The following is a 139,237-nucleotide window of genomic DNA, read 5'->3' as shown; positions in this document are numbered from 1 at the left end:
ATTTGTACCCAGAATATTCTGCAATAAAAGATCTTAAGGAAGTTCATTTCCAGTCTCTGATTCGGACTCCAACATTCTCATCATCCGAAATTCAACGAACACGCGAAGGACTGGCGGAAAGAGAATACCATCCTTCAACACCAACAATGGAACACAGAATGAGCACACACATCAGGAAGGCTCTAACTACGTTTGTAACCGTGGGTATCCTAACTCAGCCTTTGCTAAATACTCAAGGAGAATAGGGGCCACAACACCCGATGCTGAGGATAAAAACATTAGAGGGAATGTGGTGGTCCTACACGTGGCTGGTTTGTAAGAGAAACTCAGAAGGATTTTCTCCAAACATAGCACACTAATAAACCCAGCAACAGCCTCAGACAAAAGCTGGTTCACCGTAGTGAGGAGTGCGGTGACCTCTACATTGGAGAGCTAAGCATCCCCTACACAAACGCATGACACAATATAGGAGGGCAGCCTCTTCCGATCCAAACTCAGCAATTGATTTCCATCTCAAAAAGAAGAGTCATTCCTTTGAGGACAATAATGTCCAGATTCTGGACAGAGAAGACAGCAGATTTGAAAAAGGTGTGAGAGAAGCCATCGAAGTCAATCTAGAAAGGCTTTTTTTTTTTTTTTTTTTTAAACAGAGTATGTCTATGTGTTGTCTGCTTAAAATGTGCTGACATCTATCCCCCAACAATCAGCTCATTCCATTGGAAAAGTGGCCACTAACAACACATTTTGAAATCAGGCAGGTTGTTATGCAAAACGGTCATTCACCAGCTACACCTGGCAACAACAACAACTACCAATGTGACCACCAACAGGGGAGAAACCCACCAGAGATGTAAATCGTAGGACTTCACACCTAAAGATATAGAATTGAAAAAGCTTTTGGATTAAAGGTGAAACCTGTTCAACAATCAAGAAGAGTCTAGTTGCCTCGATTACACTTTTGGAGATCATCATAACCTGGATGACTGAGAATCTACACAGACTTTTAAGTTAATAACATCATAGCAAAAATAATAAATACACATGATGAATAATTCTTTTTGGTTTAAAACAATTGTTGCTGTCAGACAAATACTTTATATGTCACACCATGTGATGCTGTGTCACTGTAACATTCCAGTTTGCTGGGTTCTGTATAACAGGCACAAGCTGATAAACACTGGATCAGCTGTTACAGCACTTTACAGCAATTTTGCGGAATCTCTCTGCAAAACTTTAGGTTAATGACAGCTTGCAAAAAATAAGTCACATAATGGACAGAAATGTGATGTTTAACACCAGACACTCACTTCTTGCGCCATGTTGTGTTGAAAGCAATTGTGTCTGATGCTGCTGTTTTGCAGGATCTCTGTGTAAAAGAGCCTATGATGTTTTAAGTCAAGACCAAGTTAAAAGCAATTGATGCTGAGACTCCCAAATGTCATCTTAAGACTTCTCTGGAGAACTCCAAGACTACTAGCAAGCTTTCTTGCATTCCTCAAAACATTTGTTCGAGTTTTAAAGAAGGATCTAAATCTTCATGGTAAAAATGGCAACAAAATGCAGTTGAAAAAACAAGTGCAACTGGAGATCCTACGGGGCAAAAATAGTACACGAAACTGTTTTGGTTACACAAGCGACTCCCTGAGGTGTTCTTGAAAGTTGCCGAGGGCTCGATCTGGCTCGGGGGCAGAATGTAGTACCACCTCATTCGTGATTTCCACAGGTACTGCTATGACACTCGACCCAGGAGCAACAGGACCAGGTCGGGTTTCTGGCGATGCCTTCTCCTCGGGGAGGTCAGCGAGGCTGCCATATAGAGCTCCCATTTTGCACACAATCAGTCCCTCCCTCTCCACCGGGTCCTGGGAAGCTCCCCTCTTGGAGCGGTACAGGAAGGCTGCATGGCGGAGGCCGCGCCGCAGCAGGTGGCTACGGTAGGCCCGCTGGATGACGGTGGTGGCCCAATTCTCCTCCTTGTGGCGTACGGTGGTGGTTATGGGCGCGAAGGAGTCCGAGGTGGGGTTGCTCTGGAGGAATTTGGTCTTGATACTCTCCCGCATGGCCGCCATTTCCAGCGTGTCTCCCAGGACCATCTCCGTGACGGCCATCAAGACGTCCAGGCAGTGGATGCGGTCGCCGATGACCAGCGGTAGGTCCATATGGATCAGGCGAAGGCGGTTGGGCTTGGCAACCCTCAGTGGCTCCTGCAGCGTGTCACAAAAGTCTGAGAGGCGGGTGTACTCAATGAACATGGTTCCATCCGTGTCAAACTTCTCCCATGTCTCGTTGAACATCTCAAAGTCCTCCTCGCACAGCGCATCGCTGCTCTCCTCCTGCGCCACGTTAAAGTTCTCCAGGATGATGGCGATGTACATGTTGACTACCACCAGGAAGGAGATGATGATGTAGCTGCTGAAGAACATCATGCCCATGCCCGGACTGCCGCAGTTCCCCCTCACGTCTGTGCCGGGGTTCTCGAAGTCGGGATCGCAGTCGGGGGGCTCCCTGTTGAGCATCGGAAGCAGGAGCCCATCCCAGCCGGCCGACGTGGTGATCTGGAAGAGGCAAATGATGCTCCCGCCAAACGTCTCGAAGTTGAAGATGTCATCGATGCCCGCCTCTTTCTTGACATAGGCGAAGTTGGACATGGCGAAGATGGAGAAGATGAACATTATGAGGAAGAGCAACAGGCCGATGTTGAAGAGGGCGGGGAGCGACATCATCAGGGCGAAGAGGAGTGTCCGGATGCCTTTAGCTCCTTTAATGAGACGCAGGATGCGACCAATCCTGGCCAGACGGATCACGCGGAAGAGGGTCGGTGACACAAAGTACTTCTCGATCAGGTCCGACAGCATTGTGCCTGCAAGTGAAGGACTTTCATTAGCAACGTGGCAAGTGGCTGCTATCTTAGTGGAATTTGCTAAAAAAAACGTTGAATGAGCTCTTTGATGGGAAAACAATTGATTACTAAAGTACATGACCTATACTCCTGCCCACACGACACCTCTGATGAAAAAATGTTCCATTCGTGCTACTCAAGTCGAGGTTTTAGGGCAAGAAACACTGTTTGAAATGACATTGTAATTTTGATGCGTCGACAAGAGAACCCCTTGAAATTTCGGACCGTATGATCTATTGGTAGATATTTTTAACTGAAACCTGTCAGCGAATGATAGAAGTGGTTCCCAGAGAAGCAGATGAAACAGATGATTATTTCTCATCATATCTCCTCAAGTTATATATACTGTTTAACTGTAATTTAAAGTGATTTTTTGACCAGATTTTCTATAGCTGATAGAACACAAAAATGTTCCCCAAAATGATTTTTTTTCCCCTACACCCATTCATCCATCCATTTTCTATCACTTATCCGAGGTCGGGTCACGGGTGCAGTAGCTTTAGCAGGGACGCCCAGACTTCCCTCTCCCCAGCCACTTCAGCGTCCCCGGGGGTCTCCTCCCGGTGGGATGTGCCCAGAACACCTCATTGGGGAGGCGTCCGGGAGACATCCGAATCAGATGCCCCAGCCACCTCATCTGGCTCCTCTCGATGTGGAGGAGCAGCGGCTCTATTCTGAGATCACCCCGGATGACCGAGCTTCTCACCCATCTCTAAGGGAGAGCCCGGACACCCTGCGGAGGAAACTCATTTTGGCTGTTTGTATTCTGTCCATAAAAGTTATGAACAGAATCGGTGATTGGTGGATTGGGAGACTGGGGTGGTGGTCCCCCTTTTAAAGAAGGGGGACCGGAGGCTGTGTTCCAACTACAGGGGGATCACACTCCTCAGCCTCCCTGGTAAGGTCTATTGAGGGTTGCTGGAGAGAAGGGTCCGTCGGGAAGTCGAAAATCAGATCCAGGAGGAGCAGTGTGGTTTTTGTCCTGGCCGTGGAACAGTGGACCAGCTCTACACCCTCGGCAGGGTCCTCGAGGGTGCATAGGAGTTCGCCCAACTAGTCTACATGTGTTTTGTGGACTTGGAGAAGGCGTTCGACCGTGTCCCTCGGGGAGTCCTGTGGGGGGTGCTTTGGGAGTATGGGGTACCGAACCCCCTGATACGGGCTGTTTGGTCCCTGTACGGCCGCATATCCGGCAGTAAGTCTGACTCGTTCCCGGTGAGGGTGGGACTCCGCCAAGGCTGCACTTTGTCACCGATCCCCCCCACACCAAAAACTCAATTTCTCTGAAACCTATCATCTGATTTTTAAAATACTTGGTGCATTGTATTCAGTTTGAAGTGGCCATTCCAACTAGACTTTGCATTTTGACAGATTGTCATTTTTTGTGACACTGCTACTTTCATGAATGACAGAGTCCTATGCATATTTTCTCCGGGGCAAAATTCTTACCGTATCGTCTCAGATAATACAATATACCTTGATAAGGATATTTTGTCGGGGGTGAAGCATTGCGTTACAATAATTTGTACCAGCCCCAATCGATACCATAAATTAGAGATAACTATACGACACAATGCAATATTAATTTTTAGAGGTGAGAGATAATGATATGATATACAGTAATTTCCTCACTATATTGCTGGTCACCTACCACGGCCCTGCCAAATAGCTGATTTTTTGTGGAACATACGTATCTACTTGTCTGTTTTGGAAATATCACGGAAATATGCAGTTTACGGCGATTGTTTTTTTAATGAGTTTTTACAGTATACTTACTGTAATGCACTCATAAGTGGGAATAGAGCCACAGCCTGCGATACACATTTCAGCTGTTTATTGAATGCCGAGAGAACAGTAAAACACAAACACAATCAGCACCTACACGCAGGCTCTGCTGTCAGCCAAGAGTCGTCAAACTGCATGTCGCGAAAGAGTAACACCGCACCTTCTTCCAGTAATTAATTCTTACAACAGATGTTTGCGGACCCTTGTATGTTGACTTTGTTGTGGTCACTCACCAGCGATGGAGACGATGACGACGATAAAGTCGAATATGTTCCAACCGTTGGTGAAGAAGTACTGGCGCAAAGCAAAGAGCTTCAGTACGCACTCGCTGGTGAAGACCGCAATGAAGGCCAGGTTGACTTTGAAGAGGAACTCCTCCTTCTCAGGGCTCTGGTTGTCCGTCTCCACCATCATGGTCACCATGTTGAGGCAGATGAGCACCATGATGAATATGTCAAAGAACTGCTGACTAATGAGGTCAAACACCAGGCCCTGGAGGAAGTTCTGCAATGGGCAAGGTGAAACACAAATCCAAAAGGGTCAATTTAGCTTGTTGACACCAGATGATGTCATCATGCCACACGTGCAGAGCTGAGGTCTTCAACTCGTCGACATACAACACTGTCACTGAATCATTATTTAAAGGAGACATATCAGTATATCTTTACACAAATTAAAACAGTTCCCAAATGTCTTCATAAAATGTTTCAAAGTATCCCAAGGAACAAGAATTAGAGTACATTTGCCACCCTCTAAATACAGCCCTGTCTTAATCAAACAGTTTTTGCTTGCTTATGCTTGTGACTGATATCATTAAATGTTATGTAGTGCATTTACCGTAATTTATCGCGTATAATGCGCATTTCCCCACCAAAACATGTCAAAAAACAATGGTGCGCATTATACATAAGTATAGGGGAAAATGAAAAAAACATTCCCATTTTATAAATATATGCCACCGTCAAGATGTTATGAAAAAGCGGTACACGTTAATTTCAATATGCCACCGCCACCTAGGGGTTATGAGAAAGGTGTACACTTCCATTCTAATATGCCAGCGTCACCTAGAGGCTATGAAAAATGTGTAGCCTACATTTTCATTCAATATGACAGGGGTACGTATGACTGCATATAGGTACAATATTTATAGTTGTGCTCATAAGTTTACATACCCTTGGCAGAATTTGTCAAATATATATATATTTTTTTTTAATACAACTGATGACAACAATCATTAATTTCTTTCTGGTTGTGTTTTGTTTGATGAAAATGCTTTTCTGAAATGCTTGACAGTTTAATTTGAATCCCATTAAAATAAAACTAAATGTGTTTTGCCAGGCCTTTCATGTTTTCTTTAAAGAATTGCACCCATCTTACAAATTCTGCCTGGGTAATCAAACATGAGCACAACTGTGTGTTTTCTCATTTACTAAATACAAGTAGGGCTGTGAATTTCAAAATATGAGCAAGTAAATAAAAATAATTACGTGTTCAAATGAAGTGCTTAACTTCAGAATAATTCTTTGAAAAAACTAAGAAAATACAGATAATACTTCATGTTTTGATCATATGGATAGAAGCAAAATCATGCATTGTAAAAATGCATTATACATAGGTAGAAGGCTTTTACAGAATTTTGAAGTCAACTTTAGGGGTGCATATTATACATGCGTGCGCATTATACAAGAGAAATTATGGTATGCGTCAGTAATCAAAAGTGAACGCTAAACTGTGTATCCAACAACACTGCAGCTATGCTTACTTAATGTCACAATTGTACTCCAGAGATATGTGTGTATGTAATCTATTAAAGTCACTTTTTCCATGTCATCATTAAAGTCTAAAATCAGATCAATAATAAAAAGAGAACATACGGTGGGACGTGGAATTGGCTTCTGCGGTTTCTTGGAACCAAGTTTCTTCATGGCTTCATAGTACTTCTTCTGCTCTTCCGTCATGAAGATGTCCTTATCTCCCAAGTGCAGCAGAAAATGCCATTATTATTATTATTACTACTAGTACTACTACTATCTGTCACATTTCAAGACGCAAATATGTTTAATGGTCATGCGTGAACTCTCATCTTTTTCTTTTGCTGGTTGAAGTTGTCAATGATGACGCCGATGAAGAGGTTGAGCGTGAAGAAGGAGCCGAAGATGATGAAGATGACAAAGTAGATGTACATGTACAGGTTGATCTCGTACGATGGCTGCTCCTCCACCTGAGAAACATCAACAAATAGCACGAGTGGGATGAATTTGGACATACAGTGAACCCCGCATTTATAGCAGGGAATACGTTACAGACCCACCCGCCAGAAGTGAAAATAAGCAATATAGAGACCCCATAAAAAAACTTCTGCTTTAAACACATACAAACAAACAACCTATTAAAAGGTGGTGGCTGGTCGGGACGACCTGCGTTTTTAGTGTTCTCCTGGAAAAAAAAAATCACTTAAAAAATATGCTAAAAAGCAGGGGATGTATTTTAAAAAGGAGTGGCAGTGAGAAGAAAAATGAGAGAATGTGCCACTGTGTAAAAATCATAATAGAATGGCTAACATGAAAGTAGTAATTGGTATTTTTAAGGGTTGCGAAGTGGCGATATACATGCAAGCGTCCTTGCACTTCTTCTGTACTTTCACAAATCAAATGTCTGTCAGCAATGTATTTTTAAGGGTAATGTTGTAAGGTGACTTTGAAATTATATTTAAGTGTTTTGGAATTATACTGTAGTTTATGGTATATTCATGGTTTAAACTATTACTAAAGGCTCTTATAAATCCATCCATCCATCCATTTTCTGAGCCGCTTCATCTCACTAGGGTCACGGGCGTGCTGGAGCCTATCCCAGCTGTCATCGGGCAGGAGGCAGGGGACACCCTGAACTGGTTGACAGCCAATCGCAGGACGCATACAAACAAACAACCATCCGCACTCACATTCACACCTACGGGCAATTTTAGAGTCTGCAATTAATGCATGTTTGGATGTGGGAGGAAACCGGAGTGCCCGGAGAAAACCCACGCAGGCATGGGGAGAACATGCAAACTCCACACAGGCGGGGCCGGGGATTGAACCCGGGTCCTCAGAACTGTGAGGCTGACGCTCTAACCAGTCGCCCACCGTGCCGCCGCACTTATAAATGTTTTTTTTTTTTTTTTTTTGGGGGGGGGGGGAGGGGGGTGACCATTACTGACAATGTTTTACTATTCGTGTGGGTGCTTGGTCCCTAACAACTGTGAATAGCGAGGGCTCACTGTACTTACCTCTCTTGAGTCAACAGCAGCATACATAATGTCCATCCAGCCTTTAAAGGTTGCCTGCAAATTTAGCAGAAATGTTTTTTTTCTTTTAAAACACAGAACATTCCAGAAGGGGACTCAACTGGAAAGATGAGCTCCACGTACCACTTGGAGCAGCGACAAGTAGCCCTTCCCCACATTGTCGTAGTTGACCTTGACATTAACCCAGCGGGCCTCCCCCGTGGCCTCCTGCAGGGCCAGGCACTCGCTGCGGTTGTTGATTTCGGCAGCGGGAAAGCGCTCCGCCGAGGTGGTGTTGATGCAGCGGTAGAATTTGCCGGCGAACATGGTGACGCCCATGATGCTGAAGATGAGCCAGAAGATGAGACACACTAGGAGCACGTTGAAAATGGACGGGATGGCACCGACCAGCGCGTTCACCACCACCTGGTGAGGTCAAAAATGAAGTCTGGGCGTGAGAATCTGTCATCAAGGCTATGCACGACGATTGACATCTTATCACTTACCGGGCTGTGCTCCCACGCGGGGTAAAACATGCAAGCTAGGAGAAACATCACACGCATCAAAACAGCCATTAAGCTCAGTAAAGACAACACAGTTGAAGTGTACTGAATCATACTGACAAATAACATTTTGGATAGCCGCTTAGCTTCCTGTTGTGATTTGTGAGACCATAAGAGTAATATACATATCATTGTAAGTTAATTAAAACAATGGTAAAAATGTCCTTCATAAACCTATTGATTATAAATGACAAGCACACTTGGTGCTCCATCTTGGCGAACTACTTCTCCTCACATTCTATTTCTCACACTCTTTTCCTTCTCGCATACGTCTCCTTACATTCTTTGTCTCCACCTTCCAATTTTGTTCTCACCTTCTTACATTTGTCTCCTCATAATCTCCCTTTTCCTCTCACTTTCTCCTTTTCATACTCTACTCTCATTCTCACACCCCACATTTCTCTCACATTCTCCTGACATTCTTCTTCCATCCAACAAATTTGTATACCACTTAGTGTCATCATCTATTCTTTTCCTCACATTCTTCTTCACTTTCTCAAATTCTTCTCTTTTATTCATTCTTACGTTCTTCTCCTCACATCTTGTGCTTCTCACATTCTCTCTTTCTCCTTTAATTTTACTGATATTTGTATTCTCCTCACAGTTTCTTTTTCATTCTCACATTCTTAATCTATATCTCGTCATTCATTCTTCTTGTCCTTTCAGCAACACTTTCAGGAAAAAAAAAAGTTGCAAAAAAGCAAAACACACATGCAGAGTTAATCCTCGGATCCTGGCTAAATTGAGGCTTGTGGAGGCGCACTGGTGGTTGGCCTGATAAGACGTTACATATGGTGACCATCTGAACTTCACATTTTCACACAAATTTGGGTAAAACTCCTACAACCAAACATGCCAATCTCGAGCATGGCTGCATATGTGCACCACTTACCCTCATGCCTTCAAATCTGGAGAGGGCACGTAAAGGCCTCAGCGCCCTCAGAGTTCGGAGGGATTTGATGGGCCCCAGGTCGGAGTAACCCAACCAGTTGGCCACCAAACTAATCAGAGAAATCTGCAGAGAAAGCAGACTGTTTGTACCCCGCGACAAACTCATTGGAACATCGGAGAACTTACATCAACAATGAAAAAGTCCAGCCAGCACCAGGCATTGGTGAAGTAGGTCTTGAAGCCGTACGCTGTCCATTTCAGAACCATCTCCATCACAAAGATGAAGGTGAAAACTTTATCAGCATACTCCAGGATAATTTTGATGATTCGCCGCCGCTCGATGTAAATGTCTTCAAAAGCCTGCCGAAGGACAAGACGACATGGATATGTCCCGCAAAGTCCCGTTCGGACGGGTTCTGATCACTCACCAGAGCGCCGCTGCTCAGCAGGATCATGAAAATGATGAAGGTTTCAAACCAGTCATGCTCCACGATGGCGAAGCAGGTCCTGCGCAGATTCCACCATCGCTTGCCTCCGATCGTGCCCACATCTTCGGTGAGACAAGGCCAGCGCCGCACGCAGTCTGATCGACAAAGAGCATGGGTTAGATACCAGAAATCGCCATGTTGCTTCTATATACATTGAACCCCTGTGTATCACAGGGGATATGTTCCAGACGCATCCGCCATTGGTGAAAATCTGGGATATAGAGACGATATAATTTTTTTAAAGTTTCTACCCATCCCACATTTTAAACACATTTAAATGCACTAAAACTTTTAAACACATAGCAAACATAACTGAACACAATTGAATGTACAGTATGGATAGGTTCTATCCATACTTGCAGCCAATCAGAACCCAAAAGGATGAAAATCCTGCAGGACTGCTTAAAAGCCAATTATTTTCAGCTTTTTTACTTCATTTTAATCAATATTTATATTTTCCACTCATTTGTTTTATTTATATTAACGTAAAAAGCTGTAAAAACCCATTAAAATAAGATGCTATAAACTCATGATGTCCACGATACAGTGAGGATTTCCACGACAGAGTAGATATGCTCCACACAAAAATCTGCAATAGAGTGTGGGTGGACTGTACATGCTATATATTCATACTGTCAGTGAAGCAAGCTTCTGGCTCCACTGGCTCCGGCTCTTCCTCCTCCTCTTCCACTGGTTCAGGATCTGGCGGCTGATAGTCCGCCGTGCTGCACAGCGACACGTCGCCATCATCGCTTGCCACACCCATTAGCTGCTTGGGCACAGCAGAGACATGCTGCTTAAAAGTGCACAAGAGACGACATCTTTTATTTTTCAAGAGAGGCACTCACTTTGACTTCTCTTAAAAGACCTATCTCGTCTTCTAGGCTTTCCTGAGAAAAAAATAAAAAATAAATAAAATCAAAACTTAAGTAAAAAATTAAGTCTAGAATATGAGCTTTTGACCGCAGAAAACTTTCTGAGGAACCTTGTGTGTCTACCCAAAATTTAGTTCCTTTGATTTATTTTTCCAGGCCGAAAGAAGACCCACTTTAGGGAAGGTAGTACGTTCAAGAGGCCTGGAAACCTATTTTCTTTCCTCTGGGGTGGAGTCTACACAACACAACATTTATGATTGGAAGACTACTTGCTACATTCCATTTGAAAATTCTATAGCTTTTATTGACGCCAGAGGAAAATTGGTGTTATTTACTGTATGCTAAATGGTGGATGAAAAAATAATATAATCTGAGTTGTTGCTTTAATGACGTTGTCTTTGGAGGAAGCACGGTAAAGTAGCGGTGAGCACGTCTGCCTCACAATTAGTGATTATGTCAATCTTACACCATCATGAAGGCTATTTCCACAAGTGGAGACATTGGAGTCGTAGTCGTGGTCGTCATCGTCTGGGTCTTCAAAGTCTGACTCTCCCTGAGCGATGGGGACACTAAGAGCAAGCTCTCCATCCAAAATGGCCCCCGAAGCACGTCCCGGTGACAAACAGTTTGCGATCCCGTCTGCCTTTCTGACATCTCCACCAGGGTCCAAGTCGTTCATCTCAAACGCCTCCGCGTTGGCGTCCTCGGTCGCCTTGGGTTTATTGTCGACTATCCTCTGAGGCATTTCGGCGACGGCCGTCTTGAGCCAGTCAATGCCTCGCGTGATTCTCCCGACGGCGATTTGGAGGTTGTTCAGCTCGCCGTCGTCCTCCACCGTCGATAGGTTATCACCGCTGAATGAGCTGAGCAGCAGCGCCAGGAAGAGGTTCAGCACCTAGGCAGAAGGTTTACAAGTACGTGAAGTAGCAACGTAACAAGATTTCCCCAAAATGACAATCTATCAAAATGCAATATCTGGTTGTAACGGCCACTTCAACCCGAGTAGAACGCAGCAAGAATTTTGAAAACCGGATGATGGGTTCTGGAGAAATTGAGCTTTTTGTGTAGGAATAAAATTGCCCTCTTGGGGTACGCTTTTGTGTGATATCACCTCTAGAAAATCTGGTTAAAAAAAATGCCTTCAAATTAGAGTACAACAGCATCACTTAATTTTTTCTCAACATAGCTTCACAAAAAAAATAAAAAAAAATAATAATAATAATGCTGAAGTTGATTTTGAAGATATGTCATACGAAGGGAAGTCACCCTCAATAGAACAGAAAGCATATTGCTTATCTAAGGCCCAGATAACAACTTGGTGCAACTCCAAGTTTGTTTTTACAAATCACACTAAAATAGATTACACACAGCCAATCAAATGGCTGGTTCAGAGCCGATTTGAGAGAAGAGCAAGTGGGCAAACAAGCCATGAGAAGAGAAAGTACGGGTAATCACACAATGTGTTAAAACAAGAAAAGATTGAAGAAAAAAAGGTGTTAACAATTTGAAAGTGGGGAAACTGAAAATGATTCCGCTCATGTTCTCCATTTCTTTGCTGGAATTAAAGTAACTAGAAAAAAAAAAGTCAGCTGTCAGAAAAGTTGCTAAAAATTATAATAATTGTAAAGCATGCAGTACATTTTGACTTGACTTCTATAACTTTTAATTGCGGACCCCTACTCGAGTCTGTCCATTCGGCTAGCTCATGTGGCTAGTTGCTTCACCGTTATGTTATCCTTCACGGTAACATGTATGAAATCTTGGATTAAGCAATATGATCGGTGCACGACCCTAAAGGCTCATCAATTACAGTCCAATACACCGTCTCGGATGACTCCCCTTCGCATACGCTCAGCAGCTGTTTGCATTTGTTGGCGTGGTGGCAGCAAGCCGACCTGAGCTGGATCTTGACACATACTCAAGGTCAAAATCAGTGGTTGCCATCTCAAGTAGTTGGATTTAAATAGAAGTCTTCCATGTGAAGTTTTTTACATTTTTAATTTTTTCTGTCCGCATGAGTAGCGAGCTCACGCTAGCTACAGGCCCACTGAGATGGTGACTTGAGGGGGCGTGATCATCTGGAGAATTTTGGCACTGAGCGGTCGGCGCTTTTCAACTCTCCTGCTGATGAGCCATTTCCTTTTTTTATTTCTATGAATAACCTACCAGGAAGTGGGCATGAAAGAGCACACTGAAATAATCCGGATGAGTGCACGGCCGTCATCCTTTAAGGGAAGCCAGAAGAGAACGTCACTTATTCCAACATCAGAATGTCCTGGCCTGACGGCAGCGACACTTGGTGCTTTGTGCTGAGCAAGCATTTATTGGAATTTGTCTCTTTACAAAATCTTGTTTCCAACAGGAGCTTTGACTTCCATGGTCTGTTGCTTTTTCACTGTCTTTAGGATTTTTCTTTTTCTTGATGCGAGTGCAAAGGGGTACCAGTGTTGGAAAAAAGGAAAATGTAATGAACATGTGACGTAAGAAAGGATGCAATGGAAGAAATAAATGAAACCTCTATTATATATTGATATTTTGATATTTTTTACTAGGCAGATGTATACAGATAGTTTGTTTAATCAGGTTTTTAGAAGCTTCTGTAGTTTAAAGCGCATCCCCACTGATGTGCACTGCTTACACTAACAACATGGCTGTGAACAAAGAAAAGCTAGTGTACAAAAGAAAGAGTCAATGTTGCAAGCCTTGCTACTTTTCCAACTACTCTTGCAACTTTTTTTACAAAGAGCACCTCAGGACTGTATTCTTGCAAAGTAACAGACAACATGAGCAGAATCATGGAGTCAATCGCGCTCAACATTTGCAAAATCATAAAGCCCATTTATAGATTCAAAGGGCAGTGTTTGATTGAGGGACTGTATGTGTTTCCAAGTAGGGAGGATCAAGAGGTCACCTTGCCTCACCTGTACAACAAGACCATGAGAGAGCTGGAGGGCGTGCTGTGTTCGACAACAGAACTACGGACCAGCCGAGGCTCATTTTAGTACTGTTAATTTATTCAGGATTGTTTCCACAAAACAGCCATTTTTCCAAGAGGAAGCACAATCTATTTTCTCTGTGGAAGTTGATGCAAGCTAATGCTCGGTCAACACTTGTTTGGTATTAAGATGGAAATACTGTAAAGCAATCCTGGAAGGGAAAAAAACAAAACAAAAGGAAAAACAAGGAAGTCTTTCTGAAGTAACAGTTTGACTCACCACGAGATTCCCAATGACCATGACCATCATGAAGACGATGAGACACATCCCAGCGCCGGACACCTCCATGCAGTCCCACATGGTCTCGATCCATTCGCCGCACAGGATGCGGAAGACGATGAGGAAAGCGTGGAAAAAGTCGTTCATGTGCCAGCGCGGCAGCTCGCACTCATCGGAGATCTTGCACACGCATTCCTTGTAGTTCTTGCCGAAGAGCTGCATGCCCACCACGGCGAAGATGAAGACGATGATGGCCAGCACCAGCGTCAGGTTGCCCAGGGCGCCCACCGAGTTCCCTATGATCTTGATCAGCATGTTGAGCGTGGGCCAGGACTTAGCCAGCTTGAAGATGCGAAGCTATCTCCACAGCACAAGCGGGAAGACAAACATTAACAGTAGAATGAAATGAGGAAGCGCTGTCATAGAACGCAAGTGAGTGTCGCTCACCAGACGGAAGGAGCGTAGGACCGAGAGCCCTTGGACGTTCGCCAGGCCCAACTCAGCCAGGCTGAGAGTGACGATGATGCTGTCGAAAATGTTCCAGCCCACTTGGAAGTAGTAGTAGGGGTCCATGGCGATGAGCTTTAAGAACATCTCCGCCGTGAAGATCCCAGTGAAAACCTAACAAGAGGTACAGAATTCAGAAAATGCAGCGCAGGTCATTTAAATTGGGCTTTGGCCCACTTGACAGGTAAAGTCTGGTATGTTTGGCTCATTTGAGTTCGAGTGCTCTGATGCGTACTTAGGTTCGGTACACATGGAAGAGGTGTACGATGACCCGGCATGATTGGTCAATGTGTCACAATAGTGGTGCCTTGAAATACAAGTGACCTGACTTAAGAGTTTTTCGAGACACTTATTTGCTTTGAGTTGAGAGCAAAAATTTGAGATATGAGTGTTTATAGTGGCAGTGAACTTCACAAGAAGCAGCGGTTTGGCATACCGTAGTGAACAAATCTTCCAAAAAGTGTCTTCAAGTTGCTTAATAGTGCTCCCAGTTAAAGCTAAATTTAAAACAAAGAGCATTTATACGTTATGTGTTTAAAACAACCACAAAACGTTGCATTTAAGTCCGCTTCCTTGAGGCTAACACATAATGGGAACGCCACAGACGGGCAAAAAATAACATATAACAGCGGTGTTATTATGCTTTAAGGAACAGATATTTGAACACAATCAGTGCAGCAACAAAAGTAGACAGACAATAAAATTATACTCACTGGCATATATTCTTTATCCTCTATTGAAAATGACTAATAGTGCTGCAGATTACTGTGTCACTTTCAGTAGTTGAGCGAAACAATTTGTTTGTCTGGATGACTGTATTAAACTGCCGGCCGCTGGCCAAGTCACAAACACCAGAAGGAGTCACAATGCATTAATCATGATGCACAAACTCTTTTTTACGTTCTTAATACTATACCTTTTTATAAAGTACGATATTATGGAGGGCTATTTCCCTTTACAAAAACCCACTATAAAATAGTTGTTTTTTTAGTGGGAGAGGGGGGCTGGAACGGATAAATGGCATTTACATTAATTTCAATGGGGAAAGACGATTTGCGATTTGAGTGACAAATGTGGTGACGGAACAAATGAAACTCATATCTCAAGGCAACACTGTACTGTAATGTGATCCGTCCTTGCCTGTTAGTCACGATATAACTGGCCACCTTGGTCAGATTGAGCAATGCACTGTACAGTATGTGTCCGATAATCAATGCAATCGCTCCTCTTGCAATTTATTCATTGAAACTATATAAATAAACAGAACAACTAGAAAATCCACAGAGTCAAAAAAAAAAAAAGAACAAAAAAAAGCCCACAGTACGTATGAGCATATGCACGCGAGCAATGTACGTGTCATATAAATGAGCTTCCTCCACTTGCCACCTGATAACCGGCACCTTGCACAATAGAAATAAACAGCAGCACAGTTGGAGTGACCAAGTACATAGCGCGAGTGGGTCCCAAAATATCAAATTCTCACCAGGTTGCCCACGGAGAGCATGTTGTCAAACTCTTTGGTCATGGGGTAGTGCTCCATGGCCATGAAGAGCGTGTTGAGCACGATACAAATGGTGATAGCCAGGTCGAAGAAGGGGTCCATCACAATGACGTATAACCACTTTTTGAGGGCCACCCATGGCTCACAGCAGTTCCACTTGAGGAAAATGTCAGCAAACTTGTACCAGCCCGGCGGACATGGCCTGTGAGCGTGCTCCAACCCTGGACACAGTCACACAGATGACATCTTTGACAAATGATTTCAAATCCACAAGGTTCTTGTGTCAATGTAGAATAAAAACTCTTTATAAATATGTTTGAGTGTGGTCTAGTGATAAGAGTGCTAATACTAACAACACGAGTACACAGGACCAGATAGACTGATGCTGCAAAAGCTGCTACTCAGGAAAAGACAGGCCAATGCTCCAAAAGTCAATATTTAGGAATATCTAGGTTAATGCAGAAAAAGCTAACATAAATGCGGAGTCAACAAAACAAAAGCTAATACTGCACAGTGCACACAGGTATAGCCAAACTAAAGCTACAGAAGTTAATAATCAGGACCAGTTGGACTAATGCTATAAAATCCATTAAGCCACTCTGAAATAGCCAGGCTAATGAATTCAAAAGGTAGTACGTACAGTACGTAGGAACAGTCAGGCTAACATTAAAGACCCAGTAAAGTGAATTCAGATTTATTTCTTTGTTTGAAGCTAGTTACTGGAAACACGTGCCACATAGGCACGTCGGTTAGGTGGGGTCCCACAGTGCCCTGACGTATCAAGTCTTTATATCTACTACGTATATGAAGAGTGCCTCTCGTCGTGGCATGGAAAAGCCTCGCAACAACTCAGTGAGTTATATTCCAGCTGCCGTAGGCTTTAAGCGGATATATTTTTGCGGCTCAAACATATCGTCATGAGTAGACATATGCTAGACATTCAAACGTATAGGACTGACAGGTGAAAGTTGTACAGGGTGTGTTTTCAGCGGTCACGCCCACAGCTTTTGAGAACTGGGAGGACTTTTCCATTTTTCACGATTTCATTTTATGTACTTGGTGATATATATAGTGGTCTAAACTATTACTATAGACAATCATAACTTTATCCCTTTTCACAAATGAATGATATGACTTTTAGGGGCAGTCAATTATAAACGGAAATTCGCTAATTTACGGCCTGGATCGGTCCCGATCAACCGCGAATAGCAGGGGTCCACTGTAGTCAGTAGAAGTCAGGCTAACAATACATACTGTAAGATAACCCACAGGGATAGCCAGGCTAGTGTTACAAAACTACATCTAGTTTCTATAATTGCTGTGGGCTGTCTTCATTTTGGTGAGACAGGCTAATGCTACAAAAGCCATTAGCTACTGTACACAGGAAGGGCTAGGCTAATGTTTCAAAAGTTAATACTCAGGAATAGTAAGATTAATGGTACAAAAACTAATCTAGTTTCTATAATTGGTGTTGACTGTGTTCACCAAAGTGACAACAGTGAGAAAGCCTCCAGGCGTGCGGTGACTTAATTCTCCAAAAATGAATGAGCACATGCTGGCAAAGGCTGAATGTTGACAGAGATCCTTAGTAAAGCGCGCTAATGAAACCATTAGCCTGACTGAGTGCAATATTAATATGACTGCGCTGCCATCTCAGTTCCGCTACAAACTTGACGCCACGTTTATTTCCTCGCACCCGCAAGGGGCTTAACACCTGGTGGATGTGAGCATAACCAAGCAAAAGTCAGGGTACCTTCCATGGCGCTAGTAGACCTCTGCCTCTGGCCCTGCTCATCCGAATGAAGCTCGTCTGGATGAAGCATTCCTGGAGATCTCTCCCGGAGTTCTTTGTCTGCAGCAGACTATGAACAGACCGTCCATGATGGAGCCTAGCCTCACAGTTTAATTGGATGCATGGATTTGGGGTGGGGGGCGGGGGGGGATACCAGAGACTGACCTCATCCAAGGTGGGCGATCGCACCACAAGGCTTGGGACCATCTTGCCGTTACAGTCTTTGACGGCTTTGTTGCGCTCCAGGCTCAGCTCAGAAGCCAAGTGGCGACTTGGCGACTTGCCGCTGTTCAGAGATTCTTCACTTTCAGGACAGTGAGCCTGCCGGACATAAGAAACTTAAAAAATGTGAGTATGAAGTAGATGAACAACACTGCCTAACACCCTTGGGATGAACAGGCTCCAAAAGCTAAGGATACTCAGGGATGGCCAGGGAGAACAAACGGTTCAAAAGCTAATAGTCAGGAATAGCAACGCTGATGTTACACTAGCTAATAGTTCGGACTAACCAGGTGAATGCTGCAAAAATCTATTTAGTATACATAAATAATAATGTTAATAAAGCAAATACTGAGGTGAATGCTACAAAAGCTAACACGCAAGAAGAGTCAGGCCAATGCTACAAATCAACATAGTACACATAAACAGTCAGGTGAATGCCACAAAAGCTAAGACTTAGGAGTAGCCAGGCTAATGGTACAAAAACTAATACACAAGAACAGCTAGAATAATTCTTCAAATCAACACAGTCCACATAAACAGTAAGGTTAATACTACCAAAGTTAAAACTTAGGAATAGCCAGGCTAATGCTACAAAAGCTACTACTCAAAAATAGCCAGGCTGATGCTTCAGAAGCTAATACTCAAGAACAGGCAGGCTAATGTTATAAGTATCAAAAATAGTACAAAATAGTCAGTTTAATGCTACAAAACTACTAGAGTGAACCCCCGTTCATCACGGGCATACATTTCTGACCTATTGGTGAAAATATGGGGTAAGGAGATCATATTCGAATTTTCTTTTAACCCTTCCCACACGCTTTAAATACATTTAAACCTTTATCGTTTAAAAACACTTTAATACTGTAAACTTATTTTAACACAAAAAAAATTGCAAGCATAAAATGTATACAAAATACTGTCCATATTGTAGTGTCTATGTGTTAGATAATGTGCCTTTCAGAGGCGGGGCCTGCTGGGGTGGCGTGTGACGTCTGATGGAAAAATGTAAATAAGTTATCATGTGTTGTGCTTTTCTGCTTACTTCTAGTTAGAGAAATGTTTTATCACTGCGTGCAAAGTTTTTTCCCATAGGATGAGTCATGTGCTTGCAGGTGCAAGGACACATTTGAGAGGAGTCTTTCTGTGGCTTGATAAGAAGTATATAATTCTTCTACTGTCTCAACCACAACAAAGAGTGTTATGTGCTGATCAACAAGCATGTATGCCCCCACCTTTTTATTGTTGAAACTCATATGTAACAAGGGAACTGCCCTAAAGAAATAAAAAGAGAGGGTACGGACAGAGTGGGCTTAGAAAAAGGTTTGGAGACTGTAACTAAGTACACTCTTGGCCGTTTTCTCCTTGCAAGTATGAAAACTGAACTACCTCTGTGTCTGTCTTGATTTTTTACAAGTGTTTTAGGTGTCTTGAACCTGACAACGTCAGTGATTCTGCATGAGTGTCTGGGAGTGATCTGTGGCCTGCAGCAGTTCCTGTGCAATTGTGCCAGTCATGTTTGTCTTACTGTTCTTCCAGCTTCCAATAAACTGCTGAAAAGTGCATTAGCAGCTGTGGCTGCCCTTTGCCACATGTGAGGGCATTACAGTAAGAACACTGTTGAAAACCTGTTAAATATATTCTAGAAGTTATCATTTATTTGCTTAGCTTGCATTAGTATTATGGACGATTTTAGATGTCTCACCTTCAAAAAGATGACTCAGCATCATCCGATGGAAGGGCGCCTGGACCAAGGACGTGATCGGATGTGGTCGGGGACGTGACAGGTGTTGGTCCAATGTTTTGTGTTGTGTCTTATTGTTTCGAACATTATGTCTGGGAAAAACCCTCCTATTTTCAAATAAATGCAGGCGCGACGGGGGAGATTGTTAGAGCGTGTTGAGAGGCTGTGATCTGAACAATCTCCCATACGCCCTCCTCATGAGAAAAAGAAACCAGCGTCTTCATTCCTTTTGTGTCTATTTTTTATAATGTTGGGTAAGATAAATCCAACAAAACCATAAGAAACCATTACTATAAACTGCAGATTTCCGCGACAGACGGATACTGTATATAAAGTCAGGTGAATACTACAAAAGCTACTATAAATGAGGAGTCAAGCAAAGTTAAGCTAAGCGAAGTTGAGCTAAGCGTGCACCTGCTCCTGGCTCTTGAGCTGCTCAAGGACGCGCTGGAACTCTTCCTCCTTCTCCTTGGCCTCGCGCAGCGTAGCCTGGTTCTGCTCATCGTACGCCATGGCCACCACCGCCAGGATGAGGTTGATGAGGTAGAAGGAGCCCAGAAAGATCACCACCACGAAGAAGAGCATGTACGTTTTGCCCGCCGCCCGCAGGATCTATGTTTGGAACAAACGAGAAGCTACGAGAAATAAGGAGGCGTTCCTCACGTCCGGGAATAAGAAGAAACGCTTGCAGAATTCCAACCATCTGGAAAAGGTTCTCCCAGTAGTCCTGGGTCATGAGTCTAAAAAGCGCCAGGAAGGCCCAGCCGAATGAGTCAAAGCTGGTGTAGCCGTAATCTGGGTTCCCGCCGGCCTTCATGCAAGTGAAGCCTTCAGGGCAGACTCTAGAGTGAAGACATGGAGGTGAAATGAGTGGAGACCTTGTTTCAATGCGAGAAATGAGACGAAATGAATGTGACATCGTACCCAGCATCAGAACTGTTCCCACATACAAGTGGATCTTTGCTGCCTTCTAGGAAGTAGTAGTTCTCTGCACACAAACAACACACAACACTTGAAAATATATTTTGACAGGCAGAGAAATAGATTAATTTCTTGTCTTAATTTTACATTATTAAAAAAAAAAAACTTTTGACAGGCAGAGAAAATAGTTGATTAGCTTTTTTCCCCCCAGAATTTGTATGCTGAATTTTTCTTTTTTTTTTTAATTTTCACAGGGAGGGAACTAAAATACCTTTTTGGGGGCATATTAAATGATGACTTTTTTGTTCTAAAAAGTATTTTTGACAGTCAGAGAAATAAGTCAAACATTTTGTGGCTTTATTAAATTCGGGAGAATTTTTACATTATGTAATATTGTAATAATCATCATCATCATAATCGTCATATTAATAATAATGGGTTTTAGGCACAGGTGCAAAAATAATTTGCATCTAATTTTACTGTATTTTTTTTTATTTGTAATTGTGTTTTTATACTCTTATCAGAAAGAGAAAAACTCAAATATCTAATTTTGTGGATTTATTGCTTTTGGGGGATCTTTATATCACATAGTATTATATAAAAAAAATTATTCTAATATAAACAGGTGCAAAACAAAATTTTGGTATTTAATTGACTTGTTTTTTTTATTTGTAATGTGTATTTTTAACTTGTTGACAAGCAGAGAATTGAGTCAAATAGTTAATTTGTGGCCTCACTTCTTTCAGGGTATTTGTGCATTTGATTTGACCTTATTTTATTTATTTGTCCTTTCTATTAAAATGTATTATTTTAACAGGCAGATAAATATAGGGAATACACTGTATGTAAGAAAATAATGTTTATTTTTTATCATTTGAGTATTTCATTTTACAGTGAAATTTCTAATTTAGAGGCATTATTTATTTTGTAGAATTTTAAATTTTCATTTGATTTATTTTATTTGTACTCCTCAAACATGCGGTTATCATGTTCGCTCTGCAAACGTTGCTGGTGTAATTATGTGTTTTGATGGATGTTTGTTTATGCTGGCGTAACCACTCGAGATGCACTTGTGATTTAACCTACCTGAGTTCTCGATGTACTCTGTGAAAATGAAGGTGCTGTTGGAATAATCGCTCCCGTTGACGCCGACGGTGTGGTTGAAAGGCGTCGCCAGGTCGGTGACGTTGAACCAATCGCCAGTGTCGTTGCCATGGATGGGCCAGCGCACGCACTTGTGCCGCAAGTTGCCCATGAACAACTGCAGACCGACCAGGGCGAACACAGCCAGAGCGAAGACCGTCAGGACCATTACGTCCACCATTTTCTTCACCGACTGGATCAGCGCACCCACGATGGTTTTCAGACCTGGCAGGATAAAGACGCATTAGTTAAAAGCAACTCTAGAGCCATTGGCATAATGGAAAACGTAAAAAGCTGGCTGCTACTACGGTTCCAAAGGGGTGGAACATTTCCCACAAATTTCCATGGGAATTTGAACTGGAGGATTTGGTAAATTAAAAATCATACCGCATATAGTGAGACATTGGGTGTCGGTTAGTCAGAAGACCTCGTGTATTGAGTTCCATGCACCTACTCTGCTTGTTTTTTTCCCCCTTTTCCAAGGAATAAACTTGAAAGACAACTCTTGCTGTTTCTCAACTATAAATTACAGTAATATAGAAAAAGAAGGGCGTACCAGGAATCACAGTAATGGTTTTAAGGGCTCGGAGCACACGGAAGGTCCTGAGGGCGGACACGTTACCAAGGTCGATGAACTCAGTGATGTATCTGCGGAGGGACATCAAAAGAAGGAATCAGCAGGTTGCCTGTTCGAGTTCAATGGATGTTTGTATTCAAAAATAAGAAATAGTTCTAAAGACTAAGTTAAAGACTGAGGTAAGAGTGGGCCCACCATTACTGAACGGTGAAGATGGGTTGAAAATGTCAATGCTACAAATTGAGTCAGCTTTTCTTTTTTTTTTTTTTTAAAAGAAAGAAAAACATTGACAGGTAGAGAGACCTGAGTGAAAAATCTAATTCTGGGGGGGGGGAATATTGATATTTTATTTAATTTTATTTTTATTTGAAATATATATTTTGGCAGACAGAGAAATAAAAGAAATCCCAGAAACATGCATGTAAGCAAAGGAGGTGGGTGGCAAATCAATTCAAATCGGAAATCAGATTTTTGTAAAAAAAATTTAAAAAATCTGAAATGTTATTTTAAGGTCATATCACCCCACCCTATGTCACTGGTAGCAACATGGAAGCCATGCGGGCAAGGATCAATTTGGAATTGATGCTTGTTTTGCTTACGCCATGCTGATCACCATGAAATCCAGCCAGTTCCACGGGTCTCGAAGGAATGTAAACGAGCCAATACAGAAGCCTCTGGACAACACTTTGACGGTGGCCTCAAAAGTGTAAATCCCAGTAAAAGCGTACCTGTGGACAGAGAAAAACACTTAGCATCAAATGTGACATTCAAACGTACTACGGCGTACTCACTCGACATTTTTACTCCATGCCGGCGGGTTGCTCATGGTCATGAACACGCAATTGGACAGAATGGTGATCATGATGAACATGCTAAATAATTTAAGGCATCGTTAAGGAAACAAGTGAGATATTGGGGAGCGTGCTGAAATGAGCTGCGTCGTTAAGGATATGAATGTATGAGGATTTTGATGGCTCCTCTTCTTAAGCCACTGAAGGGGCTCAGGAGGTAGCACGCCGGCTCCGCGTTGAACCTGTAAATGGTGTTGCCTTTGCTCAGCACGATGAATGTCTGAAAAATACAAACGTCACAGTTGTTAAGACACAGTATCAATACACCCGCAATTGACATCAATATCATGTCACGGGCACTTCATGAATATGTTTCATGTTTTTCTTACACAGAAAATCTGTGGTCACTCATATGTAACATTAACTTGGTTTACATGCTTCAGATTTGCTTTATTATACTCGATAACAAAATGACAAGAGTATTTTTATTTTCTACGTTACTGTAGTAGGTACCCATAATGCTGTTTGTTGACTACACTGCCAGGACCATGAGTGAGAGGAGTAGTACAAATGGTAAAGCCAGGAAATCTCCCATTATCACGACGTCTGCATGGGCTGTTCACATCACTCAAGCAGGTCATGTCTAATATGCTTGTACTTTTGATGTCTGTATGGATGTTGACTTATCAACTCTGGCTAAAGCGTTGATTGGTTGTTATAATTGTAATTTTACACTTCATGGGTGGTCAGGCACTACAAAGAACTGAATACTTGTATACAACCATTTGAAAATGTCCATAAGACAGTTATTACCCTTTTAATTAAGCCATTCTATAATGTTTGACACACTGCAACAGTTTAACTGACCTTCTGAGCCTTGTAGAAGGGGTCCAGGTCCTCCAACGGCGTGTTGACCAACTCTGTCGGAGGGTCTCCGTAAATCCATGGCAGATTCTTGCCCGCTTCCAAGTCGGCATTGGGGGCCGCCGCCTCCTCCTCCTCGTCATGTCCGTCTACTCGGGCTGCCTTGTTTCGCCTTTCCGCTTGGAGCCTCTCGATCTCTGCCAGCGATTCCCGGGTGAAGAGGTGGAATGCGTCTGCGCCTGGGGTTGGGAGCAGGGGCGCCATCTTGGCATTGCGAAGGGCTACCGGCGCACCGGGGTCATCCTAAGAGGAGCTACAAGGAGGGAAATCAGTTGAACATGGCAGGTGCAGTTTGGGTGGGACAATATGTCCAAATCACAATGCATCTTCTCATCTGGTATGATACCGTATCGATACAAAAGCATTAAATTTGTTATTATGGCTGTCTGATGTCCAGGCATACACACTTTAAGGTGGCTGTTTTCAGAAAAACTTACATGTAACTATGGTGACGTATCATGATACCATTGGTATTGCTGATACTTTTGTTTACAATACAGTATATGGATTATTGCACAGTTGCTCTATTGGTATCGTCAAAGAAAGCTCGTTTACACCCATCAAAGGGCTTTGCTTCATGTCAGGAGAACTAAACAGTAATCCGTAATTAGGCCGAGGCATGCGAATAGCAAAAAACTGCAAATAATTGCCGCCCCAATTATGCAACAAGATGGCACCAAAGCACTACTTTTCTTTTAGATAGGACTTTGGCCTGTCTAATAGAAGCTTTTCCCCCTCACTTCAACGTAGTTCCTTTGCACCATGATGCCACACAATGGCCAAAGTTTTGTATGAGGCAGGGCTTGGGCGATACTGTGGCATCTTAGGGTGTTTCTGAAAACATGAAATGTTTTTCAGTGAATAAAGGGAGGAGAGGTTACAACCCCCCAAAAAACTCTTTGACTTAGGTAAATTTGCAAGTAGTAGTGGGAACACTGTGCTATACTACAATTATTAATGGCATCGCTCAAGTTGTCCGTTTCTTGGTATGAATTAAAGTTGCTGTCTTGAAAAATAGCGACCGGAGGGGTCAGAAAAGTTGCTATATGTCGTGAAAAAGTTACTAATTTAGCAACACTGACTGTGCCTTTGTAAACTAGCTCAATTTTGTTCACAGCCATGCTGTCACAAGCCAAGAGGAAGCCTCTAAAAAAAAAAAATACTGTACTGAGAAACTGACTCGAATAATCGAGAAAATCCATTAACCACCGAGGCCTAGGACACACATGAATGGCTAGTGCCGCCCCGCGCGCACACACACACACACATAGAGGTAGAGTGATAACACAGCGGAGGATACATTCCCACATGTGAGGAGGGTTCGGTGGGTGCCCAGCTGCTAGCGGCTGTCAAGACGAAGCGTCATGTTTCAGGAGCCAAATGACTGCGCTCATTCCTTCCCGGGGTGAGCTGCGGCCGCCCGCCTTCACATCCCCTCCCGATAAACAGCTCGAATCGCCAACTCGTCCTACCGGGTCGACTACCGTGCACTTTACACGCCGCAGGTGGGGGCCCGAACACGACTGAGGTTCCGCCTTCGCACCCTCAAGTGCACTTTGCGAGCCCACAGCCATGTGGCTACAAAACACCTGATCGTTCTCCAGCCACAGTGACCTCCATTGCCTTGACGTACTTTTCTCACCCAAAGCCCGAGCGTCAACCCACGAATTGCTGGACATAAAAGGCTCTCTCAGTGCGACTTTAATATGTCCCTCGTACCCTTGTCATGCCATATACACAGACGACAAGAGGAGTGTCATTGTTATGCCTGTATGAATTGTTGCCTCTAAAGCTTTTTGCTTTAAACAGGGAAGCGATCCTTCAAGAAATTATTTCTTCAATGCAGGAATTCCACAACAGGTTGAAGAACCGTTCTGGCACAGTTGGTCGAAAAATACATTAAAATATTTAATGTGCATTCAGCGTCCGACACGCTGAGAGCGGTGAGAAAATGTATAGTGCTGCTTTGACTTACGAGTTTAGTTCGTTCCATGACCATGCTTGTAACTCAAAACTTGTATCGTAAAAATCTTTTCCCATTGAAATGGTGTGTGCTTTGACCATCAGAACACACTTTACATTTCACCAAATCCAGTACAGGCTCATTGTGTCAAGCTAGCCGGCTACAATTTCTAACATGCAAAAAAAGCACGTTTGGGTTGTTAATTTCATTGGTTTTGTATTCTGTGGCAGAGGCGTACGAAGCCCGGAATTTTTCCGTGGGGTGGTTGGGGGGGGTTGCTGATCGAACTTTCCCGCCATGAATAACACTATACTGGGGACACTAGCGAGGTGGACAGCTTTCAGGTTGGGGTGGCCGCGGCCCCAGGCTACCATGTAGCTCCGCCCCAGCATTTTGGTCATCATAAAGCATATGATTTTTCTTCTGCAGTTTCTGGCTGAATTATTATTTTGTGGATTTTTTTTCTTGTTTTATTTCCCTTTATTTTTATATATATGCCCTTTTTAAAGCCATTTTGCCAGCAAAATTTAATTTTTATTTTATTTATACACACACACGCACACGGCATCGTTCTCCTTCGTTGCATCATAATTTGCTCTGAAATGAACACTGTACAGCCGGCACGGTGGACGACTGGTTAGCACATCTGCCTCACAGTTCTGGGGACTGGGGTTCAAATCCCGGCCCCACCTGAGTGGAGTTTGCATATTCTCCCCGTGCCAGGGTGGGTTTTCTCCGGGCACACCGGTTTCCTGCCAAATCCCCAAAACATGCATGGTAGGTTAATTGTCGACTCTAAATTGCCCGTAGGTGTGAATGTGAGTGCGAATGGTGGTTTGTTTATATGTGCCCTGTGATTGGGTGGCGACCGGTTCAGGTTGTACCTCGCCTCCCACCCAAAGATAGCTAGAATAGGCTCCGGCAGCACGCGACCCTAGTGAGGATAAGCGGTAAAGAAATGGATGGGTGGATGAACACTGTACATGTAATTTTAATAATAGGGTGACATATTTCAACATATTCATTTTTTTTTTTTTGGCTCCTTGACTTCTACAAAAGTGGACATAGATCCCAAGGTGTGACCAACTGAAAAGCTACGCTAGACGTATTGCCGGCACTCGTCGGGCCCGTCAGTCATCCAAGGATGAGCGCAGTAACGTTAGATTTCTGGAGTCTTCCTGTGACAGTACATATAACACATCGCCTGTAAGCAAAGGCTGCGCCACCTTTGACATTCCGGCAGAGGATACAGATGCGGTAACGTGGACACCTCTGAGTTACACCCCAGAATGTCGACACTCCCCTCGCAAGAGCCACTGTTTGTGTTCCAACAATGTGTTTTATATTTCATACAGAGTCGCGATTCGGTGTTGAAGCAGTGTTTCAGACCTTTTGAATTGGGCTTAATGTGGTGTGATGTTTACAGCACTGTAGTGAAAAAAGGTTGATACTTATTGCACCTCAATATGTTTTATTAGTACAGGTATTGAATACAATAGGTTTTATATTTAATACGGATTAGAGAGTCCTTCCCGGTACAGTGCTGTTTTTTGGGGCATATTTCCCTCACATTTGACTGTCTGACTTCCTGTTCCTGCCATGTCTCCCTGTCCTGTCTTTTCTTTGCTGTTCAGTTTTTGAGAAGGTGACATTTATTGTTTTTTTCCCATTGGGCTTAACATTTTTTGCACCTTGAAGAGAACATGTCAGCGTGCAAAGTTACGTTCCCGGGCATGCGCCTAAGCGGTCACGGACAGACGGACAGCGCGGCCCGAGGCTTCGACTCAACGCTTCCTTTGACATTTGCCGTGCTCCCTTTCCCGCTGCGTTCTCACGGGGTCAAATCATGCCTCCGTGCTTCGCCGGCGTCAACGCCCTGTCAGTCGCCAATTAACCTTGTATTTCTAACCCTATAGGGAGCCACGGAGCTTTTAAACCCCTTACCGCCTGACTAATTCCTAGCTTTGCACCAGCATCACGATCGGCCACTTGGGCCCTTTGGGTCTGATATCTCTCTAAATATCTGCATGCATCATCCTGCTGCTGCTAAGATGGCAGCTGCTCGCACGACCGTGCCACCGCATACCCCGGCGAGCTGTAAAGACCCGGGCTAAGCCGGCCCATGCGCTCCTGAGGTCCCGCAAACATACGTGTGAGCCTTGTGATTTATAGACTTTGATGGAAGCACATGCAATAAAACCACAAGTTGGGGAGTACTTCAACAGGATGCTAATTGGTAGGGTTGTAATAGTACATGTACAGTATTTGTAACAGTTTTCCACAGGGAACAGATTTGGCCCTCTAGCCACATGTCTACTCTGTAAACAAACTCATTGCAGTTTAGCCTCACTGAGCTAGCGACATGCTTTTGGCGGTACATCAGACTTGCTAAATGGTATGCAATGGAATTACGCCAACGTGAATATCAATGGGGAAAAACACTAGCGAGATGCAGTTGTTTTTACCATTGTTGTTGCACTTTCCCAAAAAGAAGACAAACCAATGACATTGCACTTTCCTCAAAGAGAATATTGACATTTCAAATGGGATCACACCAACATGAATATCAGTGCAGCATGAAAAAGAAAATAGAAACCACTAACTAGAAAACATTGATGTTTTTATTGCATAATAATTCACACTGCTGCAGCCGTTGCAGAAGACCAACTATTTATGTTGCGCTTTCCTAAATAGAAAGCAAACTACTGTTTAGCATATTCCTAAGAAGGTGAACTCCTGAAGTTGCAGCCACCTAAAAAGACAAGAAGAGCAACTATTGATGTTGTTGTACTTACCTAAACAGACAAACTATTTACCTTGAAGAAAACAACCTATTTAGTATTTATGTTGCACTTGCTTAAAAATAAGAATGCTGATGTGGCACTTTCCTAAAAAGAATACCAACTATTGATGCTGCAATTTCCTAAAAATAAGAAACTCTTGATGTTGCACTTCCTTTAAAAAAGACAAAACTATTGACGTTGCACTTTCTTAATAAGACAAACTTGTTTCACCTTTCTCAAAACAAAACAAAATATTGATGTTGTATTTGCCTAAACAGAAGTCATACTGTTGAATAATAAAGGGAAAAAAATATTTGTAAGTTTTTATACATTATCAAATATTTGTACTTTATTAGAGAGATTGCATTGTGATTCTGTGCTTTTTCGACAGTCTTTCATTTATAGGAGAATGTAATCCTAACAGTTATTTTAATAAACCATTTTAAATGTCATCAAATATGTTCCTGTTTACACAAAAGAAAAGCACTTTTATGTCTTGCATTACTGTACCCAAAGTGAACTGAACTGTGACCTTAATGAAGGTACGTAACGAACCGGCATTCTTGGTGTTGCGTCACGCCCCTACAAATTTGTGTATTTTCCGAACAATGGTAACGAAGAAGTTGTGCATTTGTTCATATGCAGCTTTTCCAACCGACTTGCACCATCTCTGACCCAATTGGCCTTTGCTCTAATGGCTTGGTAATCTGAGTAGATTACAAGTGGGAAGAAGAATATTCCATCTAGGCGCGAGGCAAGGGGGGCACGATATTAAATGTGTAACACCAATCTCCCCAAGAAAAAAACAAAGCAAATTTGATCGACCACCTACAAGTTAACTTTAACCTCACGTCACCTTTTCAGTTCCCTGGGAAACCATGCGGCCGTGGCCAAGTGCACACTCACATGGTCGCGCTTAGTGAAAGAAACCCAAAACCCACACCCTTGCCGTCCAAGAGTCCTTGAACATGTGACAGCAGACGCAGCAAACACACTTGGGAGGAGTAATCTTTGGGGGAGAGAAAAAAACAACAACTCTGACAATAAGAAGAAAGCAGGGGTGTTTGCAGAATATGAGGCGTTGCAATGACGATGATCACCATCATCAACTTCTAGTGGGAGCATCCACTGAAACCTTGACAATTCGTCATTAGTCATTTTTTTTTATGTAGAGCCTAACTTACATTTATTTGCTGAAGAAGAAAATACCCTATCTTGGTATTTCTGTGCTCTTCCTGTAACGCTCTTAAGCGGAGGTGTTGTCTTAGGTGGTTTGGCCACCAGATGATAGTCGGCCGTCTGGACAGCAAAAAGTAGCGTGATGGAAGATTTCAGTAGCGGTCCGACAGGCAGGTGAGGCTCCTTGTGAGGTTGACACTGGAGAAAGCAGGGTTGTAATGTCCTCAAGATGATGCAGAGAAAGGTTGCTATTGGTCTCTAAAATTGACCAGGTTGCAGTGTTAGAGAAAAATCTGCGACCCATCAGAAAGTGTAACCCAGGGGGCGATATTGTCCATGGCGTGCGTTTGAGTGTTTGAGGACAAAACAGAAGACTACTTACGTCAAGTGTAAACTAGGCTCAGAATTTGTGAATTTTGTGATTGACAGATCCAGAAAGCAAGACATCAATGTCCTGATGTAATGTATTAATGCAGAAAATGCAGGCTTAATAACTCATACAATATTCACCCCCAGCACAAACCATGACCTTTCCACTAACTGGAAATCGCACACAACCCACGTTTACCCTGTTAACATCAGTAGCCAACTCTTCTTCTCTATTGGTGGCGAATGCTCAATCGCACTTAAATGCACGCCATGGGCGACGGTTCACCGTACAGCGAGGGCAAGGTCCACAATGGACATCAGTATGAGGGGCTCAACACACGCACATGCAAAAACCACTACAGAAAATCCCCAAGTCTCCCCATTCCAAAAATGACCCCGAGCTCAATTACAGGTCTATGCTTATTATTAGAACAAATGTGCGCTAGAGCTTTAATTCAAGTCCAATAACTGCAACTGAGGACCCAAACAACTCAAACTTTCACAGTTTGACAGTATGAAAAGAGTCAGATTAAAGGAGCAAAATCAACTCAAACTATTTTTTTTTTTTTTTTTTTAAAGTGTCCGTCTCCAACCCCAAAGTGGAGATAGACACCTCCACACAAAAATCTCACCAAAAGGATTTCAAACTTCAGCTCTAAACTTGACTATTTTGCGTTAACGTAAGCGAGAAAGACAGAAAAGAACAAACAGGAAAGGTAAGAGGTGAAAATACCTGTCACGGTGGCGGAAACGAGTCCACAGAATGAGGTCAAAAGGACGAGAAGGAAAGTTAAATCCTGTCGTCGTCGTCCCGAACACTGAGAAGGGCGCGCTTGTGGTTCTTGACAGCCCCGGCCGGCGGCAGTCGTCGCCGACTTTGTCTGTGTGGGCAGCTTCGCCGGGAGTTGGCGACCTATTACCGTAATGCCTAGTATGAACAAAATTAGGGGCGGCTGGCTTGACTGCTACTTTACGAGTGGAAGCTGGCTTGACCGCAGTGTGAAACTGGAGGAGTTGATCCTCCACAGCAGGTTAGCATCATTCACATCTTCCTCTCGACGTCCATTTCGCACCCAATTTCACGCTTTTCCTTTCACCCCAGCCCCAGTGTTGGCAATTTTGCGATTTTCGGGCCCTTCGAATGACTATTCCTCAAAAAAGCCTCGTCGTATTTGGTTTATCAATCACTCCCCGGTCACTAAATCAATCAATTATTAAGACTTTTAGGACAGTCCATAGTCGACGTTCTTGCCGAATCCGGAAGTCAGGAGTAGGGAAAATAAAAAAAATAAAAATTAAAAAAATAAATAAATAACATTTAAAGTATCTTATATTTTATGACGTGACAGCGGATTAAAGTAGCTATAATAATAATAAGAATAAGAATAATCACTAATTAAATTTTTTTGTACTAAATTGTAACGTTACTTTCTTTGAGTGAACGCCTGAATCAAAACAAAATATGACGCAGTCAATTTTTTAGGCACAACCTGTAGTGAGAAGAAAAATAAATTAATCCCATTACATTTTGTACACATAAAAATATACTGAAAAATAGAAGAACATAAAAAAAATCATTAATAAAGTCAGAAGAACATTTAAAAGGCACATTAACAAATCACAACATTAAATACGTATGTAAAAACAATTATGAAAAGTATGTTAAAGATAATTAGAACATGATATAGTATTCCTATTTTATTTATTAGACTGATTGCCAAACTCCATCTATGCTGTAGTGTATTAGTAGTAATATAAAAAACAATGTTAGTAACAATAATAATATTTTTATTAATGCTAATGAGACGGATGGGTCGGAACTCTTTCCCTGCTAGCTCGCGGGCTGTTAAGGAAGTGACACTGTTACCATAGAAACACAAGCAAATACATACGGTAGTCCCGTCGCGCTTGGCAACAGGTTTGTTTCTGTCATTTTCTTTCCTTCCATTTGAACACTTTAATGAATATACAACTCTCGGACACAATAACAGTGTAACGATTGTTCAAATGCATTTAATAAACTTGTGTGAAAACGTTTTCGTTTGTTGTGTCGCTACGATCGAATACACGGAGGGACGCACACAATTCAGTGTTAGCGAAGTTAAACTAGCCGACGAGTAAAGTTTCTGTTGTTATGTCCGACGAACAATTCACCCATAATGACGCCGAATACTGTACTTTTATTCTTGCATTTGTATTACCGTGTATTTTTGCTCGTTTTTAAAATCATGAAGCCCATCTCGCATATATGACGCGCCAGTAACGAATAAACATTACCTGTGATGACGTCCCAATAAAGCTAAACGCAAGTCGTAGAAGTAGCAGTAAATGCTATGTTTCATTTTCATAAATGACTTACAAGTGCGCTTACACAACCCGCACAGACTCCAAACATGGACTCCGAGTACGTCAAAACGCATCTGGGTTCATGCCTGGCAGAGGGCTTAGCTGAAGTGGTCGAGCAGCGTCCAATGGACCCCATCCAGTTTCTAGCCCATTGGCTGTACAAATACAACGCCAACGTCGAATATGAGGCAAAGGTAATAAAATTAAGTAAGAAGGCTAGTTTGTTTGTCTTGCCAGTAGTTCGAGCAACGTGCCTTGCACTGTGAAGCGATAGGGTATGTTTTAAATGACCATTTTTATGTTAACCTCCACAATGCTAATGTGTGAAATTCGGATTCTTACAGAAACAGGCCCGGTTGGCACTTGTGGAGAAGGAACGGGCCAAAGCCAGAGAGAAAGATGCTGGGAAGGAGCCCGCAGGAAAAGTACTTTTGACTTTGTTTTGCTTAGTGCTTTGCCGTTTCGTGTAGTCGCGTTCCCGAGGTCAGTCAGCAGTTAGAAAACAGCAAATTCAGCCAACAGATGGGAGGGATGTGAAGTGAAGAGCCAAGGTAGAGGCACAGACTCAGAAAGGCAGGATGTTGTGGGTCTGAAGGATATTTGACACTCGGCACCTTAACAGCTCTCTGAAATGGAGTCTGCAGGAACAGACGATCGTGTGGGAGCCACGCCCGAACCTACTGAGCAACCTGAGAGGGACCCTCCTCGGCCGGAAACCCAACATGCTAACAAACAGCACCAAAGTGGACCTCTGGAGAATGAGCAGGAGGTGAAAAAAACAATAACAAAATATGTCTGGTGGTGGTGTCTCCATGATGGGTTGCTTTGTGTGGTGGTGGTGCTGCTGCATGTGCATGCAATGTGTGCAGTCTGCTGGCCTAGGATCACAGGGCAAGCTTGGGTTAGCTACATGCATGGGGTAAGAAAGCTAGCGCTTTATAGCTGGTGGTTGTTTGGGGGAACCAGCTTAGACATGCATTCATATGTCTACCAGGTTGAGACGATCGATAATGTAACCGCTCCAGAGTCCTCAGTTGTCTCTCCGCGGTCTGACACTATCCAGCAGGACCAGCCCCAAGTGAAGAAACCAAGGGAGGAAAAGGCGGTGAGACATTATTTGTTGATGATGTTTCTAGAAAAGGAGAGCAGCAAAACAGGGCCTCGTTTGTCCGCGCTGCGCTAACATGATCACACGGTCGCGTTCTCTCTCCTGAATGACCTGCAGGATCTTGGCCTGGCTGAAACCGGTGAGCTGTCCCAGGCTGAAGGCCTCGCTTCTAGCCAGGTGGACAGACACCAGGAGCTACTGAGCCCACTTCTCCCCGAAAGCCAACACACAGAGAAGGTGATGGGATTGGCGTCTCTTTAAGAACGTTCTTATTCAGTTGAGTGGATGGTCCAGCTGGAACCAGAGACAGAACTAGAAGCATGGTGAAGGTTTAGCGAGACAACGCAAAGCCAGCTGAAGCCATATAAGAGGAGTCAGGCCAAGTGATTGTTTGGCTGATGTCTAACTCACACATTTTTCCTGACACCCTTTCCACCAGAAGGATGAGCACGCCCAGTCTTCTCAGGCTGAGTCTGCAAATGTTGAGTCCTCTCAAGCTGAGGCCTCCCAGATTGAAACCACACTGTCTGGGACCTCCCATGCAGAGTCTTCACAGATGGAGTCCAAGGAAGAGGAGTCTGCACAGGTGAAGTCCTCGCAAGTAGAAGCTGAGCAGGTGGGGACCTCGCCGGTCAATACCTCCCAGGCTGAGTCTGTGCTGGTAGAGTCCATGCAGACTGAGACCTACCAGGCTGAGTCCTCTCAAGCTGAGGGCTACCATGTCCCAGCCACGCCAGCTGAGTTCTCTAAGGCTGAGGCCTCCCATGTGGAATCTACACAAGTTGAGCGCTCCCAGTCAGAGTATGCGCAGTTGGGGTCTACGCCGGAGGAGTCTGCGCAGGCCGAATCCTCTCAAGCTGAGGCTTCCCACGTCAAAGCCGCACAGGTTGAGACCTCCCAGGCTGAGTCTGCGCAGGTGGAGTCCATGCTAGAGGAGTCTGGACAGGCCGAGTCCATGCAGGCTGAGAAAGCCCAGGCTGAGGCCTCTGACGATGAATCTCCACAAGTTGAGACCTCTCATCCCGCATCTGCACAGGTGGAGTCCACACCAGCGGACTCTGCTCAGCCCAAGAACTCCCTGTCCGAGTCTGCCCAGGAGGAGTCCCAGGCTGAGTCTTTGGAGGTGGAGACCTCCCAGGCTGAGGTCGCACAGGTTGAATCCACAAAAGTTGAGACCTCTCAGCCCGAGTCTTCACATGTGGAATCTACACCAGCAGATTTAGTTCAGTCCGAGACCCTCATGTCCAAGTCTGCACAAGAATCTTTCCAGGCTGAGTCCTCTCATGCTGAGGTTTCTCACGTCGAAACCAAAAATAGTGAGACCTCCCCGGCCAAGTTGACGCTGGTGGAATCCTCTTTGATGGAGTCTGCGCAGATCAAGACTGCGCTTGTGGAGTCCACGCAGGCCGAGTCCTCTCAAGCTGAGGCCTCTCAGGTCCAACCCATACAAGATGAGACTCCCCAAGCCCAGTTTGCACAGGTGGAGTCAATGCCGGAGGAGTCTACCCAGGCAAAGGCCTCCCTGGTTGAACCTGCACAAGTTGAGAACTCCTCAGACGGGTCTGAGCAGGTGGAGTCCACGCAGGCGAACTCCGCTCACTCCAAGACCTCCCAGGCTGAGTCCTCCCACGCTGAGTCATCGCAGGCCAACTCCGAAGAAGTCCTACCGAGTGACAACCTGTCGACAAAAACTGAAAAGGAGAGGCACGATCCAAGTTCACCTCCTGTTCTTCAAGACCAAGAAGAGGTTTGTGAGCTAGCCCGGACACCCATCTCTGTTGCTAACACTATGTGGTGACGCCACAGGTCAGTTCGGCACCTGTAGAGCTAACAGGTCAAGTGATTATTTTCAAGTCTAATAAAAAAAATAAAAATAAAAAAAAAGAGGTCATAAAAACTACGTCTTTTCCTTGTGCATGTCATTTAAGTGTTAATCCAAATGTTATTGCTCATTTTTTTGCCACTTTAACGGTGACTAACATTTGTGTGGCTTTGCAGGGAACAGAACAAGCTGGAAAATGACCACATCGCTGCTTGCCGGTCCACCGATGAGCCTTTATCTTTGATTAGACTTCATTTATCATTGCATTGTGTGCCTAAATCAAAGATGTCCTCAGTAGAGTCAAATAAACGTGCTTGGAAAACACATACCAATTTACTGTTTGTTTAATCCTTTGTACTTTTTAGGGCATTTTCCCTTTGAATTTTTTTTTTTGTAATTGAGCATTCATTTGGACTGTGTTACGGCTCGTGGCATAACATTTTGTTATTTTTTTTAAAGTAATTTTGTTGGGGTAATACAGAATCTTTTACCCTTACATTTCTTTTATACCCCACTGATGCATTTTGCTCCCTCTGAACACCCTTGTGCATGGCTAAAAATGTACACACGCAAAGCATTCCTGTGAAATAATCATACATTGTATTTTTTGTTTTTCTTCACAAATCACCTAAATCAGTGGTTCTCAAACATTTTACATAAGTACTACCTGAAAAAATACTTTGCAAGTGGCACCATAATAACCATATTTAAAACATAGCAGTGTGGTTCACCAAGAACAAGGCAGGGGTTTTATTCCTGAAAAGGATATTTAATATTATAAACCACTGTAACATTGCGCACACTTTAAACATCAACACTGAATTTAGAAAAGAAAGAAGGAAAAAAAATATATATCCAAAACTTTAATCAGCTCTACAGCCTCATCACCCTACTATTTATTACAAAATAATTGACTTTCTTAATGAAATTTCAGTATGTCAAATAAAAAATAAAGTAAGACGTTTAAATAGCAATTCTGGCATTTCAGTGACTGATGAGAAAAAAATATTGATCATTTTCTAGCAGTGTGTTTTATATGTCTTAGGGTCTACACATACAAAATCGACACAGAAAAGGAGCAAATCAGTTTTTATTTTGAGGATTGAATGCGCCACTTGTTTCAACGGTGACTTTTGAACCAGAAGAGGGCGGCGGGCTCGTTGCAGAATCAATGAGAGCTTTGTGACGTCACGAGCCTGTCGCGGGTGATCCTCATGAAAACGAAAAAAAAAAAAGGCTGTGACGTGCGCGCTCACGACAGCGTCGCGGTTACGCAAGGGCGCGTCAACCGGACGCGTTAAATGCCGCACGCACAAGCTGGCCGTCAAACGAGGTAAAAAAGTGGAAGAAGAATCAGGAAGGCCGGCGGAATGACTCTCCTGCTCCAAGCCGCGGGCGGCCTGGTGGCCCGAGTCCTCAACATGTTGACGGACGTGTTCCTCACGGCGCCGCTCGAGGCCACCCTCCAAATCCTGGAAGAAGCTCAGCTCGCGACTTTGACTGCCGGTGAGCGTGTGCAAAAGCTTTCGCTCGCCATGTTGCTTTCAAAACGAGCCATTGTCGCGCTTGTCATTTCACTTCGTGTCCCCTTCACCTCCTTACCTCACTTTTAATCCTTCCGCCACGTTTGTACTTTCTTCCCCTTTCACCTTTCCTTCATATTCTTCCAACCTTTCTTGACTTTGACCTCCATTCTCTTCCATCACTTTCCACTTCTACGCCCTTCCTCTACTTCCTTGACTCGGTTCCTCCCTTCACCCTCTTTCAAAACTTTCAAGCCTGACTTCCATCTTCACCTCCTTTTTGACTTGTTTCCTCCCTCATTTACCACCTCCACAATTCCATCGCTTTCTACATTCTCCCCCGACTTGCTTACCCTTCACCTCCTTCCTTCACATAACCACTTCGTCCTTCCTTTTAACTCATGTGTCCTCTTCCTCCACATACCTTCAGGCATCACACCTTCACCTGATTTCTCCTCATTTCCCATCTTGACATCTGTTCATTTACCTCCTTCACACGATGGCGTCATTCCCTTCCATGACCCTCCACCTACATCCACCACTTCTCCTTACCCTTTCGCTTCCTTTTCTACTTGGCTTCCGTGCCGTCCTTTCTTCTGACCTTCACCTCCCTCAATTGCATCCTTGTCTGTGATTCTATCTATATATTACTTTAATTCTGTTCTTTCTCCATCCTTGGGTTTTAGACAAGACGAAGTTGAAGGCCAAGTCTCTGTGGGAGCAGACGGGTGCCGTCATTATGGCGGTGCGCAGGCCGGGATGATTTCTGTGCAGAGAGGTAACGCGTTCACGTCGTCAACAGTGTGGCGCGCACACGGCATCGTGGGAGCGTAAATAAATCACCACGTCACACTATCGCTCAGGAGGCTGCAGAGCTGTCCTCTCTGAAGCCCCAGCTGGACCAGCTCGGGGTGCCGCTGTACGCTGTGGTCAAGGAAAACATCGGCAACGAGGTCCAGAACTTCAGACAGTACTTCAACGGGGAAATCTTCTTGGATGAAAAGGTCTTTTTAAAAAAAATGATCAAGTTGGTCTGTGGTTTGTCATGTGTTGCCTCGTCACGGAGAGGCAGATTTCTCACAATGAGAGCTTGTGTTCGTTACAGAGGTGCTTCTTCGGGCCTCGCGAGAGACGCTTGGGCCTCCTGGCCTTCCTTCGTGCGGGGGTGTGGAGAAATGGCCTCAGGGCTTTTGGAAAGGGTTTCACGGGGAATGTGTTGGGAGAGGGCTTCGTGCTCGGCGGAGTCTTTGTCATCGGACGTGAACGGCAGGTGGAACTGATATAATGCAATCCAAACTGTGCGTAATCAAGTCAGGAAACTACTTGTTTTTTTTCCCAGGGAATTCTACTGGAACACAGAGAGATGGAATTTGGAGATAAGGTCAACACTAAAGATGTGATTCAAGCTGTCAGGAGAATAGCGCTGGAGCTTCTGCCCATGGAGAAAAATGTCACAGAGTAACCTGCATGCATAGTTGACTTGTGTAGTAAAAGGCTCCCAGTCTGTTCATGACGGTCTGTTTTGAAACTCTACGGGGCAAACAGACTTGATACTTCAAAGACTGGGCTTCCTGTTGTTACTCAATAAAACATGTCTTGGCACTCGAGAACTTGTTTCTTTTTCAAGATTGTTTGTATTCCCAAAACTGTGTACATCCATCCATTTTCTGAGCCGCTTCTCCTCACTAGGGTCGCGGGTGTGCTGGAGCCTATCCCAGCTGTCATCGGGCAGGAGGCGGGGTACACCCTGAACTGGTTGCCAGCCAATCGCAGGGCACATAGAAACAAACAACCATTCGCACTCACAGTCAGACCTACGGGCAATTTAGAATCTCCAATTAATGCATGTTTTTGGGATGTGGGAGGAAACCGGAGTGCCCGGAGAAAACCCACGCAGGCACGGGGAGAACATGCAAACTCCACACAGGCGGGGACGGGGATTGAATCCCGCACCTCAGAACTGTGAGGCTGACGCTCTAACCAGTCGCCCACTGTGCCGCCAAAACTGTGTACAATCACTGAAAAACATTTTAACCTGAAATGTTCAAATTGGTGGTGGGGGTAAAAAAAAAACACACTAATTTGCAGTTACCGAGAAATGTCTACTCTGAATTGTATGCTTCTATAAACAAACATTAGGTACTGGTACAGTATACCACTATAAACAATGGATTTTGCTTCAAGAAAGCGTGATTGTACAGAAAATATTGAAAACTGAGCATTAGCTTTATAAAGGCAGATTTGTTTTTCATAAAGCTCTTGAGTGTTTCTAGATTTGATTGGCAGTTGCGTTTCATAGAATTAGTGTGTGTGTGCGCCGTACCGTCTAATCAGATTTCCTTGCTGCTACACACGCCCAGCCAATCGGCGTGCAGCAGGGGCGGGACTTGTGTGGAATTCGGGCAGGTACGTCAGTCGAGCCTTTTGGCTGAAAATGGATCCACTCGAGTCGAATTAGTCTGGGGAATAAAAATTTAAACAAGAACATTTTCGGCCTGGGACAATTATTTTCACTTTATTTCCATGATTGTTTGGGGTCTGTCTACAAGGACGGATGGACGAGAGCTAGCTTGTTGGCTTCGTATGAAAAATGCTCGGTAAGTTGTTCATTTTAATGGCAATGCTGTGTTAAAAGTCTATGTGGAAATCGGCGAAGTGGTTATAACTAGTTGGTACTAAGTCAGCATAATCGCATTTATGTTTAGTTTTTAGTATTTTACGGCAACTCTGGAGACTCGACGTTGTCGCTGTCCACGGTTCTGGGGAAGCCCGAGGTGACGTCACGAGGAGGATTAAGTTTAGTGTCGCGTAACCATGGCAGCGCACCACGTGACTTCCTGACGCTCCATCATGTGCTACATAGCAATAGATAATCCCACACTGATCGCTGCAGTTTCAAGATGTGCAAAATACAGAGGTGGCAAAAGTACTCACTCTGTGCTTAAGTACAGATACAGATACTTATGGAAAACAAATAAAAGAAGTGGAAGTACCTATTCAATTTCTGCACTCAAAAAAAACAATACAGTGCATGCTGAAAAGTTGATTGAAAAGTAACAAGCCCATTTTGACAAAGTAAGGAGTATAAAAGTACAGAAATCTGTTTTCAAATGTGGAGTAAAAGTACAAATTTACATCTGTACAGTAACAAATATTTGTACTTGATTTGACTTTAACCAGGAAGCTGAGAGAGATGCATCATGGGAAAGAATGGCCAGACATGTGACTACAGGAATCCCAAAAGTCAGCTGTTATGTCACAAAGGTAAGTATTAACTGTTGGGTAAGATAAAAAGAAACCAGTGTCTTCATTCCTTTTGTGTCTATTTTTTATAATGTTGGGTAAGATAAATCCAACGTTAACCTTCTGTAAACACCAGTTTAATATACAGGTTAGCACAACGTGGATCAAATATTGTCTTGCCTCCCCACTCTATGCCGCTGTAGACATGTTCGCCTGAACGGCGACGGCTCCGGCAGGCTCCATGGCTCATTCATCGGAACCCTCCTGCAGGGAGAAGACCCCCGGCACACAGGGGAAGTCGCACTCAGCGGCGCGCAACATTGTACGGAAGAAGGAGCAGCAGCAGCAGCGGCGGCGGCGAGGAATCCGATCTTCCTCACCCATGGGCCGCGTCATCCTCATCAACTCGCCGGTTGACGGTAAGACAAGCCTGTTTACATAAATAACATATGTTAGTTCATTTAAAACGTAATTGTCCTTAGTGTTTGCAAGATGTATTGTGGTTCATCAGAGACTCTCAATAGACATCGTTTTCAAAAACACGTCAGGAGCCCAAATTGACTTGAAACACGTTAGTTAATTGAAGACTACTGTAAATTGAGTTCAATGTTCACAAACCCCTATGTTAGTTAATTGAAGACTCCACATTGACTTCAGTGTTTACAAAAACATACGTTAGACTAATTTAACCTAATTGTTTACAAAAAGATGTATGCTAGCTAACGAAGGACTAAATTCACTTGAATAGTGAAAAGACTCCAAATTGACTTTGTTTACAAAAACATGGAAGTTGGTTAAAGACTAAATTTATTTAAATGTTGACGAATGTGAATTAATTGAAGACTCTAAATTGACAAAACACACTAGTTAATTGCAGACTAAATTGAGTTAAATGTCTACAAATACGTGAGTTAATTGAACACTAAATAGACCTCAATGTGTACAAAAACGTCAGTTAGTTAATTAGACTAAATTGACTTGTGTGTGAGTTCATAAAGTTAACTCATTGCAGTTAACTAAATACAAATTTGACTTCAATGTGTACAAAAACATGAATGTCTTAAATGTTTACACACGAAAAGACTCAAAATTGACGTTTACAAAAATATGTCAGTCATTTAAGACTAAATTGGCTTTGTTAACAAAAAAAGTTGCATTGTAGATCATTAAAGACTAAATTGACAATTCTTAACACAAACATGCACATTACAGTAGTTAATTGAAAGCAAGAAGTTGATTTCGCAGTTTACGTGGATGCGTCTGTCTTACGGTATTTTTCCAGGCGGCGATGACAGCGAAGACCTTCACACCATCACGGTGGACAAAAGCGAGGACGGCAAGCTGGGCTTCAGCGTGCGCGGCGGCTGCGAGCACGGCCTGAGCATCTTCGTCAGCAAGGTGGAAGACGACAGCACGGCAGGTGGGACGGCGCGGCGGCATCACGTGACCTTCGCCGGGGACGTTTTTTTTTTGTTTTTTTTTTGATCCGAGAACGCGCCCTGTCGTTGTGCACAGAGGAGGCCGGGCTGCTGGTGGGCGACAAGCTGGTGGAGGTGAACGGCGTCAGCCTGGAGAGCATCACCATGAGCAGCGCCGTCAAGGTCCTAACGGGCAACAACAGGCTGAGGATGGTGGTGAGGCGAGTGGGCAAGGTGCCCGGGATCCGCTACTCGAAAGAGAAGACCACCTGGTGAGCAGTGGTACTTCGTTGCTGTATTTACAGTGAATATAAAATCAATCTACACAGCCTTGGTCAAACGGTACATTTTTGTGATATAAAAAAAAAAAAATGAGGCCAAGTTAAATCATTTCCAAACTTTTTCCACCATTAATGTGACCCACAATGTGTACAACTCAATAGATTCTTTTCAAAATATTTTCGAGAGGGGAAGTCAAAATAAACAACGGAGATAATATAGTTGCACAAGTGTGCACACCCTCATAAGTGGGGTTGTGGCGATGGTCAGAATTAATCAATCACATTCAAACTTAATGTTAAATGTTAATGTTTAACCCCAAATCAACTTCAGATGTTCTAGTAGATGTTTCCTCTATTTTTTTTTTTTTGCTTTGTAGCAGAAGCTTGAAGGGTTTGCGCTAACACTGATTGGTATTTGGAACTCTTAACTCCCTTCACATTGACAAAGGTCCCAGTTTCAGCTGAAGAAAAACATGCCCCGAAGCATGATGCTGCTACCATCATGCTTCACAGTACGTACGGCGTTCTTTTGGTGATGAGCAGTGTTGCGTTTGTACCAAACATTTTGGAATTATGGCCAAAAAGTTCAAGCTTTGTTTCATGGGACCATAAGATTTTCACACGTGTTTGAGATTTCAAGGGAGTTTTTGCAAAATGTAGCCAAGCTTGGATGTTTTTCTTTGTAAGAGAAGGCTTCTGTCTTTCCACCCTACCCTGTAGCCCAGACATGAAGAAGATGGGAGATTGTTTTCACATGAACAGCCAGTACTTGCCAGAAATTCCTGCAGCTCCTTCAATGTTGCTGTCATTTTTTGGCAGCCTCCCTTACAAGTTTTTGTTTTGTCTTCATTTCACTTCTTCAATTTTGGAGGGATGTGCAGTTCTTGGTAATGTCACATTTGTGCCATATTTTCTCCTCTTGGTGATTACTGTCTGAATTTTGTTCTATGCTATCTTTAATGCCTTGCAAATTCTCTTCTCCTGAATGATACCTTACAACATTGACATCACCTCTGATGCGGAAGGCATCTGTCTGGACCATGGCTTGTGCTGTAAGATGTGACATTAAAAATGTCAGGAAAAGCCTCCCAGAACATTGGAACTTTGTCATTAAAAAGAGGCACTTTAAACGGTGGCAGGTGTGTGCTGAAATAAGTTTGAATGTGATTGGCAATTCTGAACCCAGTTATCAGAGGGTGTGCACACTTGTGCAACCGTATCAATTTATTTTTACTTCCCCCTCTATAAAATATTTCAAAATATATATCAATTGACTTGGACAGGTTATAGGTCACATTAATGGCGGAAAAAGTTTTGTAATGGTTTATCTTCGTGTAATTTCTTTCATAGCACCAAAAAACTGGGATTTGAACGTGTGTAGACTTTTTGTATCTACTAAGAACAGAGTCCGCTAGTGAGGAAGCAGAAACGGTCGAAAGCGGGATGATGATGAAAATCAAACTTTTGGTGCTTTTCCAGGGTGGACTTGATACACAGGCGCATGGTGGTGGAGGAAAGCGGGCGGACGCCTTCGGACGCCAGCGCGAGCAGCGCTCTCCGCAGGATCGTCCACCTGTACACCACCTCTGACGACTACTGTCTGGGTTTCAACATCCGCGGTGGGAAGGAGTTTGGTTTGGGCATTTACGTCTCCAAGTAGGTATTCTTCCAGAAACTGTCTGGAAACACGTCCTTCCCCCATTCACCGCTGACTCCCCGACGTCTCAGGCTGGACCCCGGCGGCCTGGCCGAGCAGAACGGGATCAAGATGGGCGACCAGATCCTGGCCGCCAACGGCGTGGGCTTCGAGGACATCAGCCACAGCAACGCGGTGGAGGTGCTGAAGAGTCACACGCACGTCATGCTGACCATCAAGGTGAGCGAAAAACGCCGCTTTCGAGGGCCCGCTTCATTATGGACGGTTGCACAATTCAGCGGTGTTCCAGACGAGCGCTGTATCCAAAAATCCGCATGAACAAAGATGGGGGGGGGGAAGCAAGTTAGTTAATTGGTTGTCCCCATTGTCTATGAAAATATCAATTTTAGTTTGACAAATGTCTACAAAAACACCTATGTCAGTAATTGACTTCAATCTTTAGAAAAATACAGACAGTTAAAGAGGCGGCACGGTGGCCGACTGGTTAGAGCGTCAGCCTCACAGTTCTGAGGTGCGGGGTTCAATCCCCGTCCCCGCCTGTGTGGAGTTTGCATGTTCTCCCCGTGCCTGCGTCGGTTTTCTCCGGGCACTCCGGTTTCCTCCCACATCCCAAAAACATGCATTAATTGGAGACTCTAAATTGCCCGTAGGCATGACTGTGAGTGTGAATGGTTGTTTGTTTCGATGTGCCCTGCGATTGGCTGGCAACCAGTTCAGGGTGTACCCCGCCTCCTGCCCGATGACAGCTGGGATAGGCTCCAGCACGCCCGCGACCCTAGTGAGGAGAAGCGGCTCAGAAAATGGATGGATGGATGGACAGACAGTTAAAGACTAATTTGACTTCACTGTTTACAAAAAGATGTAAACGAGCCAATTGGGGACTAAATTCACTTTCATGTTTACAAAACACGTCAGTTATTAATTGAAGACAAAATTGTCTTCAATTTCTACAAAAATATGTACAGTGGTGCCTTGTGATACGAGTTTAAATCATTCCGTGACCACGCTCGTAACTCAAAACATCTTTCCCCATTGAAATGAATGGAAATGCCATGAATCTGTTCCAGCCTCCCTGGATCACATTTCTTAAAATAATGATATTGTACTTTATAAAAACATATAGTAATGACATAATAAAATAGAATCTAAATAATTCAAAGATTTTGCTTGAATTCAGTGGACATTGTGCTGCTCCTTCTGATGTGCAGCTCTCAGCATGATACACTACAGTTGTACACTACCACCGAAAACAATAACAACATAAAAATATGTAACAATAATAATAATAAATTAATATCTCTGAGAGTGTCACTCAAAATCTTACAGGTGCAGCTGTACCTAATGAAATGTCCAGCGAGTGGAACACAACACACATAGCTAAGCTGTATATTAAAGCTACTGTGTGTGTGACAGCTGGCACACAGTCATAAAATTCCTCCTCACTTGTCCAAGCTTGAGTTTCTCTGTGTTGAAAAAAAATAGCCGGGCGGCGTGCATTATTCAGCAGGCGGCACGGATCAGGTGCAGACGATAGCGTGGCGTCGTCCATCATGTGTTACTCCTGATCAAATATAACGTAGATGCTATCAAAGTTTAATACGAGTTGATTTACATATTTTTCCCCACCAGGAGGCCGGCCGCTACCCCGCTTACAAGGAGATGGTGGCGGAGTACCGATGGCTCAACAAGTGTATGTTATTCCTCTGCTGTCCTCAAAGTCTTATTACAAAATTACAATTGGTGGGTAGACATTATTTCCTCCTAAAAAGTATGAAAACGAATGGAAAACAAATCCTTGTCTTTTCTAATGGACAAAAGTTTCAAATCTTATCTGACAAACAAATTCATCTGTACTGTGTTATTTGACAAACATTGAGTTTTTAGGAGAGCAATTATTCAAATTAATTTTTTTCTTGGAAAAAAAACAATTGTTCATCCCCCAAAAATGACTTTCTTGCAAAAATAAGTATGACAATTCTCGCAATATTCAGACCTTCTCATTTTTTGGGGGGGGGGAAACAAACAAAACCATTTTTCTCAATAAAATTACTATACTCAAAAAAACTATTGAAAAACAATTATGTTCAAGCTGTAACTCCTGTTTCTTAACCAATGTTTGTCTGCAACTTCCTGTCTAAAATAACTTTATTCTGACAAGATTTATAATTTTTTTCCTTCCAAAAATATTTTTGGGGAAAAATTAAATTAGGATGTTTTTGTCTCAATACATCTGACTTTATTTTGTTAATATAAAACTTTTCCAGAAAGAAAATAATAAAGATTCCTGAAAAAAATCTGTTCTTGAAAATCCTCCCCAAAAGCAAAAAAAAACCAAAAAAGTCTCGCAACTTTTTTCGCCTCCGAAAATGTTTTTGTTGAAACATTTTCCTTGGAAAATGCAATTTTATATGTACAAGTGGACCTGAACGAGAGCTGGGTCCTCATTCAAGTTGATTTCTCCCCCAGTGGCCAACGGGGGTCAGAAATCTTCCTCGCTGGGGTCTGAGTCCAACTCGTCAGCATCCTCGCTGTCCTCGGAGACGCCGGTCAGTTCTCTGAGCGGCCTGTCCCAGGTCATGTTCCCAACTAGTTTGCCGTTTGCCTCCGACATGGTGGATGTGGGCATCTCCACTGAGGACCAGAGGTGGGGGGGGGGGGGGGGGGGGGGGGAGGCACCTTTTTTGCTTCATTTCTCCTCTCAGGCTTCTCTCACGACAGTGTTTTGTTTTTTTGCATGGCAGGTTCGAGTCGGAGCACAGCGAGGCAGTCATCCAGACGGACACCACCCGCAGCCGGGGAGCCACCACGCTGCTGCGGGACACGGCCATCCGCCGGGAGGAAAACGAAGATGAGGGCGGTCCGAGGAGGGAGTCTCGTAAGACGGCGGTGCTGCTGGCCCTCAGCAGACCCAGCCGACCCATCAGCCGCTCGCAGAGCCAGGTCACCATAGCAGGTGTGTGACTCGCACAAAAGATGCCAAGAGAGGTTTTTGTGTGTGTATGTGTTTGTTTTGACAGAAATACAATGTGCCTCCTAACACAGAGATCAGCCAGAAGAAAGCCAAGAAGCAGAAAGGAGGAAAAAACTCTGGAGAGAAGAGCGCCCTTCAACGCTCCAAGACGCTGGTCAACTTGTTGTTTGGAGGCGCACGCAAGAGGGACGCCTCCAGGGGGCGCTCAAAGTCGCTGTCTACTGACAAAGAAGGTACTCCCACTTTCTTCTGGTTGGTTAATATTCCAGCCATCACGCCAGTACCTCCACTGAGTAACTTTGTTTGTGTGCAACTTCCTGTCCATTCAGCAGAACCTTCAATCTTTATCCATCCATTTGCCGTACCCTTTCTCCTCACTAGGGTCGCGGGCAGGCTGGAGCCGATGCCAGCTATCTTCGGACGAGAGGCGGGGTACACCCTAAACGGGATTGCCCCCGCACCAAAATAAAAATAAAAATAAATAAATAAATAAAAATTCTTGGCAAACAAACTATTTTCACATAAGACTTTTGTCTTGGGAAAAAAAAAACTTGAGTTTGGTTTGGAATAACTCTAGAAATGACTCCTCATTTTCATCATGTCCTGTAGATGTGCCAGTGCGTTTCTCTTCACGGTGTTTATCAACTTTTCAAGATTTTTACAGTTTTGATGTTTTATTGGGTTTACTTATATAATGGATGTATTTGTATTTGTATTGTTGCGTGACTAGTAGATATTATTGTAACTATTTGTGTTGTATGTGATTGACTTGGACTTAATGTTTAAGTGCCCAGATCACCATTGCAAAAGAGATGTTCTGTCTCGACTGGTCTATTACCTGGTTAAATAGGAATAAATTAATAAATAAAACCTGGAGATGTGATGTCATAAAAGTGAGGGAAAAATTTGAAGAAGAAAAAAAAAAACACTGTCCTGGTCCTGACCAGGTTGGAGCCTTGGCAGAGGTCCGAGCGCTGCGGCATTTCCAGAAGAGACGCTGCGAGCGGTGGAGGAGTTGGCACAGCGTCTGTTGACGGAGGAGGAGGCGGAAGCGGTGATGAAGGCGTGTCGGACGGTATGACGCCGGCTACGGTCTTTCTCTGTTTTGTCTCTTTTGCTTGAAAAATGACAACATCGCTACTTGTGCCACAACACTCAGTATGTGGAAGAAAGGTGCGTGGAGATGTTAATACGTCACCTACTGGCCGTGCTGGATAGGCCTGAAAAACTGCTGCTGCTCAGAGAGGTCAGGTAAGTCATTAGATGAAGTATTAGGGACACACAATAGGGGTAAAACAAAAAAAGTCATTATACTGCCAGAATAAAGCCACAAAAAGGTCCTATTACTGTGTTATGAGATGAAAGAATTACGCTTCCGCCTCTTAAAATTATAACAAAGAAAACTTTACTCTCAAAATATTCTTGTTTTTTCCTGAAAATAATGTTTTTTTTCTTTAAAACAAAATAGGGCTTTATATTAATCAGATTGACTTTTTCTAGAAAAAAAATGTACTTCATTAAAAAAATGAAGACTTCTTGGGGAAAAAAAAAACTGAGAACTTTTCTCTCAAGAAAAAAAAACTACTATTTTTGTGGTATAATTATAATTTTTATATCAAGATTATAGCTTTTTCTAACATAAAAAAAGACAGAGCAACACCAGGAATGAATTACAGCATCTGGTGATGTGTTGGTGTTCCAGACTTCAGACTGTAAGTGACTGCAAAGGACTTGCAACCAAGTATTCAAAAGTTTGATTTATAATTGTTAATTTATCCCATTACTTTTCATCCCTTACAAACTGTTGTAACTCCTACACCATTCATCTGATTTGGATGCAAACGCCCTCAAATCAAAGCTGAAAGTCTGCAGTTAAAGCACATCATCATTTCATTTCAAATCTATTGTGGTGTTTCCGTTTAAAAGATGAGATTTGTGTCCATGTCCCAATATTGTATATATATATACTTGACTGTATTTTCTTGAAAACATTTAAATCTCTTTGGGGAGGGGGGGGGACTTTTCTTGACAAATATTAATTTATTCCCGCACTACATTTTTGTTTAAGAAATTTTTGCTTTTTTCCTTGAAAAAATAAGACGACTTTTTCTTGACTTCCCTCAAAAAAATGCAATTTTTCCAAGACTTTTATAGAAAAAAAACCACACCCATGGAGCACAAACATTTTGACCACTATTCCAACATAACGTGTAAATATCTTTCCGTATAAAACCAAGAGCGGTCTTCTGAATGAAGTGGAGTCACAAATGCCGGCCAGATTAGGATTAACGGCTTTGTCGGCAGAATCTCTGTGACAGGTGTTTTTTTTTTCTCTTTTTTTTTTTTCATTTTGTAACACAATACAACACTTCGAGACCGAATGACTATTGTTGTGTTGCACAGGAATGAGTTGTTCAGTGTTACACAATACAGCATACTGAGGACTAATTCCTAAACACTCACATTTTCTAAAAAAAAATAGGACTTTACTCTCATAATATTACGACTTGTTTTGAAGAAAAAAAAACTAATCCTTGGGAAAAAAGAAAAAGTTTTTCTAGAATAAGTATGAATATTCTCAAAAACTACTTTTTTTTTTAACCCCCACGATTATTTTCTTTAAAAGAAAATTCCTGTTTTTCAAACATGACTGACTGTTTTCTTGAGTAAGACTTTTTTTCCTTAGGAAAACTTTCCTTGAAAAATCTAATTTTCTAGAAAAAAAAAATTTCTTGAAAAAAAGTCTACATTTTCCCTAAATAAATAATAATATATGACTATTCAAATTTTCTTTCTAGAAAACTAGTCATGAAAAAATAACTATTCTCGCAGTATTAAATAAAATTCAGAAAAATATCCTTCCTTAGGAGGAATACTTGAAAAATTCTAGAAAAAAAAATAATACTAGGACTAGATTTTTTCCCTTTTTGAAAATAAAAATAATAATCTTGAAAATATGACTTAATTCTAGAGAAAAATGACTTCATTCGTACATTTTTTCTTCTTGAAAAAAAATTTTTCTTAAATTTCTAGACTTTTTTTTCTTAAAACATTTTTTGGGAAAAAAAAAAAAAACATTTCAAGTAAAAAAAAAAAAGACCACACTACTTACCATAATGTTTCCCTGTAGGATGTTGCTTCCGGCCACCCATCTCCGAGAATTTAACAGCACTGTGGAAGCGGTGGAGGTGGAGGCGTACGACATCCTCAAGTACCGCTCAGGTGTGCTCATGTTTGACAAACACACACACACACACACACATGCATGTATCTTACCTTACCCCCCCCCCCCCCCCCCCAGTCCAAACACCGCCTCTTCGCTCTCCCGCATCCGGACGAGCACCTAAACGCCGCCTCATCACGCCGATCCCAGGTAGGTGCCTCAAGTCGGTCTCTGTACAACATTTTCAAGGTTTGAGGGTGGACCACTACCAAAACACTAGCCTCTTTCTCTCTCACACACACACACACACACACACACAAATGCCACAAAAGAACTATAAGATCCAGCATGAATTTGCTTGTGACTTTCACACAGAACCCATTAAAACAAAACAAAAAATCATGCCCCCTTTCGTGTTTGGTACCATTCACACAGAACAATAAAAAGTCAGCTTTGCTGGCAGCATGAAAGCCTTATTGCACTAGGCTGATATGGTGCGATGTCTTTGCGTCAGATTTGCGAGGGGGGTTCGAGCTGCACAGTGCCGCCATGGTGGAGAAGCAAAGCCACTTGGTTGACAAGCTAGAGAAGCTCAGCCTGTCGGGGCCGCGGGCGTCCAGGCAGCGACGGCGGCGCCCCACTGCCCCCTTCACGCCGCTGCTGGACATCCCGGTGGATGGGTACCAGTTCACGGAGGACCACAAACACTGGCCCGCATGTAGACCGGACCCCAACTGGCTGCTCTCCACCGAGTGCGATTTTGGAAGCGTCGCCACGGTGCGCTCTGAAGAGGTCTCAGATTCTGCATGTTTGAATGACCGCCATGCTCCACAAGAGTATGAACTCCAAACGGTCAGCATCTCCAAGACCAAGCAGTCACTCGGTGAGTTTTCGTCTTCATTTAAGTCTTTTGTAATCGGGGATTTGCTTTATTATTCCTGATACTAAACATGCTTCGGTAACTCAACTCACATCACAACAAGCAGCAGGTAGCGAGATATAATTAGTAACTATAAATGTCCTTCAAAAAAGAGGCTTCAACTGTTTATTGCCACTTTCAGCCGAACGTTATTGTCAAGCTAAACATAAAACAGAGAATTACACATTGTGCATTTAAAACAACCACTTAGCCTCCACTAGCTTAATATTAAGATACAATGGGTAAACTCCATAGGCTAACATTTAGCATATATAGGGCGGAGTTGTTACCCTTTAAGCAACAGATATGAGCAGCACAATGTGCATTGAAAGCGAAAGTGTGACAAAAACGGTCTAATTTTTAATTCTATTTAATTGTGTCATTACTGTATGTTTTATAAAGTATAATATTATAGAGTGCAATTTTTCTCATTAAAACACATGACAAAATGTTTTTGTTGTTTTTTGGGATCTTGGAACAGATTAAAGGCATTTCCGTGAATATCACTGGGGAAGATGATTTGAGTTGCGAGCATGATCAAGGAACATAAACTCTTATCTCAAGGCATCACTGTAATGTGAAAATAAGTGCTTCTTGGACAAACATCACTTTTGTCAAAACGTGAACACAATCGTTAATAACTTAAATATTTCAACAAATACAATTAGCAAAATTGAGCCTTTCCAGCAGTCCTGATATGTGCTGTATGTTGCATTCATTTTGCTGTTTTTCTCTAAAATTGGTTAATTTAAAAGGTATTTATTTCATATTTTAAAATCCTTTGTCACATAAAAGAAGTGGTTGATTCATAGTGACTACTAAAATAAATATTTTGCATAATGTACATCTAACGTTGTTTACTTAATTTGTTTATTCATTATAATCCATGCATCCATTTTCCATTTATCCTCAGTAGGGTCGTGGGCGTGCCGGGGCCTATCCCAGCCGACTCTTGGCGAGAGGCGGGGTACACTCTAAACTGGTCGCCAGCCAATCGCAGTATTCAATATAATTAAATTATAAATAACACAATCCTGACCTGGCTCAGTGTTCTGGTGTTCAAATTAAATGTGGCCCTTGACCACAACAGTATGCTCTATAGGGTTTAAGTCTGGAGGTTGACTTGGATGCAAACCCAAATGTTTTCAGTCTACAGTGACAAAGGAATCGGCCTTAGTTTTCCATTACTTCTATTTATTTTTGTTTAAATAAACTGTAATTGCTTTTAGTCTGAGTTAAAACATATTTTACTACCCAAGTTGGTCATTTTTGCACCTGATTATCAATCGTCATGACGTACTCTAGACAGAGAATTGAACTTACATTGGGCGTCTCTGATGTAACAGGCATCAGCATATCTGGCGGGATGGAGTCCAAGGTCCAGCCGGTGGTCAAGGTGGAGAAGATCTTCTCGGGAGGAGCCGCCTCCAGCTGCGAGGTGCTTAAGGTAACGTGGACACACAACCAGAAAAGGCAGCAAAGCGTGCGACCTCCAAACACTCGCGCCTCTCTCTTCCAGGCCGGATTCGAGGTGGTTAGCGTGGACGGCACGTCGCTGCAAGGAGTCACCCACCACCATGCCGTTGACCTCATCCGAAAAGCCTTCAGCAACAAGGCCAAAAACCCCATGATGCTGGTGGTCAAAGTGCCCTGCAAGCCTCCAAAGACATCATTAGCACAACTTAGTGGTCAATAATGGCCAAACATCTCCATTTTGGAAACAAAAACAACAATTTCATAACAATTCAGTGTAACCTTTAATAAACACAAAATATACAGCAAGGTGAAAATATTCATTTCTCTCTATATATGTGCTGCGGAAGCCTGACAAACATCCAATATGAAGACAGGCCTTGTGGAAACATTTCTTTGGTCTATTCACAGTGACAAGTGCACTCAGAATTATTTACAAGTGGAAAGCAACCCAAGGTCATCATTGTCGTCTTCTCTTGGGCACTCAGGGGAAGGACGTAAAATGGTCGCACAAGCTCCAAATGTCCAACCATCTTAACGAAGGTAGTCGAGCAGGGGTGGGCAAACTTGTGCGCAAGGGCCACCTTTATTTATTTATTATTTAGATATGAGCCAGGTGATTAATAGATCATGTAAATTAAAACGTATGACTACATGTTTGTTTTAATCAAAGAATTCTCAATTTTATTTAAAATTAATATACCAACTAACAAAAATGTGAAATGTACAGTATGTGAAAGTTTATTATAATAAAATCAATTCTCATTTTGAAATTGTAATTATAAATAATTTTATTAAGCAATTAAGAAAAATACTTATGCTAATTAACTCAATATTGTATGTATAACCAATTGAACTATTATTAAATAAGCAATTACAAACAAATAAAATTGTTTTTATTCTGTTTTTAGATTACTTACAATGAATCAAGAAACCATTTAAGGATTACTTTAATTAACCAATTTAAGAAAGAAAAAAAAAAGGGGGCAAAATTTTGCATGCCTCTTGATAATGCAAATGCTCTGTGGTCTGGAAAAAGATGCAGGTCATATGTGGCCCTGGGTCCATAGTTTGCCTACCCCTGTAGTGGAGGATTATGCTGTTGCTCTATTCAAGTATTGAAGCACACGAGGAGACTTGACTACAGTAGTTTGATTTTTGTAAAGCTAGCTGCTATCGTCACTGCTTCGTTTGACAGAGGGAAGTTAATTTCTGACGGCTTCCACACAACTGGTAACGTGATGAACAAAGCTGACAAGATCGTCTTGAGATTCGTACTTCCAGGTCGTACGTAAGCTAACGCAAACTACCACGTGTGAAGTGACCTAAAAATAAGTCAGATTTCTGTGGCAGCGACCTCATCGAAAACTATCTCATTGCCGCTGCCGTCGTCGTCGTCGTGGTCGCGGCTCTCTAGCTCCTGGCTGAGGTCCCTCAGGAGGAGCTCCAGCTGCCGGTTGTTTTGGTACATGCTCACGTAGTTCTGCTGCAGTTGCTGCTGGTAGCGCAGCACCTTGTCCTTCTCTTCCTGCCACGTCTGCCTCTCCTCCTCGAATCCGCTCACCTGCCTCTCGGCCCGCTGCCGCTCCAAAGCCAGCTCGCCCTGCAGGTGCTCGGCCAGGCCCCGCAGGGCGTCCCGCTCTCCCTCGGGTTCCCGCAGGTGGGACAGCTCGCCCTCCAGGCGTGCCGCTTTCTCCCGCAGCAGATCGGCCTCGCTCTTGCGGCGCTGCAGCTCGTTCTCGCACACCTCCAGTTCGGCGGCTCGAGAGCGTGCGACGCTGCCTGCTTCCTGCAGAAGGGCCTGGACGCCGCTTAGCTCGCCGCATGTGTCACGCAGTTGCCCGCGCAGCGACGCAACCTCGCCCGCCCGCTGGGCCAGGTCCACCTGCGCCTCCTTCAGCTGCTGCTTCAGTAGAGAGATCTCGCCTGACTTTTGGCACACCTGATGGAAAGAGATGACAACACCGCCAACATTGGTGTTACAAAGCTCCTTGGGTGTGCATCTGGCAAATTTCATGGGACTTCACTTTTTCCACATTTTGTTATATTGACCGCTTTATTCCAAAATGAACACACCCTAGCTAGTCGCCAGCCAATCACAGGGCATATACAATGGCTCCACGCATATTCACGGTTCGGCATTCACACATTAATTTATTTGCAGATTTTTTGGGGAAACCTATCCCCGTTAGTTGCAGAAACCCCCACTTATTTTTTTCTTCCCCCAAACACCCCGCTATTGACTCGATCCACCACCTGTTGCCGTTTTTTTATGTGTTTTTTGTTTTTTTTTCTCAGGGGGAAAAAAAATTATATACGGCAGTTATGATGAGCATCAATTATTTGCAGATTTTTGCTATTTGCAGTCCGGCCCGGTCCCTATCCCCACTCCACTGCACTGCACTGTATATACTAGCATTCATACTTTAGCAGATTAGCTAAGCTATGAGTGTGAGTACAATGTAAATATTGATTGTATGTGTTTTTTTTTTTTTTCATGCTCACCTCCCACTCTGTCTCCTCCAGCCGCGGGCCCAGCTGGATTTTATCGTGTTCGTAGGAGGTGCAGCGCTCCTCCAGCTGCTCTCGCTCCTTCAGGAGCTGCGCAAAGTCCTCCTGCAGCTTCTTCTTCTCCTGCTGCAGCTGATGAACCTGCGAGACGGAGAGGCTGAGACACTGGTGCCGCCAACTGTGTTTTTTGGGGTGGTTTCAATGTGGAGGATTCTGACCTGCATCTGAAGCACCTGCTGGGTTCGCTGCGCCTTCTGGGACGCCGCCTGCATCCTGGTGGCGCAGCTCTGCCGCAGCTCCTCCAGACCCAGCTCAAAACGCTTCTGCTTCTCTTCGTAGACCTCGAACATCAAAGACACCGGGGCATTTCATTAGGTACAGATGGGATCTATTACAATAATTCAACAGGCATGAACAACAAGGACATGAAATGGGGCAGGGGGCACCATGCTGACCGTGATTTTACGTCAAACCAGACGCCAGTGCGGATGTCAACGTTATGGCAATGCCCCGCCTCTAGCCTTTGACACAGCTTATATATTGGATGCGATGAGACGATGCGGGTGTGCTTCCTTTTACCTGACAGATAGCGGCCTCGTTGTCGTCCAGGTTGTCTCGAAGTAGCTGGAGCTCCGCCTCTCTCTCCCTCAGCTTGTCCTCCAGGTCCCTGATGATGCCCTCGTAGCCTTCCGCCGCCCCTGGCGACCGCCCACCAGACCCGCAGTCCGACAGTGGCTGACCCCGCCCGCTGACGGACCCGGTGCTCTTGCTGGAGGACGAGCGGCCACTGTCCGAGTTGGAGTGCCCGTTGACCCCCGCGCAGGGGGTGCTTTTGGTCGCCTCTGGGTGACCCCCCGCCGTCCCCTCTCCCGCCGCCAGACTGGAGAGCGAGTTGCGTCCTGAGTCGGACAGCGAGCAGGAGTGGCCGCTGCTTCCGCCGCCGCTCCGCCCCGCGCTGTACGAGCTGCGCCTCTCGGAGCCGGACGGTGACAGCTCCCGGTGAGCGGCGCCCAGCAGGCCATTCTCCGGTACGTTGGCACTGTGTCGGGGGGACAGGTACTGCATGGTGCCACGGCTCTTGGGGACCACCGGTTTGAAGGCGGTGGGCCGCAGCACCGTTTTCTCCATCTTCTACATGAAGAAGAATCACCTTTTATTGTCATGAACATGCATGCATGCACACAAAATTTGTTCTCTGCATTTTACCCATCACAGTGAACACATACACGTTAGTGGAACACACTGGAGCAGGGGGCAGCTGAAGCGCCCGGGGAGCATTTCAGGGTATCAGTGTCATTGACACTCACCTTTTCCAGTTTTCCCGACACCGGTATGAGTTTTGGGGGCGGTCCCCCGACGTTCCCATTCAAGCCCTCTTTTATCTCGTCTTGGTATCTCGTCGGGCTGGCGGGTGCCATATGGTGGTCATTCCAGTCGTCCACATAGTTCCACTTCTCCCGCCCACTGTCGGAAGTCCTAAGTGCTGGAGGACTGCGGTTGTGCAAGAAGTGCTCCTGAGGAGACTCCGCGCCCGGTAAGGAAGTTCCCCGTCGGACTCGTCGGTCCCGGTAGGGACGTGATGTGAGATCCACAGCGGCGGTCGCCGAGGCATTGATGGGAGGAGAGGGTCCCGAACGGTGTCTTCTGCGGGAGCGTGCGGTGTGACCCGGGTCGTGTGGCTCAGCGGGGATGGGCGGAGCCTGAACCAACGCCATCCTGGACGCAAGGTGGCCTTGAGGCTTCTGAAAGTAAAAGACCCGGTTACAGCTGTCACCTGACATAAAAAAAAAAAAAAAACCTGAGCGATGTGCTATGGAGCTGTTACCAAAAACAATTCCTTGCCTTATAAAGGCGCTACATTGAACTTACCAATTATGGTTTCTTGAATTACAAAAGGCTATGTCATTAAACATTATTAATTGAAAAACAAAGTACCATGTTACATTTATCAGTGATGGTTCCTTGTCAAATAAAGCACAATGTTGGAATGACCAAATATGGTTCCTCGTAAGGTTTAAGGTGCTATGTTAATCTTGCCAAATACAGTAAAGTGCCATGTTGACGTTACCAAATATGGTTCCTTGCCCTACAGGGAGATCCATTATAGTTATCAAACATTTTTCCTTGTCAAATAAATAAAGTGCTACATTGGACTTGAAAAAATACAATTCCTTGCCTAATAAAATACTATGTTCAAGTTATCAAATGTAGTAACTTGTCAAATAAAGTGCTACACTGAAGTTCCCAAATCTGGTTCCTTGCCAAACAAAGTATAATGTTCAGGTTCCCAAAAATGGTTCTTAGTCTTATAAAGTGTGAGGTTTAAGTTATAAAGTGGGGTTGCTTGACCTACAAAGGCCAAAGAAACAGTTATACATCCAAGTCATTAAATTATTTGCCCAACAGTTCTAAATTGAAGTTTGCCATTACTTTAGTCCATAAAATGCAGCAGGTCTACCTTCCAGTGTGCTAACTGCTGCTCTGCAAGTGCAGGCCATATGAAGTGCAGACCAGCATGACCTACAGTAGACTGGAACGGAACATGCCCCCCTCTCTCAGTGGCCCACACACAGGCAAACAGGCTGCCCCATTGATGAGGCCCATTCAAGCAGCACAAAACAGCCCTTGAGAGCCTTTCAGACTCGAAAAAAGTCTCTTTTCTGTGGAGGTCGTGGGACGGCTTGGCGCACGCTGACAGCAACAAAGGCGACCGTCTCCGCACATCGGTTCAGCCTGGGGAGGCACTGCACTAAAAAAAAAATATAAAAAATCAGATGCGATGCCCTCATATAGATTCTCATAACAAGCGGTGCGGACGTGGGAGCGGAAAGCGAGGCCAGCATACTTGAAGTGAGGGTGAGGTGGTGAGGGCGTCGTCATTCCCACTGGACGCTGCTGCTAAAGGCGTCCTTTGGAGCGGCTATTTTCAAAGCAACCCACCATGGCACCAAGCAATCTGCTTGTGCCTTCAAAAATGAAGCTACTGTGATAGTGCTCAGCAAACGCATCAACTGTTTCTGACAATGTTTCTTCACGCCTCTACTGCAATGGAGACAGAAAACTCATATTGAGTTGTATAATAACTGTTTCTCAGTACTGCTTCACATCTGTGTTGCATGGAGTCCACCTACTAATATTTAGTTGAACAAGCACCGTTTCTGAGGAGTGCTTCACACCTGTGTTACATGGGGTTCAACTAGTTGTATAAGCACCGTTTCTAATATTGTGAACACTATTGAGTCCATCCATCCATTTTCTGAGCCGCTTCTCCTCACTAGGGTCGCAGGCGTGCTGGAGCTTATCCCAGCTGTCATCGGGCAGGAGGCGGGGTACACCCTGAACTGGTTGCCAGCCAATCGCAGGGCACATAGGAACAAACAACCATTCGCACTCACAGTCATGCCCACGGGCAATTTAGAGTCTCCAATTCATGCATGTTTTTGGGATGTGGGAGGAAACCGGAGTACCCGGAGAAAACCCACGCAGGCACGGGGAGAACATGCAAACTCCACACAGGCGGGGCCGGGGATTGAACCCGGGTCCTCAGAACTGTGAGGCTGACGCTCTAACCAGTCGGCCACCGTGCCGCTACACTATTGAGTATTAATTTGATATCCTTGATAATCAGCTTAAGGTCCATGTCCATAAAGCTCTTACGGCTTTTCATAGAATGCAACCATATCATGCACACAAATAACATCGTCAACGCTCACCACTCACCTGTCAACGACGCGCTGACTCTGAAGGCCTCACAAAAGCATCCTTCCAACGCCGCGAGCAGATCTTCTCCTTCTGTCGACCAGCGAGAGGAGAAAGAAGAAAACACACGTTGTTGTGTCAGTAGAAGCCGAGCAGTCACGCTCATAAACATTCAAGTGCGTAGAGGGAGGAAAAATGAGGGAAAATCTGAGTCATGGTGGCCGAGCTGACACGACTGAGGGGATTTTCCGAGTCAACAAGAGTGAAGAGCGAGGAGGAATACAGTATAAAGACACCGTCATGCTCCAACCTTGCCATGTGTTTTTGTGCAAACCAAAGACAAACAGTCTCAACGTTTGGTCAAGATCTGATCTTGTGGGGCCAAGTTATTGGAGTTTGGGGTTTTACGGTGTCCTATCAAACTTTGCCACCATGCTAGACCCACACGCATTTATGAAAACTACAATGGCTTGCAAATAAGCATCGCCCTTCTGCCTAGTACACATAGAGTATACATGGTTTGGATTTGAAAGACCTTTATGTGGTGCCAGATTGCTTCAAAGCCAAAGGGCAGACTTTCTTTGGGTTTTGAGACATGGCTTTTTTGAGGGTGTCCTGACAACAGACATTTCTACCCAACTTCATGGAGCTAAGTTAAACAGGATTCGGTGGCTAATTTCCCCCCAAAAAATGTAAATTTAAAAAAAAATAATAATAATAAAAAAAAAAAAAAAAAGGGGAAGCGCATACATCCCACATGATATCAATCAAACGTCTTCAATCCGGTTCCTCGGGTTAGATTAGCGCTTGGCTTTGTATCTTGACTCCTCGGGCTGCGTCACAGACTGCATCATTGAGACCTGCGAGGCATTGACGTATACAAGCAGTCACGGGTTCACGCCCATACGCCCGTCAGTTGGCTCGGGGGCTGTTTGCTAACGTTACGCGTTGCAACGAATGAGGCCAGCAATTAAAAGTGCTCCACCGTTAAATTACAAGCGCACTACAATGAGTTCATCAACCATCCAGACAGCTCAGATTTGACTATTACAATTACAGTGTAAGTTGGAGTTCAACCAATATTTTACAGAAAATTCTGCTTCAAAAATCAAAACGAAAATTGGAGTGATGTCACATGAGATGTCAGCTAGTGTGATTAGCTTTTTCTTTGGCTTTTTATGTTTTTGTTTCTCATGATGCCATTATGGATAGAAGGCTACAAGTGAGGAAAACATTTGACACGTAACAGAAAATGGAACTTGTGCAAGTGTACCTGTTGTGGGACCTAGAGGCAGGGAAGGATGAACATTAACAGACCCCTCTTATCATGACAGCCGTTTCCATGAATTACCAGTTAAGTGACTTAATGTTTTACCTACTGTAATGTGTGTGTATGCTCCCACTCAGAATGTGTACTTCCCTATCAATGGCGAGTACCTTGAGAGAGCGCATTCATAGGCTGCCAAAATCTGCTCAAATCTGCTGGTGATTAATGACAGATGCCAGCAGGGAGGGGCCAGATAACGGTTTAATCTCAAAACAATCTCCTCTAAATCCATCCTGTCCGGAATTCAATTTGGACAAGCGTCAACGATTTAACCCATTGGCACGTTCTTGTAAAAAGAAAAGCATGGTTGCGAAGTTGAACAGTGGTCGGTAACATTCATGGTAACATGTTTAATGGCATTTTCAATGATTATACCGAACATTTATGATATCATCTATGGAGCATTATCATGCCAGAATTAAGTTCTTTATTTAACAACATTTTTATTGTTCTATAAATTATTCATTATTATTATTAAGGGACTTTCGCTGAGAAATTCAATTATTTTAATTGACTTAGGGGAATATAGAATTATTCTGAATTATTATTAATAATAATTATTCTGAATTATTATTAATAATAATTATTCTGAATTATTACTATTGATATGATTCGTTAATGAAATAGAAAAAATATATATTGAATCCATAAATATCTTGGTTTGACAGAAACAAATTCCATGGAGCTTTATTTAATTTTGGTATTTTTTTGTAATAAAAAAGTAGGTTTAATACAATTATTTCATATTTTTATTTGGTGCCATTTGTACATTTCAATCACGTTATTTGGAACCAATAATTGATATGCCCATCCTCGGAACAATGGCTAGCACGCACCATAAAAATCTGATCACACAACAATAGAAAACAATTTTCCCATGCTTGTCAGAGGTAAACATCCACATGAACGGACTGCACATCTCCCCCTCCAGCATGTAGGCAGGCCCAACGCCTCCACCTCCAGGCAGCGTAAGCCCTTATGTAACACAATGACGCGGCCACCCTGCTCCAGCAGGCCTCTCGCCACCGGCCAAGCATCTGCACCCGCAACATCCTCAGCTCACCTCTCGCCGCCGACTATGTGAGATGACCAGTTGGTGGCCTCTCGGCTGGAGAATAATCAGGCCAAAAAAATCACATGCGCATGAGGAGAAATGTATTTAAAAATAACACACAAGCAACCTCAGGGAGCGGTCGCCCCACTTCCACCAAATCTAAGTTTGTACCCCGACAACAACATTCGAGGCGGAAGAAACATCTACCGCCATTTATGCCATCGGGAGCCCATTTGGCATTTGGTGAATGATAGTAACCTATTACAGAAGTGTCATTTATAGCAAGTCATCTAAATTTGCTGCCATGCCAACTCAAATGTTTATCAATCTATCGTCTCCCATCTCTCTCGTATACTGTATGTGCGTCGAGTTTGGTAGCAATAGGACAAAAAGTCCAGGACGAGTTCATCTTTGAAAGAGCCCTGAAAGGACTAAATCGACCCCTAAATGGGCATTTTAAACCGAAATGTAAGACTTTGTGTCTTTTGCGGCATGGCTTCTTGAGACTTTTTTCATGCGTCTACTCATCATAGACAATGTCTACCGAATTTCATGTTGCTCAGTTAAACTGGCATTGGGTGCTTTTTTTGTTTTGTTTTAATTTAAAGAGTGTAGTATACGAGGTTCAAATTTGGTAGCAATCGTACAATATTACATGGACCAGTTTGTCATTGAATGACCCTCACAAGGTCCACTTCAAAACAAATTGGAAGACTTCCTGTGTCTTTGCACGAATGGCTTCTCCAGACTTGTTGGTCTCTTCTGCTTCATCTTGATTAAGTATCGAGCAAGGTGACGCTGGGTGCAGTTTTGGTCCACTTGCAAAGAAAGTAGGCCAAAAGTCAAAAGGAGATGAAAGAAATCTGCACATTAATGACATGGCATATGGTGCACCTGAAAATCTGGGACGGACACAAAAAAAACGAGGATTGTCGTTAAGAGTGCTGGTTGAAGTTGTTCTCATTTCAACACATTTTCCCATAGGAAATAAGGGAGCTTCAACTTGTCCCCGGTTAAACTCTCACAGTCATAAAACCTTTATGAACTGTACAGGCAAAGTTTGATAATTCATACAAGTACAAAACCAAGTTAACCACTGTCAATAAAATGAAAATTAAATAAAGTAAAACTACTTCTTGCCAGTCATTATTCCTTATTCATTTAGCCAAAGTCTATTTACGTTAGTATCTGCTTGGTAAAACAAAGAGTGGATGTGATCATATCTCTAATTGATGCCAAGTACAGGCAAAGATATGGCATGCTTTGTTTTTTAAATCCAACTTTAATTTAGGTGTTTTTTCCTCCTAAAATTGGTTGATTAATATGTATTCATTATCTACAAATGACCTGACCTGAAACTTTGCCCACCACTGTTTTACATCATATCTCCCCTTTGAACTCTTGTTTTTTGGACGGTCTTGTCCGAGTGAAAATGAACACATTTGAAATTCATGAATTGTCAACCACTCAGTCTTGTAGCTCAGGGTGATAAAGATGAAACGGGCTCTTTAGTTTGTTTCAAGTCTGAGCAGGAAACGTTTGACGAGATTGCCAAACTCACTCAACCTGTCTCGCATACACAAACAAAGAATGAAAGCATACAAATGATTTTTTTTTTTTTTTTACCTCTTCTCATATTCTTCACTAAAGTGGCACACACAAATATAGACAATTGGGCCAATTTTCAGATTTTTCACTCCTTTGTGATCAAAGTTACCATAGGCCTGAACATTGGGTGTCTTTCAAAGATCAACCTGAGTGATTATCCTGTGGCCTGTGAAGAGTGATTTTCCCACCCTAATCAGCTGGAAAAACAGTTGAGGCTGACGGTCGAATCAGTTAAACCTGTTCAATATTTACAAATCCTTATTTGTGGAATACGGCCGGGCGATTAATAAATTTTATCAATTAATTGGAATTTTTTATTGCTCAGGAAGATTTTTTTCGTTTTCACCGCTTGCACTAACAACATGGCTGCGAAAAGAGAGGAACTGGTTTACAAAAAGCACAGTCAGTGTTGCCAGGTTAGTGACTTTTCTGACCCCTCCAGCGACTATTTTTCAATAAAGCAACTGGCGGACGATTTCAGACAACATGAGCGCAATCATTTTGACATTGTTTAATGAAGGACAAAAAAGTAGCCCAGTGGAAGGAAATCGCAGTCAATCGCACTGAACATTGGCATCGAAAATCATATTTTTGTGAACAATATTCTAGATTTTTTTTAAGGCCATATCGCGGAGCCCAAGTATGGGATCGCTCAACTCGTGCAATGTAACCTAGTTAGTGGATAAACTTAACAACTCAGTCTAACTTCTTCTACGACCACCCTTTCCTCTTAATATTTTCTTTATGCCCTGTGGCACCACACTGCCTCTCACAGGTCAGTCCTGGTACTACGACAGACATCTTCAGGTGTGTTGGTCATCTCCTGCTATGGACACATTAAAGCCCAGTAAGCAAATTGTTTCGTGTGCGGTCTCACACATTATAAATATATAAATATCGGTTAAGATGTTTTAAAACAAACAAACCAAAAACGTTTTGCGTGTATAGTACCCCACTTCTGTCACGTGAGCTCGTGAACTTAGGAACATTGACCCACACACACCTTGACGACGAGTGGCAAAGTAGACGCGACTCCTTCACTGTCGGCTTTAGACGACACATTCCGTACTTTTAACAGCTCAAAAACAAGAACATATTCTCGATACATGAAAGATTTAAAAACAAAAAAAAGTGTCTCACCAACCATGGACGACGGTTAAGTGTCTGGGGCAGCTGCTGTTCTCTCGAAAATCCAGGTTTAGCTCTCGTTTCTTCTTCTGATATTAAAAAAGCCTTAATCGGCACACTTGAGACTTTTGAAAATGTTTACGTGGGAGACACCTCATTATTCGACGCCGTACACAGACAGACTGAGTTTGTTGATGTGCGCTGAGACAAGCTGCAGTTAAGCTAGCGAGAAGCTAAGGAACACGCTTCCGGTCGCGCCTTGCAAAATAAAGACAGCTATATCCGGATGTCACCACAACAAAACAGGGTTTTTTTTCAACGGCATGACATCCCAGTAATTGTACTTTTTAAAGTCTTTTGTGATGGAAAATTTACTTTTTAATGGCATCACGGTAACTGTCCTGCGACGTGTCCACGGTGTACACTGCCTCTCGCCCAAAGTCAGCTGACTCCAGCTCACCCATGATGATCCTAATGAGGAGAAGCGCTGCAGGAAATGGATGGATAGTTTATAATAAACCTACAGGGATAAGGCCTTCTCCTCATACAAAAAGTGCATTGCTCCCATGGGGCATGTGAGTGTTTCTACACCCACACTTCTATTCAATTGAAATGGTTTAACACCCACACTTTTCCCAAGGAAAGGTTTAGGTGTGAATGCACACTTTTCCAGACAAAAGGGTTTAGCACACACACTTTTCTGCAGAGGTGTCACAGTTGTGGGGAATGCGGGAGTTTCAATACCAACATTTTTCCTGGTGAAAAAGGTTCAACACCCACAGTCTTCCCAGTAAAAAGGTTAAAACTCCCCCATTTTCCCATCTCCCACCCCACACCCACACTTTTTCTGATGTAAAGGTTCAACACTCACTTTTACTCCTGTAAGGGTTCAACGCCCACAATTTCCCCAGAGGTGTTCCAGCTTTCACCAGGAAAAGTGTGGGTGTTGGGTGTTCAAACACCCACATTTTTCCCAGTGAAAGGGTTCAATGGTCACACCTTTTCAGGTGAAATGGTTTAACACCAACACTTTTCCCAGTGAAAGGTTTCAACACCCACACTTTTCCAGCCAAAAGGGTTCAAGACCCACACTCTTCCCCAGTGGCATACAAATAGTACTCCGTCTATATAAAATACTACATACGTGCACATTCCCCCCCGTTCCGTTTTAGCTTCTGCTTTTATTTTGAACACCTTGTCATTACAAGCATTCCCTGCGCTCGAGAAGAACTTTGGACTTCCAGGCTGTTTCCAGAACAAAGCTTTTCTTTGGTCCACATTCTAAATATGCCAAAAGGAGGTCACGCCTGACTAACCCCCTCGGCGAAGCCGCGTGCTGCACTCGAACAAAGATAATGTGTTATACTAACCCTAACCTTACATTCCATGTCAAAAATACAAGTTTCTTGCAAATCAAAGACTTGGCTAGAACACTCACATGTTGAGGTGACCTATATTTTTACCCACCCAACCTGACCTCAATTTGCTTCGTGGATGTGGTGCTCCAGCATGTAGCTAGGAAAACATGCCTGTGCAGTTTATGAAGCCACTTAGTCCCCCTGGCTGCTCGGCTCCAGACGCCCGGCCCGTGCGTGCGTGTGCTCATGTCATTCCAAAGCATGCCGGATGCACATAATGGCTGCACTGTAATTGCTCAACAATTCTGCAGCTCATTTCACCCACAAAACGGGCCCTGCTAGGTAATCTGAGAGTGCATTTCCCTGAATGTGGATCAAGATGACCTTACCTATTTTACGTCTTATATTACTTCCATCTGAAGCCATTTAAAGACTGAAAATGCATGTAAATTACATGCTGGTGATCTTATCTTTTCCTGTGAAGGAAGTGAGAATTTGAAATGGGCGTCAGCTGTCGTCGAGCCAGGCGTGCATGACTCCATCACATTTTCAAATCAGTCCAGCCCAGCTGTTAGGGGACATGTAGTTTTTAAGTCTGTTGAACAACAATTAGAGCACAGATCTGCAAACATCTCAAATGGGTCTCATTTGTAATGTATTGTAAATGTAATGCAGTTTTCTGGAAAAGTGTGGGTTTTGAACACTTGTTAAATCATTGCACCTCAAAAACTGAGAAAATGAAGCACCATACACCTTAAAAAACAGTAGGGCAGTCTCAATATGAAATGTTTTATTAAAAATAAGTGCAGGTGATGTCAGTGTATAAAATGTCGCAGTAGTAGTAGTAGTCACATTGTGATCGTAATACTGTAAAGAAGTACTTGTAAGAAAAGCAGCTTTCAGAGGTAATCAAAGAGGAAATATGCCAATGACATAGAGTATTCATTCACCTCCCGATGCGGAATTTTTAGCAGCTCGTGTGGACTTTGGCGTTTTGCCTTGCTGTTTGTCCGCCTTCTCCCGTTTGACGGCGTCCTTCTTGGGCGGCGCCTCGTCGCCCTCGTTGTCCTCTGGCTTGGCGGCGACCTTCCTCAGCTTGTGTTTGCCCTTGACGAGCGTGGAGAAGGTGAGCGAGGCCTTGATGAAGTCGAGCGGGAAGACGCCCACGTCCCCGTCGAAGCGGTTCTTGGTCACCTGCAGCGAGCGGCGACCCGGGCACGTCACCAACTTCTTCTCCTGCAGGATGAGCACGTTGTCCGCCTCTTGGCTGGCCTGTCGCCATCACAAAAGTCAAATCACTTCCTAACATCTGTTTTCATTGATAGTGTTGTTTTTTTGGTTATTGCTGTCTTAAAATACATAATTGGTATTATTGTTATCAGTTTTCTCACTTTTCTCTCTGTCTGCCCCCTCTCAAACTAAGCATGAGATGGTGTTATTGCTATTGTTTGTCTTTGGTTAATGTTTTATGTTGTCTCTTTTCTCTCTGTCCCCTCTTAAATTAACTCCTTTCAGCTGTTTTTATTGTTAATGCGGTCTTTTGTTCTTTCTTCTCTCTGTCTGTCCCCGCTAAAATCCCCATATGAGCAGGTCTTGTTGCAAATTTTTCATTTAGGTTGTTTACTCTTGTTTTTTGCCGACTCTCCTTTTTTCTCTTTACCTCCTCTCAAGCCAAGTACCAGAAGGTGTTATTGTTATTTTTGTTGTTTGTTCTTGCTTCTTGTCTCTGTCAACTTTCAAATGACCTACATGGTATTATTTTTGTCTCTCTTCTCTCTGTAAATAACAATTACCAATTACCTAGTAGCAGGTGTTGTTATTGCTTTTTGGCCGGTTTTCTCTCTGCCCGTACCATCTAAAATGACACACTAGCAGGGGGGTGGGGGAAGAAGAAAGAAAGAAAAGCTGGCTCGCACCTTTGCCGAGCCAAATATGGAGGCCGTCTGCAGCTCCCGGTCGTCTTCCTCCTTCCTGGGGTGAATGATGAGCGTGACGTGGCAGCTGGAGTTGGTGGCGAACTTCCTGAACACGCCGATGATGTGGTCCTGGACGGCGAACCTGGAAGTTTTAGGTACAGGTGGTGAGCCACATGCTGCTTCACTCCCTGAACGCTGTGAAAACGCTCGCTCACTTGTCGACCGAGAGGTTCTCCTGTCCCATCATGAACTGCAGGTTGTCGATGACCACGTGGTTGATGTCGTAGAGGTAGACGGCGTGCTGCATGGTGTCCAGCACCGACTTGATATTCTGCTGGCCGTGGAAGGTCATGAAGTAAAGCGGCAGCTCCTCGAACTTGTCCGCCCAGAAGTCATACTGCTCCAGGTTCTCCTCCAGCCGCTGCATGGCGAACTGCGTCAGCATGATCTTGGCCAGACGCACGTTGTTGATTTCGAAGCTACCCCACAGCGTGTTGACGCCCTGCGTGCAAAGGTCCAGGGCCAGCTCGCTGATGAACGTGGTCTTCCCGCTTCCGGTGGGACCTGCCCAACATCGAGACATGACGCACGGAATGTTCACATAGTTAGGAGGCATCTGGATAGAGTTTCTGATGCACTGGCTACTGTATTTGGGGGGAATGGGGGGTTGCTAAAGGTTATCTCGACAGTAGTCAGGATGTAGACAAGCATCTCTACAATAACTTGTCATCACCATTTGTTTTGGATATGCTGTTTTTTTTCCTTTTAACTAACAAATAAATGGCCTTTTTGATGGGGGAACATGTATGTCTATAACAGCAGGCAAAGTGTACCCAACACACACACAATGGATTAACTTCTCACCAGTGAAAACAGTGAGCTCTCCCTTGCGGTGTCCCTTCAGGATCCTGTTGAGCTCTGGAAAGCGGGCCCACTTGACCCCAGCCACCTCCTCCGTGTTCACCATCTCCCCGTACACATCCTCGCGGAGCTGCTTGAAGGACACGATGGACTTGTGCGCAGCGGGGATGGCGTCAGCCACGACGCGGCTCAGGCTCTTGCCCTGCGCCAGGGCCTCCCCGGGACTCGGCCGGTACTCCCCAGGTCGCACCAGCCGGCAGCGGCGCAGGCCCAGCTTGCGCGAGAAGATCTTGGACGCCTCCCAGGAGCGCATGTCGCCGCCCAGCCACAGCGTGACGCGCTTGAAGTGCTCCAGGTAGGGAAGCAGGGCGGGCGGCAGGCAGCCCACGCCCCGCGGGAGGGTCACGCTGGCCAGCCCCGTGGCCTGGCTCACGGCCAGTGTGTCTAGCTCACGGCTCGTAAGGACCACGTCGGCGTCCATGCGGCTCAGCAGAGGGAGGCCGAAGAGGTTGTTGTAGGAGCCGCACTTGGGGACCGTCGCCTCGTTGTAACTAACGGCGCCGTCGGCCGTGCTTTGCGCTGAGAGGAGCTTCAGTCCCTTCAAAGAGGAGTCGGGACCGCCCAACCAGGGGAAAACCAGACTCTTGGTGGGCTTGAAGAGCCTCACGTCGAACTTCTTCAGCGTTGCGTTGGAGATCTTTGTGATCTTCAAAATAAAATAAAAAAATGTCTATTATTGTTGCGTGCTTTCAATGGGGCTCTTTATTTACACGATTGTAATGTCACTGTGCACCGATGGGGAACAAATGTCGCACAGGCCAAAAAGGCCCAATAGGACTCCTTCTTCAGCTTGACGGCATCCCTCACCGTTGGTGTCCACCAACGGGTTAGGGGATTGCCGCCACGACAGGGACCGACCACTTTACGGCCACAGCTCCGGTCGGCCACCTCAGCAACGGAGGCGCGGAACATGGTCCACTCGGACTCGATGTCCCCCGCCTCCCCCGGAACATGAGCAAAGATCTGTCAGAGGTGGGAGTTGAAACTCCTTCTGACAGGGGATTCCGCCAGACGTTCCCAGCAAACCCTCACAATACGTTTGGACCTGCCACGTCGGACCGGCATCTTCCCCTACCATCGGAGCCAACTCACCACCGGGTGGTGATCGGTTGACAGTTCCGCCCCTCTCTTCACCCGAGTGTCCAAGACATGCGGCCGGAAATCCGATGACACGACCACAAAGTAGATCATCGAACTGCGGCCTAGGGTGTCCTGGTGCCAAGTGCACGTGTGGACACCCTTATGCTTGAACATGGTGTTCGTTATGGACAATCTGTGATGAGCACAGAAGTCCAATAACAGAACACCGCCCGGGTTCTGATCGGGGGGGGGGGGGTCGTTCCTCCCAATCACGCCCTTCCATGTCTCACTGTCCTTGCCCACACGTGAGCGTTGAAGTCCCCCAGCAGAACGATGGAGTCCCCAGCGGGAGCGCTCTCCAGCACCCCTCCAAGGACTCCAAAAAGGGTGGGTACTCTGAACTGCTGTTTGGTGCATAGGCACGAACAACAGTCAGGACCCGTAATTTGAAAACTAATGATATACATATATAATAACATTATTTTCTTATATATGTATACCGTATTTTCACAACCATAAAGTGCACTTAAAAGTCTTAAATTTTCTCCAAAATGGACAGGGCACCTTATAATGCGGCGTGCCTTACGTGTGCACCGAGTTCCCAAATCTTTAAATGTTATAGTGTGACTTTGATGAGCTTTCGGCTTGACTGACTGGGAGCATTTCCTGCCGACGCGCTGCTTATATAGAGGAAAGGCGGACGTGACTGTGGACGTTAAAGGGGGAAGGGTGCGCGTGAAAGAGGACGCCAAAGGCACGCCCCCAGTAGGTATATAGTGCCGGTATGTGCATTGTGAAAAACAACATCGGTTTGGCTAAGGACCCTCGAAAATGGCACCTACGAAGAGACACGCTTACGAAGCACAGTTTAAACCGCAAGCTATCAGTTACGCGGACGAACATGGGAATCGAGCAGCCGCGAGAGAATTCAAGATCAACGAATCCATGGTTTGCAAGTGGAGGAAACAGGAAAACGAACTTCGCCAAGTCAGGAAGACAAAGCTGAGTTTCCGCGGAAACAAGGCGAGGTGGCCCGAGTTGGAAGATCAAATCGAGCAATGGATTAATGAGCAAAGAACAGCCGGGAGAAGCGTCTCTACAGTCACCATTCGACTGAGTGCAATAACTCGGAGCTTTCCATCATTCCGGGAGCCTTGACGAAGGAACTCCAACTGGACATCGGCCGTTCAAAGTGAAGTTGGCGTGGGAGTCATGGATGACAGATGGCGAACACAGCTTTACTAAGACTAGGATGCAGTGCCGGGCGAGTTACGCCACAATTTGTGAATGGATTGTGGATGCTTGGGATAACGTGTCTGCTTGCACTGTTGTTCGAGCTTTGGTAAAAAACGGCATTATTTCTGAGGAACCGCACGGCGACGAGACTGACTCAGACAATGACGAGAGGGAACCTGGCGTGTTTGATGGAGAACGTGCCCAGCTGTTCATTACGGATACAGAACATGAGGACTTTGATGGATTTGTGGATGAGGATTGATCAAAACATAACGTGAGCACATTGTTGAATACTTCAATAAAATACAACCGAACTCAGTTTTGCTCCCGCTGCCTTTTTAAAAACATTGTTTTAGCATGCATGCATGCTACCGTATGTTTTAAGCCTGCGTATGTTTTACCATGCCTGCGCCCAATAACACGGTGCGCCTTTTGTGTGTGTTAAATACAGAAATAGACCCCGTAACTGAGACTGCACCTTTTAATACGGTGCGCCTTATGGTCGTGAAAATATGGTACTTTTTATTTTATTTAAATAAATAATAATCTTGAAAAAGTCTAAAAGTGTTTATTATGACAAGTGTTTCCTGCCCTGGGGTTTAGCTATTAATTAAAAGGAAAAATATTAAAAAAGCATTTTAACAGCAGGGCCGTTATTTGTTTTTTGCAATGTGTCCGCTGCATGCGCCCCATGGACTCAACTAGGGCTGGGGGCTTGGCAGGGGGCTAAATCGACTTCAAAAATACGTTGATGCCGAATTTGGAAATTCCATGCATCCATCCATTTTCTTTACCGCTTATCCTCACGAGGGTCGCTGGCTGCTGGAGCCTATCCCAGCTATCTTGGGGCGGGAGGCGGGGGTACACCCTGACCGGTAGCCAGCCAATCGCAGGACACATCGAAACAAGCAACCATTTGCACTCACATTTACACCTACGGGCAATTTAGAGTCTTCAATCAACCTACCACACATGTTTTTGGGATGTGGGAAGAAACCGGAACGCCCGGGGAAAACCCACCCCCGGCCCCTGAACTGTGAGGCAGATGTGCGAACCAGTTGTCCACCGTGCCGGCAGAATTTGGAAATTGGGAGATTTTATTCTTAGGCCATTTCGCCCAGTCCTACCTGGAACATAGTTTTGATGAGCTGCGCCTCGTCCTCCGTCAGCTCCAAGAAGGGCACTGAGGCGGACCAGATGCTCCTCACCTCCCTCGCGTCCCTTTCGCTCTGCTCCTGCTCCTCTGCACTCTCCGGATATCCCAGCAGCACTTGCGGGCTGAGGGAATCCCGCTCCTCCGCCTGCATCACCTCCAGGCAGTCCTGGAGGTCCTCCCAGCTCCCTTGCACCTGGGTGTCCATGCACAAGAACTGCCCCGTGGTCTTGTCCACAAACAAGGAGAAGCGTTCGGCCCTGGAGGCGGCCTCCACGAAGATGCTGGGTACGTGCAGGCAGCTGAAGCCATCATGGAAGGGAACGTCCTTGGAGCGTAGGTACTGTTTAATGTCGGCAACCGTGACAGCACTGGCGGGGAAGTCCACTGTGGATTTGGCATCTTTTTTGTACCCCCGGGACCCGAAGGAGCCCGTGTCCCGCAGCTTGAAAGCCCACAAAGCCCCAGGAGCTCTGTTATGAGTCAGGGGGCCCACGAAAGGGGATGGAAAGTGTCTTGGGGAGTGAAACCTCAGGGCCCTTTCCTGAGAGAGACCCCTCAGAAGCAATCTCCTCCACATTTGACAAAGTGTTAGCCTGTGAAACACATTGAGAGATAATAGCTGCCACAAGAAAATGCAATTTCTAATCATTATTCAAATCTCCTCCATTGCTGTTGTCTTAATTATTACTTTGGTGCCATCTAGTGGAATCTTGGTGTTTAATTCGTTGACTGTGTTTTCCCGTCTGCTTATGAAATGTCTTGTTTTGCTGCCAGTCATTGAACACATCGTCTCAAAAGTGAATGTTTTTGCTTCCCTCCTAATGCAGCTACTAATAATGCCACTCAACTGTTACAGTGTACTGTATTTGTATTTCCTAATATAAATATTATTAATATTACTGTGTGTAAATGCCAAAAGGTCATTTTAATGATTTAGTAGCATTTGTGTAAAGGGCTAGTATGTGTGATGTCACTTCAGTTTGTGATAGCATGTTATTTAGGCCACTATGCTAGCTAATACTATTGAAGGGCCTCATGTAAAGATGGTTTCTGTTGGATAATTCACTGCATACAGTAGTTTATGTCACATGGGTTCACGACTCAGTACAGTTTGAGATCGAGTCCTCACTTTTTGCCGCCACCTTGTGGCCTCTACACGCAATAAGAACCCCTTTTAGGGGCTGTGTGTTTGCAGATTTTGACTACTTTCGTCAGACCTTGGTCCCTCTACCCATAAATAGCAAGGGTGCACTGTACTGAAATATGTGGGAAATTTGGGGAACGTGACAAGAGGTTCCTCATATGTACTGAATGAATGAGCTGAACAGTTTGAAGTTGAAATGTTAGCGATGAGGAACTTGCTAATTAGTATAACAGCGACTTTTATTAAAAACATAATTAACTCCACATTATTATCAAAACTTGATCTTCTTACGCGTTCAGTTGCCCGTCTGCGTCCTCATCTTGTCCTCCATGCGAAAGCTGGAACCCGGGCTTTTAGGTGTTTGTCCACAACATGTCCGTGTGAAACGTACACCAAAGCAGAATGCACCGAATTCCAAATTCTACATTTCAGTTTCCACATGGCTTTATATCAGTATTTTCAAATGAAAATAAAACATCTTTAATACCTTCATAAAGAGTCACAGTGAATCTAAATGCTCAATGAAATCGTTAAAACTGCTTCCAGTGTGAAAAGGCATATAACTTCTTTGTAGTTGTTTCACCCAGAAGTATATGATTGACGGACTCTGTTGGACCAAAACAAAGCCGTGCAAAACATCCACAACGTAGGAACGTTTGGCATTATAGAGTCGAAATTTTAGCTATTCGCAGAGCGTTATATTAATATCCTAAAATCGAATTACTTCATTAATACTTTTATAAATGATGTTAAGGGTTATTAATGCTTACTAAAGTAGTTATAAATACTTAAATTGTGAAAAGATATAAGTATGTTTTGTCGTCGTTTCACCCGGAAATACACGATTAACAGACGGTGTGTTAACCAAAACAATCATAGCAAATACTACTGTATGCAAAACGTGTAACAAATAGCATAGTAATAATAATCGCCGCATGAAACCCTTTTTATCCGTTCGATTCCAGTCAGACCAAGGTGTATAGAACCTGCTCCGCTGGTAGGATTTCTACAGAAAAAAACAAGTTTCTACCTACCTCCTCCCACCTGAAGCAAAGCATGGCTTGTCCTTTCTCCCTAATCCAATCGACATTGAGGCACAAATTATTCGATATGCCTTCAGTCGACAGAGACTTTGCCAACCACGGTTGGAGGTGGAGGCTTTCCCAGATTAACAGCCCTTAAACGCCTGTTAACTGTCATGGTGGCCTTCCCTGGACTCAAACCTGTAAAACTCATCCAAGAAGAATTTCACAGATTCGCAGGTGATTGATGTCCAAATCTCTTCCATGTTATATAAAATTATGATTGAAACTGCTGCTCAGACTGGATTCGGACTAATTAGATGTCATTTTTGCAGGGCTTCCAAATGTGATAGGATGTGTGGACAGGACACTACTCCTGTAAAAAATTAATGGGACTATATTAACCAAAAACTATTTCACAGTATCAATGTCCAGGTACTGTATATTAACGACCATCTTAAACATGACTATGAACACCAATGATTCCCAACCACTATGTCACCAGGGGGGGAGCTAGGTGGTGGCCAGAAAACTGAAATTCGGCCACCCCGATGGCACCCCACTTTGTGTTTTTTTTCATTTTTTTTTTTTCTAATTTTTGTTTCGTTCTTAAAGAAGCATAAGACACCTATGAATAATATATATAATATTGTGTGGATGAAGGTAATTTGTTTTTATTGTATTTACTAAAGCTTCTGCACATTTCACATACTTAATTGTTCAACATTGTATTTGTTTGTGATAGAGTTTTTGCTAACTTGGTTCATGTTACCTCAATTCAGTTACATAATTATTTTCATTGTATTTATTATTTTATTGAATACTCTATTTTATACAATTTAAGTTATTTTTATACATCTAAGTGATTAGGTTTGTTGTTGCACTTTGTTCTGTAACAATAAATAAATAAATATATATATATATATGTTTTTGCACGTTTCTATTCTAAATTATTTATTTACTACAAACCATAATGTATCAGTTCATCTGATCATGCCAGTGATGTATAGTGACAGGCCAAACAGTTCAATGGTGGCAGAATGTACAATCACCCTGTGTATCCTGTTCCCATTCTACAACAGAATAGTAGCTTTGTGTTCAACTAAAAAGGCTCAGGTTTCACACAAAGTACATTTGTGACACTCGATTCACACCAAAAAATAAGTGCCACCGTGAAAACATGGGCAAGGCGACAAGCAAAGTATCCATGGTCTTCATATCCTTTCAGGAGAATTCGGCCAATGGATTTCCACTCTTCTTCCTGCCATCTAGGAGTCTGATGGAACGCTAATGTCCTCCCCTCAGCTGTGTGGTCCATAAACTCTGTCCAAAATGCAGCATAGACATCCCTTGAAACACCATCTGCATCAGCTCCTTTTTCATCGATGTAAGTGGTGTTTGAGCAGTGCTGCACTCCTTAAACTGGCTAATCATCTCCACCAGAAGATGGACTCTGTGAAGTTTTATAGTGATGACACATTCAAGATCATATGGAGCTGTCGAATCACTTGCTTGATCACCTGTATATGCTGTGTCTGGACTGTTGAATGTTGCTGTGCTTTAATGCGGTAAGAGTGAGTGATGGGATGGCCAGCTCATCGACTTCAAACTGCAGGATGGGTTGGTGTATCCAAGTGTCATCCAGCTGACTTGCCATGGGTTCTCCAAGGAAAGGGCCGATCATCACCTCAGATGTGTCAGAAATTACATCTGCATCAAACTCCTTCAAATCAGCCAACTGAATGACGATGGTTTGAAGATCATCTTCATGTGCGGCTCTCAGCTGTTCATCAATATTTGCATCAGAGCTTTCCGCAACAGTCTATCTGTCTATTAGTGCAAAGGTAAAATCTTAACACTCCCATTCTTAGCACTTTGTAGAGGTCTCCAATTGTGATATCTTCATCAAGTATAGCTTCCTCTTGATAGTCTAATATGTCACAACTTAATGCTTCACATCTTCCAAATCCATTTGGAAAAAAAATGTCTTTAGCATACTGTAATATGTCAGCTTTTTTGGACGCTTTGGAGACATCAAGTGTCCTCGTTCCGCCTCCTTTGCGTTTCCTTATTTGTTTACCTTCATGAACCCACCCCAACTCAACTTTTTTGGTCAGCTTTTCAGCCCATTTGTTTTTTGTGTAGGTTCTTTTCCACGTTGCAGTTGGAGTCTCCTCATGATCACTTTCATTATCCTCATTCCCAACACCCATCTTTTTCTTTAGTTTTTCAAGCACTGACATTTTTTTGGGGATTCTCTTGTGCCTTTATTTGCATCTTTGTTTTCCAAACAGAAGCGTCTTGCTGCTATGCGATCTCCATATGTTGGGATGTAGCCAGGCAGATTGTTGTCATCTATGAAGGCAATGACTGTGGCATCAATCTATCAAAACAGAAACAAATGTATGCACAATTCATTGACATATGCACACTTAAATTATGTAGACTGATAGCATTGCCTAAAGCAATTATGTTGCAATCTAAAAATGTTACAAGTCATATAAAATACTGAGGAAACCTGGAGGGGGGGGATCAGCAGTTGCCCGACGATACAATTCTATCCCGATACTGGAGTCACAATTAAATTATTTTTATATGCTTGTATTGCTATACTATTGTTATATTTTGAAATATATAATTTCTATTTTAATTTATCATGCAATTTATTTTTCTTTCATTAACACAGGGGTAACAACAACTTTATCTGTCAGTATATATACTGCATATGTACAGATAGATAGATATAGACTACATGCATTATAGGCTAATATATAATGATATGGCTGTCTTTAATTTATATAACGTGAAAAATATCACGTCATAACATGAAATGTATCACATTATAACGTTAAAAGTGTGTTAAAATGATAAGTCAGGAAGTCAAATCAGTAATTCATTACCACTGTGCAGCAAACATTTTTTTAAAATTCTGAACAATTCAATGCTCTCCCATGAGATGGCAGAAGGTACAATTAACTCACCTGTGTATCCACGTGTTGTCATTTATACAACATAATGATAGCTTTGTGTTCAACAAAACATGGCCATATTTCACACTGAGTAATGTACATTTCAAGTTGATAACTTACGCATTGACTTGTGAAGCAATTTGCTGCCACAGCAGTGTTTCTTTTTTTTCGGAATTTTGTTTCATGTTCTTTATAAGCCTGCATCAGCACCTGCAATTCAAAGGGAGAAAGTAACTGGACCTTTTCCTATGGGTTGCTATGGTGATTCGAGATATGAGGACACGGATACTCTAATTTTCGGGTTTTATACTCAGGGTTTGTTCAACCTTCTTTGTGGACTGACCCTTACGTGTGTTACCCGAAACAGGTCGGTGTGAAACATGCACCAAAAAGGAACGATACGACATTTTAGATCCTACATTTTAACTACCAACGTTTCGCGGGGCTTTATATTTATATTTTGAATGAAAGGAAATTACATTGATCAGTTAATGAAGAATAGTGGCAGTTTTGCCTCACTAAGCTTGTTAAAAATGCTTAAAGTGTCAAAAGATTTACCGCTCTTTGTGGTTGTTTTAGCCGTAAATATATGATGAACGGACCAAATGGGGACCAAAATAAACCGGGACGAAACATGCACTGACTAGGAATTTAGAGCATTTTAAAGTACACTTTTGGCCAAGCCAGTGGCTTAATATGATCATGTAATGAATAATAACCACATTAATAAATGTATAAATCACTATAGGGGTGAATTATGTTCTCTTAAATCGTTAAGACGGGCTTTCAGTATGGAAACATACACGTCTTGTATTTGTTTCACCCGATGATATATAATCGGCGCACTGTGTGGCGTCCTCTGCCAATGTTGTTTACCCGGCTTCGATTTTCTTTGGTGGGTTAACCCACCGATCGAATCGTTCTTCCCCCCCGGAAGTAAGCTATTAAAGTAATTAAAAATGACATCCAGGGGCACGCCGAGTCGCTTCCTGAAAAGCGTCCTCCAAAACGGCGTAGGTCGTTACGTGTGCCAGCTCAAGCGGATCTCCATCATCTTCTCCAAAAAGGGCCAAAGCTCGCTGGGTGTCAGGTAAACAACAACATCATACACATAATATGGGAACAACACCAGACATAACGCCATTATTGGTTACAAACAGGGACTTTATTGAAGACGGAGTGGTGGATTACGCCAAAAAGAACCTTGGAACCGTCGTGTACGTGTCCCCACAGCCGTGCCACAAACCCAGAATAGTGGCTGAATACTGTGAGTCGTCCTGCTTGCCTGTATTTAACATCTACACGCGGTTTAACATTAGTTCTACAGGTGGCAAAAGTACGCCTTGTGTCAGAAAAAGACTAGGAGAACTACTGATTTAACTCCTTAAGTGAAACTAAAAGTAGTACTGATATCGAAATGTACTTGAGTACACAACTCAAAAACATTGTTCTAGATGTCTTTTGAAAAAATTGCAGAGTAAGAGTAAAAGATATATGAAAAATCTACTTGAGTACATTGACAATGTATTTGCACTTTGCTACTGCCCACTACTCATTAGTTCAAACGAATTAGCAGTTATTAGTGCCTTTTCTGTTTCTGTTTTTTTTATTACTCCTGCTTCCTGAGGGGGGCGCCCTTTCACTTGTTTCTACATTAGTAAAAAGTGACAGGCTATAGATTTTTTTCACCCCGAAATGAAACAAAGCCAATTAAATAGCATCAATTAATTGAATTGCAAAGCAGTTATGTAAATGATCAATTCATGAATTACATTGTGAGATATAAAGTGAAAACAAGTATATTGAACCTGTTAAAATAATTTTATTAATGACTGCTTATACATTTAATGTACATTTTCCACTACCTTTTGAATTATTTAATGGCATTATGATGTATTATATAGACGATTGTTAGCATGTACTTGTTTCTTCATTTTGTCTGAGTGGTGTTTAATTTTGACATTTATTTTGACTCTGCAGTAAATGGCAACGTGAGGGAAGAGATTGTGGCGAGCAAAACATCCTCGCAGGTCTCCGAGGTTTTAGCCAAGCTAACCAGTCAGTCGGGCCTTGATGTGATCCGCATTCGCAAGCCCTTCCACACGGACAACCCCAGCATCCAGGGCCTGTGGCATCCCTTCACCAATCGCCCTCTCGCCCCTCGAAATGATGACAAAGTGTGACTTTTCTAAACTGCTTCTATTAAATAAAGTTTTTGTGTACAGTATTTTCCCTCTGCGATTGCTTGCCCTTCTGTGTCACACATTTGTTTGCCATCAAAATATTTGTGGTGCAAACACAGACGGTTCAATGTCGGAGTGTTTGAACAGCTTGTCGTCATCAGTCATACTGATGCTGCTCTGAAAATATTCTACCGGCCTTCAATGGCTATATTTGTTTGATTCGTGGCATATTTTTGCAGACAGTTTCGTCTGTTATAAGGAGTCATCGAACTTCGGAGCTATGCTCTTACGCTATGACGAAAATGCAAATGTTTTGCAATTTTGCATCACCCATCAATCTATTGTTCTTCAAATTTGGTAGCATTCAGACAAAATCTCCAAGAGAAGCTCGACTTTGAAAGACCCTTGGAAATGACTCTAAAATGACAAGCCAACAAAATGGCAAATCCTCTGTCTTCTTGGGCATCGTTTCTTATATTTTTTGGGTCGACTCATGATAGCCATGCCTACCGAATTTTATGTTCCGAATGAAATTGGTTTCAGGGACAGAATTTTTTAAAATAATTTGAAGGATCACGGGAAATGACCAACAAACTTCCTGTGTTTTCTAAGCATTCCTTCTCAAAATGACCAAATTCAATTTGAATTTAAAAATAATACTTGTGGAAATGACTGAATTCCCCCTAAAATGGCCACTTCTAAGCAAAATAGCAGACTTCCTGCGTCTTTTTGGTCATGGCTTCTTGAGATTGTTTTTGTACATCTACTCATGACAGACATGCCTACCAATGACCAGGGTGACCCAAAACAACATAATAAAGTTGACTAGTTTGACAGGTTCATTAACCATTTCACAATTTGTTTATTAATGTCCTTGTAGTTTCCCATTGTATGACAAGACTTAACATGACATTGAACCACAACAGGCTCTTTCCCACACATTTCCAATTCCCCTACGGCGCCTAGAAATATAATTTATTTTTGGTTTAAATTACATCATTGGGCCTACGTCGCACAGCTTGAGCCAGAATGGTAGACGTCTGGCATGGTTCAAAATATAGATGCTGTTGCTAAGCTACACTGCTGCGTTGCCACTCACACTCAACACAACCTCGTGGCGTCCATTCCCAGTGGCAAAATCTGACCGTGTCCTTACAGCTTGCTTTTTAAACCTACACGACATGGACAAAAGTATTTGGCTCATGTGGTATCATTGCACCTACAAAAGGGCAAACCACCACCAAGTGCCCTCAAGTATCAACAGACTTGTCCTCGAAAAAGCAGACATAGCTTCAAACAAAGTTTTCAGTCTTTTGTGACAAACAGGATGGTAAAAAAAAATGTGTTTATCCGGTTTGCCATAGGTGATGTAATGTTTTTGTTGTGTAATTTATGTGACAACACATGGCGAGAGTCACCACTAGACTCTTCAAAAAATTATTTTATGGCTAAAATCTGGTATTGGTGCTGCCTTGCTTGAGTTAGCAGTACACTGGTGTGACAAGACGGGACAACGGACGCAGACAATCCTGAGAAAAATCACTGAATAGAAAAACTGGAGTTTCCAGCGTTGATAAGCATCTCAAAGAGTTAAGATGGCCTCCAAGAAGTTCTGTCATGTGTTATACAATATATCAACACTGAGGTATTTTATTTTTGTCCTAAAGTGAAACTCATTGGAGCCATTTGAAAAACAGAGGCTACCTTCACGCTGCAGAAAAATGTGGGTGGATTGAGTAGTGGTTCATTTGCAAGAGACAGGAAAGCTCCCCAAAAGCAGCTGATTTGAACAGGGTTGCTTCGAAAGGGTGAAAAGTTTATTGTAATTCTTCATCTTTTTCCGACTGCTGGGATATGTGGCCTTAAAGTAAAATCTCAATCTCAACAACAATGACATTGATCAAATAGTTTTCCCTTCTGAGATTTGCTTTATTTCTCCTGATACCAAACAAGATTTAATAGTTTTTTTTTTCAAGCTAGTTTTTTTTTTTTTTTTTTTTTTAGCATTAATTTGCATCAACTTCCACAGAAATAATAGGAAAAAAATAGATTTTTCTTTACAGATATTGTGAAAACAGGTTTTCTTCTTGGGGAAAAAAAGTGTTGCTTTTGTCAAAACGTATTTAAACTCAATCCTTAATAAATTAACATTTTAAAAGTTAAAGAATTTAACACCATAAAATGAGCCATCAAACTGTATGGCTTGGTCGGTCCACGTGTCGGTAGTCGAACAGTAACACCGCACCCTCTCCAGCTCCCTCTTGCTCTTCCCAATTGAGGCAAGCAACCTCGGGAAAATATTTGCGGCTTGGTCGCACATACCTCGGGAATTAAAGTCGTTCATTGATTTAAAAAAAAAAAATGCTGCTAGAGAAGTTGAAAAAGTCACTAATTTGGCAACAATGACACTGTGCTTTTGTAAACTAGCTCCACTCTGTTCGAAGCCATGTTGTTAGTGTAAGCAGTGCACATCAGCAGGGACGCTATTTGAACTACGGAAGCCAAAAAATTGTCCAGCCGAATAAACTCAAATTTATCGCCCAACCCTAATGCAAACACGTTCTGATGTGATCAATTTCTGGGTAAAATGTGCCTCGTTTAAAGGGCAGCACGGTGACCCAGTGGTTAGCACGTCCAGCTAATAGTTAGCGTGTCTGGCTCCCAATTCTAACGTTCAGGGTTTGAATCGATGCTCTGGCCCATCTTGTGTGGAGTTTGCATGTTCTCCCCATGCTTTTGTGTTTTTTTTAGCCCCTTTTTAGTATGCTTAGATGGAGCTCTCGTGGGGCTGGAGGTCCAGCTGTGTGTGCTTCCTCTGCTCCAGGATGCGGTTGAGCTCCTCTGTGAAGGAGTGGTAGAGCGGCGACACGCCGTCGTGGTCCACCTGCCGCAGGAGCACGTAGCTGTTGCCGTTCATCTTGCGCAGGACGCTGGGCAGCGTGGCCGACAGCCCGTTGGCGTAGTCCACGTCGGGCAGCGGCGGGGGCATGGGGAGCGGAGGGGCGGCCGGCGGGGTGCTGGTTGTCGGAGAGACCTCGCCGGGAACGATCTGCAGGAAGTCCCCGAATGTGGGCACCGAGATGGAGCGGCGTCCCTGACGTCCGTTGGAGATGGTTTGAAGCTCTATGTGGGAGCTCCGTTTCCTCTCCGAGGACCCCAGGACGTGCAAGCCCTGCTGTTGGGAGAACTTCCGGCCCCGAGAGACCCGCCTGGTGCAGAAACTCACATAAAGCAAGACCACGGACAACACCAGGCACAGCCCGCCAAGGACAGCAACCAGGCAGATGTACAGGGCCTCCATGTGTCGGTTAGTATGGAGCTCCGGCCCCGGCGGCAGCGGGGCAGTGAGCGAGGGAGAGGGCCGCCCAACCGTGGAAGGGTCCATTGTCGCCGTCGTGCCGAGAAGCGTGGACGGATAAGTCGGCGCCGTCGTCTCCTCCGCCGGAAAGTACGAATCCGTGTGCACCCTTACCGTGTACAAGTAAACCAGGACGGAGACGGAGTTCTCCACGGCGAAGCAGCGATACGAGCCGCTCTGCCTGCCCCGAGCCCCGATGACGAGGAGGCCGTCTGTGCCCACGCGGTATCCCGAATCGACCCCGTAACCCCGCAGATCTCTGCCGTCCAACGTCCAGCGTGGCATCGCCAAGTTGGAGCGCAGCTCGCACTGGAGGAGCACGTCATCACCCGACATCACCGAGCGCCTCCGGTGGACCACTGCGTAGCCGATGAAATAGGGCAGCGTATGAGTGTGTTTCCACAGTGACTGGAAACACTGCACTATTGTGAATCCATACTTACCATTTCCTGAATTCTCCTTGCAGCCCCTGGTACCTCTCTGGATGTCCTGGGTGAGGTTTGACCTAAAATGAAATGATTCCACAATGACATCATCCCTTGAAGTTCTGTTTTTGGAGTTTACCCTAAAATGGCTGCTTCAAACCAAAATAGCAGATTTCCTTTCTTTTCAGGCATGGCGTCGTGAGACTTTTTTGTTGGTCTACTCATAATAGACATGCCAACGAAATTTTATTTGGTATGTAAAACTGGCATAGGAGGCAATTTTTTTCACAAATATTTAACTCATTCACTGCCAGTCCTCCATGCTAACATGGATATTTGAATTCAACAGCCGTCAATGGCAGTGATTAAGGATCGCAGAGATGACAATTGAATTTATAAAATGGTCCCTTCCAACCAAAATGGCAGACTTCCTGTGTCTATTTGGGTATGGCTTCTTGAGACTTTTTTGTCAGTCTATGTATGATAGACATACCTAAGAAGGTTCACATTGGAAAATTAAACAGGCTTTGGGTCTGAATGTTTCAAAAACATTTAAGGAATTGACCAAATTGACCTTGAAATTTCAGATTTTTTTGGGGCATGGCTTCATGAGTCTTTTTTGTGGGTCTACTTTTGATAGACATGTCTCCCAAATTTGAAATTGCTAAGTCAAAGAGGCTTTGGGGGCTGAGTTTTCAAAGCCATCAAAAGAATGCCAATGGCTGCTTCCAACCTAAATAGCAGACTTCCTGGGTCTTTTTGGGCATGGCTTTTAGAGTTGTTGTTCTTTGTACGTCTACTCATGACAGACCTGCCTACCAAATTCATGCTGCAAAGTCAACCTGGCTTTGGAGGCTGAATTTAAAAAAAAAATATTGAAGGACTGTCACTGTGCATCCTGTGTTAGTGCATCCTTACTACGCCTTGTTGCATGAACTCTGCTAAGATGGCGCCTACCCGTGCGGTCGCCTCGGTTATGCGCGCTCTCGTATTGTTTTTGTTTCTGTGTTTTTCGTCTGTCTTTGGAGACATTACATGATGCACTTACACAAGGGGAGACTTCCTAACCATCAAGGAGGCTACTCCGGACTTTCTTTCACCAACTTTCGCAAATCCGCTCAGTTTTTTCCCTGAGTTACTCACCGGAGCAGCGACTGCGGCCTTTGGCGCATGAAGCCGCCACAGAGGGAAGCGAGCCGGCATCCAGGTGAAACTCCGCAAGAGAGGATACAGACTGGCGTTTCCGTCCATCCACCTTGCGAAGCTATGCTTCCTACCCAACAAAACGGACGAGCTTCATCTACTGATAAAGACCTGTAAAGACTTCGGAGGTTCCGCCGCCATGTGCTTTACGGAGACTTGGCTTTGTGACGCTGTACCCGATGGAGCCGTCCGTCATGCTTCCCGGCTTCCATCTTCACAGGGCAGACCGCGACATGGAATCATCGGGGGAAAACAGAAGGCGGCGGGATATGCTTCTATATCAACGAAAACTGGTGTACGGACGTCACGGAGCTCAGCACAGACTGCAGCCCGCATTTGGAGTCGCTGTTTTTGAACTGTAAGCCATTCTACTCGCTGCGTGAGTTTTCATCATTCATTCTAGCTTGTGTATACATTCCGCCTCAAGCTAACACGAACGCCGCACTGCTAATGGTCGCCGAACAAGTCAACGAAATTGAAAAAAAAACACCCGGACTCACCCCTCATTATTCTTGGGGACTTTAACAAAGCTAAACTCAACCACGAACTCCCTAAATACAAGGAGCACATCGACTGTCCTACCAGGGAAAATAAGATTTTGGACCACTGCTATACTACGCGAAATAACACATACCGGGCCAAACCTCGTGCAGCACTGGGGTCGTCTGATCACTGCTTAATTCACTTAATAGCGACATACAGGCAAGAACTTAAATGCGCGAAGCCTAAAGTGAAAACAGTGACAAATGAAGCAAAGATGGAACTTCAAAGTTGTTTAGACTGCACAGACTGGAGTGTCTTTGAAAATTCAGCGGGCAGCCTGGATGAATATACGGACACTGTCACATCCTATATCAGTTTCTGTGAAGAGGTTTGTGTACCAACAAAGTCATTTCGCACTTTCAATTTCAATTTCGCCGTGGTTCACTGCCAAACTTTAGCAACTTCGCCAAGCTAAAGAGGACGCATATCAAAGTGGGGACAGGGCCCTGTATAATCAAGCTAGAAACCAGCTGACTAAAGAAATTAACATTGCAAAGAGGAACTATGCAGCAAAGTTGGAAAAACAGTTTAGCGCTAAAGACTCTAAATCAGTCTGGCATGCATTCCAATCGCTGAAACAACAACAACAAACTCCGACTGCAAGGGACAGTCAAAACTGCTGAAAGGATTGCTGGCACCCCCCTACCCACCCTTGAGGACTTGCAGGCTGCCAGAACTAAGACAAGAGCGTGCAAAATCCTCTTGGACCCTCCACATCCCGGTCACCGGCTCTTGCGGCACCTTCCCTCAGGTAGGCGCTACCGATCAATGCAAACTAGAACTAGTAGACATTCCAACACCTTCTTCCCTCTTGCAATCAACTTCTTAAACAGCTAACCTAAAATTCCGTTGCAACATGCTGCCAATTTTTTTGTCTGAGTTTCCTGTCACATTTCTATCGGGCCAATTATATATTACTCGTGCACTTACTGTAGTAGTCTCGCCATGCTGCACTATTTGCATATCTGTTGTTGACCAATACTGGCCACTCATGCCAGAGTAGCATCTGCTCCATTTGCACACTGACTGATTTGCACAATCAACATTGTCCCAGATTATCGCACTACTCGCTTGAAGTCTCGGCGCCCTTTGCACAATGGTCATTGCACCGGACTATTGCTATATTAGTCATCCGAACTGCTCTAAGTGCTAGAGGACTCTGCATCTTTTTGCACAATTGTCAAAAAAATAAATTTGTACCGGCATTACCAGATAACTAGCAACCCTTTATTGCTGAGTGACTGTTTTCGTCAATGTCTTTCTGTCTCAAAAGTGTTCTCTGTCAATTTACCGTTTGCTGTCATACTAGAGCGGCTCCAATTACCGGAGACAAATTCCTTGTGTGTTTTTTGGACATACTTGGCAAATAATGATGATTCTGATTCTGATTCTGAGGGTGTAGTGGTACATTTGCCTGACTTCGGTGCGGGCAGTGTGGGTTGAGTTCCCACTCAGTGACGGTGTGAATGTGAGTGCGAATGGTTGTCCCTGTCTATATGTGTCCTGCGACTGACTGGTGACCAGTTCAGGGTGTAGTCCGCCTTTCACCCAAAGTCAGCTTGGATAGGCTTCAGCGCCCTGCGACCCTAACCAGGATAGGTGGTGTTGAAAATATAAAATATAAAATATTTAAGGACCCTCCGAAATGACCAGACTTCCTGTCTTTTCAGGTATGGCTTCTTCAGATTTTTTTTGTGGGTCTACTCATGTTAGATATGCTGACTAATTTTCACATTGCATGGTGAAACTGGCTTTAAGGGCTCAGTTTTTTTTAAACTGAGCATGTAAAATGTGATAAGTAACCCCAAAAATTGAACAAACAAACAAAACTTGGGAGTTCACAACATGACAGTTAACTCAGTAAGAATCTATAGGATTAACTGAAGAACGGTGTTTTTCTTTGGCTTTTATTATTTAGCTACGGCTGTGTTGTGAAATCCCCTCGGCCCTCACCTCTGCGCATGCGACCACACCTCCACGCACTCCCGGCCATCCCAGCCACAGAAGGGGTCCCTCGCGAAGACGCAATCGTAACAGGAAGTGTACCTCCGACAGGCCGACATGGGGATCTGCACCACCCCCGAGTGGGAGCCCACGTAGATGCATCGCTGCGAGAAAAAAATGGGCACGCGTGAATACGGTTCTCGGCATTTGACTTTTAAAAAAGTGGGGTTATGCTCACCAGGGTTGAGGCTAGGACCAGACTCTCTATTGGCTGGGCTTGATCGAACAGCTGCAGCTCCTCCATGATGTGCATTTTCCCCCCGATGTCCACCGCTCTGTGCAACCAGCCATCATCTGGGAAGAGACACAACCTCGTCAAAAGTAGATGATGGGCTAACAAATTTAAAGAAGCAGCTAGTGCTAATGCTGCTTCACCCGGATGAAGTGAACTTCTGCTCACCGGTTCCCAGGAAGAGGATGGTGTAGATGTTTCCATCCAGCGCCGGCTGGAGGTGCACGGCGATGCGGACATAGTTGATACTCCTCTTGAACATGAGAGGTCGTGCTCGGACTGGACGGACCTGGACGGCCATGAGCGGGTGCCTCCGGGCGAACGTCAGCACGCTGTCGGGGAGGTCTCGCGACGAGTTGATGCCCCGGGACCGGTGCTCGTCGGTGATGCACTGAAGAGACGACGAGGGAAGCCTGCTGAGGTCTACTCTTTGCGTGCGTGAGCATTTGCGACGTGTCGGGTGGAACTTACAGACCCGGGTCTCGGCTCTGGGATCTTCCCTGTGTACTCCCGCCACTTGGAGTCCTGCACCTCCATGTAGGGCCCGTCAAAGGCCTTCTGCACGTCTGAGAAGGCGTACTGGCAGATGGCCGAGGCTTTGATGTTCTTCCTGAAAGACAACAGAGGAGAGGTACAGAGCTGAAGCATTTGGAACAGAGCACATGCAAATGACCCGAGGCGATGAACCTATGCTGCGTCACCAAGTCAAAAGATATGATTATCTGATCACCGGGGGTTACGTGAAGAATTCTGCGACCAAATATTTTATTACTGATATACATTTTAAAGCTTCTTGCATATAATACCACAATATATGGATATGAGATACACGTATTATTTTGTCCACTTGGGGTCACCATCCTCATGTTCTACATTGTAGAATCGGAGACGTTGAATGTGCGGGTGCCTTAAAAAGGCGGGCGTGCCCTGTTGAGTGATGTGCAAGTCAGTGAAAGAGAATGTAAAGTTGACTAGCTGTTAACCGGCTAAAAATTAGCCAGTGTACCAGCCACCAGCAGGTCGGCTAAAAATGGGCTTGTGCTTACTGTACTTTATTGTTTGTTCAATAAAGAGATAGAAAGTGCACCAACAGCTGTGTCTGGCCCCCCTCTATCCTAACCACCTGTTATGGATGACAATTCATTCTAACTTGCGCTGGTAGGCTATATTGAGTTAGCTGACGATGTGTAATTAAAGCTAGGTGTACTTGACAATAGGCACATTGCACTTTAGCTTCTTTAAGTGTGAAATGATGCCAAACTTTAGACATTCTCTGTCTTTGTCTCTGTCCTCCTGGCTCACACTTATTTCTACAGTCTGCAGTAAAAGTCTGTGTGGAAAAATAATCACAGCACAATACCGGAATATAGCAAATCATCCGTGGTAGAAGTACTATCAAAAAATCTGCGATGCAGTAAAGCTCAAAAAGTGAACCGCAATATAGCAAGGGATGACGATGATAATAATAAATACATGCTGCCTGGCAATGACAAACATACAATTGTGTACAGTGACCTGGGGCGATCAACATTCACCAATTCTAAAGACATGATTATCTGATCACATGTAGCAGCTACATACTAAATTCCAGTATCAGTATAAACAACAACAATAAACACAAGCTGCTCATTGATGACAAACGTACAATTGTTTTGACTCGGAACATGGCGTATGAGAATAACCATGGCTATTGAACCACATGCTGCTTCACTAAGTATAAAGATGCGATTATATGATCACATGTAGGAGCTACATACTAAATTACAATGTCTGCATAAATAATAACAATAAACATGGGCCGTCTGATGTTCACAAACATACAATTGTTTGCATTGACATGGAAAAGGACATACAACAGTGGGAAATTTAACCATGTGCTTCCTTCAAACGGTCTCTGTTTCTCACCATTCCAGGCCAAAGACGCCGTACAAGAAGCTGCTCTGCGCGTTACGACCACGCAGGACAAAGACGCCGCGCAGGACGTTGAGGTAGAGCTCGTACTCGGGGACAAAACACAGGAGCCGGGCCTTGAGGAATGAGGTCCACTTTCTCTGAAGGGTCCTTTGACCGCCCCAGTCCGTCTGCAGACACACATGCACTGCTTAGACAAAAAAACGGAAAATGAGAAAAAATAGACCTAAAACTGGGAACGTCTGTTCTGTGCTGTGATTGGGGTGTGGGCTCGGCAACAGGTCAATCGGCACAATTTACAGGACTGGAGTGTAATACAATTTTTTATTTTTTTTTTTAACTTAAATGACTCAGAAATTGGCGGCACGGTGGGCGACTGGTTAGAGCGTCAGCCTCACAGTTCTGAGGACCCGGGTTCAATCCCCGGTCCCGCCTGTGTGGAGTTTGCATGTTCTCCCCGTGCCTGCGTGGGTTTTCTCCGGGCACTCTGGTTTCCTCCCACATCCCAAAAACATGCATGAATTGGAGACTCTAAATTGCCCATAGGTGTGACTGTGAGTGCGAATGGTTGTTTGTTTCTATGTGCCCTGCGATTGGCTGGCAACCAGTTCAGGGTGTACCCCGCCTCCTGCCCGATGACAGCTGGGATAGGCTCCAGCACGCCCTGCGACCCTAGTGAGGAGAAGCGGCTCAGAAAATGGATGGATGGATGGACTCAGAAATTCTAGTTGTCGCTTTCACACTCACAGCTCAGTGTCCTGTGTGAAAGGTACAAAGCGGCATGGGGTGTTCAAGTTTCCGACTTCTTTTGTAGTATCAGAGATGTCAAACAGGCTAGAGGGAGGCCATGGCCAGAGTTTAAAATTTAACGCTCACTGCTCATGCCCCCTTTGTGTTGAAAGCAATTGTCGCTCTCACTGGTTAATGTAAGTATCTGAATGTGTAAAGCCACAGCGGCTATGGAACTGCGCCGACTCTACCGTTACGCCTCTAAGAGCTGCACTGATGTGACCCGTTTCTCATAAAGGAGGTCACATGTTCCAAAAACCAAAAGTGGACCGTCTGGGGGCTCGTCCAGAGCCAACGCCAACCAGCGTGGCGTCTTAATGAAACCTCTGAGCGGGAGCGGGAGGAAGAGACGACCTTATTAGGACAGTATTTGTGTGTCAACAGCGCTAAACAAATACCCCAAATGTAGTTTTAAATTGTGATTTAAGCATTCTCATCTTGCTCAGCATATTTAGCATTTATCACACGCATACAGTAGGGCATTAATTGAAAAGGATAACAAGCTATGATTTACTTTGTGTTGAAAAAACACATGAGGTACAGCTGCACAATCTGATGGCATTCAATTCAACGAGGTACTAATTCATCCAGCCATCCATCCATCCATTTTCTGAGCCGCTTCTCCTCACTAGGGACGCGGGCGTGCTGGAGCCTATCCCAGCTGTCATCGGGCAGGAGGCGGGGTACACCCTGAACTGGTTGCCAGCCAATCGCAGGGCACATAGAAACAAACAACCATTCACACTCACAGTCATGCCTACGGGCAATTTAGAGTCTCCAATTCATGCATGTTTTTGGGATGTGGGAGGAAACCGGAGTGCCCGGAGAAAACCCACGCAGGCACGGGGAGAACATGCAAACTCCACACAGGTGGGGCCGGGGATTGAACCCGGGTCCTCAGAACTGTGAGGCTGATGGTCTAACCAGTCGGTCACCGTGCCGCCGGTACTAATTCAACAATTTATATTTTAACCCTCTCATGTAGATAAATAGGGAACCCAAAATAATCAAAATATATTAATATTTTCCACTTTATATCTAGAAAATAGTACAACCCCAATTCCAATGAAGTTGGGACGTTTTGTTAAACATAAATAAAAACGGAATACAATGATTTGCAAATCATGTTTAGCCTATGTTTAATTGAATACACTACAAAGACAAGATATTTAATGTTCAAACTGATAAACTTTATTGTTTTTAGCAAATAATCATTAACTTAGAATTTTAGGGCTGCAACACATTCCAAAAAAGCTGGGACAGGGTCATGTTTACCACTGTGTTACATCACCTTTTCTTTGAACAACATTCAATAAATTTTTGGGAACTGAGGACACAAATTGTTGAAGCTTTGTAGGTGGAATTCTTTCCCATTCTTGCTTGATGTACAGCTTCAGCTGTTCAACATTCCGGGGTCTCCGTTGTCATATTTTATGCTTCATAATGCGCTGCACATTTTCAATGGGAGACAGGTCTGGACTGCAGGCAGGCCAGTTTAGTACCCGCACTCTTTTACTACGAAGCCACGCTGTTGTAACACGTGCAGAACGTGGTTTGGCATTGTCTTGCTGATATAAGCAGGGGCGTCCATGACAAAGACGTTGCTTGGATGGCAGCATATGTTTCTCCAAAACCTGTATTTACCTTTCAGCATATGTTTCTCCAAAACCTGTATGTACCTTTCAGCATTAAGGGTGCCTTCACAGATGTGTAAGTTACCCATGCCACTGGCACTAACACAGCTCCAAACCATCACAGATGCTGGCTTTTGAACTTTGCGTCTATAACAGTGCGGATTGTTCTTTTCCTCTTTGGCCGGGAGGACACGACGTCCACAATTTCCAAAAACAATTTGAAATGTGGACTTGGCGGACCACAGAACACTTTTCCACTTTGCATCAGTCCATCTTAGATGAGCTCGGGTCCAGAGAAGCCGGCGGCGTTTCTGGGTGTTGTTGATAAATGGCTTTTGCTTTGCATAGTAGAGTTTCAAGTTGCACATACGGATGTAGCGCCGAACTGTATTTACTGACATTGGTTTTCTGAAGTGTTCCTGAGCCCATGTGGTGATATCAGAATCAGAATCAGAATCATCTTTATTTGCCAAGTATGTCCAAAACACACAAGGAATTTGTCTCCGGTAGTTGGAGCCGCTCTAGTATATCCTTTACACATTGATGTCGGTTTTTAATGCAGTGCCGCCTGAGGGATCGAAGGTCACGGGCATTCAATGTTGGTTTTCGGCCTTGCCGCTTGCAGTGATTTCTCCAGATTCTCTGAACCTTTTGATGATATTATGGACCGTAGATAATGAAATCCCTAAATTCCTTGCAATTGTACGTTGAGGAACATTGTCCTCAAACTGTTCGACTATTTTCTCATGCACTTGTTCACAAAGAGGTGTACCTCGCCCCATCATTGCTTGTGATTGACTGAGCAATTCAGGGAAGCTCCTTGTATACCCAATCATGGCACCCACCTGTTCCCAATTAGCCTGTTCACCTGTGGGATGTTCCAAACAGGTGTTTGATGAGCATTCCTCAACTTTCTCAGTCTTTTTTGCCACCTGTCCCAACTTTTTTGGAACATGCTTGTCATATACTGCCCTGCAGTTTCATTACTGGAGCCGGGAGTGCGCTTTGCGTCCTCTCTCTCTCTCTCCCCTCCGCTCTCTGTTTTCAGCACCTGTCTCCAATCAGCCTCATCACCACCGGTATATAAGCCTGCCTGTTCCAGGAAATCCTCGCCAAAGTATTGCAGTTACTTACAGTGGTACCACGGCCCATTTACCTCATGTAAGTTACTCTATTCATCGTTCCCTTTTTTGACTCCTGTCTCCTTGTTCTCAGTGTTTTCTCCCGTGTTCCTGATCCACGTCATTCCTGCCGCCAAGCCAGCCGACTGTGCTCACCACTGCCTGCCACCTGTCCACGCCACCCCCTGCCAACCTACCTAGGACCACCGCCATTACCTTTCCTCAATGAACTGTTGACCATTTTACATCTGCCTCCGCCTGCTCTTAGATCCAGCTACTCCCCATACGTGACAGCGTTGCAGCCATAAAATTCTAAGTTAATGATTATTTGCTAAAAACAATCAAGTTTATCAGTTTGAATATTAAACATCTTGTCTCTGTAGTGTATTCAATTAAATATAGGTTGAACATGATTTGCTAATCATTGTATTCTGTTTTTATTTGTTTAACACGTCTCAACTTCATTGGAATTGGAGTTGTACAATAATACGGTACTACTAATACTAATAATTTAAAAATGTGTATTACACATTGAAAATAAAATTTATTTTGATCATGTAGGTTACATAATAATAATTATTATTATTATAATTATGTAACACTGCAAAGTCAGATTTTTTTAAACCTCCTTTATTGGATGCCACAAAATTAAGTAAAATATTGCTTATTGTGTATGTGCACCTAAAAACAATAATCACATAATTGTAATAATAATAATAATTTTATAAAATAGTTTTATTTAGATGTCTTTTTTATTGGTTGTTATATAATGCATATTATTTTGGAAATTAATTATTTTGAATTTTTTTTTATTTATTGCATCTCACTAAATGTTTACATAGTAAAATTTGACTAAAAATCATTAAAAATTATAATTGTGTAGGTGTAAAAGTCATTTAATTAATACTGTGTATGTGTACCTAATGTCACTATAAACTTGTAATCATGCTTAGAGCATTTTGGTGGTACTGTAGGTGGTGAATAGAACAATATAGGCTACATGTGACTATGAATGAATGAACATAACAGAAGGGAAGTTGAGCTTGCGGTCTGGACTAAAGAAACTGATTGCACATGAAATGTGGCGAGGGGGGGTGGGTGGTGCATCTGACCTTGCAAACCCGCGCCACCCTGGACACCTTGGTCCGGCTGGGGTACGCCATCTGCTCCTGGTTCCTCTCCGTGAAGAAGAAGTAGATCTTGTCGTCGTCGCCGACGGAGCTGTTGATGCTCTCCCGCATCAGAGCCGAGCCCACAAAATCCGCCTCTGAATGCCAAATGGAAAGTCAGGTTATGTCTGCGTTGGGCAGTCTGGCGAGGAGAGGCACGCTTACCCAGGAGCCAGCGGGTAGGCGCCTCCTCCGTCCTGAGCGTGGGGAAGGGGAAGTTGCGGCGCACGTCCGGAGAGCTGCGGAACTCGTACTGTGAAGCCGTGAACATCTCGCCGTCTGATTGAGAAAATGCACAACAACACTTTTTGACTTAGGGCACATATGGCTCACTCCATTCTTTAGTCTAAGCAAGACGAACTTGGCAAAATCTCTCAAGGTGTAACCAGAAGTGTTTTGGATGTAAAAATCAAGACACGTACCTACAAGGAGACCTGTGTATCCCTTGGCCGGGTCATACGCACACCTGTCTCTGCCGTCCTCAAAACCTGACGACAAGCTGAAGCGCTCGGAATCCTTATGGAGAGAACACGTCCTGTAGGTGTCCCACACCACTTTGTCCCACATATAAACGAAGCATATGGGCTGCACTTACGACATACGCGCAGAGAGGTCTGAAGGCGTTGGTTCCGCACGCATACAGGTGAGTCTCGTTGTGGCGCTGCAGGAAGCGGATGTGGTTGAAACACTCGGTCTGCTCACATACACACGCACAAACAAATGTCAGTGTTCAAAGAAGTCCTCCAATAACAAGCCGAGCGGGAGTGCGGGGAATGCACCTTATTGTCTCTGCCTTTGTTCAGACACTGCTTCTTCTGCTCGGGTGATGCGTCCCACACGATCTGCAAACAGTCGCTGCATTAAAGATAGTACACACACCCAATACAAAAATGACGTCACGTGCCACCACGTAAATATTAAGGTTATCTTTAGGATTTTTTTCTTCAGACTTCAGACCCCCCTTGTCCCCAAATTTTTAAAAATCTAATTCAAAACTTAAAAATACATAGTAAAAGAATCTGAATTTAGTTTAAAATAACATTTTTCATCAACAAGAACTCGTCACTTGCTCTGCTCAGCGAAGCTGCATTTAATCCAGCGGCCATAAAATTACAAAGGACACAATTGGATTTGCTCGATCTGTTTCAGGCTAAATTTAGTCTGTCCTCCTTTAGGACGCAATCTTGTGGGGAGAAAAAGTGTTGCGTGTGTGCGCGGGGGGTGTCGGGGGCAGGGGTTCTCTTTGGTACTCACTTGGGGGCTTGCGGGTGTGGCGACGTCAGAGGCGTTGAGTGCGTATAGCGCTCCTCTTCCTCCCACGTACAGAATCCCCGCCTCCTCCTCCAGCAGTAGGGTGCTGCAGTTGCGCGCGGAGCCGCTGAAGCGAGCGCTGCCCAGCAGGCCTGCAAACATCCAGAGGGTCTCTCACAAGGGGGGTGGGGGTGTCTTACTGTCGCTAATTGCTTCGTAGCCTGTTTAGGCAATTAGTGAAATACATTACAGCACCGTTGTTTCAAAGGTATAGTGATTAAAAAAAAATTAAAAATTAAAAAAAACATCAATTCAGCCACATCTGTTTGAAACCCCATACCAGGCTTCAAACCTGAATTTGAAACCCTAACCCTGCCTGGAAACATTCATTTGAAACCCTAAAACCAGTTTGAAACACTCATTTGAAACCCTAACCCAGGTTTGAAACTCTAATTTTAAAAACTAACTCTTGCTTGAAACCCTAATTTGAAACCTTAACCCAGGTTTGATCCCAAGTTTGAAACCCTAAAACTGTCTTGGTGCCCCAGTTTGAAGACCTAATTTGAAACCCTAACCCTTACTTGAAGTCATAATTTGAAACATTAATCCTGGTGTGAAACCCTAATTTGAAACTATAACCCTTGCTTAAATCCCTAATTTGAAACTCTAACCTCGTCAAGAAACATTCATTTGTTAACATAACCCCGTTAGAAACTCGAATTTGAAATACTAACCCATGCTTGAAACCCTCACATAAAACTTTAACCCCATCTAGAAAAGCAAATTTGAAACTCTGATCTCATTTGAAACCCTAATTACCAATTCTAATGCAGGTTTGACACCCTAACCCTGGTTTGAATCCCTAATTTCAAAACCTAACCATTGCTTGAGGTCTTAATTTGAAGACCTAGTTTCAAACCGTAATCCAGTTTTGAAAGCCTTTCTTCAAAAACTAATACAGTCTTAAAAAAAATATTTGAAAACCCAACAAAGACTTGACACACTAACCCGAAGCCATAATTTGAAAGCCCGACAATTATCGAAGCTCTTATTTGAAACCCAAAACATTGTTTGGAAATCAATTCAAATCCACACGAACAATAGATTTCTCATACAATTTTCTAGTCACGCCCTTAAACATCCAATCAGATGCTTCCATGCTACTCGGGTGCATAATTATATGGTATCTGGGAATTGCTCTGACACCCAGTGACATATGAACAGAGTGGCCGTCCATTTTCAATTTGGCTGATGCTGCGTCTTTTCCGTTTATGGGCGCACCGAGATCACCAGCAGCACAATCTACTAATAAAATATTATCACACGCCCACACGCTGACAAGGAAGATGATGAAGCTCCAGCGCTGATGCGACTTGGCAGTATTAGGACAACTGTCCTGCTGAATGCCCTAAAATTTCGCCTGAGCCCTCTTGCCCCCATTCTCAACAGCCTAAGCGACCCCCCCCCCCCCCCCCCCCCCCCTCCCCAGCGCCCTGCTAGTCAAAACAACAACATGCTGTGCATTTTAAAGCTAAGTAAAATTACAAGAAGACAAAACAAACTTCCAAAGAATCTCGATGTTTGACCAACGAGGTGGACGACGAGTCTTCCTGAGTGTTGTTGCGTAATGGAAGTGCGTCACATGACCACGGTCACGCCGGCCGCAGTGCTGCCTGTCACAACTACTCAGTCACATCGCTTCCACCTCATGATATCAATCACGTTGCATACACTGCGAAGCTTACCAAAGCGGTGGAAGGGTTTTGTTGTTCTTCTTTTCTTGCTTTAACGGTAAACAAACATTTGGTGTTTTTCATGTGAGCACTTAGCTTCGATTACAGGGAAATGAAATAACTTAAACCACCATTGCCTTGAACTCGAAGTCGCTGAAAGTGCTGAAAAATATTTGACTCAAGGGAGCAAATACATCCGCTAAAGGCTTCAAAACACTGAGATATATATACTATAAACAGGCACGTGCATAGACATTTTTGGGGGGAGGTGCTCAAGCCAAAAAAAAGGGTACTCATCGCCAAAATTATTCATACATCCATCCATCCATCTTCCGTACCGCTTTATCCTCACAAGGGTCGTGGGCGTGCTCCATACAATTTAGAAAAAAACAGTAGTACATATTGAGCTTATGCATTTATTTCTGTTAACACAATCAACACAGTCAATAATGCAACTATCAACAAAGAAGGTGACTATTTCAAATGTCAAGTTTTCGTTATAGACAAAAATGAGACCAAGCTAAATTCCACTATTAATTAACCTATAACCTGTACCACTCAACTGAACAAAATGAGAGGGGAAGTAAAAAATAATTGAGATATTGTGGTTGCACAAGTGCACAGACCCGCTTAACAAATGGTGATGCGGCTGTGTTCAAAATTAAGTAATCACAATCAAACCCATGTTAAATGAGCACCTGCCACCATTGAAAGTGCCGTTTGATGAACCTCAAATAAATGAAGATGGGAGCATATGCACAATTATCCCAAGGACTCAAATAAATGTCCCTCAAATTTCAAAACACTTTAGTTGGAATTGATAACAGAGGGAATCATTTTTATTTACTTTTAATATTGAATAATGAAGAAAATAAGGGACAGCAGCAAAAAGAACACTTATTTTTCATCTGGGGTCAAAAGACCAGGTGCTTGAGCACCACTTGTGGTCGATGTGTGCACGTGCCAGACTAAAAATGTGGACTAAATAGAGCATTTCACTAACAACTACATTTCATTTTGGATCTGTTGAAATTAGCTGGTTTTAGAAATGACTCATGCAGTGGACCAGCCCTCGTATTGCTGGGCCAATGGCATGTTCACAAGCTTTTTAAAAGCTAAAGCTGTTATGTAAACCTAATCTGTGTACCCCAGAAAACTGGCTAATTCAACCATATTCCCCTCACACACTTAATGTGAGTGCCCATATAAATTCCATTGTCATTATCATTCCTGGATTACACTTTTTAATTTAGTGGTGTGGCATATGACATCGCCAGACACAAATATTACGACCACCACGTCAACAACCTTAGCCGAACATTATTATCAAAGGCTAATGCTGGTTACACTGTTCTGTGCTCACACTGCAGCTCTGCTTACCCTTTGGGTATGACATAATAGTGCTTCAGTCGTCACGTCAAAGTGGTTCTTTCGCTTTGGAACGTCCTTGGCTAAGAAACTCAGTGTCGGGTGGTTATGTTAATTAACCCCGTTGTTTTGTAACAGTGCAGAACGGCTCACTCACAGACACATTTTCAGAAAAAGGCAGATACCTAAAAACCCACTTGGTTGTTTAATTTCACACAATGGGTGGGCAGGCACTCCTGACTCACATCTATCCATCCATCCATTATCTGAGCTGCTTATCCTCACAAGGGTCGCGGGAGCGCTGGAGCCTATCCCAGCTATCAACGGACAGGAGGCGGGGTACACCCTGAACTGGTTGCCAGCCAATCGCGGGGCACATAAACAAACAACCATTTGCAATCACATTCACACCTACGGGCAATTTAGAGTCTTCCATTAACCTACCATGCATGTTTTTGGGATGTGGGAAGAAACCGGAGTCCCCAGAGAAAACCCACGGAGGCACGGGGAGAACATGCAAAGTCCACACAGGTGGGGCCGGGGATTGAACCCCGGTCCTCAGAACTGTGAGGGAGACGCGCTAACCAGTCGCCCACCGTGCCGCCGACTCACATCTATTTGTATACAAATATTAAAGGTACATTTTCCATAATATGTCCACTTTAAAGACCAAGCAAGAAGAAGCATTCCTCCAACTCCTCCTCCAAAGGTGGCAGGGAGCACGCAGCCTCGGCTGTGCCCACTTCAAATAAACGTTGTCCCGAAAGCCGCGGGCGCGAGGAAAAAACGTGCACGAGCAAAGCAACGTCACTTTCTCCGCGGCTATGTTGACACAAACAGTTACGCAAACACGGCAGCAGCGGCTCTAGGCAGCGCGTGTGAGTCATGCCAAAGCCTTGGCATGGATCTGGTAACACAAAAAAATAAATACGATAAAATAGGGTCTGCGTGATGCAACAGCGCCGACGAGCAGAATGATGGAGGCAGCGTCCCCGAGGCCCCGAGGAAGGATGGCGACCTTGGTTGTGTTTATGCAGGCTTTGGATGTCAGAGGGAGTCATAATAATCCAAACTTGTTATGAGATGCTGCAACTTGTACATTAGACAGAGACGGACACTCTTTGGCCACAACATTAGGTACAGCTAACGTGAAATTTGGCAGCCATAGCCATCATGAGCAGACCCACAAAAAAGGCCATGGCCAAAAAGATACAGGAAGTCTGCCATTTTAGTTTGAAGGTTCATGTTGGTCATTTCTAGGGGTTCTTTCAATTTTGGGAAAATTCAGCCTCCAAAGCCAGTGTCACTTAACGACATGAAATTTGACAGGCATGTTTATCATGAGAAGACAAACAAAACCTTTCATCAGTCCATGTCCGAAAAGACACCTCATTATGGACACATGCAGCACAGCCTAGCACTTGACAATGTGCACTGGTTTGTGTAATTAGTCAGAAGTAAAGTTTGATGTTAGATGAGGGTATGAGGTTATCACATCACGCACACAACCGCGCACACGCACACACGCGTATTTCATCACATCAAGCTGTATGTGCGTGTTTATGTTGGGCATATGACAAACTGACAGTTGATCCGTTACAGGTGGCGGTTTCAAAGCGTTTTCAGACAAAGAGCAAGCCGCCATGTGGGGTCTGGATGATGATAAAGCCTATGTGTGTGTGTGTGTGTGTGTGCATGACTTCCTGCGTGACTCAGTCAGTCACTTGACTGGCAAGAGAGCGTGCATAACACAATAAGCGACGTTGGAGACAAATGCTGCAACGGAGAAGTGACTGGATCGCTTTTGGGACGACTGTCACTCATTTTCGTCCAATGATGATGTAAGGAAAGAAGACGAAGAAGACCTTCATGCAACACTTAAGTCAGTGCGACTGTCCTGTGATGTATTAACACGCTCTCATTTCTTTCTTTAGGATTTTAGCTCGGCGACAGCATTGCTCAGTATTTACACGCAATTTGCGAGGAAAGGGTTAGGGGCGCCTCCCGGACTTCTTTCAAAAATGCATCCCCCTTATAGCCAATTCCAAATGCCTGCCAAATTTCATGTTGCTTACAACATGATATTTGGCAGGCATGGCCGGTTGTTTTTTTCAAGTGGCTATTTTAGGGTCATGTTGATTATTTCAGGGCTCCTTCAAATGTGTGGAATATTCAGCCCCCGAAGCCAGTTTCAATAAGTAACATGAAATTTGGAAGCCATGTCTGTCATGAGTAGGCCCACAAAATAGTCTCAAGAGGCCATGTCTGAAAAGACTCAAGTAGTCTGCCATTTTCATTTGAAGTGGCCATTTAAGTCAATTTGGTCATTTCCAGCTGTCCTTCGAAAGCCGACAGCATTCCAAGAGATTTTGTCATATAGCTTCCAGGTTTGAAACACGCATACCAGACAGATGCGTGACAAAATTGCGAGAGATTTGAATTTTTGTCATTGCGTTTGACGGCAGAGTTTCACACGCACCTGCAGTTATTTTGTGCCTTCATTACTTCAGCCAAGTGTAGATCCCACAAGACGAACAGATGATCTCCCGAGTGAGAATTGAAGTACAAAACGATTCATGTTTTTCTCAACCTGCACTTACAGTACAGTAGCTTAACATCTTTTCAGATTGTCTGGCGACTCACATCAATATTTCACACTATCATTACTTCAGGTCTGTGAGCAGAGGCAGAAGCAGGTCAGGTTTGTGCTTGACTATGTAAGTAAGGCGATGGGGAGGCCATTCCAAGGAAATAGAGATATTTACATACAATTTAAAAATATAACTTGCCATTAAGTACGAAACTACACAAACTCCAGTAATCGGACAGCATCGGTATCTCAAGATGCGGCCTAAAAAGAGAAGACTTAAGCTGTTTTGTATTAATCAAATATAGGCGAGTTCAATCGTTGAGCTTTTTAGTGAACGATTGCTCGTTAAGGTCCGAAAGAAAAAAAATTGTGATTTACAAATAGTGAATCACGAATCAGCGGGAGTTCACTGTAATATTTTATCTCAGTGATTTCCACCACGAATAATGACATGCTATATTGTGATATCGATGTTTTGTCACACAATAATCCCGAAGCGGCTGTTGTTTCTCAGTCTGCGCTCATAAGAAGCAGACCGGCTTTTAAGCCTGGACAGCTATTTCTTGGAGGCTTAAAACCAGTCCTTTTAAAGGATGGAGGGTCTGTACGTTTGCCAAAGTCATCATCCATTAAGGCTCGTTAGGCGGCGCTCATTTTTTTTTTTTTTTTACTGTAGGCCTACACATTTTCATAGGCGGCTTACACAAGCCGGAGGAGTTTGCTCTTCCCGTGACGAAGGCTGTGGCGTGTCCTTGCACTCCCACTCATGCAGGCCATCTGTCAAACATACTGTCTGTTTAATTCATACAGCGTGACACGTCCGCCCGCGACGATGGGCGTACAAATGAGAGGACGCACATTATAAATGTTGCCAGCGTACACGTCGAGTGACATGTGTCACCACTGGCGGAGAGAGGGGGTGGAACATGTCATGCACATGGGACCAAGCGCACCCCTGCAGCACAAAAACAAGCGCACTACCTCAGAAACTAGGTCAAGGACAACCTCTTAAAATCTGTGATGACAGAGCCCACGCTTGTATGAACGCAAAAGTCTGATGAAACCTTTTTAGGGACAGCTCGACAACACTCGTTAAGCTCTTCATCTCGATTAGAGTTGCAGTCAGTACGACGCTGTCAACCAGCCATTCGTCGCAGCAGTCGACATGACAAAAAGACCGCCGGTGTCGCTATTTGTGATGTGCGGCGAAACCTCGCACTATGAAGCAAAACTTTGAGATCAGACTTCGATGATGTCAGAAGGCTGCTTATAAACAATTAAAATTCAATGTTTACTAGGTCCCTTTGTTTTTAAGGCAACGGTTCAGTTCACACATGGGTACAGAAAGGGAACAGAAACATAAAAGTGGTTCTCTCTTGTGTAAAGAGGAACACATTCATGGATGCTTAAATTGAAATAGAAAAAAACCTGCCAACTTCAACCAATAAATTCTCCAGTAAATGTAAAATTTAGGAACCAACATAATAATTTCAAATAAAAATAAATATTGAATACTAGATAACAGGCCGGCACGGTGACCGACTGGTTAGCACGTCTGCCTCACAGTTCTCGGGACTGGCGTTCAAATCCCGGCCCCGCCTGTGTGGAGTTTGCATGTTCTCCTTGTGCATGGGTGGGTTTTCTCCGGGCACTCCGGTTTCCTCCCACATCCCAAAAACATGCATGGTAGGTTGATTGAAGACTAAATTGCCCGTAGGTGTGAATGTGAGTGCGAATGGTGCTGTCTAAAACAGATAACTGGATGAGCCAAATTTTTCTTCAATTAAACCACAACAAAACTGAGATAATTGTTTTTGGCAATAAAGAAAAGAGGATTGCTGTTAGTAACCTGGAGTCACTAACTGGAGTCACTCTCTTTAAACACCAAAGACTGAAACCTTGGTGTATTGATAGACTGACTTCCGACCTGACTTTCAACAGTCATATCAAATCAATTACTAAAACTGCCTTCCACCATCTGAAGAACATTTCCAGAGTGAAGGCTTGCATGTGCCAAGCAAAACAGGAGAAGCTTATCCATGCTTTAAGCTCAAGAACACTTGACTATTGCAATGGTCTTCTGACTGGACTCCCTAAAAAAAAGCATTAAACAGCTGCAGCTCATTCAGAATGCTGCAGTTTGGGTTCTGACCAGAACAAAGAGGTCAGAGCATATTACTCCAATTCTAAAGTCTTTACACTGGCTTGCAGTCAGCATTAGAATAGATTTTAAAGTTCTGCTATTGGTCTATCAATCACTAAATTGTTTAGGTCCTGAATACAAGAAAGAAATGCTACTATAATATAAACCCAGTAGTGCTCTGAGATCACAGACTCAGGTCAAATAGTGGAGCACAATCCAAAGCAAAAATGTTGAAGCAGCATTTATGCTGTACACAATTGGAATAAGTTGCCAACAGAAGTGATGTCAGCCCCAAGTGTGAATGTTTTTAATTCCAGGGGGTTAACAGCTTAGAGCATTTCCACTTTTAAATTATATTTCCTGCTCCAGTGTGCGTGTGTTCACTGTGATTGGTAAAATACAGAGAACACATTTTGTGTGCATCCATGCATGTTCATGACAATAAAAGCTATTCTTCTTCTTAATTGTACTTTTATTTTTCTCTTTGTTTCAAATGTTTATAAGCTGTTTTTTTTCTTTGTTTTAAAATGCTTTTAATCATGTAAAGCACACTGAGTTACCTAAATTTGCTTTGCATCTTTTTAAGCAACCTCAGCATCAAATGTTTGTCTTCTTTTTAGGAAAGTGCAACATCAATAGTTTGTCAATAATTTCTCTCGTTTTGTTCTTTTTGGAAAATAAACGATGCAGACAAGTGTAACAGTAACAGTTTGAACAGTGTGAATTATTGTGCTATGAAATACTAACACAATAATTTCAACTATTATTGATTTGGCTCCATCCTTTCCGATATCTGATGTTAAATTGTTTTTTTTTTTGTCCTTTGCTTAAGAGAAAAAGAAAATTTTACCGGAAAAATCACAATGCATTCAGTTTTACACCGCTACTAAATGCACGGGGCGTCAAATACGCATTTTCTGAGACACGCAATTAGTTCCAGGCTTTGGCGTCCCACATGAAATGACCCGACGGGCCACATCTGAGTTGACATCTGCGATACAGAAAGTGACTTCTTGGCATTCTATCCTGCACTCGCTGCGTTCTCGTGGCTCTGAACGTGAGGCAGCATCGGCTCTGGATGCTGCCCTGCTTGTTCCTGCCCTTCTCTAATAATACTCGTCCCCAGAGAATCACACCAGGGAGGGAGGACGGGAGGGGGAAGGCGTCGGAATTTCCCTTCCTCGCTGCAGCTCTGCCGCAGTGGTGAGGGAGGGAAAAGGTGAGTCGGGGCGACGAAACGGACAGGAGGGTAGGGGTGACAAAATACACCTATTCAGCAGTATGCACTGCACAGACGCCGATCGTTAAATGTTTTGCCGAGCGGCGTGATGTAGGACAGGACTTTGGAGACCATGCGCCTGCTTCCGGGGCCAAAAACTGTGCCAGTCGCTCAGTGTTGAGGCCAGCGAGCATGCGGCATCAAATCAGGCCACAAAATGTATGTGTGTGTGTGTGTGTGTGTTTTGCGCCTCACCCTTGAGGAAGACAGTTGTCCTAGGGGTGACATCCACGTCTGGAGACGCGCTGAAGGGAAAGGCCCGGAGCCGGGACGCTGCAGCCAAGAGGAGAACGAGGAGAAGTACCTTCTGGTGTCCCATGTTGACGAAACATGTCCAAGTTTGCATCTTGTTAGACTCTCCCACTGACAAAAACACTTGCAGGGAAAGACAACCAACTGTTACCTCAGAGCAACATTCCTGAGCCCATTTCACACAGACATTTATCCTCTTATGACTTTCACACATAACCCAGCTAAGTGGGATACTGTTTATCGCGGGGATACATTCCTGCAATAGGTGAAAAGCCAAGCTATAGAGAAAGCATGTAAAAACATTTATCAAATAGTTTTACCCCTCCACACAGGCGATTTAAACTTATGAAAAAAAACGCTTTTTAAACACACAGCACTACTATTTGAACTTCAGGCATAAAATGTAATAATACCAATAATTACATCATGTAAATGGGAGCGTCTGGTGCTGAGAAGTGAATGGCGGGTGTTAAAGTTCACACCCCCCTCCTGGGAATTGCGGAACACCAATCACAAAGGTGGAATCCCTCCTATGATACTACCTCCAAAGGCAATACATTGGCAAGTTGTTTTCCAGCTGTACTTCAATTGAACTGTGTATGAATGCCATTAATCCGCCATTATTACATAACAATCTTTTTTTGGATGAGGATTTGGAATAGTTAAAACTTTTGGTCTTTTTTGTGTGTATTTATCTGATTATAGGATGCCGAGACATGATATATTGTAAAACACCTGCATGTGATTTAAGGGAGGCATTATGCTTTCCCCCCCCCCACCCCCCCCCCCCCCCCCACCCACAATGTAAAACAGTTTCCAGGCATCTTCATGAAATGTGTGGCAGGCTTTTGTCAAAATAACCCAAGGATCAAGAATTAGAGACATCTTTTTTCAGCACATTTCTTGGCCTTGGTGAAATTGCCTCATTTTAGGGACGAAACTGTCTCATGCAGTGCGCCAGCTCGGATCACGCCCCCCTTACTGCTCGGCCAATGGACAGCTGGGCTTCCACTGCAGCTCAGCTTACCCCTTGGCTTAGACATGATAGTGCTTTGGCCGCCGTGTCAAACCAGTTCTTTCGGCCTGGAACTTAGGCCAGCCTTGCTGCTAAGTTATTGGCCGATTGGTAACTAAATATTTACTTTACGGTGGGCAGGCAATGCAAAGACCCAAGCATTTCTATACATTGTATATGTACAGTATACAAACATTCAACAGTCAATTTTCCTTAATTTTGTCCCAATTAAATAATAACATTTAAAGGTTGTACATCACATATTGCATCCATTTAAAGTCAATGTTTGCATATGTGCTCAGAGGTTAAACTGTACGACTTATCCAAAAAAAAAAAGAAAAAAAAAAAAGCGAGAGCTTATTTTGCATATGTAAATAAAAATTCTGCTGACTTAATTCCTCGCCTTTTCCAACGTTTTTCACGAAGTCCATCATTCACAAGTCCTCTTTACTTTCAGCGACAGCTCCTCCATGCAATGGCGAGTTAATTAACGAGTAATTCACACAAAACGTGCAGGAGCTTGTTGGAGAGAGATCCCACTGGACCAAAAACGAAGTGGCTGCCAAGTGCGCAAAAAAAACAAAAAAAACTACTTTTTGCAGAGGCGCGTATGCCTTTTGCAAAAACAAGCACACAAACATGCTTCCTCCAGGTGAAGTGCGTGTGTGTGTGTGTGTGTATTCGGACACTTTCGCACTAAATCCTAATAAGAAAGAAACTACTCACCTGCTGTGTGCACCTGTACGCGCGGACCGACCGGCGAGCTCCCTCTGTAAGTCTGCTCTCTCTGCTCTGCTCAGCTGCAGCGTCGCTTCAACCATGGCCCCGCCCACTCACGCACGAACACTCCTTGTCCAGTGCCCACACAAGCACAATAAACAAAAATGTCCGTGCATGCGGGTTATTATCTGTATTGTAGTTTGATATTTCGTCCCAGTAAGAGTATATAATAACCACTGTGTTATTTTGGAGATAAGCAAGTCTATATAAACCTAGAAATATTACACTAATGTTATTTCCAACAGTGTTATTCTGGTGTGTCCCCCCCCCCCCCCCCAGCACTTGTAAATGTAAATCTGTCAAACTGAAAGCTCACGAGAATATAAAATGATATTAAAATAGGTTTACAGTTATTTGGCGCTTTCTCGATCGCGACAACTGTGAACTAATCGTCCCACAATGCATCTCGGTCTCCGAGGCTGCGCATTAGTCTATGTGCGCAGTAGCAACCAGAGGTAGCATAAATGATGTAGCCACGCTATCTCGTTTTAAAATCATAAAAGTTGTCAAGGATGAGAAATTGGCTGGGAAATATGAATAATAATTAACTTATGTAATACAGTATGAATAAGAAAATATATGAACAATAAATGAGACAACTGACATACGATACATATTTTAAAAGATGAATTTTGGGTATTACAATCACTCACAGCTTTATGATTCCTAAATAGGAAATACGTGCATTTATAGTATAGTATGGAATTTTGGCTTTGTTTCTGTGCATGCACTTTAAAAAATGAAATGACATAATGTATTGCAAACTTTTTTTCCGGACCCCCAAATTACGGCTCGCAAACCTCTGGGGGTCCTCAGGCCACAGATTAAGAACCACTGCCATTGACAGTTGTGACGTATGCACACCTGCCCTCTGCTGGAGGAACGGCGAAATGACAACAACACCCACCATTCACGTTTAATTAATTTAATTGACTAAAAAGACAATTAAATGTGGGGGGAAAAAACCATCCATCCATCCCATCCATTTTCCGAGCTGCTTATCCTCACAAGGGTCGCGGGCGTGCTGGAGCCTATCCCAGCTATCTTCGGCCAGGAGGCGGGGTACACCCTGAATTGGTTGCCAGCCAATCGCAGGGGGGAAAAAGGCCCAAAACAATTATTTAATGTTCCTCACAGGAGTTCGCAGCAAGCGTGAATGGAAAACGACCCTGCCGCTGCGCCTTCCGTCACCGGCGTGACCGGAGCGCCTCCTCCACATTGCTCGGAAAATCTCCCCACCGCAAACCAGCCGCTGTCGTCCCGGCGACGAGATGCCTCGCCGCTGTCGACATGACGTGGACACCCGGCCTCCTTGCTGGTTCTCGTCAGCTCGACGTGACGAGTCTCCGCTTCGGTAAAGCGAGCAAGGACCCTCGAAGATAGCGTTCCCGTGAATACAATTCTACTGGGTGTCGTTAACGTCTCCACCGTCGTATGTATCTTATATCGTTATTTATTTATTTGTTTGTTTTTTAATGACGGTTAATGTGCTCACCCACATCCGGTTTCCAGCTAGCGTGCTAACGCGTAACCATGGCTAACTATCGCTAACTTACAAGCGTTTGCCACGTACTCCTTTTGTCATCTTTAAACTGGTTTATTGTCATTAAAGACGCCATATGAGACGACGTGTAAACTCTTTAAACAGCCTAAGGGTTTGTAGTTATCCGCCTTGAAGGCTCGATTCGGCCAATGTTTGTGACACTCTTCGACGAATTGTTTTGCTTTCACTTCGAGCTTGAGCTGCTTCTTTCTTGAGAACAAACTCAACAGGTGTCCAAAAGTTCGAAAGCAGGATAAATAATAAGTCATAATCAGTTGTGCTCGTAAGTTAACATATACTGGGAGAACTTGTTCAGTATAGGCAATTTCTCAGAGACGGTGCCTATATATAAATGAAATGTGACTGTTAAAATGTCTTTCTATTTCTAACGCAAAATATTATCAGTTTGAACAGACCAAGCTGACGGCAAAATTGAGGTTGCTATCAACTCCATTCTTGTGCTAATAGGATCAATGATCTTTGGTAGCACAAGACTATAACGTCTTGCAACACGGCTAATAGCCTAAACCAGTTCAGGGTAAACAAAGTTAAAACAGATTTTCTGAATATTGTTTTGTCCCAACTCGTTTATTAGCAGCCCTGTTAATGTTAGCTAATGTAAACTGATCTGATGCTTATTTTTTCTCTTGCTGGGGGTTTTTTCCCCCTCCGAAGCTTGCTTGGGCTCTGGAGAAATAGCAAATCCAAGAATGAAAAAAAGAACCAAAAGCTAAACTTGATTTGAACATTTATTTTGGAAATTGTATTTTGTGAGATTTTATTTGTAGACCAACTTCCCCAAACTGATTAAGTAGAGATGCAAGTATGTTTAAGGGTGTCTACTTGAACCGAAACCCTCTGCCAAACCAACTCTTAATGACAACCTAACTGCGCTAAAAGTAAACCTCTCTTGCTTTGCAGGCTATGAAGAGGCGGTGACCAGCTTGTGGTTGTTTGACGGGGGGGTGGGAAAGGAAGAATGGGCCGGAGTGCGGCAGGCTGCTGGTACAATGGCGTCATCGTCGTCCCCACCGCCGTGCTCTACGGTTCCTTGGCCCTCTTCACCTCCGTCCTGCACAATGTCTTCCTACTCTACTACGTGGACACCTTCGTGTCCATATACAAGATCGACAAAGTCTCCTTTTGGCTGGGAGAGGTGAGTGAGGAGTTTGCCTGATGCCCTGTATGTATTATTCCATGTTCTGAGCACGCTTGTCGTTCCAGACCGTGTTCCTGCTGTGGAACAGTCTCAACGATCCTCTCTTCGGCTGGCTGAGTGATCGCGCCTTCCTCAGCTCTCCTCAGTGAGTGTCTTTACTCTCTTGTTTTGTGCACAAAAACTTCTGGGAACATTCTTTGACAGTGACATTTGTAGACATTTTCCCCCACACAGTTTAAATTAATAACGTTTATGGGACATGCTTTTGATAAAGAAATTACAGAACATGTTTTAGCCTTTTTTTTTTTTTTTTTAATAAAAAGTTTTTTAACCTTTGATAAAATCAGTCTGTTATGAGGGGTGGTCCTGTTTTATGCAAATGACCTCTTGTTAACCTTGCCCCCTCTACTGCAAGGATCAAGAATTACAGGACATCGTTCACCCTTCCTATTAATCTTTTGATTAAAATCCGCTCGATGGGAGGGTCATATCTCATGCAAATTAGCTGCTGCTCACCCCGCCCCCTCTACTGTGGGGTGCGCGAACGCGAGAGGGGCTTTCATTACCAAAGGCTTTGGCTACTTGTTGAGCCTCTGATCTAAAAAAAACCTAAAAGCGAGTGCAAACTTATGCGCATTAAATAGCATAACTTATTGAGCAAAACAAATGAGGTTAAATCCCTGTAATGTTGCCTTGTGTTTCTCTTGTGGTGTTTGCGCCTCAGGGTTATGTGAGTAATATGACATGTGGTAAAGAGAACCACTGCCGCCTGTGTTTACTCAGTCTTACGACTCCGCCCTTATCATCACATGGAACACTCGGCTGTAGCCTTAACAGCTAGCATGTGACAGTCTCTTTAGCCTTGTGTTTATCTGCTAAATTATTTATTTACGCTCCCACTGTGCATTCAGCCTTGTCTCTGTTCTAGAGAGCATTTCAAACTGTTGCTAACTGTCAAACGGATAGAGAAGGCGGTGACAATGACGTTTTAGCTGCCTGTGGGCTCAGAATTCTGATGCTAAAAACAATAGCATGTGTAACCACATAAACAGTGTGTATCCCCTATCTTGATGTAAAATTGGGTGAGTTAAAATGCAACGAGTAGTCAACCCACTGGCGGTTTCTGATAAGGGCAGCTGACCAGGGCGGCACAGTGTGAGGGGGCGGGAACCTTTTTTGATATTCCTTTCAAAATACCTTTCTCTGCAATATGCCCATAATACCTCTTTTCGGTTTAAAGTTTAGGCATTGAGAAACGGCCCTAAGTTCCTTCAAAATTACCTTTTATGTGGAGAGGTAAGGTTTCTCCAGTGGTAAAGGGCCACTGTTTGTCCAAAAGTACTTCTTTTCAAGGTAAAGTTCCTGAGGTTGGAAAGCCTGTAATGCAAAATTTTATCGTATTTCAATGGCTCAACATTTGGATCTTTTCTAACAGCCTGTAAAGGTGACAAAGTTGAGTGATTAGTTTGCTGTGATGCAGGAGCGGCTCCCAGGTGACGTCTCCAGAGGTGGTCCTGAAGCGGCTCCACGCGCTCTCGTCTAGCGGGCCGCTCTTCGCCCTATCCTTCCTGGCCTTCTGGGTGGCGTGGGCCAGACCGGGCCTGCAGTTCCTGCTCTGCCTGTGCCTGTACGACGGCTTCCTGACCATGGTGGACCTCCACCACAGCGCCCTCATGGCCGACCTGGCCGTTTCGGCCGCTGACCGCACGCGCCTCAATTTCCACTGCTCGGTGTTCAGCGCCCTGGGATCCTTCTCCGTCTTCCTGTCCTACTCCTTCTGGGACAAGGAGGATTTCTATGCCTTTCGACTCTTCTGTGTGACTCTTGCCACCTTCTCCATCGTGGGCTTCTTCCTTGTTACCCGGTTGTTACAGCGACGCTTTCAAAAGAAAGTTCGCACCAGACTGGATGAGGCACACGCACTCGAAGAGTACGTTCTCTAAAAAAACAACTTGACCACTTTTGTCATTGTCAGCTTACGTTCTTCCTTCTATCGCATCTCACAGGCTGAGTGTTGGCGACGCACCCCTCACCTCGCCAGAGCGGCCCGTCACCATCCGGCAGTACCTCAAACAGCTCTCCAGACACAAAAACTTCAAGTGGTTTGTCACCATGAACCTCCTCCAGGTGATCTCCCTTATCATATCATTTAGTTCATCTCAATGTCTTCCTATTTGATTGCTTGCACCTTAGCTGTAATTTTCACAAATATAGCTGTGGAAAAAAATGAAGAGACCACTGTAAGTTAGCAGTTAATGTCAACAAAAGCCAGGCCAGCAAATCATCATTGAGATGCAAATAAATTGTAATATAACGTGGGTGTGCCTGAGCCTATCCCAGCTGTCATCGGGCAGGAGGCGGGGTACACCCTGAACCGGTTGCCAGCCAATCGCAGTGCACATACAAACAAACAACCATCCGCACTCACATTCACACCTACGGGCAATTTAGAGTCTCCAATTAATGCATGTTTTTGGGATGTGGGAGGAAACCGGAGTGCCCGGAGAAAACCCACGCAGGCACGGGGAGAACATGCAAACTCCACACAGGCGGGGCCGGGGATTGAACCCGGGTCCTCAGAACTGTGAGGCTGACGCTCTAACCAGTCGTCCACCGTGCCGCCTTATTCCACAGTAGTAGTGTTAAAAAAAATGTTTTTCCTCTGTGTGTGTCGAGTGCAGGTGTTTCACTGCCACTTCAACAACAACTTCTTCCCTCTCTTTCTGGAGCACCTGCTGTCAGACAACATCTCCGCCTCCACAGGCTCCATCCTCCTCGGTAAAAACAAAATGAGTCACTCTGCGTTAAGTGTTATGCGAATGTGTAGAAGGATGTCTTTTTGTTCACGTTCGCTGCTCTCGCAGGCATCTCCTACGTGGCACCGCACCTGAACAACTTGTACTTCCTGACACTGTGCCAGCGCCACGGCGTCTACCAGGTCATCCGCTGGCTCTTCATGCTCAAGCTGGGACTGAGCGTGGCCATGCTGCTGGCGGGCGCCGACCGTGTCTATTTGCTTTGCATCTTTATCGCCAGGTGCGCTCTCTTTGCTTACTGTACGAGTTATTCAGACCCACAGTAGGGTCTCTTACGCTCTGTATGTATACTGTGCATCCGAAAGGCCTTCGCAGTGCTTCACTTAATAAAAGTGGTTTTTTTTGTTTTGTTTTTTTTTAAATCACAAAAATAGTAATAATTATTTCCCATTTTAGAATAATGCTATAACATGATGATTCCCAACCACTGCGCCGTGGCACATTAGTCGGCCATGAGATCCTTCTGATGCTGTGGAAGTTCTGCAGACCATGGCTTGTGCTGTAAGATATGACTACAAAAATGTCAGGAGAACCCTACTAGAATAGCTGAACTTTATTTGGCGTTAATCAGAGGCACTTTAAATGGTGGCAGGTGTGTGCTGACTCCCAGTTAACTTTGAGTTTAAATGTGATTGGTTAATTCTAAACACTGCTACGTCCTTAGTTATAAGAGGGTGAGCGCACTTGTGGAACCACATTATCTCCGTTTTTCATTTTTATGTCTCCTCTTCAACATATAAAGCATGATTCATTTACAGTATACTTAAAATATTTCATTTTTTGGAGGTGATGAGAGTTGACAGCATGTGTATTTTCAGTGTAACGTTTAATTTGGCCTGTCACAGTTTTTGTAACCACCTTTAAACTCCATTTCCACATACTATTTAGGTGTGGACTTTCAGCTTTAATTTAAGAGCTTTCACAAAAATATGGCACTTACTAGGCAGGGATTACAGCCATTTTGTGAGGCGTACGCTCCAATTTCTTGGGATCAAAAGTAACATGATCAGTGTCTTCACATTGATGAATATCATTAATTCTTAATAATAAAATAATTCAAGGCACAAATTTGAATACATTTGTGATTTCAAGAGTGTGTATCTAATTGGTAGCCCTTTACGTTCATCAGTACCAAAGAATTAGCTTTCAAATAGGTTGGTGACCCTTGACTCGAAGTCTTCCATGAACTTAATTAACATGCATAATTTTGGAACATGGGAGGAAGTGGTGAACACTGTATTTACATTAAAGCTCTTAAAGCTGAGAATCTAAACTTCAATCACATGTTGATATCATTTGAAATTCATTGTGGTGGTTGATGTATCAAGACAGCATGTGGAAAAAAAACTTCCAAATTTTCAAGTACCATCACAGGGTTTTCCCAGATCGAGGCTTTGCCCTACTTTTCCCCTTTCAATTTCCTGCCAGCTCGGGGGAAATTTGTGTCGTACTATGTTTATGAGACAATCAAAGGCCTTCCTCCTCTTGCCCTGCCAGCAACCGAGTGTTCACGGAGGGAACCTGCAAGCTGCTGAAGCTGGTCATTTCTGACCTGGTGGACGAGGACTTTGTGGTCAACCGGCGACAGCAGGCGGCGTCGGCTCTGCTCTTCGGCATGGTCGCCCTCCTCACGAAGCCCGGGCAGACGTTTGCTCCACTCATCGGCACCTGGCTGCTGTGTGTCTACACAGGTACGGAACTTAAATATAGCGCTGGGTGATTCATCGATTTTTAGCGATTAAGTAATTAAGTTATTAAGTTAATTAAAATTGACTAATTCAAGATCAAAGAGATGCGCCAGTGAGTTCAGCAGCAATTTAAGTGTTCTGTTGAGTTCCTCCTTTATTTATATTTTACACCTTTCCCCCCCCCCAACCATTTAGTGTTCTTTTGGCATCGTACTAAACCGTTTGCACCATTGCAACGATTTGATGGTTAAGATTTTCTCCGAGAATATGGACTCTCGTCCCTATTTGTTCATGTAGGTGGCTACGATGTGTACGATGCTCACCTACACCCGCCAAGTCTTAGCGAGGGAAGCAAAATGGCGTTAAAGTTAGAGAATCCAGAGGGCCGGGAGAATTGAACATGTTCCTTCGAACAGTCAACAGAACGGAGCAGCGAACGGATTAGCTCGTGGTTGTAGCTAACAACCAGTGGGCTAACATGGAGTAGAGCTTCTTGTGTTCTATCACCGAAACATGCACCTAAATATCATTAACTTCCACAAAGATACAAAGATGTCAGTATCCCAACTTAATTGACAACATTTGGTAATGTCAGGGCTTTGGCATAATCGTCTGGCTTCTTAGAGTATTAGAGAGAGAGAGTGCAAAAAATGTCAATAGGTGAATTATTTCTATTAATTCTGTGGAAGTTGATGTTAATGGTCAAGGGAAAGAATTGGTGGAAATAAAGCATTTTAAAGTTTTGTGGTATTAGGAGAAATAAAGCCAATACCAGAAAGGGGGAGGGGAAAAAAACAAGGAAACAATGCAAAACTTTTGTCATTGTCATTTGCCTTTTCTATTAAAAAAAGGATCAAATCAAAAATCTTTTTTTTGGGGGGGGGTGATTTTTTTTTTTATTTTTTTTAAGGCCATATTGCCCAGAACTACTCAAATGCTCACCATGCCACCAAGCTCTACTTGTGGATCCCTGAATGTGATGTCCTCCACAGGCTATGATATTTTCCAAAGGGAACCGGTCAAGGACTCCACTGTGGACGTGTCCTCAGGCGCGGGGTCGCCACCGCTGCGCTTGGGCTGCTTCCACATGCTGGTGTTCGTGCCCATCACCTGCGCCCTGCTGCAGCTGGCCGCCTGGTCGCGCTTCACGCTACACGGGCGCAAGCTGCAGGGAATCAAGAGCTCCAGGCAAGGTGCCCAAAATGGCGGCATGGTGGACGTCAAGACCATATAACGTGGACTTAGCCGAGCAGCACACAGACACTTTTTTTTAGCTGTTGTCTTTTCGGTTTCCTGGAAGTCATGACACCACAGCTAGGCCTTGTGTCCAAGGCCTAGAAAAGAAAACGCAGCACAATGACTGCTCTGCTCTTTGGGGTGCATATTTTGAATAAATGACACCTGCCTTATTTTTTAACAGAGTATTACATTGTATTTATACCGTAACAGGTGACTACAGAATTAAGAGGACCAAGACATATTATGCCAACTATCGGTTGTTCATAATGAACATCCACTTGGTTCTGACATCAGGGGACGAATACAAATCTTTGTATTTAAATTGTATTTGTATTTTTGTCTTTAAACAGTACTGAAGTTAATGAAGTCCGTGGGGTTATAGTTTACAGAAAGCGTTGAAGTATGTGTTCAGATACCACTGCCGTTTTGCCTTGTGATCACGGTGACCAACTTCATTGAGCACTGCCACGTTTTAATATTTGACAACTTAGAGATTTTAACTTCGAATGTGTGCCATTGCCCCAAAACAATAAAATCTCCTGCCAAAAAACGAGTTGTGACCCGTGTATTATTTTGTCTGACGAATGATTCGTCACTCGACACCAAAGAAACACGGGACACACGTCTCTTCCGAGTCTGTTTAACATGGAAACTGTGATGGCACGTTATGTTCATATTACATTACCACTCCAACACGGCTTGGCGAAAGGCGTTTTACAACGATAATGTAATACATAACGATTGAACGCGACTACTAATGAACCAGCGCTTCACTTTCTGGTGTGTATGGCGCATGCGCATGATAATATATTCAAATTAGGTACAGACGCGTGTATAGAGTGGGCAGAAAAAGTCTCAATAAGTACGTGTAACGCAATAAAATTATCTTATTTGAACAGAAAAGTTGATGTTTCATTTTTTTCTTAATTTCTTGACTCACCACCAACCCCGACCGTGAAGTTTAGGGCTGTACATCTGGTCAGCCTCGCTGCTGCATGGAGGCTAGTACACTCATGGTTGTCTTCATGTTGTATAAATCTTTCGCCTTTTACTAAAGATTTCCGTGGGGAGGAACAACATGAGTCTAGAGTAATTTTTTGATTCCCTGTTAACAGGTCTTTCTCGTAATGTCAAAGGTATATAAGCTATTACGGAGTTTGCTGCTAAGTGAGACACATAATCAATACCGAACAGTGTGAAATTAACCATATCTTCACATTTCACTATGTGAACTTGAACGAACCCCGTGGGACATATTGCGAGCAGATGGACACTTTTTTTTTCTTCTTTTTTTTTTTTAAATTAGATGATTTCGTAAACGTTAAACATGAAGAAATGGCACTTACACCAGGCAAGTAGACCATTTGTTGTCTCTAACTCTAACTTGATGTAATTTTTGTCCTTGTCGTATGCTAGAAAGTTAGTAGCCAAGTTAGGCTACGTTGAACTCAAATTTTAATATTACCAATGTGACCAGTGCGCGTTTTGTATTTACTATTAATAGTGATTTGCTTTATTTCAATATATATATAGATTTTTTTATCTACGATACTCTACAGGTGTTTGATTACGTCCGACCTGCTCAGTTTGGCACACACTCTCGGTTTAAAGGCTAAACCGCCAACATAGGTCGTTTTTTGTTTTTGTACACGAGAATGCACTCACGAAATTTGAAAGTAAGGACCTTATATGCTATTTTTAAAAGTAGTTACCAGAGGAACATTTATCATTATTTAGCTTTATTCTAAATTATCGCAATGCATGACGGGACAGCTATATAGGCAAATGCGTAGATTCGACACGCACTTTTTGAAATCCGTGCCTACGGCGACATTAAACTAGAGAGGTGAAAGTCGTAAGCCCATTCCATGTGTGGACGGCAAGGAAATCAAAAGAATTAGGAGGCCAGCACATTGTGCTGTATGCGGTGGCACGTTACGCTGTACAATTGCAACAAGGGAACTGGGAATACCTTTTCTCTAGCAAAAATTACTTGCTTTCACTTTAAAATAAATACTATGTATTGATTGAACACACTTTGTCGTCGGCTAAAAAAAAAGTAAATCTCGTGAAAATCGGTTGAGAATTGAGTAAATCCCGATTTAATTTCAATGCCCATGCATCGTCCTTGATGGGAAGGTCGACCCCCCCAACATGGCCGTCACGTAGGCACGTTGGTGAGCTAGGCTGCTGCAGCGCGCTGCTGAGCGCAACCGAGCGGAATTATGAAACATCCGGGAACGTTTACATTTGGCCATATTTTTGTCCCTTAATAAAGACTCCTTTGGAGGCCGATTTAATTAATAGAAGTTAAAAGAAGTAAACAGAAAAGTATGCACATTAGAAAGGTGCTTAATCCACTTCAATGTTTATGAACTGGTATAAGACCAGTATATCGTACACAACAGTTAACAAATATGGAAGTTCAGTATTCATTAAATTTCATTCATATTATATTATAATATTCATTCATTTAAGTTCTGACTCTTGTTATATGTGAGCAGCATCTGTTTCATTTTGTCGTTACCAAACATGGAAAAAAGCAACAGGAAATCAGTTCATCTTTTTTTGTCAGCGGTGTCTTTTAACTTTTGAGCTTTGATAGTAATTTGTTCGAGAAGTTGTCCGACCAGTTTCCGACCACTTTTTAACTGCATTTGCGGTGTATTAGGTCACGTCAAATTGGAAAACTTGATGGATTTTCTTTCATACTGGCAACGTGTCGGTCGATTTTGTGGATTTTTAAACAGGTAATTATTGTTTCTTTGATAACCAAGTAGGTCTGATTTCGAAAGAACAAAGTATTTCAAACGAGATTACACTAGCATTATGATTTTGTATTATAAGACGTGTAAAATAAAAATAAAATATATCTATATTTTTCAAGGCAAAGTGGCAATGAGTTGTAAATATGTACACGCGCACACACGCTTATGTGTGTGTGTGTAAAATAATATAGGACAATTTTTAACAGATTTTTTTCATGTATTCATTTGCAGTCAAAGGGAAAATATTGCCTCCAAATTCTTTAAACATAAATAGCATAGCATGTGTTTATAAAAAAGCTTTTCAGATTTGCAATGTGTTAAAAAGCATAATGCATAATGTCGTATAAAGTTAAAGGACATCGCATAAATAAATCAATAACACAAACAAATACATATCTCCTTAATGTTTACTACAGTACATAACGTTTTCCAAAATTTCAATATACTGGTAACTGAAATGTAAATCTTTCACTTAGGTTTGTTTTAAGTTCAAATGAAAACAAAGTGCAGGCAGTTACCAGCGTCAGCAGCATCTCTTATAACGTTAACCTAACATTTAAATGAATGAATGGTTACCTGAAGTTTACGCAATTTTAAATTCATCTCTTATCGGCCGTGAGATTTGAAGAAAAAAAAAAAAAAAAAGGCTGATCCTGATATGTGTCGAAGTGCCAAATATTGGCGCCGATAATCGGCTCAGCCAATAATTGGTGTATCCCTAATGAGTACATCAGTTTATACACTTGGCATATCTTTACCTTTTCTTTTACCTTTTTAGCTCAGCGCCATAGTATTGATGCCGTTTCTATGACAACACTTGTCACGAAAGCATTGAGCTGATGTCGGCAGTCCAGCATGAGTGTGAATACGAAACCCATGATGGCCACCTCGTGTCCATCAAGCCCGACGAAACCTACTTCCTGCTCTCCAGGACTAATAAACACTGGTGGCACGTCTGCACCAAGCACGACAACACCAGGCCCTTCTACATCCCCGCCCGGTATGTGCGGGATCTCGACGCGAAAGCGACAATGACGGCGGCCCGTGAAGCTCTCGGAGATTCCTGCCGGTTCTCCACGTTTGGCGTCTGTGACGCCAAAGCTGAGGTGAAACCTGAAAGAAGCACACGCGGTGGAGGAGACGGACAGCACGGAAAAGTGGAATTGACTGTCAGAATAGACGAGGAGGATCGGTTGCCTTCTTGTGATGTCATTGCAATGCACAAGGTAAGACCAAGTTATTTCTGTAAATGGATACCATTTGAAAGTACACACGAGACCTATAAGCCTTCCTCCACCTTCTCCATGATGTCAAAGGCTGTGTCGTTTTACTTTGGTTTTATTTACAGTAATCCTCACACATTCAGAGTTCATTTCATGAATTTGCCTATTTGTCGTTTTGGGGGAACCTATCCTCAGTTAAAAAAAATCAACTAGTACCGTTTTTTGTTGTGTTATGTGTTATATTTAAATAGGAAAGTACAGTCGTTCAGTTGGACGTATGATGTAGTGAGACATCTCAACTGAGAGTCAGGCTTAGAATTTTGTGGAGGAGCTATGTTTAATCAGTGTTGTTATGGAGAGAGTGGTGTAATTTTTCAAAATCAAACATCTGTAAGCCATTTATGTTAAGGGTAGTGTTGTAAGATGAGTTAAAATGACATTAAATTGTCTTTGGCTCATAGTTTCACATTTACGGTTTAAACTAGAAAGTTATAAACATTTTGGCTTCAATTACTCGTGGTTTTTAGCTATTTGTAGCAAGGCTAGGTCAATTACTGTAGTTGTCATATAGTCTTTAACTTATTTTTACACATGACACAACGCCAGACTTTCAAGATGCCAATAGGTGGCAGCATTGCTCTGCAAATACTTCCTGGTTCTTCTCTATTATTCAAAGGTTGTGTACTTGTATTTTTAATTCTAGTTTAATTTAAATATGTTACATGACAGTCAAATATGTTTGACTCATTTTGCATTTTGTTTGAAATTTAAAACTTTCTCAAAATACCCCAAAGATCAAGAATTATGGACATATTTTTACAGTGTAGTTCTCGTCATATCCCCCTACACACACTTGGAAAGCACGCAGAGATTCCATTATCATTTGTGGAGCAGCTTTTCATCACCAAGCCACCTAAATACACACGTCAATTAGTGTAGCGGTTTGACGCACGACATTACCGAACACGAAACCTCCCAACCCCATGTTGACGACTTAGCCAAACATTATTATCAGAGGCTAATGCCGGTTACACTGTTTTGTGCTAACACTGAGGAATATCAGACAAAAGTTTCGAATTCCAGCTTTTATTTCATGGTATTTACACCTAGATGTGTTAAACAACTCAGGACAGAGCACCTTATGTTTGAACCCACCCACTTTTCAAGTGAGCAAACGTATTGGAACATGTAAATGATGGGTGTTTCTGGTTGCTCAGGTGTTGGCTTTTAGAATTATTGCTTAAACATTAGATAGTGCTTGTTTTTGGCTTTCGGCTTCACATGTGAAAACTGCATTTGTTGTTAAGCAAACATGAAGACCAGAGAGCTGTCTATGGGAGAAATACAAACTATTCTGAAGCTGCGAGAAGAAGGAAAATCGATCAGAGCTATTGCACAAACATTGGCATAGCCAATATAACAATTAGGAATGTACTGAAAAAGAAACAAACTACTGGTGTACTGAGCAACAGACATCAAACAGATCGGCCAAGGGTATCAACAGCAGTTGATCACAGAAACATTGAGAGAGCTGTGTAGAAAGACGCAAAGACAACAGTCAGTGACATTACTGCCAACCTCAACAGGGCAGGGGTGAAGGTATCACAATCCACTGTTCGAAGAAGACATCGAGAGAAGAAATACACAGAGAAGACGCAAGATGCAAACAACTTATCAGCAAAAATAATCATAAGGCCAAATTGGATTTTGCAAAGACGTACAGAGATGAGACACAAATGTTTTGGAACAAAGTTTTATGGAGTGATGAGACAAGGATTAACCTCTACCAAAGTGATCGAAAGGCTAAAGTATGGAGAAAGAAAGGATCTGCTTATGATCCAAAACACAAGCTCATCTGTGAAGCATGGTGCAGGTAATGTCATGGCTTGGGCTTGCATGGATGCTTGTGGAACGGGCTGACTCGTCTTTATTGATGATGTAACTCATGATGGTATAAACGACTTCATCAGGGGGGGAAAGTGGAAGGTCCTAGGCTGGCCAAGTCAATCACTGGACCTTAAACCAATAGAGCATGCATTTTACCTCCTGAAGAGGAGACTGAAGGGAGAAACCCCCAGAAACAAACAAGAACTGAAAGGGGCTTCATTAAAGGCATAGAAAAGTATTTCAAATGCAGAATGCAACAGTCTGGTAAAGTCAATGGATCGCAGGCTTGATGCAGTTATTGCAAGTAAGGGTTATGCCACCCAATTTTAAACGTTATTGACTTTAAGTTCATTTAATAATGTCAATGGTTGTTTGTTTCTATGTGCCCTGCGATTGGCTGGCGCCCAGTTCAGGGTGTACCCCGCCTCTCGCCCGAAGATAGCTGGGATAGGCTTCAGCATGACCGCGACCTTAGTGAGGATAAGTGGTACGGAAAATTAATGAACGTTCCAATACTTTTGTTCGCTTGCAAAGTGGGTGGCTTCAAACAAAAGGTGCTCTGTCCTGATTTGTTTAAGACAGCTAGATGTAAATAACATGAAATAAAAGATGGAATTCTGAACTTTTGTCCCATATTCATCTTTTGATCTGACACCCAAATGTCTTCAGTATACCAAAAAAACAAAGGAATTGACCTTGCCGTTCCAATACCTTTGGAGGGGACTGTATGTCCCTTTTAAAACATGGGTTGAAGTTTTATTAGATCCTGTTTGAATGAAATGGAGTGCTGTGTTGCGTGTGATTGAGGAGATGTTTGTGCAGCCAACTCATCAGCATGTGAATAAGGAGGAGGAGGAGCCTCTCAGTTATAAGCACCAGCTGATGATTTGAGTTCCCCCACCCCTCTTCGAGAGTTTGGGTTCACTTTGCGTCCGGAAGATTTTTACGGGATGTTTTCCACCCTTTTTTTTTTTTTTTTTTACGTAGTCGGCCGGGAGAGCTTTCAGGCGACGGCTGTGAGTCAGTGTGCCAGGTGACAGGTGACAAACAGGTCCAGTGGGCTGGCTAACTGGATGGCAGGAAAGAGTTAAACTTGGCGGCCACCACGCCCAAACTAAACTGCAGCTTCCCGAACGTGCGCCCCGTCCTCCTCTTCTTCCTGCTCATGCTCCCGCTCCCGGGAACACGCTGGTGTCACCGTGAACAGTCTATATGCTGGATGTCACCTGTTTGAACAGCAGGTGAGCGGATATGCACCTGTTGGCGGGGAAAAAAAGTGACGTTAAGGCGGACAGGTGATTTATTTTCCAGCTTCTTCGTGTCTGTCTCTGCACATTCCTGCATTTTAAAAGTCACAGTTTGACTTTTGTGTGGATGCGTGTGTTTTTGAATGAATGAGACCCTTGCTGTCAACATGCCAAGCGTATTCCCCTCCCTACAATGGAGCGCCGTCTCCATGGTGACATCAGGAGAGAGCGAAAGGGAAGGGGAGAGGGGGCGTGTGTGTGCAAGTGGCAATTCAGAAAGTCCAAATTCACTTTCTAGGGCACAGGTGTCCAACTTCAAGGCCCGGGCCTGCCAGAACCTTTTATGTGGCCAGCAACAGCAAATCATGTGTGTTGATAATGTTGAGAACAGATATTGCAACCATTTTTTCTTACCAATCCGCCTTTTAAAACAAATTGAATAGTGGTTGGACAATTTTCATTAGCTTATGATTTCTAAACTAGTTATCCATTAATTTCTTGTGTATTTGTAATGATATGAGGCGTTTATGTATCCATTTATTTGGTTTCAGAGTCATAACGGCTCTGACAGGGAAAATTTGTTTGATACCCGTGGCGCTTTGGTCGTGCATTTTGGAATATGGATTTTTTTGTGTGGGCTTTACAAACGTATGTTAAATGTTTGTTTGTAGTCGTTTGACGTTCTTTGACGCAAAATTGGCAATAGGTGTTTGATCCATTAATGGCTCATAGATTTCTTGGGTCATTTAAAATTGGTATTTCAACATTCCTCTTCTTCATGCTGTTCACATTTTGACATCATGAGATCAAGAAGACACGTCCCAATTGATCAAGGGTACATCACCGTTGCAAGGCTTTAAATGATGTTCTCAGAGGGAAGTGGCTAGAGAGCGAAGAGCAGAAGGTTGAAACAAAGATAGAGAGACTTGAAGAGTCCTAGAAAGGCATAGTTTCCCTTCAGTTCCTTGTTGGAGAACCGCAAGTTGTGCACAAAGTACTGAAACATTGAAAAGTTGGACATGTGCATTCAAAGGTTTTAAGGTCAATTTAAGTACATTTGAGGTTCATCCTGAAATTTCACCCAAAATCCCAATAGCCCTAACGTTTTTTGAGTTTTGTATTTTTGAATTATCTCTAAAGAAAAATAGTATTTTTCAATTGTCCTCAACATGCCAAAGACATGTATACATGTATCTAACATTTCCAAAAGCAGTAATACAGTTTAGGCTTCCAAGCCGTAAATATTTACAACTCAACATAGGGAAAGACCATGAGAGGGTCGGAAGGGGTGTGAACATTTGAAATGTTAATTTATGAAGTATCGCGTTCGCATAAATGTTTTTTCCCAAGAGGAAGCACTTATTTTCATATTATCTGTTAAGAAAAATATATTTATCTCTCACAACATGATTGACGCCTAACGTGTCACACAAAATGAGGTACACCTGCTACACGCTTTACGACGAATGTCATGTTTAATAATGTGGTTGTAGAGCTGCACTGCATCATACTAAGGAGCTGTTTCTAATATTTTGACTACCTTAAATAGTGACGTACGCGAGTGGGACAAGAAATTAAACACAGTCCCTGTTAATATACATCATATCATAATATCTGCCAATCATCATAATATCTGCCAATCAAAATGGAGCTCGTCTTGACAGGTGTACCTAATGTAGTGTCCTTGGGGAGGCAACTACACCAATGGTTGAAACATCGCATGCCGACAAACTGCTCCAACAGGTCGTGTCAGAGCGTCCCGTCCGGTCACACCTCCTCTCTCATTCTCTCGTTCTGTTTCTCTCTCTCTCTCTCACTCACACCCACTCTCTCTCCGTCGTGCTGGTTCTCGTTTCATCTTGTCAACAGTGTGACGTCAACCTCTCGGCCGGCTGCGACCGATCCCGCTGTCATCTTGAGCGGAAGCCGAACGCATTCCTTCGCTGCGCTTTAATCCGCTCACGTCTGCACGTTCACTCGATACATAAGTCTTTTAGTCGACAGCGGTGATTTTTATTTTTTTTGTGGATACGTTCCCTAGCAGGTCCATCAGATTGCGCTGCAGTGAAAAAATATGCAAACATTTATTATGTTCGTATGATGTTTTATTAGGATGAAAATCGTCATGAGCAATTTGCTTGGTGTGTGTGTCTGTCAGTCTTTCTCCTCCTGTCGACTCTCCCTGTCCCTTTTCTGCTATTGTGGGGCAGCAGAGGCCCCTCACAAAGTCTGCCTAGCAATAGGAGCAGGAAAATCTGAACAATTTGTAAACATTATACAAGGAGGAGAAGATTGCCAAATAACAGCAGGAATACTCAGCAAGAGCCAGCCAACTGGTTATCGTTCTAACAAAAGCCAGGCTCACCATTGGCCCAGCACTATGCTGGGCGGGATGAGGATTGACACACTGCATGAGACTGATCTGCCCCTAAAACGAGCCAATTTTACCATGGCAAGAAATATGCTGTAAAATATGTGTATACATGTTTTTATCCTGACAGTATTTTGACAAAAGCATGCCACAGACGTCTTATTAAGAGAGAGAACTTTTTGAAATTCTGAACAAATGCACAATATGTCTCCTTTAAACTGTATGATTTAATATGTTGCTATTAACACATTGGCTAACAAGATGGGGTTGGTTTTACTGGTATGTAGCCTACTTAAGTGCTAATTGTTTTCATATATCAATGCCACTGATCCACTCCAGGCTCACCTTTGTTTATAATGTCATCATGAGGCCTAAGAAATATGATCACAATATACTTGTATTTACTGTAGATTTCAGCTCTTCTGAAGTGTTTCCATTTTTTTCTAGCTTGGCATTGCATATGCACATCTAACGAGGTTGTTCTAATTATAAAGATAGATGATTTACGAGATCGTTGTTTTTTTGTTTTGTTTTTTTGCTCTTGGAAACAAAGCAATTGTGTTTAACAGGTTTTAAATGAAATGGCAGCTACTTAAGGAACTCAAGAGCGAAAAGAAGGCAGTTGTTTTTTTTGCAGTTATCATGGAGGCCTTTTAGTCAGGAAGTACCACCAATTCAGTGCAGGAAGTCCCAGTTTATCGCACAAGGACTTTTTTCCTTTTGTGCCACTGACTTGACTTTTGTCAAAAGTTTTCATGGCCTGGTTTCACATGCACACACAGGGAGGGGTGTGTGAGTATTGCATTCACAGGGATCATCTCTGGTGTTCTGATGGATTTTGGGTCATGAGGAATGTGTTATACGTGGAGAGAAGGTGGTGGTGGTAGTGGGGGGAAGCCAGGGGCACTCAATAATAGCTCGACTGTGTGCGCTCTGGCGTGATTTGGGCCCCAAATGGGCGTCCCATTGTGCGACTGCATGCCTGCTAAAGTGGTGAATCAATCAGGCTCGCTGCTGCTGCTTCAAAATTCCCATCGAATCAACATGCAGTAAGCTAGTCGACACAAAATCACATTTTTGTAGCTGAAAAAAATACCCTAAATGACAAAAATAGTTTGTTAAATAACCTTAATCAGCTCAACACATTTCCAGCCACATTTTAACATTTTAAGAAGGCATAAAGAGAAATTAAACACTATAATGACGCTAATGCTGTGCACAATTTTAATTGACATTGCTACCTGTCATACAAGTGTAAAGAGAAATTAATTATTACAACTAGAAAAAAGCAAAATTACCCAGCCTTTAAAGTAACGTTTTAACATCCCTGTAATCCAAATGTAATAAGGATTTAACCACTGTGTAGAGATAAAAAACGTGAGTCGTTGACAATGAAGTTGTATTATCCATCCATCCATCCATTTACTGAGCCGCTTCTCCTCACTAGCTATCATCGGGCAGGAGGCGGGGTACACCCTGAACTGGTTGCCAGCCAATCGCAGGGCACATACAAACAAACAACCATTCGCACTCACATTCACACCTACGGGCAATTTAGAGTCGTCAATTAACCTACCATGCATCTTTTTGGGATGTGGGAGGAAACCGGAGTGCCCGGAGAAAACCCACGCAGGCACGGGAGAACATGCAAACTCCACACAGGCGGGGCCGGGGATTGAACCCCGGTCCTCATAACTGTGAGGCAGACGCTCTAACAAGTCGTCCACTGTGCCGCCAAGTCGTATTATTTCAGGAAAATATTTTGTTGGGATGGAAGTCAAAGTTAAAGGAAGATTTTTAAGTTCATTTAAAAAATACAACGTAATATTTGTAAATATGCCTTTAATTTGGGAAAAGACTATATTCTCCAAAACAATTGACCTTTTCTTGAAAACAATAGAACTTTTACTTCTGAAATGGTATGCCTTTTGTTCTAAAAATTCAAACTTTATTCATGTAGTGAATGTAGATTTATGTGATGATACGTCAAAATCACATCAGAGCGTTTAATTGTCCCAAAGCTAAGGTAGGTAGTAGTAATTGGTTGATTATGTTTGCCAGGTAGCATACCAGTTCCCATTAATACAGTAGGTGCACACTTTTTTTTTAAATGATACGACAAAATAATTTATTGCAATTTTTTGTTTTTATTCGGAGTCACTGATGGTGTAATGATAAATTTTCCTAACTCCTATTTTGATAACATCTTTGTTATTGTAGTGGTTCTTGACTGTATCTGATATTTTGGCAACCTTTTTTTAGTGACACGTGAGACAGATGAGTGTTTTTGGATTGAATTACTCAATACTTTCTGCCGTTAATCAGTCCAAACAAGCTGCAAATGCTCTGTCTGCTTGCTGTTTCTGTGCTTATTCACAGACAGTTACCCTTTACCCTCCATCTTTTCACACAGACGCACTCACGCACGCACGCACGCACGCACGCACACAGACACGCACACGCACACACACATGCCCACTCCAACCCTTCCTGCTACATTGCTCGCAGTTCTCCTTTCTGTCTGTTACTGATGCACTTTGCTTGTCTGCCCCAACGGTCTTTACTATTTTTGTCCCTTCGCCTTCATCTCCAATGGGTGAGCTGCTGTAGACAAACATGGTAGACCTGTACTCCGCGGTGTGGCAGGGTCACCAGGCCCAGCGGGGTTTGCCTCAGTCACTGGCATCCCCTCAGGTAGGTGTCATGAGCTTCGATGACGAATGGTAGCGTTTTTGGTTTGGAGGTTTACTTTTGTTTGTTCGACAGGTGCTGTAAATGATGTGCCGTTTTTCGATACGTATGTTGAAAACAAACTCTTGCCCGCTTCCTGGTTTGACTCAATGCAGCAGATGATGATGACTAACTCGTGTGTTAGTTTAAACTTGCTACTGTTAAATGCTGCGTGTGACAAGCGTTGACTGTTGTGGAAGTGTGGCATCTGTGCAAAGGCCACATTTCACATTGGAAGAAGCTGCCGGAAATGCTGTTTGTTTTTGTTCTCCTCAGTCAGAGGAAAGTGAAAGTTCGATGCAGAAGTCTGTTTTGGGGAGTAACATCTGAACCTTGAACACGGCGAGGGCTCTCGAGTGGACAATTCAAAAGAAATATCTCCTCTTAAGTGGGGACATATTATTGTTAAAATCATGTTTTTCATGTTTGTTTACAAATAGTTGAGTTTCTGGAGTGGTTTCCCACACCTCAAGTGTGAACTTAAACAACCAAGTAAATATGTAGTTTTTTTGCCTATTTTGTAAAATGTGTGAGTGAGCCTTTACAAATTTCACATCCGCTCCTAAAACGGGCCAGTTTCATAATGACAAGAAATATGGAGTAAAAAAATATACAGTATGTCTAGAATTTTTGATCATTGGGGTATTTTGACAAAAGCATGTCACATACATGTTATTGAAACACCTGGGAACTCTTTAAATTGTGAGAAAAAAATGCATAATCATATCCTTCAAAGCTGCCTGAGTTGCCATTTTGACAACACAGCTGATTGCGGCAATCCCTGACGCCACACCGCAACACAACAATGACACTTCCGTCCATAGCAAAGGATGCTCAGACTACGTCTCCTCTTGGCCACTCTAACAACTACCTGCTGGACCCTGGAAGTTTGGCTTGCTTCTAGCATTCTGTAGTGCAGTGGAGAACCACCCACCACAGTTGTTGTTTTTCCTGTGGCCCTTGAATGCACAACTGACCCCACATATGTATATCGTAAGTCTTATCCCGCTAACCAGAGGTATGTTGTAGTACCAAAACTGACCTGTGAGAGGCAGTAAGGTGCCACAGACCATCTGGACTCCTGGAAAATAGAAAAAAAGAAGAAAAAAAGAGTAGTCCTTGTGGTAGTAGATTAGAATAGATTTATTTATTATTATGTAGATTTATATGTAGATGTATTTACACCCCTTTGTTACCACTGTCACAGGAACAATGAGAAGGGAAATGTAATTTCACTATTTCTAAACATACTGATTCGTGGTACTTGTGTTTGTATGCTTTTGCTTGTTGTTACTGATGAAATGTGTGGTTTTGTGTGTTTGTTCATGTGCCAGGATTTCATATTGGACGTTTGTTGTGTTGACGAAAGAGAATTGAAATACCTCTATGGTGACAATATTGGGAGGAACACTTTCAGTTTGCGGTGTGACTCTGCTGCAGGCTACTTCCTGTGAGCGGACTCAACATTTGTCATCTGAATTTTTCTATTTTCTAAAATAAGGACATTCATGAAATAAAAATGACGTAGTCACTCAAAATCTAGCAATATCTCCAAACTACAGTGACGTAGTCACTCAAAATCTAGCAATATCTCCAAACTACAGTGCTGTTCTATTAGGCCTGGGCAATAATTAAAGGTAGAGTTTGCAGTTTAAAAAATACATTTTGTCTTATATGTTAAAACTGTACAACCTGACAGTAGAATATTATTAAAATTATCTTGTGAAAAATCATCTCTCTCTGGCCCTGTCTAATGCTTCTAATTGAATTTGAATTAATATTATAGAATTTGGCACGGTGCTACAGGAACAGCCTATCAGAGACTGTAGAGACAGAAGGCGTGACCGAACTGCAAATGCACACGGAAACATATGACACGCCAGCCTTGCTGTCAGTACACCCAGCAGGCTCGCGCTGACTTTTTTATTTGGCTGGATTACCCCCCCCGCCCCTCCAATTAGCAACAAAAGTTAAATAGAAGGAATTGGACAGATTCCAAGACAAAAGACTTCGATTAACAAGCACCTCTCCGTTCGTTGCCATGTTGTTGTGGGGACGCGTGTTGAACTACAATAGCCGCAAAAAATGTAAATTCAAATTAATTGATAAAATCAATTAATTGCTCCGCTGTATTGACAGTATTATTTAACCCTTACATACTGTGCATTTTCCATGAACACATAGTATGTTCGAGGTCAATTTCGACCCAGGCCAAGAGTATCCTCACAATAATTGTCTATATCAAGTTATGAACTACAGAGCTTTTCAAAATGTATAAATATCCTCTCCGACACTCATAAAAGAATGACTAATCTGTAATGTTTCAGCGATAAGGGAAAGTGTACTCTCTGTTCCTTGCTTAGTATCAGATTCCCCCAAGAGCTTTCATAGACCAACAGGTGCTTGTTTCTGTGGGAACCTGTGCAAATGTGGCGGAGAAACATGGGACTGTTTCAGGCTGCCTCTTGAACACCGTTACCACTGTCACCACTGTTACCACTGTACAGTTTTGCAGTTTTAAGATTCCCCATTACCACCATTAGATTTAACACAACCTGGAAAATCTAAAATCAATTTGAGCAGACACAGACAGTCTCTGTGTACACAAACGTTGTAGCACCTTTAAAAAAGAATAACATTTTAGAATATTTTTATTTTTGTGTAATTTGGGTCACTTTATTATATTTTCCAATTTTCTGTTTGAAGAATGGCCTTCATGGTAATTTTTATTATTGCTGTTATTTGTCAATGCGGTCAAATTTGACCCACAAAGTATGTAAAGATTAAGTTTGTAGTTGGTTAGTTACAAAGAAAGATAATAATCTAGCACCTCATGTTCCATCCTCCAAGCCAGTTGGTGGCAGTATAGAGCCATCTAACAATGTTTTGATTTTAAGTAATAATGTAATTTTTTGAAATTTACGCTCTGAGGTCACAAGCTTGGGTCAATGAGTAGCCAGGTGCCAGCAGACTTTCTGTGAGCAAGGTTAAGCGATGGAGCATTAGCGTTTTTTCTGAAACATACAATCTTTTTCACAGGTGGATGATGAGAGTGTACGAGCGCCCATCTACGTCAACGTAGCTCAGCTTCGCCAGAACCCCGCCGAATCGCCGCCCCACCAGGACCCTGACGGATGGGAGGTGCACCTTGATCCGGAGAGCGGTCAGGACTACTACTACCACCCCGCCACAGGGCACACCACCTGGGAAAACCCCCTCGCCAAGTCGTCAGCTGACCCTGAACCGCTTCCCCCCTTACCCTCTCGGTCTCCCACATACTTCTTGTCCACCGCCTCCCGCCCGGCGTGGACGTCAGACTGGGAGCAGATAGTGGATGAGCGCAGCGGGTGCCCCTACTTCTACAACGCCATGTCTGGGGAGACGTCCTGGGAGCCGCCGGAGCCACTCAGCCCGTACCCCCCCCTGATGGAGCCTATGAGCGTGCACCGCTTTCACCAGGACAAGTCGGTGAGGACCTGGCTGGCTGCTCTACTTCCTGTTTCCTGTTTTAGCTTCGCTCAGGGGAAGATGGCTAATGCAGCCTCCGTTTTAATGGATTTAACCCCCTGAGTGATGCCACTCATTCCCATCAGGAAAGCATACTGCAGTAGTGTACAATGTCTCTAGTTCTTTTCGCGACATTCGTCCTTCTTTTCCTTCTTTCTGGAGTGAAGAAGGAAATCTCAGCATTCACACACAATCAGTTATGGGTTTTGCTTAATATCCCACCAAAGAAATAATACAAATAGGATTAAACTGGGCAGCACATTGTTTAGCGCAAATTAGAGATGGGATTAGGTTTAGGATAGGATGAGGGTTAGGATTTGGGGTTACCGTTTGGGTTAGGATTAGGGTTCCGGTTAAGGTTAGGGTTCAGGTTCCATTGTTAACACCATTCCTGTCACATTCCCAGCCTCAGCTACCCGAGGAAGACTACCGCTCGGAAGATTACCCTGGAGGTGCTGATAGACCTGATCCTGACGAGGAGACCCCTACCATGGGGTCGCCCACATCTCCCAGGGAATACGACCTGTCCCACGTGAGCCGCACCGTAATCCCCCGGGCCAGCCTGGATCGCAGCACGCCATCCGGCTGGAGGCTCATCGTGGAGCCCAATGGCACCTGGGTGTTCACCAATGAGCACTCGCTAGAGCAGGTAGTTTTGACCGATAATGTATTTAGTGTTCCCCTGCTATATTGTATTTCATCGTATGTGTCCCCACTATAGCACAGATTTTTTTTAATCGTTCATCTTTTATGGGTTTTTACTGTATAGTGTTCTCTCGCTATTCGTAGGGGATAGGGGCTGACCCCTGCCGCAAATTGGTGCTTCACTGTATAAAGACTTAGTTATGTTCTGTGACAGTGGGTCAAGTCCATGGACGACCTGGGCCAGACTTACTACTACCTGAGAGACGGATCCAAATCCCAGTGGAACCTGCCTGAGGTAATGGCAACCCTTCAAGGCGACCGCTTGCTTAAATGGTCTCCCACATTTTCCCACCACGTCTTCTCGTCCCGGTGCAGGCAGTCCCTGCGTTGCCGGGGCTGTCCCAGGAGGAGAACGGTGTGGAAGCCGATGAGATGTCTGTCATCACGAACTGGAGACATAGCGTGGGACCGACCCAGCTCGCCTCAGTCCAAGATGACGCAGTAGGAGCACTCACACACCTCCATAACATGTCAATGAAGTCATGATTTGCTTATTATTTATTTTATTATTATTTTATATAAAGTGTGCATCATATGGTTCATACATATTCTATTTAAAATTTTCTTTTTAAAAATTGTTGCTGTTTCAGTCACCCTAATATATATATATATATATATATATATATATATATATTAACATATATATATATATCAACATTCAAGTGCACATTTTGACACCGTGCTCTCAATGGCCTCTCCGCAGAGTTTCGTACCGACCCACCGGAGGACCACGTCGGACTACAGCAGCGACAGCTCCAGCACGGGAAACACCCCCGAGGCGCAGCCCAACGTGAGTGACACCGGGCAACTCTCCACCAAGTGATGCGCGCATATTTTTCAACATCGTTTTTTGTGCCCTGTGAAGGCTCCTGGGTTTCAACTCTGGAGAAACCCCTACTACCTGACCTCCAGGTGGCTGCGGTATAACGTGGGTTGTTAGTATAAGAGCCGTAGAAAACAGCATCGATCTATGACGGGCGCTGGATGTGCTAATGCTAATGCCATAGAGCACTTTTTTGTAGGGCTTGGCGATTAATCAAATGTATAGATTAAATTCACACATACACTGAAAACATGGCAGCTAACAGAGAGGATGTAGTTTACAAAAGCAGAGTCGGTGTTGCGAACAAAGTGATTTGGTTGCTCTATTTTGTGACTTTTTCGACCCCCTCTAGCAACTCTTTTACAAAAAAGTGACAAGTGATTTTATTTTATGCAAAGAAACAAACAACATGAATGGAATAATTTTCACTGTTTTATTTATGACAAGAAAGGGTCCTGGTGGAAGGCAATCGAGCTGAATGTTGCCAAAGACATGGCGACCGTTTATGCATTGCAAAAGCAGTGATTTATCAACGTTGAAAACTTTTGACCCGAGGTTTGTGCTTCTATGCAGCAAATATTTTGCCGAGGGCCACTTCAGAGATTTTATTTTAAGGCCATGTCGCCCAAGCCCTACCTTGTTGTTTGTTTGCATGTTTGACTCTCGTTCATGTTTATTTGCTCGTCTTGTTTCATCACCCTCATGCTCACCAATCAGCATGAAATCACTTGATGTTCACCACGCTATGTTCTTTGCGCCACAAAATGTTATGTAAAGGTCATTGCAAAGTCAAACATGTCCAATACCAACAAACCTATTTATCCCCACTATTTTACCTAATTAACCATCTCCAAACTTGGCTAATGTGTAGTAACGTTTTATTTATTTACTTTTAACCTGAATGACCTGGCCCAAATGTCCTTTTTAAAATTCCAATGTGGCCCTTGACCACAAATGTTTGCCCACCTCTGACAGAATTCCTAATTATACTCAATTATTTTTAATCGAATTACCTCCAAACATGGTGGACATGTTGTAGATAAATAACTGCGCAGCTGAGGTAAAAAATGAGTTTATGACAAAGTACCTGGAGTCATACTTCAAATGAAAGCCTGCTTTGAGAGCTCTCCATTATATCATTATTTTGCTACGTTGCTCTCACATAATGACACCGTGACACAAATTCTAGTTTGTCAGTGGGGCATAGGACCACACATTGTGTATGATGATGTTACTCGTTCTCATTTTCGTCTGCTGTTTGTCCCACACGTTTGTGTATCACATTAACCAGCTTTTGTACTGTCCTTGTCCTGAAATAGCAGTCTGTGGTTGGATTTCAGGTGCAGAACTTGGAGAAAGCCGGAATCCTCAACAAGACAAAAGTGTCTGAAAATGGCAAAAAAGTGAGGTGAGTCCAAATTCCCCCTTGAGGTGTTTTTGGGGTGTCATATTTGAGATCTAGAAGCTTTCTGTTTAACTTTCAGAGTGTTTTTGGTTTCAAATTGCCCTCTGGCTCTGCTCTGTGCTCATGCAGGAAAAACTGGGCCCAGACCTGGACGGTCCTGCATGGAGGCACACTGACCTTCCACAAAGACCCAAAATCGACAGCGGCAGGAGTTTTGGTAGTTCTCTTTTTCTTCTCTGCTCTTTTGCGTTCCGGTTCACATTGCACAACTTGGAAGCCAGTCAGTTTTGCTGAACAGTTTGTGTATGACTTTGACAGTTCACCCCAAAATTATCTAAATTCATGTGACTCAGACGACAAAGGCTCTGCCTGGAGCTGATAGACGCTTTCGTCGTAGGAATGTCACACCGCCTGTTTTGTGTCCACTCTCACACTGTATTTTCGTTCCAAGAGCAAGACCAATCAGATCGTCCCAGAGGTGTCAGTGGACCTGCGAGGCGCCATGATCAGTTGGGCCTCCAAGGACAAATCGAGCAAGAAGAACGTTTTAGAGGTTCATTGACGTCTTTTTCCTTCACAGTTATGTGAAATTTTAGAACATTTTCATTTCCTTGACTTTTGATTTTTCTTTTAGTTAAAAAGCAGGAACGGCGTTGAGTTTCTGCTCCAGTACGATACTGAGAGCATCATCAGTGACTGGCACAAAGTATTACTAGACACTATACGACAACTGGCAAGTCCTCACTGAAATTATTAAATTTACTTAAACATAATTTTATTAGTATTTATGTTATTTATTTTCACTCTTTTATGTATTTATGTCATGTTTTGTTGTATTAAATATTTTGTTATTGAATCTTTGTCATTTTGTATTCAGTGTTCTATATCTTGTTCTTTTATTTTTTTTATTGAATATTTGATCTTTTTATTTACTGTATCACTTTTATTTTGTATTTTAAATATATTATTTGGGGTTTAATAATTTTATGTAATATGTAATATTTACTGTTCAACAATATTTCCATTTCTATTTATTGTCATTCAGTTTTAGATGTTTTTAAAATTATTATTATTATGATTATTAGTTTTCCCCTCACTATTTTTAAGTATACCTTGCTGGCGAAGCTAAAATGAGCTAATTCACTCGTAGTGTTGATCTTCTCATGTAGCTTTGGCACTAAAGAGCAATGTGTGATGATAGCCATAGAACAGAACCTGTGACACAGCCATGTAATTGTCTCCCGTGGGTCTTTGTCCTTCAGGAGTACCAGGACCACCGCTCCGAGGAGGAGGACGGCGACGACGTGTATGAGAAGATCGGCGCCGTGGAGCAACAGATTGCCAGCGACTGGCGTAGGGGTGAGCTGCATTTAGGTCGGTTGAAGGCGTGAGCGGCTGTCATTTTAAATAAAACATCTATATTTCTTTTGTCAGCCTCCAGGCCGAGTGTCAACAACACCAGCGGCGGAGAAACCGACCCAAAGAAGGTTCGCACCAAGCTAATCAAGTTCCTCTTGAAGCGTCCCTCGCTTCAGGCAGTCAAGGAGAAAGGATACATACGAGGTACAGTGTACTGTACTCCACTTGCATCGGGGTCGAGTGGGGCGATGACCCACCTGAGCTGGCAGATAAAGCTACGGTGTGGCTGCGAGTCAGAAAGATTTCTTTGGGACTATTGGGCCTTAGTGCAGGTATCTCCCCTACTAAGTGACATTGTAGAGCATTGGTTGGCAAGCTCCTGTGTGTTAAATATATCTAAATTGTTTATTTACTAATATTTTGATTTTATTTATTTATATTTTAGCCAATTGTTTGAGAAACTTAATGCAACAAATACAATGTTATTGTAATATCAAAAAATTAAAATTCATACTCATTTGAAGTGTATTTCTTTAGAATTAATTAAATTAAATTAAATAATAATACTTAAATAAAATGTATTTTTAAAATATGTATATCTTTTTTGTACTATATATAGGTTTTATTTAATTATTCACAATAAATAAATTATCCAGTTAATGCGATAAATGAATAACTATGTTTAAATTAAGAAATTCTTGGGAAGTAACAGGAGCAGTATGTGTCCCCCTGGGCCATACTTTTCCCACCACTGTTCTAGTGCTTTCATTAGCCCCTTTCACACACTCAGATGATGGCATTTTCCCGTTTTTCCCGTGTTCCTGTTCTGTGTGAATGGTACCAACACAGAATGAAACTTTGAATTTCCGTACGCCAAAGGTCATTTTCAGAGCCATAATCGTGTTGTGTTGAAAGCAATGAGGTGATCTCAGTTCTTTTTGTTTGTGATCAAATCAGTGTTTAAAAATGGTCTTTTAATAAGTATGTTTGAAACATGTGGGAGAGGGGAAAATGATCTAAAAAATATTAATAGTCTCTATATAATGGATTTTCATGGATTGCATGTGGGTTTGATACATATCCCCCGTGATAAACAGTTTCTCATTATTACAGCACTCTATTTTATTATGGCATTCTGTCCCACCTGCAGAAAACGTGTTCGGCTGCCACCTGGCCACGCTTTGCGCACAGGAGAGGACCACCGTTCCGAGCTTTGTGGAGAAGTGCATTAAAGCGCTGGAGAAGAAAGGTAACGCACCCCCTCCCCCTCGTTGTGACGAGCACACCTTGTCGGCTCACCAAATAACTTGATGTGTTGACTTCCAGGTTTGGATATCGACGGACTCTATAGGGTCAGCGGGAACCTCGCTGTCATCCAGAGACTGCGCTACAAGGCAGATCACGGTAACGATAACCTTGTTATAGGGCTCTGCGATATGGCCTTAAAATTGAATCTCAGGTTTATTCACAAGAATCAAATTTCTGATACGAATAGATTTTTTGTTCTCTTTTACCTCATGCTCACCACCTATCGTGCTTTCCAACAGAGGAACTGGACCTAGAGGATGGCCAGTGGGAGGACGCTCACGTCCTCACTGGAGCACTGAAGCTGTTTTTCCGCGAGCTTCCCGAGCCACTTTTTCCCTTCAGCCACTTTGACAAGTTCATCTCTGCCATCAGTGAGACAAACCCTTTGCCGCAAACAAAACACAACATGTACTATAACTGGTTCTCCACAATTGAATTTTATTACTCAAAAAAAAAATAAAAATATATATATATATAAATAAAAAATAATCACTTTAAATGATTTATTTTTAATGCTAAGTTTTATTTCTGTTCTCATCTTGGAGTAACTTTCATAATTTAGTATATTAGTAGTCTTATTGATATTGTGTTATACAATTGTAATTTACTTTTTAAATACAATTTGTATCTTCTTTATCTTTTATCTGTATTTTCCATTTTCAGTTTGATTGTTAGACAAACTTTACTATTTTTTGTACATTGTTAATTGTATGATATAACAGAATATTCATATATATGTAATGTATTTTATATTCACGGTAATATTTTATTTGATGAAATCATGGTTTAAAAAATCATCGTAAGAGTTGTAATTAAGTAAAATTAAATTAATATTGGAGCAACTTTTATATTATTTTTGTATATGATCTGTTTCAAGATAAAACAAAATATTAATATTTATGTCATTGAATTGATATTTCATATTTGTTTGATTAAATTATTGCTTAAAAATCATAACCAAAGTTTTAAACAAGAAATTTATTAATTTCATGATACAACAGAATATTAATATTTATGTAGTTTTATTTGCTGAAAGGTTTGTTTATAAAATCATGCTCATTTCAATTCAGTTAAATTAACTTCAGGTTAGACCATCTTTCATATTTTTTGTATACATTACTGATTGTATTAAAAACAAATGTATGTTTTTTATGTCATCAACTTCTGCACAGTTGTATTTTTTCCTGCTTAAATTTTTGTTTTTTCTCCTAAACTGATCAAAATAAAACAGACTCAAGTCATTTTGTTTATTTGACACAAATGCTGTGATTAATATTTTGATTATTAAGCTACATCAGCTGTCAGTATGAGATAATAAACATAATATTAAATGAATACCTCTCAAGCAAAACTGAGTGTTATCTTTTTAAAGGCAGATTTGTGGTTATTTCATTGCACAGATGTATTGTGCCCAATGAGTGTATTTATCTTCCTTTTTTGTTGTTGCAGGACTGACTGATTACAACACAAAGGTGTGTCGCATTTATGAGTTTGTCAAATCTCTTCCCGCCCCTAATCACGACACCATGAAACTCCTGTTTGGACATCTACGGCGGTCAGTGTCGATATTTGTCTTCACATCTAAAGATATACTTTGCTCTCTATTGTACAGTGAAACCCTCGCTATTGGCGGCGCTTAGGGATTTGTAAAAATTGCACCAGAAGTGCGAGGATGCTGGTGTGTATGTTGCCACTTCTCAATGCAAAGAACTCTTCATCTTTAGTAGGGCACCTAACTTCTTCAATGCGAAAAGTTGTCATTTTTCATGAAAAGTTGTAATATTCCAAGAATGTCTTATTTTTCTGAGAAAAAGGTCATAATCTTTAGGTTTTTAATTTATTTTAGAAAAAAAAACCATAAAAAATGTTTTCCCTCTCAGAAAATGTTTCTCCCAAAAGGTCATTTTCTGAGAAATGTCTGTTTTAAAGTAAAAGTGCTAATTTGTTGAGGTTTTCAATTCATAGGTATTTAGTTGTAATTTTCTGAGAAAAAGTTTACATTTTCCAAGAAAAGTCATAATTCTCTGAGAATGTTTTTATTTTTTTAGAGGGAAAAAAGTCTTCTTTTTTTTAGCTTTTAAATGTTGAGCAACTGTTAACACTGTTGCAACCTGTAAATTTGATCAATTAGAGTACTACTTTCCTGTTAGCCATATTAATTTTTGGACTTAGTGATGATACATAGATACTCAAAATTTTTAAATACATAAATACATACTCGATATGGCAAACAACGTATTTTTAATTGGGCACTTACTGTGAGAAGAAAGTTGTAATTTTCAATGAGAAAAGGTCTTTCCAAGAATGTCTTGTTTTTCTGCGAAAAAGTCATGTTTCTTAAAACAGAAAAGAAAATGTATTTACTGATAAAAAAATATTTTTCCAAGAAAAAAGTTTTTTTTCTCCCCCCAAGAATGTTTTTTTTCCAGGAAAAAAAATCTTTTTTGTAGGTATTGTATTTTCAAAGTGGCACGGTGGGCGACTGGTTAGCACATCTGCCTCAGTTCTGAGGACCGGGGTTCTAATCCCGGCCCCGCCTGTGTGGAGTTTGCATGTTGTCCCTGTGCCTGCGTGGGTTTACGCCGGTCTCCTCCCACATCCCAAAAACATGCAGGGTAGGTTAATTGAAGACTCTAAATTGCCCGTAGGTATGAATGTGAGTGTGAGTGGTTTGTTTGTTTATATGTGCCCTGCAATTGGCTGACGACCAGTTCACGGTGTACCCCACCTCTCGCACGGAGATAGGTGGTAGGCTGGTATAGGCTCCAGCACGCCCGCGACCCAACTGAGGATAAGCGGAATGGATGATGAATGAATGAATGTATTTTCACATCTTTTTTTAAAATAGGTGTTTACTTTCGGAAAAACTGAAGAAACCATTACTTTTCCAATAGAAAAGTTTAATTTTATTGAAAACAAACACTTAAATTTTTCAAGAAAAATTTTAATTTTCCCAAAGAAGTACTGTATACATTTTTTGCGAACTTTCTTACCTATCAGAGAAAAAAAGTCATATATTTTTTTGTTTTTAACTGTTGAGCAGCTACCCTTTTAACTTCCACCATTGCCAATAGCGAGTTGAGGTGAGTTTGGGAATCACAGAGGGTTCACTGCATTGATTTTATCGTATCGATTTGTTGCGTGTCGTCAGGGTCATCCAGTGTGGCGAGGACAACCGCATGACGGTGCAGAATGTGGCCATCGTGTTCGGCCCGACACTCCTGCGGCCTGAGTCGGAGTCGGGCAACATCACCATGCACATGGTTTTCCAGAACCAGTTAGTGGAATTCATCCTCAACGAGTACGAGCGCCTTTTCCACTCGGGCTGAAGGAGTTTATTTGAAGATTTAACACGACACCTCTTGTGACACGATTGTACTATAGAAATGTATACAGCTATTAATATGAGCAAGCCATTGTGAAAAACCCCCCAATATAGATTGTTTGCATTAAAACAATATCTATGCTGTATTTTTATTTCTCTAGTGACAACATAGAACTACTGTATATATAGATTAATGACAGACTGGAGAGGAGGTGGCCGTTAAAGAAAATGCATGTGCTGTGAAATAGAATTACACAGCATTGATATGCTGAAAGTTGTCAAAAATGTTATACAATGTTATTCCATAATAAAATAACTTTGAAAAGACGACTGATTATATTTTTCTGACGATGCTTTAAAAGGCAAAATTATTTAATGCAATGGTAATTGAATAAGTTGTTCGTGGCAAAGTAATACAGATGTATTCATCCATTTTAAAAAGCATGACCTCTTTAGGGTCACGGGTGGGATGAAGCCAATCACAGCTTACTATTGGAAAGAAGTGAGGCACACTGGACTGGTGGTCGCCAGAGTCAATGGCAGGGTACAAAGACAAAACATTCAGTCACACACATTTCAGTCTTCAGTGTTTTTTGTAAAATGCAAGGAAGCAGATGTGAAATCGAAAAGAGGAAACTGATGTAAGCACTGAGAAAATATGAAAACGCCACACAGGAGGAGATTTGACCTTCGAACTCTTAAGG

General features: G+C 43.1%; 10 protein-coding genes and 1 non-coding gene across 32 annotated transcripts; 7 read left to right on the top strand and 4 right to left on the bottom strand.

The window, feature by feature from the left end:
* Positions 1-1,047: 1,047 nt before the first annotated feature.
* scn4aa (sodium channel, voltage-gated, type IV, alpha, a) lies at positions 1,048-31,642 on the bottom strand. The gene is made up of 27 exons (XM_061757100.1): positions 31,128-31,642; positions 24,044-24,353; positions 23,338-23,456; positions 23,177-23,266; positions 22,985-23,113; positions 22,365-22,456; positions 21,752-22,033; positions 20,669-20,732; positions 20,445-20,586; positions 20,159-20,356; positions 17,947-18,102; positions 17,743-17,851; positions 15,972-16,210; positions 14,429-14,602; positions 13,982-14,338; positions 11,233-11,661; positions 10,740-10,781; positions 10,525-10,660; positions 9,832-9,986; positions 9,590-9,763; positions 9,405-9,527; positions 8,094-8,375; positions 7,953-8,006; positions 6,768-6,905; positions 6,559-6,663; positions 4,918-5,188; positions 1,048-2,860 (listed from the first exon to the last, which is right to left on the bottom strand). Exons 2-27 carry the CDS (start codon positions 24,302-24,304, stop codon positions 1,626-1,628), a joined length of 5,556 nt encoding a protein of 1,851 aa, XP_061613084.1. The 5' UTR covers positions 24,305-24,353; positions 31,128-31,642; the 3' UTR covers positions 1,048-1,625.
* Positions 29,938-35,996, top strand: LOC133469708 (plectin-like). Of its 9 annotated transcripts, none has more exons than XM_061757112.1 (7): positions 32,220-32,312; positions 32,779-32,934; positions 33,085-33,165; positions 33,363-33,509; positions 33,735-33,845; positions 33,966-34,085; positions 34,288-35,996. In XM_061757112.1, exons 2-7 carry the CDS (start codon positions 32,788-32,790, stop codon positions 35,644-35,646), a joined length of 1,965 nt encoding a protein of 654 aa, XP_061613096.1. In that variant the 5' UTR covers positions 32,220-32,312; positions 32,779-32,787; the 3' UTR covers positions 35,647-35,996. The 9 variants fall into 9 exon arrangements, with proteins under 9 accessions (XP_061613090.1, XP_061613089.1, XP_061613096.1 ...); XM_061757111.1 differs by having other exon boundaries at positions 33,363-33,659; XM_061757110.1 differs by having other exon boundaries at positions 33,363-33,845; positions 34,288-35,595; positions 35,847-35,996.
* Positions 35,997-36,875: 879 nt separating this feature from the next.
* Positions 36,876-38,803, top strand: LOC133469234 (peroxiredoxin-like 2A). The gene is made up of 5 exons (XM_061756049.1): positions 36,876-37,176; positions 37,880-37,971; positions 38,057-38,197; positions 38,299-38,463; positions 38,533-38,803. Exons 1-5 carry the CDS (start codon positions 37,041-37,043, stop codon positions 38,653-38,655), a joined length of 657 nt encoding a protein of 218 aa, XP_061612033.1. The 5' UTR covers positions 36,876-37,040; the 3' UTR covers positions 38,656-38,803.
* A 136-nt stretch (positions 38,804-38,939) lies between these two features.
* Positions 38,940-52,695, top strand: LOC133469232 (PDZ domain-containing protein 7-like). Of its 3 annotated transcripts, XM_061756039.1 has the most exons (18): positions 38,940-39,790; positions 40,374-40,457; positions 40,640-40,855; positions 41,719-41,856; positions 41,952-42,126; positions 43,615-43,791; positions 43,864-44,011; positions 45,422-45,482; positions 46,259-46,436; positions 46,534-46,745; positions 46,835-46,996; positions 47,711-47,838; positions 47,923-48,014; positions 49,894-49,985; positions 50,065-50,136; positions 50,441-50,809; positions 52,192-52,292; positions 52,365-52,695. In XM_061756039.1, the coding sequence occupies exons 3-18, from the start codon at positions 40,678-40,680 to the stop codon at positions 52,539-52,541; spliced, it is 2,460 nt and encodes an 819-aa protein (XP_061612023.1). In that variant the 5' UTR covers positions 38,940-39,790; positions 40,374-40,457; positions 40,640-40,677; the 3' UTR covers positions 52,542-52,695. The 3 variants fall into 3 exon arrangements, with proteins under 3 accessions (XP_061612023.1, XP_061612022.1, XP_061612024.1); XM_061756038.1 differs by having other exon boundaries at positions 52,192-52,695; XM_061756040.1 differs by lacking the exon at positions 50,065-50,136 and having other exon boundaries at positions 52,192-52,695.
* On the bottom strand, positions 52,579-63,891 carry LOC133469233 (leucine zipper putative tumor suppressor 2 homolog). Of its 7 annotated transcripts, none has more exons than XM_061756046.1 (9): positions 63,658-63,890; positions 58,550-58,621; positions 57,675-57,871; positions 57,288-57,578; positions 56,137-56,571; positions 55,409-55,960; positions 55,048-55,170; positions 54,824-54,970; positions 52,579-54,260 (listed from the first exon to the last, which is right to left on the bottom strand). In XM_061756046.1, exons 5-9 carry the CDS (start codon positions 56,542-56,544, stop codon positions 53,655-53,657), a joined length of 1,836 nt encoding a protein of 611 aa, XP_061612030.1. In that variant the 5' UTR covers positions 56,545-56,571; positions 57,288-57,578; positions 57,675-57,871; positions 58,550-58,621; positions 63,658-63,890; the 3' UTR covers positions 52,579-53,654. The 7 variants fall into 7 exon arrangements, with proteins under 7 accessions (XP_061612030.1, XP_061612028.1, XP_061612031.1 ...); XM_061756044.1 differs by having other exon boundaries at positions 63,662-63,890; XM_061756047.1 differs by lacking the exon at positions 57,675-57,871.
* Positions 63,892-65,776: 1,885 nt separating this feature from the next.
* On the bottom strand, positions 65,777-73,093 carry twnk (twinkle mtDNA helicase). The gene is made up of 6 exons (XM_061756081.1): positions 72,748-73,093; positions 71,284-71,905; positions 67,784-68,486; positions 67,135-67,483; positions 66,920-67,061; positions 65,777-66,275 (listed from the first exon to the last, which is right to left on the bottom strand). The coding sequence occupies exons 2-6, from the start codon at positions 71,887-71,889 to the stop codon at positions 65,946-65,948; spliced, it is 2,130 nt and encodes a 709-aa protein (XP_061612065.1). The 5' UTR covers positions 71,890-71,905; positions 72,748-73,093; the 3' UTR covers positions 65,777-65,945.
* A 4,163-nt stretch (positions 73,094-77,256) lies between these two features.
* On the top strand, positions 77,257-78,674 carry mrpl43 (mitochondrial ribosomal protein L43). The gene is made up of 3 exons (XM_061756083.1): positions 77,257-77,537; positions 77,608-77,714; positions 78,428-78,674. Exons 1-3 carry the CDS (start codon positions 77,407-77,409, stop codon positions 78,628-78,630), a joined length of 441 nt encoding a protein of 146 aa, XP_061612067.1. The 5' UTR covers positions 77,257-77,406; the 3' UTR covers positions 78,631-78,674.
* A 1,044-nt stretch (positions 78,675-79,718) lies between these two features.
* sema4gb (sema domain, immunoglobulin domain (Ig), transmembrane domain (TM) and short cytoplasmic domain, (semaphorin) 4Gb) lies at positions 79,719-105,555 on the bottom strand. 2 transcript variants are annotated; one of them, XM_061756079.1, is made up of 15 exons: positions 105,377-105,555; positions 103,579-103,758; positions 94,274-94,422; positions 93,799-93,861; positions 93,615-93,713; positions 93,442-93,535; positions 93,185-93,298; positions 92,963-93,117; positions 88,301-88,476; positions 86,867-87,005; positions 86,564-86,786; positions 86,342-86,457; positions 86,113-86,267; positions 82,432-82,493; positions 79,719-82,347 (listed from the first exon to the last, which is right to left on the bottom strand). In XM_061756079.1, the coding sequence occupies exons 2-15, from the start codon at positions 103,727-103,729 to the stop codon at positions 81,398-81,400; spliced, it is 2,646 nt and encodes an 881-aa protein (XP_061612063.1). In that variant the 5' UTR covers positions 103,730-103,758; positions 105,377-105,555; the 3' UTR covers positions 79,719-81,397. The 2 variants fall into 2 exon arrangements, with proteins under 2 accessions (XP_061612063.1, XP_061612064.1); XM_061756080.1 differs by lacking the exons at positions 103,579-103,758; positions 105,377-105,555 and adding an exon at positions 95,279-95,701.
* Positions 105,556-106,449: 894 nt separating this feature from the next.
* mfsd13a (major facilitator superfamily domain containing 13A) lies at positions 106,450-114,728 on the top strand. Of its 2 annotated transcripts, none has more exons than XM_061756590.1 (9): positions 106,450-106,784; positions 107,895-108,129; positions 108,198-108,277; positions 109,613-110,062; positions 110,139-110,259; positions 110,814-110,910; positions 110,997-111,168; positions 112,446-112,639; positions 113,629-114,728. In XM_061756590.1, exons 2-9 carry the CDS (start codon positions 107,953-107,955, stop codon positions 113,868-113,870), a joined length of 1,533 nt encoding a protein of 510 aa, XP_061612574.1. In that variant the 5' UTR covers positions 106,450-106,784; positions 107,895-107,952; the 3' UTR covers positions 113,871-114,728. The 2 variants fall into 2 exon arrangements, with proteins under 2 accessions (XP_061612574.1, XP_061612573.1); XM_061756589.1 differs by having other exon boundaries at positions 106,451-106,862; positions 113,629-114,727.
* A 155-nt stretch (positions 114,729-114,883) lies between these two features.
* On the top strand, positions 114,884-114,994 carry LOC133469834 (U5 spliceosomal RNA). Its single transcript, XR_009785799.1, has one exon. It is a non-coding gene; the product is annotated as a U5 spliceosomal RNA (small nuclear RNA).
* An 89-nt stretch (positions 114,995-115,083) lies between these two features.
* arhgap27 (Rho GTPase activating protein 27) lies at positions 115,084-138,860 on the top strand. 4 transcript variants are annotated; one of them, XM_061756421.1, is made up of 19 exons: positions 115,084-115,226; positions 117,422-117,869; positions 129,141-129,569; positions 130,015-130,257; positions 130,468-130,548; positions 130,629-130,754; positions 131,017-131,103; positions 131,179-131,241; positions 132,477-132,544; positions 132,671-132,758; positions 132,993-133,094; positions 133,176-133,274; positions 133,804-133,900; positions 133,976-134,104; positions 135,051-135,149; positions 135,227-135,304; positions 135,448-135,579; positions 136,658-136,763; positions 138,360-138,860. In XM_061756421.1, exons 2-19 carry the CDS (start codon positions 117,483-117,485, stop codon positions 138,535-138,537), a joined length of 2,592 nt encoding a protein of 863 aa, XP_061612405.1. In that variant the 5' UTR covers positions 115,084-115,226; positions 117,422-117,482; the 3' UTR covers positions 138,538-138,860. The 4 variants fall into 4 exon arrangements, with proteins under 4 accessions (XP_061612405.1, XP_061612408.1, XP_061612407.1 ...); XM_061756423.1 differs by lacking the exon at positions 115,084-115,226 and adding an exon at positions 116,485-116,625; XM_061756424.1 differs by lacking the exon at positions 131,179-131,241 and having other exon boundaries at positions 115,086-115,226.
* Positions 138,861-139,237: the final 377 nt, after the last annotated feature.

This window comes from Phyllopteryx taeniolatus, chromosome 19 (genome assembly GCF_024500385.1).
Source record: "Phyllopteryx taeniolatus isolate TA_2022b chromosome 19, UOR_Ptae_1.2, whole genome shotgun sequence".
Taxonomy (NCBI): domain Eukaryota; kingdom Metazoa; phylum Chordata; class Actinopteri; order Syngnathiformes; family Syngnathidae; genus Phyllopteryx; species Phyllopteryx taeniolatus.
The sequence above is the reverse complement of the archived record's forward strand: the minus strand, read 5'-3'. Positions and strand labels throughout refer to the sequence as shown.

What these genes read in the sequence shown, in the direction of transcription:
- sema4gb (XM_061756079.1), bottom strand. Translation starts at nt 103,729, where the DNA reads ATGCAAACTTGGACATGTTTCGTCAACATGGGACACCAGAAGGTACTT. An exon ending in ACAAAGGCAGAGACAATAAG is followed by an intron (nt 93,714 to 93,798) that starts GTGCATTCCCCG and finishes GTATGTGAGCAG; the next exon opens with ACCGAGTGTTTCAACCACAT. An exon ending in GGGTGGCGCGGGTTTGCAAG is followed by an intron (nt 88,477 to 92,962) that starts GTCAGATGCACC and finishes GTGTGTCTGCAG; the next exon opens with ACGGACTGGGGCGGTCAAAG.
- LOC133469232 (XM_061756038.1), top strand. Translation starts at nt 40,678, where the DNA reads ATGGCTCATTCATCGGAACCCTCCTGCAGGGAGAAGACCCCCGGCACA. An exon ending in CTGCTGCTCAGAGAGGTCAG is followed by an intron (nt 48,015 to 49,893) that starts GTAAGTCATTAG and finishes GTTTCCCTGTAG; the next exon opens with GATGTTGCTTCCGGCCACCC. An exon ending in CCTCATCACGCCGATCCCAG is followed by an intron (nt 50,137 to 50,440) that starts GTAGGTGCCTCA and finishes TCTTTGCGTCAG; the next exon opens with ATTTGCGAGGGGGGTTCGAG.
- twnk (XM_061756081.1), bottom strand. Translation starts at nt 71,889, where the DNA reads ATGTGGAGGAGATTGCTTCTGAGGGGTCTCTCTCAGGAAAGGGCCCTG. An exon ending in TCATCAAAACTATGTTCCAG is followed by an intron (nt 68,487 to 71,283) that starts GTAGGACTGGGC and finishes TTTATTTTGAAG; the next exon opens with ATCACAAAGATCTCCAACGC. An exon ending in CCATATTTGGCTCGGCAAAG is followed by an intron (nt 66,276 to 66,919) that starts GTGCGAGCCAGC and finishes TGATGGCGACAG; the next exon opens with GCCAGCCAAGAGGCGGACAA.
- mrpl43 (XM_061756083.1), top strand. Translation starts at nt 77,407, where the DNA reads ATGACATCCAGGGGCACGCCGAGTCGCTTCCTGAAAAGCGTCCTCCAA. An exon ending in CAAAGCTCGCTGGGTGTCAG is followed by an intron (nt 77,538 to 77,607) that starts GTAAACAACAAC and finishes GGTTACAAACAG; the next exon opens with GGACTTTATTGAAGACGGAG. An exon ending in CAGAATAGTGGCTGAATACT is followed by an intron (nt 77,715 to 78,427) that starts GTGAGTCGTCCT and finishes TTGACTCTGCAG; the next exon opens with TAAATGGCAACGTGAGGGAA.
- LOC133469708 (XM_061757106.1), top strand. Translation starts at nt 32,788, where the DNA reads ATGGACTCCGAGTACGTCAAAACGCATCTGGGTTCATGCCTGGCAGAG. An exon ending in ACGTCGAATATGAGGCAAAG is followed by an intron (nt 32,935 to 33,084) that starts GTAATAAAATTA and finishes GGATTCTTACAG; the next exon opens with AAACAGGCCCGGTTGGCACT. An exon ending in AACCAAGGGAGGAAAAGGCG is followed by an intron (nt 33,846 to 33,965) that starts GTGAGACATTAT and finishes AATGACCTGCAG; the next exon opens with GATCTTGGCCTGGCTGAAAC.
- LOC133469233 (XM_061756046.1), bottom strand. Translation starts at nt 56,544, where the DNA reads ATGGCGTTGGTTCAGGCTCCGCCCATCCCCGCTGAGCCACACGACCCG. An exon ending in TGTCGGGAAAACTGGAAAAG is followed by an intron (nt 55,961 to 56,136) that starts GTGAGTGTCAAT and finishes TTCTTCATGTAG; the next exon opens with AAGATGGAGAAAACGGTGCT. An exon ending in ACGAGGCCGCTATCTGTCAG is followed by an intron (nt 55,171 to 55,408) that starts GTAAAAGGAAGC and finishes TTGATGTTCGAG; the next exon opens with GTCTACGAAGAGAAGCAGAA.
- scn4aa (XM_061757100.1), bottom strand. Translation starts at nt 24,304, where the DNA reads ATGGCGCCCCTGCTCCCAACCCCAGGCGCAGACGCATTCCACCTCTTC. An exon ending in TTCATGGTGATCAGCATGGC is followed by an intron (nt 22,457 to 22,984) that starts GTAAGCAAAACA and finishes GTCCCTCCGCAG; the next exon opens with ATACATCACTGAGTTCATCG. An exon ending in AACCATTACTGTGATTCCTG is followed by an intron (nt 22,034 to 22,364) that starts GTACGCCCTTCT and finishes TTATCCTGCCAG; the next exon opens with GTCTGAAAACCATCGTGGGT.
- arhgap27 (XM_061756421.1), top strand. Translation starts at nt 117,483, where the DNA reads ATGTCGGCAGTCCAGCATGAGTGTGAATACGAAACCCATGATGGCCAC. An exon ending in GCAAGAAGAACGTTTTAGAG is followed by an intron (nt 133,095 to 133,175) that starts GTTCATTGACGT and finishes TTTTTCTTTTAG; the next exon opens with TTAAAAAGCAGGAACGGCGT. An exon ending in TGCCAGCGACTGGCGTAGGG is followed by an intron (nt 133,901 to 133,975) that starts GTGAGCTGCATT and finishes TTCTTTTGTCAG; the next exon opens with CCTCCAGGCCGAGTGTCAAC.
- mfsd13a (XM_061756590.1), top strand. Translation starts at nt 107,953, where the DNA reads ATGGGCCGGAGTGCGGCAGGCTGCTGGTACAATGGCGTCATCGTCGTC. An exon ending in TCACCATGAACCTCCTCCAG is followed by an intron (nt 110,260 to 110,813) that starts GTGATCTCCCTT and finishes TGTCGAGTGCAG; the next exon opens with GTGTTTCACTGCCACTTCAA. An exon ending in CTTTGCATCTTTATCGCCAG is followed by an intron (nt 111,169 to 112,445) that starts GTGCGCTCTCTT and finishes TTGCCCTGCCAG; the next exon opens with CAACCGAGTGTTCACGGAGG.